The sequence below is a fragment of the Amblyraja radiata genome, chromosome X (genome assembly GCF_010909765.2).
Source record: "Amblyraja radiata isolate CabotCenter1 chromosome X, sAmbRad1.1.pri, whole genome shotgun sequence".
NCBI lineage: Eukaryota > Metazoa > Chordata > Chondrichthyes > Rajiformes > Rajidae > Amblyraja > Amblyraja radiata.
Genome location: NC_045999.1, coordinates 12,803,121 through 12,947,299, shown reverse-complemented (window position 1 = coordinate 12,947,299; position 144,179 = coordinate 12,803,121). Strand labels below are relative to the sequence as shown.

The following is a 144,179-nucleotide window of genomic DNA, read 5'->3' as shown; positions in this document are numbered from 1 at the left end:
ACTGCCAGAAGAGGTAGTTGAGGCTGGAACTATCCCATCGTTTAAGAAACAGTTAGACAGGTACATGGATAGGACAGGTTTGAAGGGATATGGACCAAGCGCAGGCAAGTGGGACTAGTGTAGCTGTGACAATGTTGGCCGGTGTAGGCAAGTTGGGCCGAAGGGCCTGTTTCCACACTGTGTCATTCACCTCTTACCATCTTAATATTTTTATTAAAAGCATCTGTACAAATAGTAATAAACGACAAATTGGTTACAGAGTTCTTACATAGCTTCAATTTAGAAAAAAAAGATTTCTAGACACATTTTGATGCTCGGCCCACAGCCTACATCCTTTTTCTCCAGAGATGCTGCCTGACCCACTGAGTCACTCCAGCACTTTGTATAAAACCAGCATCTGCAGTTCCTTTCTATATGCATGAGAAAGTGAATTAGTTTAGTAGGATTCAGTTTGTGCTGGAGGGGAGTTTGAATTAACCCTTTGTAATTATGAAATCGGGGATAGAATGTGACGAAGGAAAAGATTCTATTGTATTCAATGTGAAATTAAGTTACAGCATGGGACCACATTTTCAGAAGGCAGCATTTTTTAAAGATGTAGGGACATTGACAGTTCTGTGAGGCCTACATCAACGCCTCTACTTCCTGAGAAGATTGCGGAGATTCTGGATGTCAGAGGGGACTCTCTTGAACTTCTACAGGTGTAGAGTAGAGAGCATATTGACTGGTTGCATCACGGCCTGGTTCGGCAACTTGCGTGCCCAGGAGCAAAGAAGACTGCAAAAAGTTGTGAACACTGCCCAGTCCATCTCGTGTCCTGACTTTCCCACCATCGGAGGGATGTACTGGAGTCGCTGCCTCAAAAAGGCAGCCAACATCATCAGAGACCCCCACCTCCCTGGCCACGCACATATTTTAACTCTGCCATCAGGAAGAAGATAGAGGAGCCTGAAAACTGTGATGCCCAGGTTCAGGAACAGCTTCTTCCCTAGAGCAATTAGACTATTAAACGCTACAACCTACAAATAAACTCTGGAGGAACGAACTGCAGATGCTGGTTTAAACCGAAGGTAGACACAAAATGCTGGAGCAACTCAACGGGACAGGCAGCATCTCTGATGAGAGGGAATGGGTGACGGTTCGGGTCGAGACCCTTCTTCAGACTCGACCCGAAACGTCATCCATTCCATCCCTCCAGAGATGCTGAGTTGCTCCAGCATTTGTGTCCAAATAAACAATTACATAGTCTATTTTTGTTATTATTGCACAATTATTGTTTGCTTGGTTTTTATGTGTATGTGTGTGTATGTATATATATGTATGCATATATATAATATATGCATGTATATATACACACACTGAACTTTTTTCTCTTGTTTATTATATTGTTTACAGTGTACTATGTTTACATATTCTGTTGTGCTGCTGCAAGTAAGAATGTCATTGTTCTATCTAGGACATATGACAATAAAACACTCTTGACACAAGATGCTGAAGGAACCCAGCGGGACAGGCAGCATCTCTGGAGAAAAGGAATAGGTAATATTTCGGGTTGAGACCCTTCTCGGCCCGAAACGTCAACTTCAGCCCATCAAGTCCGCGCTGACCAGTGATCACCCCGTACACTAGCACCATCCGACACACGAGCGACAATTTACAATTTTATTGAAGCCAATTAACCTACAAAGCTTAACGTCTTTGGAGTGTGGAAGGAAACCGAAGCACCCAGAGAAAACCCACGCGGTCACAGGGAGAACGTACAAACTCCGTACCGACAGAATCAAAGCCGGATATCTAGCACTGTAAGGCAGCAACTCTACCGCTGCGCCACGGTGCCACCATTGCGATCTCCAACAATGTTTCTGCAATCAAAACTAACTTCCACGTCCCACAACATTCCGCCAGCGCTGGAGCATTCTCTCCCTGGTGTTTGGGTGATCTCCCTGGTTGTACCAGAAGAAGGAGTCAATCATTCAAGGCAAGGGTCAGAGAACGGTTCCGTGGAAATCTCCACCCAAGCGGCAGTGGACGCTTGGTTTTGGAGTGTGCTCAAGCCAGACATTGATAGGTTTTTAAATAGTAAGGGAGCAAAGGGACATAGAGCTCAGTTCATTAGTTCAGGGAGCAGAATAAGGCCATTCGGCCCATCAAGTACTCCGTCATTCAATCATGGCTGATATTTTTTTCCCTCGCAACCCCATTCTCCTGCCATCTCCCCATAACCCCTGACAACCGTACTAACCAAGAATCTGTCACTCCAAAAATATCTATTAAACATTAAATTCCTTCCATTTGGCCTATAAACCCACGACAATGAGATTTAAAAATTATGTTACATTGTGAATTCTTGTGTGAATGTTATTTGGACACTTAGGCTATTTAAAAATGTTAATCTATTCTTAAGAAATGGACAGATGTTTAGATCTAGTAATTGAATTTTGTAATTAGCTAATATTAGGTAACTAACTAATTATATGCTTTAATTTCATCTAAGTAAGATTGTTTCATATTTGTTTCAGAATGCTTCAATCTATAATAACTGAACATTTCTTTCAGTTCTCTTAATTTTTAAGAAAGTTATGGGCTTTTGACTGTCCTCGATCACAGCTTTTGAGTTAAGTCAATGGAAAAGCAATAGGGAACAAGATGCTAATTTCCGAGTATGAAAATGGCCATAACTATTTTAATACTGAAGATATGAAAGTGAATTAGGTGTCAAATTAAACTTATTTTTATGCTTTATCTGGTGGGATAAATTACAGACTTGATTTTTTAAATCTCAAAATTTTGTAACATTGTTACCTCTGGTCCTAGACTCTCCCACTAGTGGAAACATTCTCTCCACTTCCACTCTATTTCACTATTCAGTAAGTTTCAATGAGGTTCCCCATCATCCTAAAAGCTAGTGCTGGATAATGGTTCCAAGGTGAAAGGTGATTGTACTGATTGGTGCAGCAGGTAGGAGGGGCATAGTGGCCTGTTCTATTACCCTTATTCACAAGCATCAGCGACTCCTCAAGCAGACCAGGGACCATGCGGATGGAGCCAGGAGAGGGCTCACCAGGCCTCCATTCTGAGAAGCAACCTTCCACCATCACATAGAAACATAGAAAATAGGTGCAGGAGTAGGCCATTCGGCCCTTCGAGCCTGCACCGCCATTCAATATGATCATGGCTGATCATCCAACTCAGTATCCTGTACCTGCCTTCTCTCCATACCCCCTGATCCCCTTAGCCACAAGGGCCACATCTAACTCCCTCTTAAATATAGCCAATGAACTGGCCTCAACTACCTTCTGCGGGTGAGAATTCCAGAGATTTACAACTCTCTGTGTGAAAAATGTTTTTCTCATCTCGGTCCTAAAAGACTTCCCCCTTATCCTTAAACCGTGACCCCTTGTTCTGGAGTTCCCCAACATCGGGAACAATCTTCCGGCATCTAGCCTGTCCAACCCCTTAAGAATTTTGTAAGTTTCTATAAGATCCCCCCTCAATCTTCTAAATTCTAGCGAGTACAAGCCGAGTCTATCCCGTCTTTCTTCATATGATTCCTGACATCCCATGAATCAGTCTGGTGAACCTTCTCTGTACTCCCTCTATGGCAAGAATGTCTTTCCTCAGATTAGGAGACCAAAACTGTATGCAATACTCCAAGTGTGGTCTCACCAAGACCCTGTACAACTGCAGTAGAACCTCCCTGCTCCTATACTCAAATCCTTTTGCTATGAATGCTAACATACCCTCTGCTTCCTTCCATGAAGCCAATTTGCGATCCTTTCAGCTATCTCTCCTTGGATCCCATGCATAGAAACATAGAAACATAGAAATTAGGTGCAGGAGTAGGCCATTCGGCCCTTCGAGCCTGCACCGCCATTCAATATGATCATGGCTGATCATCCAACTCAGTATCCCGTACCTGCCTTCTCTCCATACCCTCTGATCCCCTTAGCCACACGGGCCACATCTAACTCCCTCTTAAATATAGCCAATGAACTGGCCTCGACTACCCTCTGTGGCAGGGAGTTCCAGAGATTCACCACTCTCTGTGTGAAAAAAGTTCTTCTCATCTCGGTTTTAAAGGATTTCCCCCTTATCCTTAAGCTGTGACCCCTTGTCCTGGACTTCCCCAACATCGGGAGCAATCTTCCTGCATCTAGCCTGTCCAACCCCTTAAGAATTTTGTAAGTTTCTATAAGATCCCCTCTCAATCTCCTAAATTCTAGAGAGTATAAACCAAGTCTATCCAGTCTTTCTTCATAAGACAGTCCTGACATCCCAGGAATCAGTCTGGTGAACCTTCTCTGCACTCCCTCTATGGCAATAATGTCCTTCCTCAGATTTGGAGACCAAAACTGTACGCAATACTCCAGGTGTGGTCTCACCAAGACCCTGTACAACTGCAGTAGAACCTCCCTGCTCCTATACTCAAATCCTTTTGCTATGAAAGCTAACATACCATTCGCTTTCTTCACTGCCTGCTGCACCTGCATGCCCACTTTCAATGACTGGTGTACCATGACACCCAGGTCTCGCTGCATCTCCCCTTTTCCTAGTCGGCCACCATTTAGATAATAGTCTGCTTTCCTGTTTTTGCCACCAAAATGGAGAACCTCACATTTATCCACATTATACTGCATCTGCCAAACATTTGCCCACTCACCCAGCCTATCCAAGTCACCTTGCAGTCTCCTAGCATCCTCCTCACAGCTAACACTGCCCCCCAGCTTAGTGTCATCCGCAAACTTGGAGATATTGCCTTCAATTCCCTCATCCAGATCATTAATATATGCGATCTAACCTTCCAGAGCAGCATACTATGCGGAACCTTGCCGAACTCCTTACTGAAATCCATGTACACAACATCTACAGCTCTGCCCTCATCGACCCTTTTGGTCACGTCTTCATAAAAATCAATCAGATTTGTGAGACACGACCTCCCACGTACAAAACCATGCTGACTATCCTAAATCAGCCCCTGCCCATCCAAATGCCTGTGTAACCTGTCCCACAGAATACTCTCTAGTAATTTATGAGCAAGCTATGTAATCAGGATCGGGCCCTTTTGTTCTGCGCATTCAATTATCTGAGACAATTCCTCTTCAATTATCCTCTTTAGCTACAGGTGAGGCTCACAGGACTGGAGATAAACCTGTGATGTTCAAGAAGGAACTGCAGATGCTGGAAAATCGAAGGTACACAAAAATGCTGGAGAAACTCAGCGGGTGCAGCAGCATCTATGGAGCGAAGGAAACAGGCAACGTTTCTGGACGAAACGTTGCCTATTTCCTTCACTCCATAGATGCTGCTGTACCCGCTGAGTTTCTCCAGCATTTTTGTGTACCTTAGCCTGTGATGTTCGGCTGTTTGAGAATAGGAAAAGATTTTTGGAGAAGTTTCTTAAGAGTAGGATAGAATCACTTGTGAATAGATTTATTTATTAAAATCATATTCTATGTCGCTCTTCCAGGGAGATGCTAACTGCATTTCGTTGTCTCTGTACTGTACACTGCACAATGACAATTAAAGTTGAATCTGAATTTTGATTGCCTCATTGGAGTTTTCAGCAAAGATCCTGTAGGATAGAATCACTTCTGGAAAAACATAGACAGACTTATTAGTGATAATCAGTATGGCTTTGTCCAGAGTTCAGTTTAGTTTATTGTCACGTGTACAGTGAAAAGCTTTTGTTGCGTGCTAACCAGCCAGCAGAAAGACAATACATGATTACAATCGAGCCATTCACACTGTACAGATACATGATAAGGGAATAACGTTTAGTGTAAGGTTAAGCCAGTGAAGTGCGATCAAAAATAGTCTGAGGGTCCCCGATGAGGTAGCTAGTAGTTCAGCTTTGGTCACGTTTATGCCCCTGTCCCACTTAGGAAACCCGAACGGAAACCTCTGGAGACCTTGCGCCCCACCCAAGGTTTCCATGAGTCGCCAGAGGTTTTGGTCACTTGCTTAGAAAGCCTCGACCGAAGCATGAGCTGCATCTACTGACCAAAGATCCTACAGGATCTTTGCTGCCGACCGCACACACACATACACACACATCGCGAAGGTGGGGGCCAGGGACAGCAGAGGAGCGCTGTCTGCGCGATGAAGAGGAACGTAAACGACTACCACAGAGCACGGTAAGTCCTTTAGAGAGGGAGGGAGAGAAGGACAGAGAACGGGAGAGAGAAGGGGGGAGAAGGGGGGGGAAAGGAGTGGAGACGGTTTTAAGAAGTTTAATAACGTTAGCGGACATTTTACCTTCCGGCGGATCTTCTAGGTCCTAAAAACCAAAGATCCTACAGGATCTTTGCTGAAAACTCCAATGAGCCAATCAAAATGTCCGGTCATCTAAGGAGATGGCCTTCGACTGCCTGTAAGTAAATAGCAACCCCACTCCACTGGCTTTGACCAAATGGCAGCCTATATTTAGTCGAGGCCGGTTTTAAATTTGTTGAAATAATCGCAGGACCATAGAAGAAGCCTCGACTACGCGGAAACCAATTTCGACCGTTAAGGAGAGTGACCAAAACCTCCGGGAACCTCCTGGAATCTCACGGAAACCTTGGGTGGGGCGCAAGGTCACCTGAGGTTTCCTAAGTGGGACAGGGGCATTAGTTTAGTTTAGAGATACAGCGCGGAAACAGGTCCTTCAGCCCATTGAGTCCACAGCGATCCCCACACGTTAACACACACCCTACCATACTTGGAACAATTTCACATTAATACCAAGCCAATTAACCTACAAACCTGGACGGCCTCGGAGTGTGGGAGGAAACCCAAGATCTTGGAGAAAACCCACGTGATCATGGGGAGTGTTCAAGAAGAAACTACAGATGCTAGAAAATCGAAGGTAGATGGAGAAACTCAGCGGGTGCGGCAGCATCTATGGAGCGAAGGAAACAGGCAACGTTCATGGGGAGAACGTACAAACTCCATACAGACAGCGTTCGTAGTCGGGATCGAACACGGGTCTCCGGCGCTGTGAGGCAGTGAATCTACCGCTGTGCCACCGTGCCGCCACAACTTCTTAGAAAGTTGATTGAAATTTTTGAGGAGGTGGCAATGATGACTGATGAGTGGATGTTATGAGTGGACTTTTGTAAAGCTTTCGACAAGCTCCGTCAGGTTGATCCAGAAGATGAAGGCACATTGAGATGAATGGAGAATGGGTTGTTTGGATTCAAAATTGGCTTAGTGTTAGAAGAAGTGGATAGTGAGAGGAGTATTAATCTGACTGGAGGTCTATGACGAGTGGAGTTCCACAAGAAGCAGTGCCAGCACCGCTACTCTTTGTGATCTATAGAAATGAAATGATTTTGACAAAAACGTAGATGAATTGATATGCAAAAAAGTAACGATGATAAAGGAAACGGGCCACTGTAAGCTGTTCGTAGGGTGAAAATTAGACTTGGGTGAGGGAGGGATACAGAGAGAGAGGGAATGCCGGGGCTACCTGAAGTGAGAGAAATCAATATTCATACTACTGGGCTGCAAGCTGCCCAAGCAAAATATGAGATGCTGTTCCTCCAATTTGCGTTTAGCCTCACTCTGACAATGGAGGAGACCGAGGACAGAAAGGTCAGTGTGGGAATGGGAAGGAGAATTAAAGTGTCCAGCAACCGGGAGATCAGGTTGGTTCACGTGGGCTGAGCGAAGGTGTTCCGCGAAATGATATCCTTCACCAGTCTGAAGAAGTTGAATAAGTTAGGTCTTTATTCTTTGGAGCACAGATGGTTAAGGGGGGACTTGATAGAGGTCTTTAAAATGATGAGAGGGCTAGACAGAGTTGACGTGGATAAGCTTTTCCCATTGAGAGTAGAGAAGATTCAAACAAGAGGACATGACTACAGAATTAAGGGACAGAGGTTTAGGGGGAAATTCTTTACTCAGAGAGTGGTAGCTGTGTGGAATGAGCTTCCAGTGGAAGTGGTGGAGGCAGGTTCGATTTTATCATTTTAAAATAAATTGGATAGGTATATGGATGAGAAAGGAATGGAGGGTTATGGTCTGAGTGCAGGTAGATGGGACTAGGGGAAAATAAGTGTTCGGCACGGACTAGAAGTGCCGAGATGGCCTGTTTCCGTGCTGTAATTGTTATATGGTTATAAGGGTATCGACCCGAAACGACACCCATTCTTTCTCTCCAGAGATGCTGCCTGTCCCGCTGAGTTACTCCAGCTTTTTGTGTCTATCTTTGGTTTATACCAGCATCTGCAGTTCCTTCTTACACAGATGAACTGATTAGTTAGTTTCCAAAGAACATCTAAAATGTCAATGTTGTGGATAGTGAGGAAGGTTGTCAAAAGGGTATAGACTGGTTGGAACTATGGACATAAAAATACAAATGGAGTTTAATCTAGATATTTTTTGTGGAACACTTACTCAGCACCTCTGTTTGAAGAGTGCATATTTGAATATAATTTTGAATCTTTTTGAGATTCTCCTTGGCTATCTTCAAGAGTGCAATTTTAAATTTGTTTTGTATATTTTAAGTATCTGAAGTCTGAATATCCGAAGTATATTAAGTCTGAAGAAGGGTGTCGACCCGAAACGTCACCCATTTCTTCTATCCAGAGATGCTGCTTGCCCCGCTGAATTACTCCAGCATTTTGTGTCTATCTTCCTGAGCTTCTGGCTTTCTGTATCCCTTGCCTGGTTTTCTGAGTGCCTTTCAGAACCTTCCTTCCCATGTGTCGTTTTGAGTGGGTTTTGTTCTTTTTAAGCTGTCACAGTGTCCATTCTGTGTCCACAGAAGTGTCTTTTTTTGATCATTTTGAGTTTCATTTCGAATTTAGAAGAATGAGGGGGGACCTCATTGAAATGTACAGAATAGTGAAAGGCTTGGATAGAGTGGATGTGGCGAGGATGTTTCCACTAGTGGGAGAGTCTAGGACTAGAGGTCATAGCCTCTGAATTAAAGGACGTTCTTTTAGGAAGGAGATGAGGAGAAATTTCTTTAGTCAGACGGTGATGAATCTTGGCCACAGAAGGCTGTGGAGGCCAAGTCAGTGGATATTTTTAAGGTAGAGATAGATTCTTGATTAGTACGGGTGTCAGAGGTTATGGGGAGAAGGCAGGAGAATGGGGTTAGGAGGGAGAGATTGAACAGCTATGATTAAATGGTGGGATAGACTTGATGGGCCGAACGGCCTAATTATACTCCTATCCCTTATGATTTGCCTCTTGTTCTGTTCTTTTTATTGTGTTTCGGTGCCTTTCGGGGTGTTATTTTTGACAGATTTCTTTCTGGGTCTTTTTGGTATCGTTAACCCTTTGTGTGTTCTGTCGGGGTTGTCTTGGATTTTCCTTCAGTCTTTTTCTTGACAGTTTGTCATTTTTTATGATTTGTCCCGTATAGTCATCATTGTTTCAATTCCGTGTTTGTCTTTTGTGTATTTTCTGTCTTAGTTTTAGTTTTAGAGAGACAGCTTGAAGACAGATCCATCGGCACACCGAGTCCCCTCAGACCATCGATCACCCGTTCACTAGTTCTATGTTATCCCATTTTCTCCACTAGGGGGCAATGTACAAAGGCCAATTAACCTACAAACCCGCACGTTTTGGGGATGTGGGAGGAAACCGGAGCACTCAGGGGAAACCCACGCTGGGAGAAGGTGCAAACTCCACACAGGCAGCACCCGAGGTTGGGATTGAACCCGGGTCTCTGGCGCTGTGAGGCAGCAGTTTTACCAGCTGCGACACGGTGCCACACTTTTGTTGTTCATGAAGGTTTCTTTTATTATTGTACCTTTTTCTTTTTGTGCACAAGTACTATTTCAGAAGTCTTGTTTTTTGTCCTTTTGAAGTGTTTTTCACAAGCTGCGAGGTTTGAAAATTGACCTTTCTCTCCGTGGATTCGAATTCAGCAAGTTCACCTCCTCGTGACCACAACATGTTTCTCACTCAGCCTGTTGTGACAATTGACCCTTTTCCCAGCGTTATCATGGTGATATTTCTCTCTCCTCTTAGCTCACTGAGTTTATGAATCCAGCTCATCCACTGTGGGATAGCTGGTGATGAAGGTTTAGACAATAGGTGCAGGAGCAGGCCATTTGGCCATTCGGCCCAGCACCGCCATTCAATGTGATCATGGCTGATCATCCCCAATCAGTACCCCGTTCCTGCCTTCTCCCCATATCCCCTGTCTCCGCTATCTTTAAGAGCCCTATCTAGCTCTCTCTTGAAAGCATCCAGAGAACCTGCCTCCACCGCCCTCTGAGGCAGAGAATTCCACAGACTCACCACTCCCTGTGAGAAAAAGTGTTTCCTCGTCTCTGTTCTAAATGGCTTACTCCTTATTCTTAAACTGTGGCCCCTGGTTCTGGACTCCCCCAACATCGGGAACATGTTTCCTGCCTCTAGTGTGTCCAAGCCCTTAACAATCTTATACGTTTCAATGAGATTACCTCTCATCCTTCTAAACTCCGGAATGTACAAGCCCAGCTGCTCCATTCTCTCAGCATATGACAGCCCCGTCATCCCTGGAATTAACCTTGTAAACCTACCCTGCACTCCCCCGATAGCAAGAATGTCCTTCCACAAATTAGGGGACCAAAATTGCACACAATACTCCAGGTGTGGTCTCACTAGGGCTCTGTACAACTGCAGAAGGGCCTCTTTGCTCCTATATTCGGAATAACAGGTTGTCTTCTGGAGAAAGGCTTAGAAACCTTTTTCAGATAAAGCATTAACCTTAGATAGACACAAAAAGCTGGAGTAACACAGCGAGTCAGGCAGCATTTCTGGAGAGAAGGAATGGCTGACGTTTCAGGTTAAAACCCTTCTTCAGAGATGCTGCCTGACCCGCTGAGTTACTCCAGCTTTAAGTGACTATCTTCAGTTTAAACCAACATCTGCAGTTCCTTCCTACAAATATCCAAAACAATGTATATTGATTTCTCTAACTTCAAGTAACCCTTGCAGCCCCATCTCTCCATCAACCCCCCATCCATACTAGCTTCAAAGTCGTCTTATTGAGTTTCATTAACTGTAACTCATTTTCACCTAGGCCACAGCTAACAATGGCCAGTTCCCTTTATCATCGTTACTATTTTACATATCGTTCATTCACTTGTTCTATATCTCTCTCTACATCACCGTCTATATCTCTCGTTTCCCTTTCCCCTGACTCTCAGTCTGAAGAATGGTCTCGACCCAAAACGTCACCTCTTCCTTCTCTCCAGAGATGCTGCCTGACCCGCTGTTAATCCAGCTTGATGTGTCTATCTTCAGTTTAAACCAGCATCTGCAGTTCCTTCCTACACATTAACCTTGTTTCCATTTCTACAGATTTAAACCCCTGTCTCATGGTACGAGTTGACCCACGAGGTACCCCGAGTTTAAAATAAATTTAACTTGTGGTAATCAGGTACATTTAACGTAGTGGGAACGTCGGTACTCGTGAACGCAACTTAGCGACTCGTGGCGCTAACGACATGTACCCGTGAAACTTGTTAACGTTTGAAAAAATTCACACATATTTAAAGTTTTCCACGAGTAAAATGTACTGCTGAAGTTAAAAATCGAAACATTTAAACTCGGTGTAAGAACGTAGTGGCCCGTGAGTTTACCTTAGTGACTCGTGAGTCTACCGTGGGCATTCGTTAACTCAGCGGGCAGGCAGCATCTCTGGAGGGAAGGAATGGGTGACGGGATGACGTTTCCATATTTCTGCTGCATCTTTGTGTAACTCCAGCACCGTGTGTTCACTTTTTGTCAACCAGCATCTGCCCTTTCTTGTGTATTATATTATTTGTATCCGTGGCAGTTGATTGTCGCTGACGGGACTGGAGTGGAGTTGGGAGGGAAAGGTGGGGGGGGAGGGGGCAGGAGGGGGGGGGTTTGGGGTGACTTAGTACGGGAGACAAGTGTACTGACTGTGTGAGCAGACATTTTGGTAGTGATTGCCCATGGCGTTCACTGTCGAGGACTTCATAATGCAGAGAGCATTATAAACAGTGGAGCGATTAACCCTGGAAAGGGGAGAGACTTCTCTCTGAGTTGGACACAGGAAACTGAAGCAGGAATTTTCTTGAGATTATTAATGACAGATAAATGGATGGGAAGGGTTTAGAGGGCTATGGGCCACATGCAGGCAAATAGGACTACCCCAAGACTCCAACTTGGACGGCACGGCCAAGCTGGGCCGAAGGACCTGTTTTGTGTTGTACAGCACCATGACTAAGGCCTATCCAGTGGATTTGACATGTTTTGTATTTTTCCTTTCTAAAGATGCAGTGTATTTTGGTGACTATTGTACACTGCAGACCAGAAGCGTCTTCGATACCCAGAGAGAAGGGATGGGCAGGTTAGGTGAGCAGGAGAGTGTGGTTGTTTGCAGTTGCAGAGGGAGGGGGTACAGTTCCCAGTCTCAGCACCTGTTCTACCGAGCGTGTGGACGTGGACGGGTGGCTTGGTTGGCGGCGGCCCATGGTGTGGCAGAGCCGGCGTGCCCGCTGACTCCCATCTCCCCCCCGCCGGTCCGGGGCCACTTGGGAGAGAGCCCCCGAGCACCTGCCCTGGGGCGACTGGCACTGACCTGCTGGCATTGCCGACGTGAAGACAGTGCAAAGCCCCCGCGCCCGATGCAATGGGCGGGGAGCTGGAGAGGGGAGGGAAGAGGTCACACAATGAGTGGAGAAAGACAGAAACACCGACGTGCAAAGGAGACCTACAACAGTGCATGATCTCTCTCGCGTTATGGCAGGTGATTGTCGCCTGCCCGCTGTTTCTGACGCTAAAGCCTTGGGATCGTTGCCCTTCGTGTTGGCGTGGAGGGGGAGGGGGGTATTGTGCTGTTTGATCGCCTCCTGCTATCCCAGGGACAGGGAGACACAGCGGCTTTTGAGACTGGTGGGCAATCACTTCCAAAGTGTCTGCCCACACAGTCAGTACACCTCTCCTACACTTGTCTCCCGCACTAGGATCATCCCACAGAGAATGATCCCAGCCTAGCCCAAGAGCCTTGTCACCCCAGACAGATTAATGATGCCCGCGCATCCCCCCCCCCCCCCCCCCCCCCCCCCCCCCAACCTCCCTCCACCTCAACTCACACCTGGGCACCAAAGCAGCTCAGGAGGCGGACCCTGAGCTCCATCTCCCAACAATCTGATGCGCAACTGATGTGAAAGAACAGCAGCTGCGGCCGGCCGGCACCCGGCATGGACTTCTCACACACGAATAGTGTGTGCGAATAAACAAAAACAAGGAATAAAACCAAAGCCCGGCTTGAAAGGCAACTAAAAATATATTCCGCTTAGAACGAGCAGGCGCGGAGACATCCGTCCACATTCAAAGATTTAATCTCCCGTCTCCCCGCAGTGTGTAGACCTGGCAGTAAATTCAATTAAAATATAGCAAACCTCCGCCCGCTGGTCTTCTAACTACGTGATGTGTGTTTCAAACAAATCATAAGTATAACTGCTCTGGCACTGGACGGTGCGCATTTTCCCTCTGTAGGTCACATCAACAGATGCGGCCGCGCTGAATTTTATCTTTAACTCAAAGCCGCAGGATGGAGATGTCTTCTTTAACAATGTTGCTTATTAAAACAGACCTTCATTCACGTTTGGCTCAAGAGTAACTCGGGAGAGGAACTTGGAACATCGCAGAAATTACAAGTAAACGGCAAACTTAGTCATACCCGTGGGAACTCGGTTAAACTCTTGATCATACACTTGGAATCTCGTACACAACCACGAGTCTTTCACTCGGGGTACCTCGTGGGTCAGCTCGCACGTGAGACAGGGCTTTTAGTGTGTGTTTCCAGCAACTTCTCCATATTTTTCATATTTCCAGCATCTGCAGTTTTTTTGACTTTCAACATATTGTGTTTGTCCGCATGTATCTGAATCTTATATGAGACATAGTCATAGTCAAGTTGCAAGATGGCGCCAGAATGTGGTGAATCTCTGCGGCCATTCCAGAGAAGGATGCTTTGTATTTGACTGGATAGCACGCAGAACAAATATTTCACTGTGTCTCTGTACATGTCATAGAGTCGTAGAGTGATACAGTGTGGAAACAGGCCTTTCAGCCCAACTAGCACACACCGACCAACATGTCCCAGCTACACTAGTCCCACCGGCTCGCGTTTGGACCACATCCCTCCAAACCTGTCCTATCCGGGTACCCGTCCAACTGTTTCTTAAACTTTGAGATAGTCCCAGCCTCAACTACCTCCTCCTGCAGCTCGTTCCATACACCTACCACCCTTTGTGTGAAAAAGTTTCCCCTCAGATTCCTATTAAATCTTTCCCCCTTCAACGTAAACCTATGTCCTCTGATCCTTGATTCCCCAACTCTGGGCAAGAGACTCTGTGCATACATGTCATGCACATCATGTAGATGAGTCTGAAGAAGGGTCTCGACCCGAAACGTCACCCATTCCTTCTCTCCGGAGATGCTGCCTGTCCCGCTGAGTTTCTCCAGCACTTTGGGTCTATCTTCGGTGTAAACCAGCATCTGCAGTTATTTTTCCTGTCAACATATTGCACGTGTCTTCATGTGAAGCCCGTCTGACAGCGACGGCCCCTGAGGTACTGGTGCTACGGACCAGGCTGAGACGGACCCAGCCCCCGCTCACTACACCTTCTCAGCTGCCATGGACAGGATCAGCACAAGCTGTACATTTTCACGACCAGGTTCTGCTGTCAGTCCTTCCAGATTGATTTCATTATTTTAATGACACTTATTATCAGGATAAATTTGAATCCCCTGATTTCTGAGCTGTGAAGATAATATAACAACTTGAAGATTAGACACGATAAAAATCCCCCTCTCTGTGGCAGTTGTTTTATTATGACAATAAAACATCATTGAATGCAGATTCAAAATAAATGGCCTGTGATTCAAAGCCTGGAAGTGATGCAATATGTCACACAAGACGTACAGCTATTGTTTCAGCACCCAGAGATATTTTATCATCATTTGTCTGCCGGCCACTAACGTTCTACACATCATTGCCTGCTCGTGCTTAGTTAGTTTGTCAAGGTCAGAGTGCTCTGGCCCCTTATGGATGTTCAACTATTAAGGAACCAACATAAGCCTGGCATCAACGGATTTAAATACTCGTGTCGGATCAGCACAACTTGACTCCAGCAGTCCAGGGATTTCTCCAGACCCTATATTGAAGGTACAGGAGCCTGAAAACTGTAAAGTCCAGGAACAGCTTCTTCCCTACAGCCATCAGGCTATTAAACACGACAACCTCAAATAACCTCTCAACTACAATAGACTATTATTGTTATTATTACACGATTATAGTTTGTTTTTTGTGTGTACGTGTGTGTATATATATATATATATATATGTGATCTGTGATACGATCTATGATATGATATATTTGAGAATTAAGGGACAAATGTTTAGGGGTAACATGAGGGGGAACTTCTTTACTCAGAGTGGTAGCTGTGTGGAATGAGCTTCCAGTGGAAGTGGTGGAGGCAGGTTCGATTTTATCATTTAAAAATAAATTGGATAGGTATATGGACGGGAAAGGAATGGAGGGTTATGGTCTGAGTGCAGGTAGATGGGACTAGGTGAGAGTAAGTGTTCGGCACGGAAAAGAAGGGCCGAGATGGCCTGTTTCCGTGCTGTAATTGTTATATGGTTATATCTATATACTGCATATGTGTATTTGTGAGTATGTGTATAGATACATACATTGAACTCTTCCCTCTCGTTTATTATATTGTTCACAGTGTACTATGTTTACACATTGTGTTGTGCTGCTGCAAGTAAGGATTTCATTGTTCTATCTGGGACATATGACAATAAAACACTCTGGACTCTCTTGATTGTTGAAAGCAGGAAGACTGGAATGAGAATTGTCACGTATTTAGGCAGAATGTTTTAATAGTAACTCCGCAGAAAGCTTTCAGTCGCTCACTGGCTGGTATTCTAGAGACTTGCACTTCCTCCAACCTCATCTCCAGTTCAGTTTACTGTCACGTGTACTGAGGTACAGTGAAAAGCTTTTGCTGCGTGCTATCCAGTCAGCGGAAAGACAATACATGATTCCAATCGAGCCATTTACAGTGTATAGTGACATGATTAGTGCAAGGTAAAGCCAGCAAAGGATAGTCCGAGGGTCACCAACACGGTAGATAGTAGTTCAGCGTTGCTCTCTGGTAGTGGTAGGATGATTCAATTGCCTGATAGGCAAAATGTTTTAATAATAACTCCACAGGAAGCTTTCAGTCGCTCATTGTTGACGTTCTAGAGAAGGAATGGCCCCCCTTCCCAAGTCGGTCTGAAGAAAGGTCTCGACCCAAAACGTCACCTATTTCTTCTCTCCAGAGATGCTGCCTGACCTGCTGAGTTACTCCAGCATTGCGTGACTACCTTCGTTGTAAACCAACGTCTGCAGTTCCTTACACATTCCAGAGAAGGAACAGGTTTGCCAGCTCCGATCATCACCCGACGCACATGTGACCTTGGAATCAATAAAAAAATGCAGATGCTGGAATTCTGAAATAAACAGAAAATGCACGGCGGGTCAGGCAGACCAAGGGTCTCGACCTGAAACGTCACCTATTCCTTCGCTCCATAGATGCTGCCTCACCCGATGAGTTTCTCCAGCATTTTTGTCTACCTTCGATATTTCCATTTCCAGTTGAGTTTCTGTTTAGTTTATTGTCACGTGTACCGATGAACAGTGAAAAGCTGTTGTTGCTGCTATCAAGTCAGCAGAAAGACAGTACATGATTACAATCGAGCCATTCATAGTGTACGGATACATAATAAGGGAATAACGTTTAGTCCAAGGTAAAGCCAGCAAAGTCCGATCAAAGATAGTCCGAGGGTCCCCAATGAGGTAGGATTGCTCTCTAGCTGTGGTAGGATGATTCCGTTGCCTGATAACAGCTGGGAAGAAACTGTCCCTGAATCTGGAGGTGTGTGTTTTCACACTTCTATACCTTTCGCCCGATGAGAGAGGGGGGAAGACGGAGTGGCCGGGGTGCGATTAGTCCTTGATTATGCCGCTGGCCTTGCCGAGCATCAAGTGTGGAAGATATGCGACATGCAGGCCAATCTGCAGGAGGTTACGTGTAAGCAGGAACTGTTGTTCAAGTCGGGGTCCCTGGACACAGTCGAGGGAGGAGGTATAGGGTGATTTCACGAAAGGTCACTGGAGCGTAAATCCCCACTCACGTGACCGAAAATTTTAACTGGGGGACAAGCGTCACTTCCGGTACATGTTAGTGAATGGGAAAACATTCACACCCGTTAAAAACATCGAAAACGGCCAGGTTTTGAGCTGCAATTTACTGTGCCAGTCGGGGTGACCGTGAGGCACAGCTACCTAATTTTACAGTAAAAAAAAAGATAGGAACTAAGGTAAATTCAAGAGGGAGCTGAAGGGGCAAAATAAGCGGAAGTTGATAGCGGACATTTGCCGTGGAGATTTAAAGTTCCAAAATATCGGGAATTATCGCGTTTGCTCGCTGCATTTCATCAAAAGTGGCATTATTGACTTTTTATCTTTATTCATTTGTTATATGAAAAGTATTAAAAGTGAAAAATCCTTCAGTAAAATTGCAAAATCGCCCATGGTTCTCGGGTGGGTTTTAACATGCAAAATGAACACGCTTCTGAAGCTCCATTTACCATTTAAATAATCGTAAACTCTCAATGCGTTTGGAAATCAATTTTACTCAGATGCAAGCTAAGGAATGGGATAATTCTCAGCTGTTGGACAAAATCAGGAGATTTTTTATTTGCCAGAATATATTTCTCAATGTTTCTTGGTTAAACAAGAAACATTGAGAAATATATTCTAACATCTAACAAATGAATAAAGATAACAAAGTCAATAATGCCACTTTTGATGAAATGCAGCGAGCAAACGCGATAATTCCCGATATTTTGGATCTTTAAATCTCCACGAAAAATGTCCGCTATCAACTTCCGCTTATTTTGCCCCTTCATCTCCCTCTTGTATTTACCTTAGTTTCTATCTTTTTTTTACTGTAAATTTAGGTAGCTGTGCCTCACTGTCACCCCGACTGGCACAGTAAATTACAGCTCAAAACCTGGCCGTTTTCGATGTTTTTAACGGGTGTGAAAGTGCGTGTTTTCCCATTCACTAACATGTACCGGAAGTGACCCTTGTCCCCCAGTTAAAATTTTCGGTCACGTGAGTGGGGATTTACGCTCCAGTGACCTTTCGTGAAATCACCCTATAGGGACAGGTATTACACCTGTAGTTACAGGGGGAAAGTACCTGGGGAGTGGGTGGTGAGTTACTCCAGCTGTTTGTGTCTATTTGGATGGGTAATGTTCCTTCCACCTGCTGCCCTTATCCGGTCCGGTTCATTGGTACAGGTCACAGACTTGGGAGGTGCTGTCAGAGCAGCCGAGGTGAGTAAAGGGCGTGTCCCACTTGGACGTTATTTGCACGTCACGCATTTGGCGCGCAAAGATTTTGTACATCACAAAATCCTTCGTGGCCGCGCGTCACTGCCTATGTCATCGCGCACCATGCGTGCGTAATGCGCGCATCACGTGCATGTCACGTCGCATGCGTCGTGACGCGTAAATGATGCCGCGTAATTTACGCGCAAATGACGGCCAAGTGGGACAGGCCCTTAACTGCAGTACACGTTGCAGATGATGCACCCTGCAGCCACTGTGCACTGGTGGTGGGTGAGGTGCTCATCTACTTGGCCACTGTGCCCTAGAGGGTGTGAAGCTTGCAGAGACATGGTTGCAAAGTAACCAAGGTTGGTGAATAAATATGAAGGATCTCAGCTGATAGCAAAATGGAAAAAGATGGGTAGGTGCAGTGATGGAGAAGGTCACGGTAGCTGTGATTAAAAAAAACAATGGGGAAAAGTTAGCAAAGAGAAGGGATCTTGCCACACTAAATGAATGAATACTTTATTCTCACACGTGCAAGTCACAGTGAAATTCTTTGCTTGGATACCCAAGGTATGCAAATAGTCTCCACGTAAATCCTTGATTGGACTTTGCTGGTTTTACCTTGCACTAAGAGTTATTCCCTTATCAAGAGATCCTGGGATCTCTCGACGAGATCGCCAGTTGAGCTCCATTCGGCGCGGCCTTGTCGGCTCCGGAAGCCACGGTCTCGAGTAGGGAGGCGGCCATTCCAGGGTTCCCAGGCCGCTGAGAGGACTCTCCCAACGCCGGAACACCATCACCCGGCGAGAACGGCCTGGAACATCGGGCCTCTGTGAAGGCAACTGTGGAGGCCTCAATAGGCCCGACTATGGGTGAACATTGGGGATGGGACTGGACTTTGTGCCTTCCCCCATAATGGGAACCATTGTGGGGGGATGTTTTTATGTTGAAGCTATTTATTATTGCTATGTTTGTATTCTTTTTTATGTGCTGCATTGGCAAAAAGAATTTCACTACACCTAGGTGTATGTGACAATAAATCAACCTTTGAACCTTTGAATCATCTACAGTGCATTCAGAAAGTATTCTGACCCCTTCACTTTTTCCACATTTTGTTACGGTAAAGCCTTATTTTAAAATGGATTAAATTCATTTTTTTGTCATCAATCTACACACAATACCCCATAATAAAAAAGTGAAAACAGATGTTTAGAAATTTTTGCAAAGTAATTAAAAAGAAATAACTGAAATATCACATTTACATAAGTATTCAGACCCTTTACTCAGTACTTCGTTTGGCAGCAATTATAGCCTCAAGTCTTCCTGGGTATCACACTACAAGCTTGGCACATCTGTATTTGGGTAATATCTCCCATTCTTCTCTGCAGATCCTCTCAAGCTCTGTCAGGTTGGATGGGGAGCACAGTTATTTTCAGGTCCCTCCAGAGATGTTCGATCGGGTTCAAGTCCGGGCTCTGGCCGGGCCACACAAGGACATTCACAGACTTGTCACAAAGCTGCACCTGCGTTGTCTTGGCTGTGTGCTTAGGGTCTTGGCCTGTTGGAAGGTGAACCTCCGCCCCAGTCTGAGATCCAGAACACTCTGGAGCAGGTTTTCATCAAGGATCTTTCTGTACTTTGCTCCGTTCATCTTTCCCTCGATCCTGACCAGTCTCCCAGTTCCTGCCGCAGAAAAACATCCCCACAGCATGATGCTGCCACCACCATGCTTCACCATAGGTCTGGTATTGACCAGGTGATGAGCGGTGCCTGGTTTCCTCCAGACGTTACGCTTGGCATTCAGGCCAAAGAGTTCAATCTTGGTTTCATCAGACCAGAAAATCTTGTTTCTCATGCCTTTTGGCAAACTGTCATGTGTCTTTTACTGAGGAGTGGCTTCCGTCTGGCAACTCTACCATAAAGGCTTGATTGGTGGAGTGCTGCAGATATAGTTGTCCTTCTGGAAGGTTCTCCCATCTCCAGAGGAACTGGAGCTCTGTCAGGGTGACCATTGGGTTCTTGGTCATCTCCCCCGATTGCTCAGTTTGGCCGGGCGGCCAGCTCTATGAAGAGTCCTGGTGGTTCCGAAAGTTCTTCCATTTAAGAATGACGGAGGTCACTGTGCTCTTCCGGACCTGCAATGCGGCAGAAATTGTTTTATACCCTTCCTCAGATCTGTGTCTCGACACAATCCTGTCTTGGAGGTCTATGGACGATTCCTTTGTCTTCATGGCTTGGTTTTTGCTCTAACATGCACTGTCAACTGTGGGACCTTAATAGACAGGTGTGTGCCTTTCCAAATCATGTCCAATCAATTTAATTTACCACTGGTGGACTCCAATCAAGTTGTAGAAACATCTTAAGGATAATCAATGGAAACAGGATGAACCTAAGCTCAATTCTGAGTGTCATAGCAAAGGGTCTGAATACTTATGTAAATGTGATATTTTTGTTATTTATTTTTAATTACTTTGCAAAAATTTCTAAACACCTGTTTACCCTTCTTCATTCTGGGGTATTGTGTGTAGATTGATGATTTTTTAAAAAATTAATCCATTTTAAAATAAGGCTGTAACATAACAAAATGTGGAAAAAGTGAAGGGGTCTGAATACTTTCTGAATGCACTGTATCTGTACACTGCGAATGGCTTGATTGTAATGTATTGTCTTTCTGCTGACTGGCTAGCAGCAACAAAAGCTTTTCACTGTACATCAGTACATGTGACAATAAACTAAACTGAAACTGGAAATAGATTACTGGGTCTTTGTTACCACTGGAACTACCTCCCCAACAATGTCAAGGGAGTATTCCATCTCAATGCAGACTTCCCAATAACGTTGCATAGTTCAAAACTGCTTGGTGCTTATGGTCACCCTGAAAGCCAATGGTTTCCATCAGTTGCCACACACTGTGATCACCTGCCAGGCCTGACTCATTTATGTAATTCATCTATATTTTAATATTAAGCCGCTCTGTTGCTTACTTCACAGCCCTACCTCAGCCATGATTTACTATAGACCTTGTTTTGGTTGCATTACACACCTCAGTCTATGGTCTACCAAAGATCCTATAGTGAGCAAGATAGTCCACTCGAAGAAAAAGACTTAATACAGTCATGGGCAGATTCATGGGTAAATTTCGGCCCCATTTCCGTAACCAGCTTCCGTCTCCGCACCAAAGATCCCATCATAGCGGAGCAAAGATACTAGTGCGGAGACGGAAGCCGGTTACGGAAACGTCCTCGTAAAAATAAGTTATTTGGTAAAAGTCTTCTCATTTTCAGAATTATAATTTATTAACACAAACTGTTCCCCCGCAACGTTGATTACACTGCGAGTCGGGTCGGGTCGGGTTACTGAAATGGATGAAAAAAAGGCCCACGTTCCGCTCCGTTGCGTACTACACCTCAGCCCATTGCATTTAGCAGGAGTGGTCTATCTTGCTCCGCTATAGGATCTTTGGTATTACTAATAATGATCATGTATTTATTTGTGTTGTTATTGCGTGAAGGTGCTTGCAAGGCTCCAGCAAGTAAGAATGTCATTGTTCCAGTCCTACTGCTTATGACAATTAACCCGCAGCCATCAATGGACCATAGTGAGCTCCACCTTTACTTGAGCATCATTACTTTTTGCATATCTTTCATTCATTTATTCTATATCTTTCGGTATCATAGAGTGATACAGCGTGGAAGCAGGCCCTTCGGCCCAATTTGCCCACACTGGCCAATATGTCCCATCTGCCACCATTTGGTCCATATCCCTCCAATCTCTCGTTTCCCTTTCCCCTGACTCAGTCTGAAGAAGGGACTCGTCCCGAAACGCCACCTATTCCTTTTCTCCAGAGATGCTGACTGACCCACTGAGTTACTCCAGTCTATCATCGGTGTAAACCAGCATCTGCAGTTCCTTCTCACACAACTCTTGATAGTTGGATTGTCTGAGAGCTTCCCGTTTGACTTTGCTGTGGGGAGGAGCGGGAAGGGTGAATCCATTCGGAGATGAGTGGGTCCCACACGAGCTCCGTGAACTCTTTGCCCAAACCACTGCTTTAACCATTTGGCAGCAGCAGCAAACTTTCCGTCTCACTGATTGCCTTTGCAATGAAAAGGAGCTCCTGTTCAGTGCTGAAGGCAGAGGATTAATCACTGGTGCTGCTACGCTGCACTTTAGCTGTGGGCAAACATTGGAAAGGACATCGTGAGTTAAATCCTTACAGTCTCCCCGCTCCAATATAATTACAAGGTTGATTCATAAGAAATGACAGAATATGCCTTTTAAATAGAGATTTCAAATGGAGCAGTCACTCAATATTTATCACTGCCCCTCTGTGAGTGACATGTTTAATACAAGACTCCATTGTACATATTATTAGTATTCTGAGCGCATGAATTATTATTTCCCAGTACAAATGCTTGTGAGGTGCCCCGACTAATAATTTAATATTACCATCGATTAGAAGAATGTTCAGAAGAATGAGGGGGGACCTCATTGAAAGGTACAGAATAGTGAAAGGCTTGGATAGAGTGGATGTGGAGAGGATGTTTCCACTAGTGGGAGAGTAGTACTTGAGGTTGTAGCCTCAGAATTAAAGGATGTTCTTTTAGGAAGGAGATGTGGAGGAATTTCTTAGTCAGAGGGTGGTGAATCTGTGGAATTCTTTGCCATAGAAGGTTTTGTGGCAAAAATCTTGAGAAGATTACGGAGAGTCGATATAACCATATAACAATTACAGCACGGAAACAGGCCATCTCGACCCTTCTAGTCCGTGCCGAACACGTATTCTCCCCTAGTCCCATACACCTGCGTTCAGACCATAACCCTCCATTCCTTTCCCATCCATATAACTATCCAATTTATTTTTAAATGATAAAAACGAACCTGCCTCCACCACCTTCATTGAAAGCTCATTCCACACAGCCACCACTCTCTGAGTAAAGAAGTTCCCCCTCATGTTACCCCTAAACTTCTGTCCCTTAATTCTCAAGTCATGTCCCCTTGTTTGAATCTTCCCTACTCTCATTGGGAAAAGCTTGTCCACGTCAACTCTGTCTATCCCTCTCATCATTTTAAAGACCTCTATCAAGTCCCCCCTTAACCTTCTGCGCTCCAAAGAATAAAGCCCTAACTTGCTCAACCTTTCTCTGTAACTTAGTTGCTGAAACCCAGGCAACATTCTAGTAAATCTTTTCTGTACTCTCTCTATTTTGTTGACATCCTTCCTATAAATTTGGCGACCAAAATTGTACACCATACTCCAAAATTGGCCTCAAGAGGATTCTCTTGAACTTCTACAGGTGTACAGTAGAGAGCATACTGACTGGTTGCATCGTGGCCTGGATCGGCAACTTGAACGTCCAGGAGCAGAAACGTTGTGACCACTGCCCAGTCCATCACCGGCTCTGACCTCCCCACCATCAAAGGGATTTGCCTCAAAAAGGCAGCCTACGTCATCAGAGACCCACACCATCCTGGTCACACACTCATTTCACCATTGCCATCGGGAAGAAGGTACAGGAGCTTGAAAACTAACGTCCAGGTTCAGGAACAGCAGCTTCCCCACAGCCATCAGGCTATTAAACACAACAACAAATAAGCTCTGAACTACAACATACTATTATTATTATTGCACTATGTTTATTTATTGAGTATGTGTGCGTGTATATACACACTTAAAAAATGTTTTACTCCCGTTATGTACTATGTTTACATATTCTGTTGTGCTACAGCAAGTAAGAATGTCATTGTTCTATCTGGAACATATGACAATAAAACACTCTTTACTCTTGTGGAGGACAAGTCAGTGGATATATTTAAGGCAGAGATAGATACATTTGTGATTAGTGCAGGTGTCAGAGGTTATGGGGAGAAGGCAGGAGAATGGGGTTCGGAGCGAGAGATAGATCAGCCATGATTGAATGGCGGAGTAGACTTAATTCTCCAATCCCTTATGATTGTTCCATGAACTGGACTCGAATAAAGTCAACCCCTATGTGATCTGAGTCTGAAGAAGGGTTTTGGCCCGAAACATTGCCTGTTTCCTTCACTCCATAGATGCTGCTGCACCCGCTGAGTTTCTCCAGCACTTTTGTCTACCTTCGATTTTCCAGCATCTGCAGTTCCTTCTTAAACCCTCTATGGTAATGTGCAGGAAGGAACTGCAGATGCTGATTTACACCGAAAATAGGCACAAAAAGCTGGAATAATTCAGTGGGACAAGCAGCATCTGGAGAGAAGGAATGGGTGACGTTTCGGGTCGAGACCCATCTGCAGAAAGAGAGAACTGAGCTCTGTCTGAAGATGGGTCTTGACCTGAAACGTCACCCATTCCTCCTCTCCAGAGATGCTGCCTGTCCTTTGTGGCACTGGCTGTTTTATTTCTGAATGTGGTGCCTTAAGTTCCAAGTGTAAATGGCAGAAGGATTTGCAATAGTGGCTTTGTGGTCATTGGCTAAACTGTTGCTCAGTTCGACCACTACATCCATCATCAAGTCTGCTGCCAGGATTAGATTCAGCTACGAGGAGAGGTTCGAGGTTAGATAGACTTGGTTTGTTTTCTCTCAAACGTCAGAGGTTGAGGGGAGACGATAGAAATATATAGAATTATAGATAGCGAAGACAGTCCGAATCTTTTATTCCCAGCTGTTACCATCCCACCACAACTAGAGAGCAGTCCTGAGCTACTATCCATCTCATTGGAGACCCTTGTACTATCTATGATCGGATTTTACTGTCTTTATCTTGCACTAAATGTTAATCACTTTATCCCTTTATCATGTATCTGTACACTGTGGATGGGTCGATTGTAATCATGTAATATCTTTCCGCTGACAAGTTAGCATGCTTCAAACGCTTTTCACTCGACCTCGGTACACGTGAAAATAAACTCAACTCAACTCAACTTTTTGGGCCGTCAAGGTGGCGCAGCGGTAGAATTGCTGCCTTACAGCGAAGGCAGCACCGGAGACCCAGGTTCGATCCCGACTACGGGTGCTGTCTACGAAGTTTGTACATTCTCCCCGTGACCTGCATGGGTTTTCTCCGAGACCTCCAGTTTCCTCCAACAACTCCAAAGACGTACAGGTTTGTTTACTTAGTCCTGCCTCCGGGACTTTATTCTCCAGCGGGTGCTGGAAGGGGCATTGCCTTCATGGTGACTGACAGGCCCCCGCTGAGTTTCTCCAGCAATTTTGTGTACAGGCGAGAAGACCAATCTGCTGATCACACGATTTTTTAAACCTTCATAACTTTTCTCATATTTACCGATCGGAACAAAACTTGGTGGCCTGGAGCAGAGAAGTGCGGTGAGTAAGGTGGCAAAAAATCCTAGCGATATAGGGTAGCGCTTTTGCACAAATTCAATTACAACGCAGACTGGAAGTGCTCAAGATGAGAGTTTTAGTAATAGTATAGAGATAGATCAATTAGACAGATTAGATAGGATAGAAAGGTTAGAGATAGATAGATAGATTGTGTTCTTTTTACTTGTATGGTAACTCAAATATCACTGTACCTTAATTGGTGCATGCGACAATAAATGTGAACTTGAACCAGGCCCTTTGGCCCATCAAGACCATACTAGTCCAATCCTACACACGAGGGACAATTTACAGAAACTAATTAACCTACAAATCTGTACATCTTTTGCACGTGAAAGGAAACCGAGCACCCAGAGAAAACCCACGGGGAGAACGTACAAACTCCGTACAGACAGCACCCGTGGTCAGGGTGGAACCCGGGTCTCTGGCGCAGTGAGGCAGCAACTCTACCGCTGCGCCACTCCTTCTCTTGTTTCTCCACATCTTCCACAGCTCAGAATCGGATCCACACTCCGTCACCTCCACAGTGTATCTTGCAGCAGTTTCATTGCAGGCAGCAGACAATGATTTAACTAGAATCCCTTATGGCAGCTATCACAGGAATTGATGTTGTGATTATCAGGATGTGTACATTCACATTTGCACAGAGATGGTGATGAATCTCGTGTGCAACCTGCATCGGCTTTCATAAGTAGGCAGTAAAGATTTAACTCTCCTGCACAGGGACGATCCATCTTCCACACAATTGAGATGGTTGCTGTGATGGGAAGCATAATCATAATCTTTAAATTATAACTGAGCATCTCAAGGGTGAAATTGGATAAAATATTTCCTGCAGCAGATGGTGGAAATGGTGCAACTCTTTCCAGACAAATTGAGGGCGTTGGGATGATCCAGGATAGAGACGGATAGATTGGAGTTGGGTTTGGGTAGAGCAAGTGGTGGATAGCAGATGGGTGAATGGCAATGAGGTATTGAAGAAGGGTTTCGGCCCGAAACGTTGCCTATTTCCTTCGCTCCATAGATGCTGCCGTACCCACTGAGTTTCTCCAGCAATTTTGTCTACCTTCGATTTTCCAGCATCTGCAGATCTTTCTTGGGCAACGAGGCATTGATGGGCCCGGATCTTGGTTAATGGTGGAGCATCTTCGACGGGCTAAATGGCCTCCGCTGATGTTCTTCACAGGTTTGACGGGCTGAATGGCTTCCTCCCATTCTCATGTCCCAAATCAAAGCCATTTTCATTGTAGACGAATTAGGTAGATGGTATTTCAGGACTGCTCCTTACCACAACTAGAGAGCAGTCCTGAAGTACTATCTACCTGTTTAGGAAGGGACTGCGGATGCTGGTTTAAACTGAAGATAGACACAAAAAGCTGGAGTAACTCAGCGGGTTAGACTGAGTCTGAAGAAGGGTCTCGACCCGATATGCCACTTATTCTTTCTCTCCAGTGATGCTGCCTGACCCGCTGAGTTACTCCAGCGTTTTGTGTCTATCTTCAGTTTACCAGGGCTGCCAACATTCGGTGAGAGTTGAGTGAGAAATTGCGAGGGAGCGTAGCGACCGAGGGGGGGAGGGTGTGGGAGGGGGTGCTCCCCCTCCCATAGTAGGCTCCGGAGGTGGCACTCACCCTGTCCGCTCCTGGCTCCGGGCCGGGGTTAAAACTCCATGGGGTGTGGACAGAGCGGTCAACGGACATAGAGCCGCCGGAGGTGAGGGTGGGAGGTGTGTGCCGTGCCTCAGGGGGGAAGGGGGAGGGGGGTTGGTGCTGGTAGTTTGATAGCCCTGCTTTAAACCAATCCCCTCTAGTGCTTGAATCACATATCCTGGGAAAAAGACTATGCATTCACCTGATATTCCCCTCATGGTTTTTACTCACCTCTAAAACTATTTTTGCTTTATTTTGAACTTTCAGCACCCGCAGATATTTGAGCCTGAGAAATTTTGTGATCAGCGTGAGAGCATGAGAATTTTGTGAAATGCGTGAGTCTCACGCTCAATGCGTGAGAGTGCGCAGTCCTGCTAATAATGCAAACATTTTATGCAAGTTCCAATTGTTTGGACACAAATCACTTATTACTGCTTTATAACAGTTAAGTTACTTTAAGACCATTTCAGAAATGATGGCACAACAATCAACTAACAAATTAAAGCAAACTAAAAAGAAATAACATGTTCCCTTTCCTGACTCGACCTCATAAGTACTTTAATGCTGTTAACAGAGCAAAGGGATATTAATCTCAAGAACCAAAATGGGGAAAGTGGGGGCAATTTTGCTTAAATGGTAATTCTAAGCCCATTCAGATCTTCATAGAGTCAGAGTTATACAACATGTACGTGGCTGGCCCAATTTGTCCATAATGATAAAGTTGGCATTCTGCGTGCCCAGGGACTGGCTGCCGTTCCCAGATCAGCTCTCGCGTCCCAGGGACTGGCTGCAGTTCTCAGGTCGGCTCGCCTGCCCCGACCCTGCGAAAACGAATTGAAAAAAAACGTGGTTTTTCGGGTTACGGGCCAGATTCAGCCCGTGTGCCGTAGGTTGCAGAACCCTGTCCTAGATGTTTGGCCTCATTGTGGTCCTCCCCATGTTTTACAACCGATTCACCTGGTTAGTTTTATCATCGGCTGCTTCATGTTGTCGGCGGCTGCACATCCAACCAAGAAAGAAGAGAAGAGAAGCGATGCGACGTCACTCACAGCCGCCAACTGAAACGCTTCCCCAGACTGCGCAGATCGTTGTGATATGGCGCAAAAAGACAAACTGCAGGGACTGAAGACAGCGTGAGAATTCTGTCATCAGCATGAGAATTGGCTGAAATGCATGACTCTCACGCTCAAAGCGTGAGAGTTGGCAGCCCTGTCTAAGGCCAGGATGTGACAACAGACGCCCAGGGAGACACATACACAAAGGAAGACACACACACACACGGGGAGACAGACACACACGCACACAGACAGACACACACACACACACACACACAGGGAGACAGACACACATACACAGGGAGACAGACAGACACACACACACACACAGGGAGACAGACACACACACAGGGAGACAGACAGACACACACAGGGAGACACACACACACAGGGAGACACACACACAGGGATACACACACACACACAGGGAGACACACTGGGAGACACACACACACAGGGAGACACACACACACATGGGGAGACACACACACACAGGGAGACACACAGAGACACGCAACCACACACAGGGAGATACACACAGGGAGGCACACACACACACACACAAGGAGACACACACACACACCTTTCCTTCCCCCCCCCCTCCATCCTCCCCCCCAACCCTCCCTCTTTCCTCCCCCCATCCCTCCTCCCTCTTTCCTCCCCTTCCTGCCCCTCCCTCCCTCTTTCCTCCCTCCATCTTTCCCCCCCCCCCCTCTCTTTCCTCCCCTCCCTCTTTTTCCTCACGCTTCCTCTTTCTCCCCTTTCTCCCCTTTCCCTTCCTTCAATCCCTTACTACATTCCCTCCCCCTGTCTCTCTTTGCCTCCATCTCTTTTTTTCTTTCTCTCTCTCTCTTTCTCCCCTCCCTCTCTTTCCCCGGCCGGTCTGGCGGGCAGGGTGTAGCGTGGATTGGCGGCGCTGGCGCTGCCGTGTGAGTTGATGGGCAGGAGGGAGGGAGGGAGCGAGGTTGCCGCGGTAGCCGGAAGCTCAGCGCTCGCAAACGGCGCACAAAAGCGCTGACACCCGCTGCCTGGGACCGACGCACTTCCCCAATCCGTGTAGATCGCTGTCATGTGGCACAAAGAGACAAACTGCAGCAAAGATCATATAGCTCCGCTATATAGCTCTGCTATAGGATCTTTACTGTGCAGGGACTGAAGACAGCCTGTCAGCGTGAGAATTCTGTCTTCAGCGTGAGGGCGTGAGAATTGGCTGAAATGCGTGAGTGTCACGCTCAAAGCGTGAGAGTTGGCAGCCCTGGTTTAAACCAGCATCCGCAGTCCCTTCCTAAACAGATAGATAGTACTTCAGGACTACTATCTACCTCATTGGAGACCCTTGGACTACGTTTAATCAGACTTTACTGGCTTTATATTGCACTAAATGTTTTTCATATTATTCCCTTCATCATGTATCTGTACACTGTGGATGACTCGTGGAAGTTGGGAGGTCATCTTGCAGTTGTATAAGACTTGCAGTTGTATAAGGCCGCATTTAGAGTATTGTGTTCAGTTCTGGGCACCGTGTTATAGGAAACATGTTGTCAAGCTGGAAAGGGTACAGAGAAGATTTGCGTGGATGTTGCCAGGACTAGAGGGTGTGAGCTATAGGGAGAGGTTGAGTAGGCTGGGTCTCTATTCCTTGGAGTGCAGGAGGATGAGGGATGATCTTATAGAGGTGTATAAGATCATGAGAGGAATAGATCAGGTAGATGCACAGAGTCTCTTGCCCAGAGTAGGTGAATTGAGGACTGGAGGACATAGGTTTAAGGTGAAGGGGAAAAGATTTATTAGGAATCTGAGGGGCAAATTTTTCATACAAAGGGTGGTGGGTGTATGGAACAAGCTGCCAGAGGAGGTTCTGTAGGGGTGCTGCTCTGGCAGCAGCCATGTCATGCAGCTCGTCAGTTTTTCAACCTTTTAAATTTTTTTTAGTATGTTTTAAAGTGTGTATTGAATGTTTCTTTGTGTGTTTTATGTGGGGGGTGGTGTGGGGGGGTGAGGGGGAAACCGCTTCGGTCGCCTCCTCCACGGAGAGGCGAGTTTTTCCAGGTCGCCTCCACCGTGGCCTAACATCAAGGATCGACGCGGCCTTTCCCGGAGACGCGCCCGGGGCTTCAGCGGCGGGCGCAGCGTGGACTCTCGGCGTGGAGCGGGTGAGCCCTCGCTGGGGCTCGCTAGAGGGGAGCGCTCCGTTTCGCTGACCCGGGGCAGCCGGCAGCCTGAAGTCGCAGCCTGAAGCCGCGGTCTGCAGAGCTCCAGCTGGTGCGGCGTCTACAGCCCGGGATCTCACGTTGGGGACCCGGGGGAAGAAGAAGCCATCACTGCCGGCCCGCGGCCGACTTCTACCGCGGGGCCGGCATGGACTTACCATCACCCCTGGAGGGGAGCTTCGACCGCCGGCCCTGCAGTCTACGGTGCTTCTGGCTGCGGCGGGGACTTTAAATCTTGACCGCCGGCCTGCGGCCTACAATAACTTAAAGCCGCGGTCTCCGGTGAGGAAGAGCCGATCCTGGACTGACTCTGGACTCTGGTCCTGACCACGGGGGGGAAATGGAGGAGGACTGGCCAAATTTTGTGCCTTCCACCACAATGATGAATGCTGTGGTGGATGTTTGTGTTACAGTTTTATTGTGGTTGTGTGTTCTTTATTATTGTATCGCTGCAGACAACCCAAATTTCCACCAGCCTGGCTGTGTGGCAATAAAATATATATAATCTAATCTAGTTGAGGCTGGGACTATCCCAACATTTAAGAAACAGTTAGACAAGTACATGGATAGGACAGGTTTGGAGGGATATGCACCAAGCGCAGGCAGGTGGGACATGTTGGTCGGTGTGGTCAAAGGGCCTGTTTCCACACTGTATCACTCTATGATTCTATGACATGTACAGAGTTACAGCCTTGTGCCCAGGAGAGGGACAGCGAGCGAGCCCACGTAATTGACGCTGCCTCACTCTCCCTCCATGTTAGCTAGCTTCAGCAGCGGTGGGGCAGCACTGGGTTCCACCGCTGGCGGCGCTGACTGGTAGGTTGATTCGTTGATTAGTAGCGGCCGATTCGGAGGCTCTGGGCCGCTGAGAGCTCCCAATTGGGCCCCGCGCTGGAGTAATGTACTCTCGGCTCGGGTAGATCTACCCCGGGTGGAGGGGGGAGAGAGGGGTGGAGAGAGAGTAGAGGGGTGGAGGGGGAAGCAAGGGGTAGGCGGGGAGGGGGATGTGAGGGGGAATGGAGAAGGGGAAAAGGGGTCCCTCACGGTCCCGGGGCAGCGCTCCCGCCCCTCCAGTCGCCATGCTTCATGCACACAGCCCCTGCTCCACCGCTCTCTCTCCCCAGGGAGACGCGGTGAACAATACAGGGAGGGCCGGGCCGGGGGTTGGAGCAACTTTTACAAACATTGGCCTCAGCTCACACGCGTCACCGGCATCCGCTCCTGCCGCCGGCCCTCTCCCTCCCTTCTCCTCATCCCTTCCCTCCATCCCTTCCCTTCTTCTCTCCCTCCCTTCCCTTCTTCCCTCCCTCCCTTCTCTCCTCTCCCTCCTTCCTCTCTCTCTTTTCCCTTCTCTCCTTCCCTCCCTCCCTTCTTTCTCTCCTTCCCTCCCTCCCTTCTTCTTCTTCTTCTACTTCCCTCACTCCTCTCCTTCCTCCCTTCTCTCCCTCCCGCCATTCTCTCCTTCCCACACACACATCACGCACAGACAACACGCACACACATCAGACACACACACACACACACACCCTCGCAGGCACTTTTTAAGCGCACATTCTGATTACTTTCCATTCTACCATAGAGATATAAAGTCTATAATAGACTTTATTTGTATTTCTATGATTCTACAGACCTTGGCTGGGAACCTGGGCCTCACCAAAATTGTTCCCAATTGGGCCCCGCACCTAAGGCCGGCCATGCGGGGCAACGCTCCCGTCCCTCCAGTCGCCGTGCTTCATGCACACAGCCCCGGCTCCAACCCTCTCTCTCCCCGGGGAGACACGGTGACCAATTAAAGGGGGGCCGGGCCACTGATACTAGCCAGTGCCTCCCCAGCCATTGACCTCACCGCACGTCACTGCATCCTTGTGCAATCTGGTCAATACTCTGGTCCGATACAGAGAAAGATAAATCAAGGAAAGGAAGAGAAAGGTCAGAAATGAACCCAGTGAAAATAAGAGGTGGGTGGAAATGCAGCAAAGGTGACGAACCTTGCAAGTTCAAGTTGAGAACAGGAAACCAGCAGGCAGTACTGTAACATCAAATAAAACAGGCAATGCCTTAGCAGAGATTCTTCAGGCGATCAACTACCAAACAAAACCTGCAGATTAATTTAAGAAAAACAGCCAACTAACTACAAGTAAAAAATTACTAGTAAATTAAAAGATGAACCAGTACTATGTAAAAAACACAGTAGTGTCGTATAATAAAACTAACACCCTGCACAGTATACATAAAAACAGGCAATGGAGTATAAAACAAGTAACAAGCAGCATTGTTAAACAATAAAACAGCAATAAAGAGCCAGCAGAATGCAAGGATTGAAATGAAAAGCAACAGGAAGGAGAGTGTTTAAAGATAGCACTTCATGAAAACACACCAGACAATGGAACAAAACCATCCCGTCAGTGAGCAGCACTCCGAGCGTGACTGAAATAGCAGGAAGTGAAGGGATAACAAACCAGGTCTGCACTGCATCAGAATATCCAAGACACAGCAGAATGTGATAAAAAAGCAGGCAGCAATGTAAGAACAAAATTCAACGAGCAAAGTCGAGTCAAATCAAGGGATACACAAAAATGCTGATGAAACTCAGCGGGTGCAGCAGCATCTATGGAGCGAAGGAAATAGGCAACGTTTCGGGCCGAAACCCTTGGGTTTCGGCCCGAAACGTTGCCTATTTCCTATTTCCTATTTCCTATTGCACATTTCCTTCGCTCCATAGATGCTGCTGCTGCACCCACTGAGTTTCTCCAGCACTTTTGTCTACCTTCGATTTTCCAGCATCTGCAATTCCTTCTTAAACACTTCGTCAAATCAAGGGTGTTTAACTGTCATGTGGGCCAACCACAGAGCCACACTTTGGCGCAGCGGTAGAGTCGCTGCCTTACAGCGCTTGCACCCGAGAGACCCGAGTTCGATCCTGACTACTGGAGCTGTCTGTACGGAGTTTGTACGTTCTCCCCGTGACCGCACGAGTGACTCCCACACTCCAAAGACGTACAGGTTTGTAGGTCGATCGGCTTGGTATGAATGTAAAAGTGTGCGTTGGGTAGCGTTGGTGTGCAGGGATCGCTGGTCAGCGCGGACTCGCTGGTCCGAAGGGCCTGTTTCTGCATTGTATCTCTAAACTAAACAGAACAATTAAATTATTACTTGCAGCAGCATAACAGGCCTGTAAATTAAATTAAATGTCTTTATTTATATAGCACATTTTTAGTCAACTTGCATTGACCCCAAAGTGCTTCACATAATTACATCCACACACACAGGCAAAGGTGGGTGAAGTGTCTTGCCCAAGGACACACACAGGCAAAGGTGGGTGAAGTGTCTTGCTCAAGGACACACACAGGCAAAGGTGGGTGAAGTGTCTTGCTCAAGGACACACACAGGCAAAGGTGGGTGAAGTGTCTTGCCCAAGGACACAACGACAGAATGCACTCCAAGCGGGATTCGAACCAGCTACCTTCCGGTTGCCAGCCGAACACTTAGCCCATTGTGCCATCTGTCATCCTAATGTTCATTAATAATATATAGTATAATACTGTAAATTAAATTAAATTTCTTTATTTCTTTATTTATATAGCACATTTTTAGTCAATTTGCATTGACCCCAAAGTGCTTCACATAATTACATCCACACACACAGGCAAAGGTGGGTGAAGTGTCTTGCCCAAGGACACACACAGGCAAAGGTGGGAGAAGTGTCTTGCCCAAGGACACACACAGGCAAAGGTGGGTGAAGTGTCTTGCCCAAGGACACAACGACAGTATGCACTCCAAGCGGGATTCGAACCAGCTACCTTCCGGTTGCCAGCCGAACACTTAGCCCATTGTGCCATCTGTAAGCCTAATGTTCATTAATAATATATAGTATAATACTCAAAAAAAGAAATAAGCTAATTGCCACAGCACAAGCAATAAATAAACAAAGTCCTTGGTGCAATCAAAGACACCTTACAGAAGTTCATCATAAGTGATAGGAGCAGAATTAGGCCATTTGGCCCATCAATTCTACTCTGCCATTCAATCATGGCTGATCTATCTCTCCCTCCTGCCTTCCCCCCCATAACCTCTGACACCCGTACTAATCAAGAATCTATCTATCTCTGCCTTAAATTTATCCACTGACTTGGCCTCCACAGCCTTCTGTCGCAAAGAGTTACACAGATTCACCACCCTCTGACTAAATAAAATCCTCCTCATCTCCTTCCTAAAATAACGTCCTTTAATTATGAGGCTATGACCTCCGGTCCTAGACCCTTCCACTAATGGAAACATCCTCTCCACATCCACTCTATCCAAGCCCAGTAGTTCGTACTTGAGGTTTGTGGTCAAGAGTGTTCTTGTTGGGAAGAAGCTCTTCTCGAACTTGTGGTCACCGTTTTCGGTTTTCAGGCCCCTAGTCCTCCTTCCTGATGGTAGGAGTGAAATGAGAGTGTGGCCAGGGTGGTGTGGATCTTTGCAACTGAGCTGAAGAGGAACAGCAAACAGCTCTGTGGGGAAAAAAAGCAGGCAGCTCACTAAAACATAAAACAGCTACCAGCTCGATATGAACCCAAATTGAGGAGTAACATCAAGTCAACATCAAGTATCCTTTATTGTCATACAGACTTTTCAGTCTGAACGAAATTTCGTGCCTTGCAGTCATAACATAGAATAAAATAACAAAACACACAATAAACACAATTTAATATCCACCACAGTGAGTTCACCAGGCACCTTCTCACTGTGATGGAAGGCAAAAGTCTTAAAGTCCTTGTCTCTTCCTTTCTTGTTCTCCCTCTGCGTTGAGGCGATCCAGGCTTCCGATGTTGTGACCCCGCCGGGTGACGGTAAGTAAGTCCCGCGGCTGAATCCGAGTTCCGCGAACGGGCCGGTTCAAACTCCGCGGCCCGGGGCGGTCAAAGCTGCCACCCTCCAGTCCAGCTGACGAATCCGCTGTTGCGGGAGCTCCAGAAAAACAGGTCACCAACCTGGGACCTGCGAGCTCCCGACGATGTTGTCCACTGGGCCCGCGGCCGAGCCTCCGAGCCTCCGAAGTCGGGTCGCCGCCGCTGCAGCCCCGAAGTCGACCAGCCTTGCGTTGGTAAGTCCTGGCTGGCTCTGCCTCCGGAGCCTCGAGGTCGGTCCCAATTGGAGGCCGCCAGCTACAATAAAGATACAATAGAATTTGAGGTTTCAAGAAAAATATTATTCAACCAAAGAGAAAAAAATCCCATAAGGTAATAGAGTAAAAATAAAAACAATTAAAGAAACATCAAAGATACATAAAGAAGGAATAAAACATAATGATAAGATAGCTGAGAAAAAAAAGCCCAGTAACAGAAACATAGAAAGATAGAGAATTCGGTCCTTCAAGCCAGCACCGCCATTCAATATGATCATGGCAGATCATCCAAAATCAGTACCCCGTTCCTGCTTTCTCCCTATATCCCTTGATTCCATTAGCCCTTAGAACTAAATCTATGTATATATATATACTCTGCTCCGCTCCCTGCTAGTTTTCCCTTACACTGGATGTTTTCAAGACCATATGATATACATGATATGTGTGATATATATATATATCACACACACAAAATCATACAACAGACTAACAGAAAAAGTGGAAGCAAAGCATTAAGAGCAGACACATGGGACTGCAGCTGCTGGTTTATAAATAAAACACAAATGCTGGAGTAACTATTCAGGTCAGGCAACATCTGTGAATGATAAGGGTAGGTGATGTTTCCGGCCAAGGCCCTTCTTCAGACCCTGCTTGCGAGCAGTCAGTAAAATATAACAAACAGGCAGGCAAATCCAGGAGGTAAAGCTTATAAGAAGGGAACAACAGGCGGGGAAGTGTAGATAAACCAGCAGGCAGAAAAGCATGTGTAGGAAGGAACTGCAGATGCTGGATTAAACCGAGGATAGACACAAAAAGGTTGGAGTAACTCAGCGGGTCAGGCAGCATCTCTGGAGAGAAGGAATAGGTGACGTCTCGGTGAAGAAGGGTCTCGACCCGAAACATCACCTATTCCTTTTCTCCAGAGATGCTGTCTGACGCGCTGAGTTAATCCAGCACTTTGTGTCTATCTTAGACAGAAAGCATAACAGGATAGCAGGCACCAAGATATATATAAAACAAGATACATTATCTCGGTATTAACATCGTCCAGCAGAGAGCTCTGTGAAATGCCAGCTATACAGTATTAAAACTAACAGGTCAATGAAACCTCTAAACAAGAGCAGTGTTGAAGATTCTGTCCCATTGCATGATACAAATCAATAAATTCTGCCTTCACTACAATTGCTGTCAGTGCATTCCAGACGTTAGCAGACAGTATTGTGTCATGGAATCCAGGAGGTGGCAGAGTATTAAAAAAGGAGGCAACAAAACAAGGAAAGAGCAAGCCTGAATAAACCAGCAGGTAGCGGAGCATAAAAATAACTGTAGCCACTGCCGCATAAAATATTCAGCAGGCAGAACTGCATGAGAGACACCAGGCAGCAGAGTATAAAGATCCAGCAGGCTGGAACATATAAACAAAGCATTAGGTACAGCTGTTTAAAACAAAACCCCCAAAGGCAGTGAAGTATTAAAAATAGTCAGCTCTGTAAAGAGTGTACCAGACTGCAGAACGCATGAAGTCTCTTAGACTTGAAGTCCGCAAAGCATAGCAAGAATACTGAGCAGAAGTATTAAATAAAGGCACTGCAATCAGACGATGATGAAATGTTATGAAACCGGATTGCAACAGAGTATTTAAAAAATAAACAGGCTGTGAAATGTGTACAAAAAATAAACTCTGTGGGGAAAAAAAGGTAGTGGGTCCAATGGAACTGATCTTACAAGATCCAATGCAGACATAACAGGCCAAACAGTTTTCAAGAGAGAGTTAAATTTAGCTCTTAGGGCTAACGGAATCGAGGGATATGGGGGAAAAAGCCGGAACGGGTACTAATTTTGGATGATCAGCCATGATCATAATTGAATGGCAGTGCTGGCTTGAAGGCCGAATGGCCTACTCCTGCACCTATTTTCTATGTTTCTATGTCAATGGCCTCTGTACTATAACCACTCTGTAATTGTATAATTTCATGAAGTTATACACAATGTGAGTCTCAAATTTTTATCAGGAACAGAAAGGTTGGAATACACCTGGTTCCTGCTCATTTTATAACCAAATGTTATAGTTAGTGGCTGTATGCCCTAGGCAACATGTATTGCCGATAGGATAATAGCAGCTAATGAGAAACAAGACTAGCCACCTTATACCATCCATAGATAAACTTGGGCAGCTTACATTCCCAGCGTTGTGAATATTGACTTCTCTAACTTCAAGTAACCCTTGCTTTCCCTTTCCCTCTCCATCCCTCCCCCTTCCTAGTTCTCCAACCATTCTAACTGTTCTCCTGATTACATTTTATGTCAGTATGCTTCGTTGTCACCTTCTCCAAGCTAACAATGATCTATTCTATATTTTCCTTGAACCTCATCTCCTTTGATGTCTCGTTTCCACACCTTACGCTTCCTTATGTCTGTGTGTCCCTCGACCCTGACTCTCGCTCAGGAAGGGTCTCGAACCGAAATTTCAAGCATTCCTTCTATCCAGAGATGTTGCCTGTCCCGCTGAGTTACTCCAGCATTTTGTATCTATATTCGGTATAAACCAGCATCTGCTGTTCGTTCCTGCCCGGATAAACTGCCATCTTGATGAATCTCATTGTCTGTAACACGTTTTCACCTAGCAAACAGCTAACAATGCCGTTTCCTTTATCATCGTTACTTTTTTGCATGTACTTCATTCGTTTGTTCTAAATCATCGTCTACATCTCTCGTTTCCCCTTTCCCTGACTCTCAGTCTGAAGAAGGGTCTTGACCCGAAATATCGCCCATTCCTTCTATCCAGAGAAGCTGCCTGACCGGCTGAGTTACTCCAGCATTTTATGTCTATCTTCCAGATAACCTGTGTAGGAAGGAACTGCAGATGCTGGTTTAAGCCGAAGATAGACACAAAATGCTGCAGTAACTCAGCGGCTCAGGCAGCATCTCTGGAAAGAAGGAATGGGTGACATTTCGGGTCGAGACCCTTCTTCAGACTAGTTAGGGAATAGGGAAATGGAGAATCATAGAAAATAGGTGCAGGAGGAGGCTATGCGGCCCTTCGAGCCAGCACCGCCATTCATTGTGATCATGGCTGATCATCCCCTATCAATAACCCGTGCCTGCCATCTCCCCATATCCCTTGACTCCACTAGCCCCTAGAGCTCTATCAGGGCTGCCAACATTGGGTGAGAGTTGAGAGTGAGAAATTGCGAGGGAGCGTAGCGACCGAGAGGGGGAGGGTGTGGGAGGGGGTGCTCCCCCTCCCATAGTAGGCTCCGGAGGTGGCACCAACGCCCCCACTCACCCGGTCCGCTCCTAGTTCCGGGCCGGGGTTAAAACTCCATGGGGTGTGGACAGAGCGGTCGACAAACATAGAACCGCCGGAGGTGAGGGTGGGAGGTGTGTGCCGTGCCTCAGGGGGGAAGGGGGAGGGGGTTTGGTGCTGGTAGTTTGATAGCCCTGCTTTAAACCAATCCCCTCTAGTGCTTGAATCACATATCCTGGGAAAAAGACTATGCATTCACCTGATATTCCCCTCATGGTTTTTACTCACCTCTAAAACAATTTTTGCTTTATTTTGAACTTTCAGCACCCGCAGATATTTGAGCCTGAGAAATTTTGTGATCAGCGTGAGAGCATGAGAATTTTGTGAAATGCGTGAGTCTCACGCTCAATGCGTGAGAGTTCGCAGTCCTGCTAATAATGCAAACATTTTATGCAAGTTCCAATTGTTTGGACACAAATCACTTATTACTGCTTTATAACAGTTAAGTTACTTTAAGACCATTTCAGAAATGATGGCACTCAACAAACAATCAACTAACAAATTAAAGCAAACTAAAAAGAAATAACATGTTCCCTTTCCTGACTCGACCTCATAAGTACTTTAACGCTGTTAACAGAGCAAAGGGATATTAATCTCAAGAATCAAAATGGGGAAAGTGGGGCAATTTTGCTTAAATGGTAATTCTAAGCCCATTCAGATCTTCATAGAGTCAGAGTTATACAACATGTACGTGGCTGGCCCAATTTGTCCATAATGATCAAGTTGGCATTCTGCGTGCCCAGGGACTGGCTGCCGTTCCCAGATCAGCTCGCGTCCCAGGGACTGGCTGCAGTTCTCAGGTCGGCTCGCCTGCCCCGACCCTGCGAAAACGAATTGAAAAAAAACGCGTTATTTCGGGTTACGGGCCGGATTCAGCCCGTGTGCCGTAGGTTGCCGAACCCTGTCCTAGATGTTTGGCCTCATTGTGGCCCTCCCCATGTTTTACAACCGATTCACCTGGTTAGTTTTATCTCCGGCTGCTTCATGTTGTCGGCGGCTGCACATCCAACCAAGAAAGAAGAGAAGAGATGAGATGCGACGTCACTCACAGCCGCCAACTGACACGCTTCCCCTGACCACACAGATCGTTGTGATATGGCGCAAAAAGACAAACTGTGCAGGGACTGAAGACAGCGTGAGAATTCTGTCACCAGCGTGAGAATTGGCTGAAATGCGTGACTATCACGCTTTGAGCGTGAGAGTTGGCAGCCCTGTCTAAGGCCAGGATGTGACAACAGACGCACAGGGAGACACATACACAAAGGAAGACACACACACACACAGGGAGACAGACACACACACACACAGGGAGACAGACACACACATATACAGGGAGACAGACACACACACACACACACAGGGAGACAGACACACACACACACACACGGTGACAAACAGACACACACGGGGAGACAGACAGACACACGGGGAGATACACACACAGGGATACACACACACACACGGAGACACAGACACACACACAGGGAGACACACACACACAGGGAGACACACACACACAGGGAGACAACACACACACGGGGAGACACACACACACGGGGAGACACAGACACACACAGGGAGACACAGACACACACAGGGAGACACAGACACACACACACACAGGGAGACACACACACACAGGGAGACACACACACACAGGGAGACACACACACACGGGGAGACACAGACACACACACATGGGGAGACACACACACACAGGGAGACACACACACACAGGGAGACACACACACACGGGGAGACACAGACACACACAGGGAGACACAGACACACACAGGGAGACAACACACACACAGGGAGACACACACACACGGGGAGACACAGACACACACACACACACAGGGAGACAACACACACGGGGAGACACAGACACACACACACACACACAGGGAGACACACACACACAGGGAGACAACACACACACGGGGAGACACACACACACGGGGAGACACACACACACGGGGAGACACACACACACAGGGAGACACACACACACAGGGAGACACAGACACACACACACACACACACACACACAGGGAGACAACACACACACGGGGAGACACACACACACGGGGAGACACACACACACGGGGAGACACACACACACGGGGAGACACACACACACGGGGAGACACAGACACACAGGGAGACGCACACACACAGGGAGACACACACACGGGGAGACACACACACACGGGGAGACACACACACACGGGGAGACACACACACACGGGGAGACACACACACACAGGGAGACACAGACACAGACACACAGGGAGACGCACACACACAGGGAGACACACACACGGGGAGACACACACACACAGGGAGACACAGACACACAGGGAGACACAGACACAGACACACAGGGAGACGCACACACACAGGGAGACACACACACACGGGGAGACACACACACACACAGGGAGACACACAGAGACACACACACACGGGGAGACACAGACACAGACACACAGGGAGACGCACACACACGGAGACACACACACACGGGGAGACACACACACACGGGGAGACACACACACACACACACAGGGAGACACACAGAGACACACACACACGGGGAGACACACACAGGGAGGTACACACACACACACACAAGGAGACACACACAGGGAAACAGACACACACACACCTTTCCTTCCCCCTCCATCCTCCACCTCCCTTCCTCTTTCCTCCCCCCCCCCCCCATCCCTCCCTCTTTCCTCCCCCTCCCTCTCTTTCCTCCTCTACCTCTCTTTCCTCACCCTCCCTCTTTTTCCTCACGCTTCCTCTTTCTCCCCTTTCCCTTCCTTCAATCCCTTACTACATTCCCTCCCCCTGTCTCTCTTTGCCTCCATCCCTCCCTTTTTTTCTTTCTCTCTCTTTCTCTCCTCCCACTCTTTCCCCGACCACCCAAGTCTGGCGGGCACGGTGCAGCGTGGATTGGCGGCGTTGGCGCTGCCGTGTGAGTTGAAGGGCAGGAGGGAGGGAGGGAGGGAGGGAGGGAGCGAGGTAGCCGCAGCAGCCGGAAGCTCAGCGCTCGCAGACGGCGCAGAAAAGCACTGACACCCGCTGCCCGGGACCGACGCGCTTCCCCAATCCGTGCAGATCGCTGTCATGTGGCGCAAAGAGACAAACTGTGCAGCAAAGATCCTATAGCTCTGCTATATAGCTCTGCTATAGGATCTTTGCTGTGCAGGGACTGATCGTGAGAATTCTGTCTTCAGCGTGAGAATTGACAGAAATGCAGAGTGTCACGCTCAAAGCGTGAGAGTTGGCAGCCCTGGCTCTATCTAACTCTCTCAAATCCATCCAGTGACTTGGCCTCCACTGCCCTCTGTGGCAGGGAATTCCATAAATTCACACCTCTCTGGGTGAAAAAGCTTTTTCTCACCTCAGTCTTAAATGACCTCCCCTTTATTCTAAGACTGTGGCCCCTGGTTCTGGACTCGCCCAACATTGGGAACATTTTTCCTGCATCTAGCTTGTCCAGTCATTTTATAATTGTATATGTTTCTATAAGATCCTCCCTCGCCCTCGGTGACTGCCAATCCCCCCCTTCCCGGACACTCCTCCCACAGGAAAAACACTATGACTGTATGCATGTAAATAGTTTTATTTATTGAAATTATATTCTATGTCGCTCTTCCAGGGAGATGCTAACTGCATTTCGTTTTCTCTGTACTGTACTCTGACAATGACAATTAAAGTTGAATCTGAATCTGAATCGTCCTTCTAAACTCCAGTGAATACAAGCCTAGTCTTTTAAACGAGAGATATAGACGATGATGTAGAGAGGTAAAGAACTGATTTTGGATGATCAGCCATGATCATATTGAATGACCTACTTCTGCACCTATTTTCTATGTTTCTGCTTCTAACAATGAATTGTGCCTCCACAATGGGACTACAATCCCCAGCAGGCTGTTCGTCGGCCGCATTCGGTCGCGCATGACGTCGGGCTGTGGATGACGCAGGACCAAAGACCGCCCCGCGTCTGCCGTCACTCCGCCCGCCGCCGCCCCGCGTCTGCCGTCACTCCGCCCGCCGCCGCCCCGCGTCTGCCGTCACTCCGCCCGCCGCCGCCCCGCGTCTGCCGTCACTCCGCCCGCCGCCGCCCCGCGTCTGCCGTCACTCCGCCCACCGCCGCCCCGCGTCTGCCGTCACTCCGCCCGCCGCCGCCCCGCGTCTGCCGTCACTCCGCCCGCCGCCGCCGCCCGTTCAGCCCGACATGGCGAAGACGTACGATTACCTCTTCAAGCTGCTGCTGATCGGCGACAGCGGCGTCGGCAAAACCTGCCTCCTCTTCCGCTTCTCGGAGGACGCCTTCAACACCACCTTCATCTCCACTATAGGTGAGTGAGTGAGTGAGGGGCGCCGCCACCCCGGGGCCTTCACCCCACACCCCATCATCCCTGCCCCCTCCATCCATCCTCCCGCCACCCCGGGGCCTTCACCCCCAACCCCACCCCGTCCCTTGTTCCCACCACCCCAGGCTTTCACCCCGCTGCCCCCAACCCTCTACCCCGGGACCATCCCCTCACCCAGTTACTGCTGTCCCCACCCATTACCCCCCGACCATTCTTACCCCGGAGCCTTCACCCCCTGCGCCGTCCAGCGAGCAGGGACCATTCTCCCCCTCCCCCTTGCTCCTACCACATCGGTGCTTTCCCCACCCTTTGCTCCCTCTATCCCGGGGCTTTCCTCCATCCACTGCTTCAACTATCCCGGGGGCTTTCCCACCTGCTCCCGCTACCCCGGGCCTTGCCGCTCCTGAGCTCGTACTCCCACTATCCTGCGGCTTTTCCCACCCTTTGCTTCCCCCTACCCCATTATGCCCCCCCCCCATCATCGCTACTATGGGGCATTCTCCTTTATTCACCCCCTCCCTTTGCATTCCTCCCATCACCGAGGGGCCTGGCTGTTGTCCGTTCTCTGCCCCTTCCCTATCCCGGGGTGTGTTATTTATTGTTAGTGACCCAGCCTTGGCAACTGATCTGCTGTCAAGAGACTTCCCTGGGGCCTGTTGTTTTGTATGCCTGTCCCCACCCATGTTGTCAAGGCACATAAGGACTGCCGTTATCACTTCCAGCATCTGGCCTGCTATCCACAATGATTCTGTTCCGTACCCTCCCATATCCACCACCCACGGATCTGTGGCTGTTAAGTCATCGAAAGGTCCAAAGATACGCAGTGATGTTTCTTCCCTCCTTTGGACTGTTGAGCTGTCCTTGGATTTTGAATTAGGCATTTCCATTTGCAAATCTTGAATTAGGCGCAGCAATCCCATTTGCAGTTCTTTGTTTCTGTATCGCTGTTGGCAGCTACAAATCATGGTTAAACACAAAAATCTGGAGTAACTCAGCGGGACGGGCAGCATCTCTGGAGAGAAGGAATGGGTGATGATTTGGGTCGAGACCCTACCGAAAACGTCACCCATTCCTTCTCTCCAGAAATGCTGCCTGTCCCGCTGAGCTCCTCCAGCTTTTGTGTCTATCTTCTGTTAAAACCAGCATTTGCAGTTCCTTGCTACACAAGCCATGATTAAAGTTGGTAACCTGGATTCTAAGTACACAAGGTAGACAAAAATGCTCTAGAAACTCAGTGGGTGAGGCAGCATCGATGGAGCGACGGAAATAGGCAACGTTTCGGGCCGAATTTCCTTCGCTCCATAGATGCTGCCTCACCCGCTGAGTTTCTCCAACATTTTTGTCTACCTTCGATCTTCCAACATTTGCTGTTCCTTCTTAAACAACTTCTAAGTACACAATTTAGGTTTAGGTTTATTATTGTCTAGTGTACCGACCGAGATGCAGTGAAAATCTTAGCTTTGCATGCTGTCCAGTCAGATCAGATAATACTTTACATAAATACGAGCGTATAATCAAGTCAAACTCAAGTACAATAGGTAGAGCAAAGGTAAGGTACAAAGTGCAAAATTACGTTTTCAGCATTGCAGCGTATCAGTTCGATAGACAAAGTCCAATGTCTGCAAAGGGATAGAGATGAATAGGACAATACCCTAGCTTATGGTAGGACTGTTCAGAAACCTGATAACAGAAGGGAAAAAGCTGTTCCTGAGTTTGGTGGTGCGCGCTTTCAAGCTTCAAAGTCGTGCATGGAGAGCACGGGGGTTCTTTTTCAAGGTCCCTGGTAGTCTGACTGGCAGTGGGATGTTGTTCTTTGTGCCAACGGCACAGTGTCACAGAGGTAGAATTGCTGCCTTACAGCGCTTGCAGCGCCAGAGATCCGAGTTCGATCCCGACTACGGGTGCTGTCTGTACGGAGTTTGTACGTTCTTCCAGTAACCTGCGTAGGTTTTCTCCGAGATCTTCAGTTTCTTCCCGCACTCCAAAGACGTACAGGTTTGTAGGTTAATTGGTTTGGTAAATGAAAAAATTGTCCATAGTGTGTGTAGGATTGTGTTAACGTGTGGGGATTGCTGGTTAGCGCGGACCCAGTGGGCCGAAGGGCCTGTTTCCGCGCTGTATCTCTAAACTAAACTAAACTGGTGCCACTGCGATGTTAGATTTATGGATTGTGTAGGAAGGAACTGCAGTTGCTGGTTGAAACTGAAGACAGACACAAAATGCTGGAGTAATTCAGAGGGACATGCAGCCTCTCTGGAGAGAAGGAATAGGTGACCTTTTGGGTTGAGACCCTTCTTTAGACTGAGGAAGGGTCTCGATCTGAAACGTCACCCATTCTTCTCCGGAGATGGTCCCTGTCCCGCTGAGTTACTCCAGCATTTTGTATCGATGTTGGATTTATGGATTGTTGTTCTCAAGAAATCTCATCATAGGCTGAGGAGATGGTTCTAGACTATGTTCTGCCTTTCATTCAGACCATGTCAGATTAGTACGTTGAAGATATTGCGGCACATCTGGATTATGCAAGTGCAGCTGGAAATATGTGTGCAGCATGTTCCCTGGACAAAATCTTTGACATGGCAAAATTCTAACGTCTTTATAAATCATCATCTGAGCCCAGTGTTTTGGGAGGATTCGGACCAGTCTGGGATTCTAGTGCTATCTGTGGGACATTTGCTTCAAGTGCAAAGGTTTGAATTTCAAAATGAGTTGGAGCATTGTCTTAAAACACAAATTGCTGAGGAGATTCTGCTGCCTTTAGGTAGACTCAAAATGCTGGAGTAACTCAGCAGGTCAGGCTGCATCTCTGGAGTGAAGGAATGGGTGACGTTACTGGTCGAGACCCTTCTTCTGGCAAGATTAAGGGGAGAGGGAGACATGGAGATTTTGTAGGGCAAGGTGTAAAAACTGATCAAAGGGGATGAAGATCAAGGAAAATGTAGAATACATCATTGTTAGCTATGGGGAAGGTGATAAGCGGCATATAATCAGTAAAATTTAATCTGGAGGACAGTACAACTAGTCGGAGAACTAGGATGGGCGAGGGATGGAGAGAGAGGGAAAGCAAGGGTTACTTGGAATTGGAGATGTCAATATTCATACCGCTGGGTTGTAAGCTGCCTAAGTGAAATATGAGGTGCTTCACCTTTCTCTGTGTGGACCTGCTGTATCCCTAGAACACCTGTTGGCATATTTCCAACATCTGTGGTTTTTAAATGTTAATCGAGTGAACTAATACCAAGATTTATAGGCATCAGAGATGATGCCTGACCTGCTGAGTTACTCCAGCATTTTGTGTCTTGTCAAGATTTAACAATTGTCTTCTGCGTAAATTGAGAATGTAGCTTAATTTGAGATGTATTCTGAATATAAATGTCTTCCGTTTTGTTATTATTGGTCTCTACATTTAGGGTATCTACAAAGACGTTACAATTTTAGTCTCAAAACTGAACTTTCAGTATGAATAAAATTGATCATCAGGTGTTGATTACGGTTTCTGGTTGTATCGTGTGAAGTATGCGCACTTCCTGTGATAGTCATAACACTTGCTTACAACAAGAGTAATCCCATGTATTCTTCTTGGATTATGGTGTATAATTAGTCGAAAATATTTGTATTTAGTCCATTTCGAACTGGCAAATTTCTATCAGTTTGCTGAGTGTCATTTTGCCAGTGAAAGCACTTTTGAAGTGAATTTAAATCGCTTCAACGACCTGCACATGTCAAGGTGTATTAGTTTGCTGGTTTGCCTAATAAAACGTCATTTCCTATTTAAGTGTACCAAATAAACCACAACATAACTCTGGCATTTACAGCAAAATGTGATGTACATTGGCTACACACCACAGATTGGTTTTACTGTGTATAGATTTTGCATTAGGATGCATGGATAATTTAGGTTTAGTATAAATGTCACAACAGAAATGTTACTTCTGACCAGATTCCACATGGGATGCTGCTTGTATTTTAGCTATAATGCTATATCAGACCGGTTTATTATTTTACAAAATCTGCCCACAGTTAATTTAACATAAGAGCAGGTTGTTCTCTCAACCCTCAAAGTTGCCTAACCACACACTTGCACAGCTCCCGCGGCTAAATGCGTTGCAGATCATGCAACTGGCATTATGCTCAGTAGTTCTGTGTAAATGGAGCAGAGGTTGAACTCACAACTTGCTTTGTGCGTTTCCAACTAAAACACCCTCTACTTTGTGATGCCACAGATGAGAATGGATGGGCAAATGTGGGCTTTAGAACAGGCTTGGTTTGACTGCGAAGCATATAATTCAGTCTCCATCTTAAAAATTATACATGCAGCTAGGCACCAAAATTTACGACAGTTTTGAAAACTAGAAAATTGTAGCTTTAGAAAATTCTCATAATTTCTTCTTCTCCTGCAGATAAAGGTTTGAACCTGTGAGGACCATTGTACAATATTTATTGCTTTAAATTTCCAATTGCCAATTGTTCTCTTCATCATGAGCATCACTTTCAGTTAATACATTTTACTGGCCATTTAAGATGGAGCTGAGGTTTTTTTAATGGGAGCTGTGAAGAGTCCTTGATTATGATCAGTGCTCAACAGCTTTCTGTACTCTTAAATCCAGGTATATAAGGGTTGAAGGGGAAGATAGAACTGATCCAGGATCAGCTTTAATCTCATCGACTGGTGAAGTAACGCAGAAGGTTGTGGAGCCTCTATTCATGGCCGTGCAGGAATTACACAATTCAATAATCTCTTGGGTACACAAAAATGCTGGAGAAACCCAGCGGGTGCAGCATCATCTATGGAGCGAAGGAGATGGGCAACGTTTCGGGCCCAAACCCTTCTTCAGACCTTCGATTGTACCTTCGATTATCCAGCATCTGCAGTTCCTTCTTAAACACAATAATATCTTTGTCAGCATTTATGTTTGGATGATTAGTTTGCAATTAAACCATTGCTTTTAAAATTTCAAATGTGTCCCATTAATTGGAAATGAGGATTTATTAGGATCATAGAATTATAGTAGAGAACTGATCTGTCCTCTTTCAGTAAGAAAAGATTCATGGTGAAGCGACAGCATTGTGGAATGAAATTCCATTCAGATTGATGAATTGTGATTGAAGCAAACTGAATGTTGTCACATAATTGTACAAGAAGGAACTGCAGATGCTGGAAAATCGAAGGTGGACAAAATTGCTGGAGAAACTCAGCAGGTGCGGCAGCATCTATGGAGCGAAGGAAATAGGCAACGTTTCGGGCCGAAACCCTTCTTCAATACCTCATTGCCATTCACCCATCTGCTATCCACCACTTGCTCTACCCAAACCCAACTCCAATCTATCGTCCCGAAACGTTGCCTATTTCCTTCGCTCCATAGATGCTGCCGCACCCGCTGAGTTTCTCCAGCAATTTTGGCTACATAATCGTACATCTGGTTAAAAGTGTGCGTTGAAGCCTGGATTAATGCTGGAGCTAAATTATTTAATGCCAGCTTGTCTTTACCACTATTGGGACTACATGAGACAAAGTAATCTGATCCATGTCAATTACGAACACTGTTGTACAGAGTTCCTTTGGGCTGTGTCATTTTAAACCCATAGGTCCACTATGGAAATATTTCACAGATGGTTTGTTTTTTTATGTTTTTTGTTAGCGAGTGGAATTGTGAGCTTAGCCAAACATGAGTGCAGTTCAAGTATTTAAACCCTTCACTTGCAAATTTAAACTAAACATACTGGTAAATCATTTTCAGTTGTAAAATTCAAATTGAAAACAGGTTTTATGAGTTGGTTTCTGCACCTTATTGTTTAATTTGTTTCTTCCATATTAATTTTGTGCTATTATTACATAATTGAAAAAGTAACCACGCAAGATTTGTGTTTGTTGTTTGTGGTTATGTGAGCATGTGGAAGTGCATGTTAATAACTAAACCAGTACTTACAAGAAGTTGTTGCGTTTGTAAACTGTACAGTGCATGGACATTTTCATTAAAATGGTGTCCAATTTGAATCTTTAGCACAGTAACAGTCTAAGCTTGTGTAAAGCTTCTAAATACATTGAACATAGAATATGACAGCACAAAACAGGCTCCTTACCCTACTATGTTCGTGCCAAGCATGATGCCAAGACCAACTCTTATCTTCCTGCACATAAATCCATATCCCTCCATTCCCAGCACATCCATATTTCCTTCCAAAAGTCTCTGCAATGCAACTATCGTATCTATTTCAATCACCATCCCAGGCACCCAGCTCCCTCTTTGCAAAACTAACTTTCCCCCCACATCTTTACAATTTGCCTCTCTCACTTTAAAGCTGTGCCCTCTAGTATTTTGATTTTACCACCATGGGAAATAGACAGCTACCTTATTCATGCCTCTCATCATTCTATACATCTTGTCTCCCTGCAACGTCTGGGCAGAGAAAACAAACCAAGTTTGTCCAACCTCTTCTTGTAACTAATCCCCCCCAATGCATGCATCATTCCGGTAAACCATCTCTCTACCCTTTCCAAAGCCTCCACATCTTTGCTGCAATGGGGGTGACCAGAACTGCACGTGACATAGATGTCCAATAGACCAAAGTTGTATAAAGCTGCACCATGATTTCCTGATTCTTATACTCAATGTCCCACTGTACATCAATGCCGTTAAGGGTCATGCCATATATTTGTGTCCCTTAGTGCAACACCTCACACTTGCTCGGATTAAACCACATCCACAATTTCCCCCCCTATTTCTGTGGCTGGTCTGTATCCTGGTGCATACTTTGACGGCCTTCCTCACAGTCTGCGACCTCAGCAATCTCGGTGCCATCCGCAAATTTACTGACCAACCTACATTTATGCTGGTCATTTAAATATATCACATACGTCTGAAGAAGGATCCCGATCCGAAACGTTACCCATTCCTTCTCTCCAGAGATGCTCCTGTCCCGTTGAGTTACTCCAGCATTGTGTGTCTATCTGAGGTCCCAGCTCAGAACTCTGCATAACTCCACTGGGCACAGACCTCCAGCTTGAATATTGTCCTTCCTCCGCAACCCTCTTGCATTAAGTCAGTTCTGAATCCATATGATCAAGTTACTGTTAATCCCATGTATCTTAATCTTCTAGATCAGCCTACCACGGAGACTTTACAAATGTGTTACTAAAATCCATGTAGACAACTTCTACCACCCTACTGGGTCCTGACCTGAAATGTCACTTAACCATTTTCTCCAGATGCCGTGCATGGAGTAACTCAGCATTTTGTGTCTATTCACCACCCTACCCTCATCGATCATCTTTGTCGACAGTTCAAAACTGCGTGCGTTTTAAAAAACATTCCTCTTGACAAACTTTAACTTTCTTTTCTTTTTGTTTTAAATAATGTGTACATTTCACTTGGCAAAAAAAACTTAAACTTTTACAGTAGAATACAAGGAACTGCAGATGCTGGTTTATAAAAAATGACACAAAGTGCTGGAGTCACTCGGATCAGGCAGCATCTCTGGAGAACATGGTGGGGGGGGGGGGCGGGGGAGCTGGAAGAGTGGAGAGGCAGGACAAAGCCTGGCAGGTAATAAATAGGTGGATACAGGTGAGAGGGTTTTTTGATAGGCTGATGGTTGGACCAAGGCCAGAGATGAAAAGACAGAAAGTGTGAGACAAAGGATTGAAGAGTTGACAATTGTGAAGCTAGAAGAAGGAAAGGGAGTGGGAGGGGAGAAATGGGTGCGAATCCCCTCTGACTGGCAGAATTTGACATCGCCCTCAACTTCTCTGTTGACTCGCACGGTGGTGCAGCGGTAGAGTTGCCGCCTTACAATGCTTGCAGCACCAGAGACGCGGATTCGATCCCGACTATGGGTGCTGTCTGTACTGAGTTTGTACGTTCTCGCCATGACAGCGTGGGTTTTCACTGAGATCTTTGGTTTCCTCCCACTCTCCAAAGACGTTCAGGTTTGTAGGTTATTTGGCTTGGTATGAGTGTAAATAGTTCCTAGTGTGTGTACATGGTGCTAATGTGCGGGGATCGCTGGTCGGTGAGGACTCGGTGAGCCGAAGGGCCTGTTTCTGCAGTATCGCCAAACTAAAATAAGACTCCTCTCACTTCATGTTAAAGGTGTAGCCATGGGCACAGACACGGGCCTAAGCTATGTCTGCTTTTTTTTTCCCCATTAGGTCAAACAGTCCTTGTTCCAAACATACACTGGCACCATCCCCCAACTCTTTCTCCTCAACCTCCGACGACAACATCAGGGCTGCCTCCTGCACCCGTGTAGAACTCATTGATTTCTTCAATTTTTCTCTCTCACTCGTTTATCATATTGTTTACAGTGTACTATGTTTACATATTCTGTTGTGCTGCAGCAAGTAAGAGTGTCATTGGTCTATCTGGGACATATGACAATAAAACACTCTGGACTTCCACCCCTCCCTCAAAATCACTTGGACTATCACTGGCACTTCCTTCCCCTTTCTTGATCTCCCTGTCTCCATCATAATAGACTGACATCTGCTATAAACCTGCCATCTCCCAGTTATCTGGACCACATCTCCTCCCACCCTGCCTCTTGCAAAGATGCTATCCCTATTCTCAATTTCTCAGTCTCCGCCACATCTGCTCCCAGGGAGAGGTTTTCCTTTGTAGGTCATCCACGATGTTCTCTTTTTTGAGTAAATGTGGTCCCCCCTCCCCCCCCCCCCCGTTGTCGATGGATCTGTCACCTGCGACTCCTCTGTTCTGTTCTTCCTCCCCATCTAGATGGAACGGGGATAATGTTCCCCTTGTCTTCACCTATTTACTCCACCAGCTTACGCATCCAACACAGTTCTGACATTTCTGTCACATCCAACGTGATCCCACCACCAGTCACATTGTCCCATCCTCTCCCTTTCTGCCTTCCGCGGAGTGGGCTTCCTCCACAACTCCTTGGTTTGCTCTTTTCCTTTCACCCCCTCCCTGGGTACTTCCCCCTGCAACCACAGGAGTTGTATCACCTGCCTCTCCTCCGTCCAGGGACCCCAGCAGTCCTTGCAGGTGAGACAGATGCAAGTGTGCCTCCTCTAATCTCATCTACTGCATCCGGTGTTCCTGATGTGGGATGTACTTCAACGAGACCAAGCATAGACTCTGACCTTTCACTGAATACTTGTGCTCAGTCCATCAAGGCCGACTGGATCTCCCAGTTGCTATCTATTTTACTCCCCTCCCCATTTTGATACTGATCTGACGTGGGCTTCCTCCACTGCCAGAGTGAGCCATGTGCGCCTCCTATTATGCTTGGGTAGCATACAACCCACCAATATGAACGTTGAATTCTCCAATTTTAGGTTTATTGCAAAACTCCTTCCCCTTCTTCCATCCCCTCTCTTCTCCACCCCCCGTGGTCCCCCCCACACTCCCCGTGGTCCCCGCCTGGACCCGCACCTATTTCTTTCCTCCCCTTCCACCTCCCATTCCCTCCTCTATCTTCACAATTTTCAACACTTCAATCCTTCTTCTAATACCTTCTGTCTTTTCATCTCTGGCCTTTGTCCAACCGTCTGCCTATAGACCCTCTAACCCCCCCCCCCCCCCCCCCCCCCCCCACCCCCACCTGTATCCATCTATTACCTGTCAGGCTTTGTCCTGCTCCTCCTCTCTTCTAGCTTTCCCCCTCTCCCCCGCCCCAGTCAGTCTGATGAAGGGACTCAACCAAAAATGCCACCTATCCATGTTCTCCAGAGGTGCTGCTTGACCCGCTAAGTTAATCCAGCAATTACTGTCCAACTTTGGCAGTAGTTTGTGAGATGAAAATTGCACAAGAATTTTGGCAAATGCTCCTGTGATCTTTTTGTGAACTTTAAATCAGTTACGTTTTGTTTTCCAGTTAATTTTCTTGTCTCTTTTTCCTGAGCTTAGCCTACGGCTGTGCTGGGTTCCATTGCACCAAGCCAGCTCTAGTACTTGAGCATGTGGCCATTCTTCACGTTAGTCTCGGGTTTTGGCAGGTTATTTGAATGTTAAGAGTGGATCTACTCAGTTGTTGACCTTGAAATTATATGTGGCTGCAGCTAACAGAGTAGTGGTGAGGACTGTGAGCCCTGAGTATTTCCACACCACAGTGAATGAACTTTAATGTTAGATCACTGTGGCTACCCTGACTGAAATTGGCACCTGCATTTGACATTAAGGCATCAAACTTTGTTCACCAGCGACTTACCAGTTGAACTTTGAACTATCAAAAGTTTAGATGAGACTATGTCGATGATAAGGTGACATTTCTATCAGACTGGATAGACTCGGCTTGTACTCGCTAGAATTGAGAAGATTGAGGGGGGATCTTATTGAAACTTACAAAATTCTTAAGGGGTTGGACAGGCTAGATGCAGGAAGATTGTTCCCGATGTTGGGGAAGTCCAGAACAAGAGGTCACAGTCTAAGGATAAGGGGAAAGTCTTTTAGGACCAAGATGAGAAAAACATTTTGTCCCTCAGGGTTAAGTATAACTCCCGATCACAACAATAGACAAAATAGTTCAGTTTAGTGTACATGTACAGTGAAAAGCTTTTGTTGCATGCTATGTGTTATGTGTTCGATACCCCATAGAAAATTTGGTTTATAAAATTTAAAGTTGCGAAAAGCCCTACTAATTTAAGGCAGCTTCAGAAGTTCGTGTTAATAAGTGATAGGAGCAGAATTAGGCCATTTGGCCCATCATATCTACTCCATCATTGAATTATGGCTGATCTATCTCCCTCCTTCTGCCTTCTCCCCATAACTCCTGACACCTGTTCTAATCTAGAATCTATCTATTGATATACCTCCACAGCCTACTGGGGCAATGAATTCCTCAGATTCACCACCCTCTGACTAAAGAAATTCCTCCTCATCTCCTTCCTAAAGAAACGTCCTTTTATTCTGAGGCTTTGACCTCTGGTGCATGACTCTTCCACTAGTGGAAACATCCTCTCCTCATCCACTCTAACCAGTCCTGACTAATGGCAAGATGGAATCTGGAAGTGGGGCCGTTCCACACTTACGGTTAAAACCGCCTGGATTTCACTCAGCATTTAGATTGAAATAATTGACAGAATACGATCATTGCCAATATGGATGTCCAGAGCATCTGTGGTCCATGTCCACGTGGCTAATATTAATATAATAATAATATCAAGTTCAAGTTCAAGTGAGTTTATTGTCATGTGTCCCTGTATAGGACAATGAAATTCTTGCTTTGCTTAAGCACACAGAAAATAGTAGGCATTTACTACAAAACAGATAAATGTGTCCATATACCATGATATAAATATATACACACATGAATAAATAAACTGGTAGTGCAAATAACAGAAAGTGGTTGCTAATAATCAGAGTTTTGTCCGAGCCAGGTTTAATAGCCTGACGGCTGAGGGGAAGTAGCTATTCCTGAACCTGGTTGTTGCAGTCTTCAGGCTCCTGTACCTTCTACCTGAAGGTAGCAGGGAGATGAGTGTGTGGCCAGGATGGTGAGGGTCTTTGATGATACTGCCAGCCTTTTTGAGGCAGCGACTGCGATAAATCCCCTCGATGGAAGGAAGGTCAGAGCCGATGATGGACTGGGCAGTGTTTACGACTTTTTGTAGTCTTTTCCTCTCCAGGGCGCTCAAATTTCCGAACCAAGCCACGAAGCCACTATTGTCATTGCACAGAGGTACAATGAGATTTGGTATGCAGCTTCCATCCGATGTAATAACTTAATTAACTAAAAATGTAGACACCCAGAGAAACAAGATTAAAAAAACTCCCAGTAAAACAGTATAAAAAGTGCAAATAGGTCTGTGCCGGGTCGATGTGCGACGTGACCATCCGAGGGAGACAGTTCATGGGGGGGGGGGGGGGGAGCAAAAACGTCAGTGGAATTTTCCCTAGTTTTTTTTTAAAGGTTTCCAAGCTCTATAGAATTTTGTTTCCTATTAGACTTTTAGTTTCAGCTACCGACTGGTAATGATTTGTACAGTAAAACTCTGATAATTGGACAATTGATTACTCCAATACCAGTCTTGCAGATTTTCTGGACTGTTGGAGTATTCCTGTGAATATGTAAACACAATTTCAATTCATATTTTTTAGTTGTCACATAGTATTATAATGAGCCCAGTAAATTTAAAGAATGCACAAGATTGTGGTCTTTGTCAGTTGAAAGAGTGTGGGAACTGGACACTGCTGACTTAAAAGGGAGCACAACAAACATTATTCATTGTAGGCACAAAAAGCTGGAGTAACTCAGCGGGACAGGCAGCATCTCTGGAGAGAAGGAATGGGTTATGTTTCGGGTCGAGACCCTTCTTCAGACTGTTTAAGAAGGAACTGCAGATGCTGGAAAATCGAAGGTAGACAAAAGTGCTGGAGAAACTCAGCGGGTGCAGCAGCATCTATGGAGCGAAGGAAATAGACAACGTTTCGGGCCGAAACCCTTCTTCAGACTGATCCATTATCCATTCATTTGTTTTACTATGGATAAGTTGTTCATGCCTACTATATTCTGTTGTGCTGAAGCAAAGCAAGAATTTCATTGTCCTATCTGTGGACACATGACAATAAACTCTCTTGAATCTTGAATCTTGAATCTATATCTCTCTGCGTTCATCATCTATATCTTTTGTTTCCCTGACTCTAGAAACATAGAACATAGAAAAATAGTGCAGGAGTAGGCTATTCGGCCCTTCACCACCATTCAATAAGGACTTCTATTTTCTGTGCCAGCAATAATAACTCTTTCCAGGAAAGTACAGATATCCTTGGCATTCCTAGTTCTGTGACCTCTGGGTGTAAAATTTGTTTGCACATGGTTTCATTTGGTATTTGTGCTTTGCTTATACCCACACGGAAGGTTAAATTACTGTGTTTTAGTTCTAAAATAAGTTTGTTATTTTTTTCCTTTCAGTTTTGACTTCTAATAATCTGCTTATGCCACAGAGTTTAACTCTGGACTGTTTCCCATTGGCTTCACTCTGTTCCTTAGCTTGGATTTCAGTTGTGCTTTATTTTTCTCCTTTACTCTCACCTAGATCACTTTTTGCCTGGTTTTATCGCCTTTTCATTTCGCTTGTCAAGTATGAAAGGGGCTAGATTAATATGTGGAATGGCTGCATTTTGTGAGGTTTGGATAGGCTGAGTTTAACCATGTGTTAAAAGGAATGGAACAAGATTGGAAGATAAGAATTTGAGGGTCGACAGGGTGATTTAGAAAGGATTTTGCCTCTTATGGGCAAATAACTGCATGGACAGCACCTGAGGTCAGGATTTGACCCGTGTCTCTGAAGCTGTGAAGCAGCAGTTCTCCACCTACTGTGCCAATCTGTTGCCCTTGGTGACGGAAACTTCAACATTATCTAAATGATATCAAGATGTATATTTATGAATATGAACCGAATGCTGTAAGGTGGAGCACCAGAGCACTTTTTCCACAGGCACACATACAGTAGGCCAAATGAGTTTTTGTTAATTCTGAATGTTTCTTAATAGCGACTCATAGATTAGTTTACAGATACAGCGCGGAAATAACCCCTTTGGCCCACCGAGTCTGCACCGACCAGTGATCCCTGCACACTAACACTATCCTACACACACTAGAGACAATTTACAATTTTACCAAGCCAATTAACCTACAAACCTGAACATCCTTGGAGAGTGGGAGGAATCCGAAGATCTCGGAGAAAACTCAGACGGGTCTCTGGGAGAACGTACAAACTCCGTATAGAGAAGCACCCGGATTGAACCTGGGACCCAGGTCTCTGGTGCTGTAAGGCAGCAACTCTACCACTGCGCTAGGGTGCCACCCAATAATTAGTATTACCAGAGTCTGAAGAAGGATGCAAACTCGCAACATCAAATGTCTATTCCCTGCACTTGCTGCCTGACTTGCTGATTTCCTCCAGCACTTTTTCTTTTTTGCTCATGACTTCAGCATCTGCAGTTTCTCGTGTCTCCATCAGTGTTACATATGTTCATTTCTTAACTGCCAATGAATTTTAAATTAAAATGTTATGGGTTATAACTTAGTCCCTTGATTCCTGGTCACTATTTGCTTTCATATTCTGTTAATGCAAATTTAAATGAGTATTCTCTTTCAGTTTGTTAAACTTCAGCATTTTCACCGGCAAAAAGTTTGGGTGAATTTAAAAAAAAAACATGGTTTGGTTAGTTCCTGTTTGACTATTAAACACATTTGTGCAAGATTGTTGAAATTTGATATTTACAAAGCAGAAGTGTATGCGAGGTATGGAAGGCAAATGAAACAGTTGGGTTAATTTTAGATTAATTTGCCAAAGCATTCGCGAGCATAAAGGGCTGAATGACCTTCTACGTAAATGTATTAATTCTATTTGATTTGTTTGAAATCTAATCTGTGTCTGCATCTCTTGTCACATACAAAATGTGTCCACTTGTACAAATCTGTCATGGTGAAGTCATAATTGAATGATCGTTTTAAAGATAATGATCTTTACACATGGACTTTGCCCAAACGATAAATCAAGGAATTTATGGATGGGATCCAATCTTACGTAACTTTTACAATAAATATAATTTTCAGCTCAAAATGGCTCCCAACAAGTCAATGAATAATTTTAAGACAGAGATAGATCGATTCTTGATTAGTATAGGTGCCAGGGGTTACGGGGAGAAGGCAGAATGGGGTTGAGAGGGTTGAATGGGGTTGAGAGAATCAGCCATGATTGAATGGTGGAGTAGACTTTTTGGGCCAAATGGCCTAATTCTGCTCCTATCACTTATGAACGTATGGTGTTAAAAGCAAAGATCCTATAGCTATAGATCTTTGGTAAAACGCAGGTCGGATAAAATATGTCAATCTCGCAGCTGTGTTTATGCTTTAGGTTGAGAGACAAAAAAGGGCAGACCAAAGTTAAATGAAGAGCCTATGTCTTTAATGTGGTTAAGGGTACAAATGACAATATTACAGAGTTGTTGCTTCATAGTTTCACTTCCTAGAACTGCAATAACTTTTCAGTGGAATTAAAGTAAGTTCTGAATATGTGAATCAGGTCAGACATATTGGAGAGAAAGAGTTAATATTTAGGTCAGTGACTTCAGATGTGGAGAAGTGGGAGTAAAAGTGTTTTGTTTCTGAGGAGGAAGGGCAAGGATTGGAGAGTGCCAGGAAAATGCCATTGAAGGTCAAGAGAATCTGGGTGATATGAAGTAGGTGCCTTTTCTGAGAGGAAGTGCATGCTTGTTAAAGTTGATATTTCTGGAAGAGTGCATTAAGGAAGATGAGGGGGAAGCTAAGAAGGGGAAAAGGAACTGAAACAGAGATAGCATGGGAAATCGCAGTAAATGGGGTGAGAATGCCACTGCTTAAGCTCTCCATGATTGACCTGACAATCCACTGTTTATTTCCTCTGATTTTCTGCACCAGAACTTTCCTTGGTCTCCAGGCCATAAACTTAGATGAGATTTGTTTTTTAAAATTTGGAAAGTTCTCAGTTTAGTTTATTGTCACGTGTACCAAGGTACAGTGAAAAGCTTTTGTTGCGTGCTGTCCAGTCACCGGAAAGACTATACATGATTACAATTGAGCCATTTGCAGTGTATAGTTACATGATAAGGGAATAACGTCCAGTGCAAGGTAGACAATAGATGCAGGAGTAGGCCATTCTGCCCTTCGAGCCAGCACTGCCATTCAATGTGATCATGGCTGATCATCCCCAATCAGTACCCCGTTCCTGCCTTCTCCCCAGTAAAGCCAGCAAAGTCTGATCAAGGATAATCCATGGATCACTAATGAGATAGATAGTAGTTCAGCACTGGTCTCTGGTTGTGGTAGGATGATTCAGTTTCCTGATAACAGCTGGGTAGAAAATGCCCCTGAATTTGGTGGTGTGCGTTTTCACACTTCTCGACCTTTTTTTCTGATGGGAGAGGGGAGAAGAGGGAGTGGCCAGGGTGCAACTCATCCTTGATTATGCTGCTGGCCTTGCCAGGGCAGCGTGAGGTATAAATGGCATCAATGGAAGGGAGGTTGGTTTGTGTGATGGTCTGGGCTACGCCCACAATTCACTGCAATTTCTTGTGGTCATGGATGGAGCTGTTCCCAAACCAAGCTGTGATGCATCCCGATAAAATGCTTTCTATGGTGCATCTAAGTGGAATTATTGCAATTCTCTACCCAGAACAATGTGGATGATCCTTTTTGATGCAATTTTGAAAACAAAGGAAACTAAAAGATTGATACAAAAAGCTGGAGTAATTCAGCGGATCAGGCAGCATCTCTGGAGAAAAGGAATGGGTGACATTATAGGTCAAGACCCTTCATCAGTAACCAAAAGATTGTAAATTGACTTGAAATGAACTCAAGTAGCATTGGGTCTACAAAGGTCTACTTTTATTGCTTTAGAAAATATGTATGATTGAATGAATACTTTATATAAATATAATGTTTTATGATAGCCCTTTATTTCTTGCAAAGACAATGTATGCCCAAGGCCTGCTTTCTAATTCTAACATACACCCCTGCCATAACATTTACAGAATTGACCATTCCATCCTTTTTCATCCCCTCTCCTGTCGTTTGGCACCGCTCCTGATTGATCCCATAATACCCATATTATTCATCTGTAGCGGTGTCAGCATGGAATAGGCAAAGATTCCACTTGATCCTTGTATCACATACTGGGATCAGCATGATGAACACGACAGACTTTGTACATTAATTTTTAATGTCATGGACATATTTATGCTTCTCAGATCATTTCCAATAGCACATTACGGTCTGCTTTGGAAATATTACCTTTAAATACATAATTCAAATGCAAAAATATTTTAATTGCAAAGTACAGTCACTTTATGCAGTCTGCCTTCATTTTACTGTTTATAAAATGAAGTTGGTTCATAAGACTTAGGAGCAGAATTTGCAGCTGAGTTGCAGAAAAGTGCAGGGAAATAATATTTTTATTTACTCTGATCATTTTCAAAAGACATTAGATATATTCATTCAAACCGTGCAAAAATGCATTATATTTTTAAAACATGTCTTTGAGTCACATCTGTGGACTTTAACTACAGTTTTTGTTTCAGACCACATCCTTTGGTGCACTGTAGTTCATTCCTTCAATTTGGCTCATGAGTGTGGTGTGAATTGGGGGTTTGGAGAGCAGATGGCAAGCTCAGGGAATGGCCAAGGGAGGTCAATGACCCAGGGCGTGGTCGTGGTGGAGGCCAGCTCCTGACGTTGAGTTAAACAAAGTCAGGCCAAATGTGTTTCCATAATTTTCCAGTTCAGTTAATCTTCACTGTCATATTAAATCATTTACAAAAAGTGATATTTGGAATCTGATTTGTTTGCAGCTGAGCAAGTAAAGGACTTGGCGCTTGAGTTATTTGGCAGACATTCTGATTTGAATTCGTGGAAATGTAAATTCTTTTCAACTCGCTGAGAGAGAGATTTTGTATTATGTGATGTTGAAAAACTTGATGGGCGTTCCTCTCTGGGAATGAATCGGTGAGAAAATGCAGCCCAAAATCTATTACGAAATTGTGCAATCGCTATGTCCAGGCAATATACAAGTTTCCAGGTCAGACACAAAAAGCTGGAGTAACTCAGTGGGACAGGCAGCATCTCTGGAGAGAAGGAATGGGTGACGTTTCGGTTCGAGAGCCTTCTTCAGACCCATTCCTTCTCTCCAGAGATGCTGCCTGTCCTGCTGAGTTACTTCTGTGTTCCTTCTTATGCATTGTTTCTCGGTTGGCAGGTTATGACTCATGAGTGTTGAGGCCCAGTTATTCAGCAAATTGGATGAAGGAATCTGAAGTAATTTAACAATGTCTGCTGGTGATACAGATCATGCTATTACCAAGCTTTGTGTAGGAGATGGGTTTGCTGATATGCTTCAGGAAATGGGGGTGGGTGGATGTGTGGGGGGTAGTTGCATAGATGTGTTTAGTTTAGTGTTTAGAGATACAGCGTGGAAACAGGCCTTTCGGCCCACCGAGTTTGCACCGAATAGCAATCCCCGCAGACTTACACCATCCTACACAGACTATGGTCAATTTGGCGAAGCAAGATCACCACAGGGCTGCATGCAGCTGACAAGAAGCGCACCTCAGAATCTCTGGGGAAACGCGCCGCGCGCAAGGCTCGAGCCACTTCAACTTCAACTGCAGCGCCACTCAACTGTGTCCCATATGCAGGCGAGCCTTCCGGGCCCAGATCAGTCTCACCGGTCACCTCCGGACCCACAAACAAAAACACTAAAGTCATGGTCTTCTTCGACTACAAAGTACGAACAACTACATGGTCAATTTACAGTTGTATTAAGCTGATCAGCCTACAAATCTGTACGTCTTTGGAGTGTGGGAGGAAACCGGAGCACCCAGGGAAAACCCACGCAGGTCACGGGGAGAACGTGCAGACTGTACAGACAGCACCCCTAGTCAGGATCGAACCTGGGTCTCTGGCACTGTAAGGCAGCAACTCTATCTCTGTGTCTCCGTGCTGTTCCAAAGTTCTGACCTACCTGAGTTCTGAAGCAAGTCATTCATCTGAAATGTTTAGATTTCACAGATGCTGCCTGATCTGCTGAGTATCTTCAGTATTTTATCTCCAGTTGTCATGTTGGCTTTTCAGCAGGTGTTTTTTTAAATTGCTAGATGGAATATTTTAAAAGGAGCGTTGACGGAATGAGCTCAATGTAGCTCATCAAAAATAAATGATTAGTGTAGGTTAGAATATTGGATGAAGGAATCTGAAGTAATTTAACAATGCTGCTGGTGATACAGATCATGCTATCTGCTATCATACAAATCTGCACCCGCTGAGTTTCCCCAGCAATTTTGTGTACCTAGTATATTGTCAGTTTGGGATAAGAGTTTGGACAGTAGTTACTTTGAGATTGGGCAGGTTTGGGCAGTTTGCAAGTGAAGATTATGATTTTGGGATGGTAAATGTAACTAAAATGAAATCAAAAGTGCTCAAAACATTCAGCCAGTCAGGGAGTATCTATGGAAAAACAAAGTTAACATTTCAGGTCCTGGACCCTATGTCAGAAGAGGGAAAGAGGAAAAAAATACTAGAATCTCTCCCGTCATTTGCACTTACAATCACCAGCGCATGTTGCTTTGTCCTCTAACTTTTCAATCAGATGTGACACTTAGAGCCACAGTCATACAGCATGGAAACGGGCCCTTCAGCCCAACTTGCCCATGTTGACCAAGATGCCCCATTTACACTAGTCCCACCTGCCCACATTTGACCCATATCCCTCTAAACCTTTGTGGATTGTGGATTGGATGGGTGTCGTGGGGTCGGATCCCTTCTTCAGATCCTGAAGAAGGGTTCAACCCGAAACGTCACCAATCCTTTTTTCTCCAGAGATGTTGCATGACCCGCTGATATACTCCACCACTTTATGTCTATCTGCGGTATAAACCAGCATCTGCTGTTCCTTTTGACACATTCCCTCTAAACCAAAGATCCTTTAGCAGAGCAAGATAGACCACTCCTGCTAAATGCAATGGGGTTGACGTGTAGTACGCAACGGAACATGGGCTTTTTTTTTCATCCATTTTCCGACCCGACCCGACTCGCAGTGTAATCGATGTTGCGGGGGATCAGGTTGTGTTAATAAATTAAAATTCTGAAAATGAGGAGAAGATTTTTACCAAATAACTTTTATTTTTACGAGGATGTTTCCATAACTGGCTTCCGTCTCCGCACTATTATCCTATGGGATCTTTGGTGCGGAGATGGAAGCCTGTTATGGAAATGGGGCCTAAAATTACCCATGAATCTGCCCATGACCGTACTACGTCTTTTTTGTCGAGTGGACCATCTTGCTTGCTATAGCATCTTTGCTCTAAACCTTTCCTATGTACCTGTCCAAATGTCTTTTACATGTTGTTCTGGCACTTGCATTGCTTGAGTGAGGTTAGGTGGCTAAGGAATGGATTTTATAACTTTGGTCTTGATGTTCACTTGCAGGAAATTGTTGCCTTCCTGATATTTTGGGTCTAATTTGAAATATTAGAGCCAATGGCAGGTATACTTAACGTGGTCTTCCGTCATGAACTATGTTGTTGTTGGTACACTGAGATTGAAACTGAAACTTCCAGTTTTGGGGAAATTTAGGGGTTTACTATGAGATACGGTTTCACCTGTGGTTTGAAGTATTTTTTGTTGTGAGAATTTCACATCCTGTTGGGAAATTTAAATAAAAAACAATATTGTGGGTATCCCAGATGTGTAGTTTTGATCGGAATGAACTAATTTGTTTCATTTATTTTCTATCTTTCAAAGAAAATATGACTAAGTACTATAATAAACTAATGCCTGTCATAGAAACAGAAAATAGGTGCAGAAGGAGGCCATTTGGCCCTTCGAGCTAGCACCGCCATTCATTGTGATCATAGCCGATCGTCCCCAAGCAATAACCCATGCCTGCCTTCTACCCATATCCCTTGATTCCACTAGCCCCTAGAGCTCTGTCCTGCAGAGTTACTCCAGCTTTTTGTGTCTATCTTATTATAATCTTCGCTAATTCAAACTTATCAAAAGGTAGTGTCTATTTTGCAGGTATTTTTTTTAAACAAAATTGACTGAAGTGCCTCCAACTTCCATTTGTGACTTTATCTAGAGATACAAGAAATTACAAATGCTACTTTACAAAAGAAAAGATGCTGGAGTAACAGCAGGTCAGGCAGCATTTCTGGAGGACATGGACAGGCGATCTTTCAGTGTGGGACCCCTCAAACTGCTTGTAGTAGAGGAGGAGCGAAAGCTAGTAAAGAGATAGGATGGGGCAAACCTTGGTAAGTGATAAACAAAACAAAATAAAGTGCGAGAGTAACTCAGCAGGTCAGGCAGCATCTCTGGCGAACATGGATCGGTGACATTTTGGATCGAGACCCTTCTTCAGACTGATTTGTGTGGGGGGGGGTAGGGGGGAGAAGAAAGCTGGAAAAATGGAGAGGTACGACAAAGCGTGGCAGACAATAGGGCGACATGGGCGGGGGGGGGGGGGGGGGGGGGTGGGTTTGATCGGCAGACAGTAGGAACAAATGCCAGAGATAAGAAAGGAAGGTGTGAGACAGTTTAAACAGTTGTAGATTGTGATGCCAGAAAGTAGAAGGGGGGGGGGGGACGGGGGGACTGAGGGGAGAAATAATTGGTAGTGCAGGTGAGGCACAGGGATGGAATAGTGGTGTAGTGTGGGGGACAGGGGGTAGGGTTTGGGGGGGGAGGGGAAGTGAGTGACATGTTACCTAAAATTAGGGAATTCAATTAGTCATGGGAGAATTCACTTAGTCACGGGAGAATTCAATGTTGGGTTGTAAGCTACCCAAGCGGAATATGAGTTGCTGTTCCTCCAGTTTGCATGTGGCCTCACTCTGCCATCCACAGGACAGAAATGTCAGTGTGGGAATGGGAAAGGGGAGTTGAAATGGTTAGCAACCGGAAGATCCAGAAGGTCTTGGCGCAACTATTGAATAAAGTGGTCACCGAGTCTACGCGAATATAGGTGAGGTGGGTTTTTTAGGTGAGGTGGGTTTTGGTTGGCAATGGGTGGACAAAGGCTTGAGATGGAGGGGAGACAAATGGGTGTCAGATAAGTGTTCAAGTCCAAGTGTTCAAGTGAGTTTATTGTCATGTGTCCCTGATAGGACAATGAAATTCTTGCTTTGCTTCAGCATACAGAACATAGTAGGCATTTACTACAAAACGGATCAGTGTGTCCACATACCGTAATATAAATATATACACACATGAATAAATAAACTGATAAAGGGCAAATAACAGATAATTGGTTATTAATAATCAGAGTTTTGTCCGAGCCAGGTTTAATAGCCTGATGGCTGTGGGGAAGTAGCTATTCCTGAACCTGGTTGTTGCAGTCTTAAGACTCCTGTACCTTCTACCTGAAGGTAGCAGGGAGATGAGTGTGTGGCCAGGATGGTGTGGTTCCTTGATGATGCTGCCAGCATTTTTGAGGCAGCGACTGCGAAGAGAAGAGGAGTGAAATATAAAGCCACTTTGACCAGAAGGCTTATTAGATTTAGCCTAAAAATTATTTTGGGCAGTTGTCAGTAGACAGTGTGACAAGTGTGATTGAGATTGTGACCAGACATTTGCAAATTATGTTGGTGAGAAACTGACCAAGAAAAAGGTAAAAGGCAAAAACGTTCAACTTCGCTCAGCCTGCCTGGGCCTGCCTACCTGATCTCCCGGATGCTAAACACTTTAATTGCCCTTCCCATTCCCACACTGACCTGTCTGACCTAGGCCTCCTCCATTGTAAGTCAGGGTGAGGCCAAATGCAAATTGGAGGAACAGCATCTAGTATTTCGCTTGGGCAGCTTACAACCCTGTGGTATGAATATTGATTTCTCTAACTTCAAGAAACCCCTGCATTCCCTCTCTCTCCCACCCAAGTCGTAACAGCTTCAAAGTCGTCTTGTTGAGTCTCATTGTACTTGTTTTTACCAAGGCCACGGCTAACAGTGGCCTGTTTCCTTTATCATTGTTACTTTTTTACATATCTGTCATTCATTTTTTCTATATCTCTCGACATCACTGTCTATATCTCTCGTTTCCCTTTACCCTGACTCTCAGTCTGAAGAAGGGTCTCGACCCAAAACGTCCCAATTCCTTTTCCACAGAGATGCTGTCTTACCCGCTGAGTTACTCCAACTTTTTTTGTCTGTATCTTCTGTTTAAACCTGCGACTGCAGTTCCTTCCTACACATTTCAACTTTGCCAACTTGTTTGTAATTAATATTTGTGGGTAACATATTTGTTGAGCAGAAGTTAAAAGATATCCTTGAATGGGTCCAATTTTCTGTATTATTGGTGGTCTGATAGTAATAATGAGAATTGCTGCATCTATAATTTCTCTTCCACCCAGTTTCCATCCTTGATTTATTATGGTATGGCAGTAATCGCAATTCCAACATGTTATCGGTATGGATACTATTTATGGAAGGTGGTTGGCAAGCTTTAATGAGAAGGTCATCATTAGTTTGTTCTGGTTCAAATCTCCCACAAGAGGGTTCTGTATGGTATGCTCAATGGTATGCATACTGATTGCCTGAAGGTAAACACAAAATGCTGGAGTAACTCAGCGGGACAGGCAGCATCTCTGGGGAGAAGCAATGGGTGACGTTTTGGGTCGAGACCTCCGAAGGTAGACACAAAATGCTGGAGTAACTCAGCGGGACAGGCAGCATCTATGGAGAGAAGGAATGGGTGATGTTTCGGGTTGGAGCCCCCGAAGGTAGACACAAAATTCTGCAGTAATTCTGCGGGACAGGCAGTATCTCTGGGGACAAGGAATGGGTGATGTTTTGGGTCGAGACCCCCCGAAGGTAGACACAAAATTCTCCAGTAACTCAGCGGGGCAGGCAACATCTCTGGAGGGAAGGAATGGGTGACGTTTTGTGTCTACCTTCGGAGGTCTCGACCCGAAACGCCACCCATTCCTTCTCTCCAGAGATGCTGCCTGTCCTGCTGAGTTACTCCAGCATTTTGTGTCTATCTTCGATTTAAACCAGCATCTGCATTTCTTTCCGACACATGCTGATTGCCCGATCATGCATACTCTCTCTCCCCCCCCCCCCCCCCCCCCCCCCCCCCCCCCCCCCCCCCCCCGGGCTTAGTGGTGTGATTTGACAAGCAAATAACGTGAGCATCCCTATGAAATTAATACAGCACAAAATATGCAAATTTCTAAATGCAGCAATTATCTGTGGGCTTATTTGAAATTCTCCACTTATGTGTTTCATTCTCGTATTTTAAACTATCCTTCTGCATCTACTATTTGAAGAACTTAGTAACCACTAAAATATCCCAGATAGGAACAATTAAGAATTATTTTCAAGTTTGATAATTACAATCCATATTTAATATCTTGCATGCAGTCGACAATTCCAGGTTAGTTAAGCTTGTAATATTAGCATTTTACTACAAACTTCTGCATAATCCAATTAGTTTAGTTAGAAGATTGAAGAAAGACTGGATAGACTCGGCTTGTACTTGCTAGAATTTAGAAGATTGAGGGGGGATCTTATAGAAACTTACAAAATTCTTAAGGGGTTGGACAGGCTAGATGCAGGAAGATTGTTCCCGATGTTGGGGAAGTCCAGAACAAGGGGTCACAGTTTAAGGATAAGGGGGAAGTCTTTTAGGACCGAGATGAGAAAAACATTTTTCACACAGAGTGGTGAATCTCTGGAATTCTCTGCCACAGAAGGTAGTTGAGGCCAGTTCATTGGCTATATTTAAGAGGGAGTTAGATGTGGCCCTTGTGGCTAAGGGGATCAGGGGGTATGGAGAGAACGCAGGTACGGGATACTGAGTTGGATGATCAGTCATGATCATATTGAATGGTGGTGCAGACTCGAAGGGCCGAATGGCCTACTCCTGCACCTATTTTCTATGTTTCTATGTTTCTAAGATGCAGCATGGAAACGGGCCCTTCAGCCCACTGAGTGCATGCTGACTATTGAATACCAATTCATACAAGTACTATGTTATCCCACTTTCTCATCCAATCCCTACACATGAGGGGCAATTTACGAGGCCAGTTATCCTACAAACCTGCACATCTTTGGGATGCTGGAGGAAACTGGAGCACGCGTATGAAACCCACGGGGTCACAGGGAGAACTGCATGGACAGCATCCACGGTCAGCATCTAACCTGGGTCTCTGGTGCTGCAAGGCAGCTGCTCTAGCAGCTACACCACCGAGCCACCCTAAATTAAAAACTGGAGTGTTCTTAATTCATGTGGGAAACTCAAAGAATAGTTCAAAAACAGGCCAGGTGTGGCATTACAATATCACATAGAAGAACTGCTTCTTCCTAGCAACCATCATGCTACTGAACTCTGTTCAACCATCATCTCATAGAACAGTACAAGAACATGCCCTTCAGCCCTTTCTATGATCTTACATAGACTGTCTTTGGTTGCACTGCACACTTCAGTTTTGCGTTATTATGGTTACCTAGTATAACTGTTATAAATGTATTGTATTTATTATATTTATCTGTATGTTGCAAACATGGGCCTCTAAGTTGCAGCATGTAAGAATTTTGGTGCTGGTATGTAAGATCACTCTTGATGTTATTGTATTTCCTCTCATGAAATGCAAATTTGACCACTCAAAGCGTGGCATCTTCAAGGTTATTTCCTTCATTGTGGGTGGGAGTGACTAGTTGCCTCAGCTGTTGGGGAAGTTTTGGGTGAGTAAATGATATTGTTCTCAAAAATTACAGCTGGATCGTGATCAATTGGGCTGAGGAATGAATGAATGAATGATATCTTTTATTTCGAACGATTAAAAAAAAAAGAAAAAAAAAAAAGATGAAAATGAATAAATAAAAGGAAAATTATATATATACATATATATATACATAAATACATACACACATACATACATATATACATACATACATATACACATATACACACATACACATATACATAACATATATGTACATACATAAATTAAAAAATCAAAAGCCAATTTCAACATAATACACATTAGACTCGTTCGAAAAGGGATAGGAAGAAGCCTATGCTTGTCAAGTCCTACCCCCGTTCTTCACCATTAACAAATGCAAAATTCAATAAAATAAACTAAACAGACAATTCAAATAAAACTACTCCAATCAAGCTATTAAGAAAAAAGAACAAAAAAAGAAAAGAACAAAAAGAACAAGCACCATTAACATCTGTGAGATTTACATTCTACTTTCTCATTACTGTACTTTTCAAAGATATATCTTTTGTACATTTTTTAAAATTGCATTATATTCATACTTTGTTTAATCGTTTCGTCAAGACCATTCCACAAAATCACCCCACAAATGGAAATACACATACTTTTTAAATTGGTCCGAGCATAATGCTGTTTCAAGTTTAGTTTCCCTCTAAAGTTATAACCCCCCTCTCTGTCTTTGAACAGTTTTTGTATGTTTACAGGTAGCAGTTTATTTTTTGCTTTATAAATTATTTGTGCAGTCTTAAATTCTACCATATCCTTAATCTTTAAGGTGTGTAATTTTAAATACAGTATATTGGTGTGTTCATGATATCCTACATTGTTTACGTATCGAATGCTTTTTTCAAATCTATAAATACACCCACTGCATATTTCTTGTTATCTATAGAACTGGTAATGTCTTCAATTAACTCCATTAATGCCATGGATGTCGATCTGTTTGACCTGAATCCATATTGACTATCAACTAGCAATTCGTGCTTCTCGATAAAGTTATCTAATCTACTTACATACAGTTTTTCTAATATTTTTGAGAACTGAGAGAGTAACGACACCGGCCTGTAATTTGTAAATTGATTTCTGTCTCCAGCTTTGTATAGTGGGATGACTTTGGCAGTTTTCATTTTACATGGAAATACACCAGTTTTGAAAGATAAATTGCAAATATGTTAAGGGTTTTACAATTACACCAATGACTACCTTGATTAAAGCCATATCAATGTCATTCCAGTCTGTAGACCTTTTATTCTTACAATTACTAACAATGTCAATAATCTCCTTTTCATCAGCTGCTTTCAAAAACATTCAGTTTGGGTTGCTGTCTAACAAATCCACAATCTTCCCCTCTCCTTCTTCTGACTGGATTATCGATTTCTTCTGCCAGTTTTGGTCCCACACTTACAAAAAAATTGTTAAATCCATTAACCACATCATTCATATCGCTTACAGTTGTATCATTGTCTTTAAAATACTGCGGGTCAAGGTCAAAGGTCAAAAACTTTATTTGCCATTTGTGCTTACACACATAGGAACTCTTGTGCGGTTGTTCAGAGAGTCAAGTCAAGTCAAATTAAAAAGACACACAGAAAGACACATAATCTATAAAAACATATACTTCTCTAGAAATAAAAAAGAAAGTGCCTAAAACCCTATATAAAGGGGAAAGTGAGAGCATTGTAAATTGCACAAACCCTATATAAAAGTGTCGATTGCATTGTAAATTGCACAGGCCCAGGAGACAATATAATATGATATAATATGATATGCTATGAGGTAGGTCAGGACATCAGTTCATTTTGTTTTGGCCAAGAGTCTCACTGTGGCAGGGAAGAAGCTCTTAAAAAAGCGTGTTCTGTTTGTGGCGATGCTGTCCGCTCGTCTGTGCCTGAGGTTGTATGTGCAGTTTTTGTGTTTGAGCAGGGAGTGAGCTGGATGTAGTGTCTCTGATGATTCTCTCTGCTCTTTTTTGACAGCGCTGTGTGTAGATTGTGTCCATGGAGGGGAGTTCCGTTCTGATAATCCTCTCTGCAGTCTTTATGACTCTTTGCAGAGCCTTCCTCTCTGTCTGTGTGGTGTTTCCATACCACACCGTGATGCCTGTGGTGAGGATGCTCTCTATCAGTCCTTTGTAGACCTGGGTGAGAGGGCGACAGTGCAGACCAGCTTTTCTGAGCAGCCTGATGAAGTACAGTCTCTGCTGGGCTTTTTTCACTGTGGCAGCAGTGTTCAAAGTCCAGTTCAGATCTGATGTTACTTGTAATCCCAGGTATCTGTAACTGTCAGCCCTCTCCACCACAGTCCCCTTGATGATGAGGGGCTGCAGGGGGGGTGGATTTTTTCTGAAGTCCATTATTATTTCTCTTGTCTTGTCTGTGTTGAGGCTTAGGTCGTTCACCTCACCATAGGCAAGAATGCCGTTCACCAGACTCCTGTAGCCCGACTCGTCCCCCCCCTTAATGAGGCCGAGGATGGTGGTATCATCCGCATACTTAATAATGATGGTGTTTTCCTGGGTGGAGACACAATCGTGTGTGTACAGGGTGAAAAGTTTGGGACTGAGACAGCAGCCTTGTGGTGATCCTGTGCTGACGGTGAGCTCTGCAGACACCCTCCTTCCCATCCTCACCACCTGTGGTCTTTCAGTCAGGAAATCCAAGATCCAGTTGCAGGTGGGTGTCGGGACGCCGAGTTCTGTCAGCTTCTCAGTCAGCCTGCCCGGGCAAATGGTGTTAAAAGCCGAGCTGTAATCCAGGAACAGCGTTCTGACGTAGAGCAATGGCCACTGCGTCGTCCACTGAGCGGTTGGGGCGGTAGGCGAACTGGAGGGGGTCGATCGTGCCCGGGACCATGTGATTGATGTGTGTGAGAACCAGTTTTTCTAGACACTTCATGGCAACTGGCGTGAGTGCCACTGGCCTGAAGTCATTCAGGGTGGATGGGTTAGGTTTTTTTGGAACTGGTACAATGGTGGAATATTTAAACATACGGGGGACCACTGCTTGGTTTAAAGACAGATTGAAGATGTCTACATACACTCCAGTGAGTTGTTCTGCACAGGCCTTCAGAACTTTAGGAGGGAAGCCATCTGGTCCCACAGCCTTGTGGGGGTTCACCTGCCTCAGAGCTTTCAGGACCTGTGTGGGTGTCACCTGAAAGACAGTGTCCGTGGGGTTGCAGGGGGCTTTTGAGGGGGTGTTTGTGTTCAGTCTGTCAAACCTGGTGTAGAAGGTATTAAGGCTGTCTGGGAGGGTGACATCCTGGGGGTCTGTGGTTGGTACTGTTTTCTTGTAGTTTGTGACTGCTTGGATTCCCTGCCACATACTGCGTGTGTTGTTACTTAGGTAAAAGCTTTCAAGTTTTTGGGAATAAGTCCACTTTGCAGCTCTGATGGACTTCTGTAGCTCGTACCGGGCTTTCTTGTACTCCCTTTGATCTCCTGACGTAAAAGCTTCCTGCCTTTTCCTGATCTTCTGTTTTATGTTTCCATTGAACCAAGGTTTCTGGTTTGGAAACACACGCACAGTTCTGGGAGGGGCACATATAGATGTGCACCAGCTGATGTAGTCACTCACAGCCTCTGTGTATGTAGTTTATATTCATTGATCCATTCCTGATAATATTATTTAACACATTCCATATGCCCTTGATATTATTTTTATTATCGTTTAATATTTTATTATAATAATCTTTCTTACATATCCTCATAATACTAGTCAATTTGTTTTTGTATCTTTTGTATTTACTTTCTGCTTCTATAGTTCTCAATTTTATGAATTCTTTATACAAGATATTCTTTTTTTTGCATGCATTTTGTAGTCCTTTTGTCATCCATGGCCTATCTATATATTTTTGCTTCTTGTTGTGTTGTTTCAAAGGACAGTGTTCATCATATAATGATTTAAATATTATCAGGAATGTTTCATACGCTTTGTTGGTATCAGTCTCTTTAAACACTTGTTTCCAATTTTGGGTCAGTAATACATTTCTAAATTTATTTATAGATTCTTCTGTTCTTACTCTCCTGTATCTAATCTTATTAACATCCTTACACTTAACATATTCACAAACAAACATTACAAAAACCGGCAGATGGTCACTGATGTCATTTAGTAGTAACCCACTCTTTATGCTGTTGTCCATACTGTTTGTAAATATGTTGTCTATTAGAGTTGCACAGTGAGATGTTATTCTACTTGGTTTGGTGATAAGTGGGAAAAAACTCATACTGAACAATACATCGATAAATTCATCAGTGCTTGTTGGGATTTAAGAGATCTAAATTAAAATCCCCACAAATGAACACAACTCTGTGATCTTTCTTGGCAAACAATCTTTCCATACTATTCTTGAATATTTCAATATTGGAACCAGGTGCTCTGTATACACAACTTACAATTACATTTTTCTTTTTTTCCAGGTAGATTTCTACAGTAATAATCTCCATCACATCATCAATATTAGTTGTCATATTTTCCACTATTTTATAATTTAATCTTTTATCTATATACAAAGCCACCCCTCCTCCTTTTTTATTTTTCCTATTTATGTAATTCAGTTCATATCCATTTAACTCAAAATCCACACCCTTTTCAGTACTAAGCCAGGTCTCAGATATGGCTATCACATTGAATGGTTTGTTTAGATGACTTAAATAATATTTGATGTTGTGAAAATTTGCATATAAACTTCTGCTATTGAAATGAATTATTGACATTCCATGATCTGATTTTATGTTCATGTTGAATTGATCTTCAGAGTAATAACAGCAGTTATTGTTTATATTGTGAAGAAAATTATTTTCAGGGTCAATATCTTGTTCAAAATCATGCATATTATGATCAGTGAATTTAAATGATTTAAAGTTCCAACCATCACAGTCATCATTGTCCCTTTCATTTCCAGCTGTTGTCAAATTTAAACAGTCAAACTCTTCACAAGAGTCCATGGTCATAATAGTTCAAGTCAATCACACTGATAGACACAGTCACTGTTCTGGAGTCACTGGTACTTGTCCAGCTCCTCGATGTATCTTATGGTCAGCACTTTAGCCTCCTCTGGTGACCCGTTTAGCTTTATGAACACCTTACAGTTTGTTGTCCAGGTTGACTGGATTTTTTTCTGCTTCCTTAGGATGCGTGCGCTTCTGGCGATATCTGCATTTTTTTTGTAAGGTGCTCATTCACATAAACATCAGATCCCTTGAGCTTTTTCCCTTGTCTGAGCAATGCATTTTTGTGTTTTCTGTTCGTAAAACGAATTATTATGGCTGGTTTGACACTTTGGTTTTTTCGAGGTAAAGGATGACATGCTTCAATGTCTGTGTTGGATATGGATATGCCTTTGCTATGAAAGAAAGCAGTTACCTGTTGCTCCACGGAGTCCATGTCTGGAGCGGTGGGCTCCCCATCGGCCGTTGCTGTTACTGCCCTGGCGTAGGACCAGGGGCCTGGTCTCCAGTCCGCTGACAATAATGTCATTCATGCGGGTGTACTGCTCCAGGTCTGTTACACGGCATTCTAGGCTGACGATCCTCTTATCCTTTTCCTCATTTTGTTTTTTCAGTTCTTTAATTTCACTCATCAAATTAATTATCATTTTCTGCTGCTTAGAGACAGTAGCAATCTCCTCAGACAGAAAATCAAGCGCCTTCTTTATATCCTCAATTTCCTCATTCTTCTTTGGTGGCATTTTGACTGCTCAGCTCCGTCCGTCCGCAGCGACTTCAAAGTGCGGCCATCTTAGGAATGGTTAATAGATGTTGCATTTTGAGAAGCAAACTAGTGTAGGATCTTCACAGTGGATGGCATTGCTCTGGGGAGTGTTAAAGAGCAAAGGGATCTAGGAGCGCAGATACGTAGTTCCTTGAAAGTGGCAGACACAAAATAGACAATAGATAAGAGGTGCAGGAGTAGGCCATTTGGCCCTTCGAGGCTGATCATCCCCAATCAGTACACCGTTCCTGCCTTCTCCCCATGTCCCCTGACTCCGCAATTTTTAAGAGTCCTATCTAGCTCTCTCTTGAAAGCATCCAGAGAACCTGCCTCCATAGCCCTCTGAGGCAGAGAATTCCACAGACTCACCACTCTCTGTGAGAAAAAGTGTTTCCTCGTCTCCGTTCTAAATGGCTTACTCCTTATTCTTAAACTGTGGCCCTGGTTCTGGACTCCCCCAACATGTTTCCTGCCTCTAGCATGTCCAAGCCCTTAACAATCTTATATGTTTCAATGAGATACCCTCTCATCCTTCTAAACTCCAGAGTGTACAACCCCAGTTGCTCCATTCTCTCAGCATATGACAGTCCCGCCATCCCGGGAATTAACCTTGTAAACCTACACTGCACTCCCTCAACAGCAAGAATGTCCTTCCTCAAATTACTGGAGTAACTCAGCGGGTGAGGCAGCATCTCTGGAGAGAAGGAATGGGTGACGTTTCGGGCCGAGGCCCTTCTTCAGACTGATGTCAGGGGAGGGGGTGGGACCAAGATAGAATGTAATCGGAGGTAGTAAGACTGGTGGGAGAACTGGGGAGGGGTTGGAGAGAGAAAGGAAGGGCTACCTGAAGTTAGAGAAGTCAATGTTCATACCGCCGTGGTGTAAGCTCCCCAAGTGAAATATGAGGTGCTGTTCCTCCAATTGGCGCTGGGCCTCACTCTGACAATGGAGGAGGCCCAGGACAGAAAGGTCAGATTGGGAATAGGAGGAGTTGGAGTGCTGAGCCACCGGGAGATCAGGTAGGTTAAGATGGACTGAGCGGAGGTGTTCAGCGAAACGATCGCCGAGCCTCCGCTTGGTCTCGCCGAAGTAGAGAAGTTGACACCTGGAACAGCGGATATAGTAGATGACGTTGGAGGAGGTGCAAGTGAACCTCTGCCTCACCTGGAAAGACTGTTTGGGTCCTTGAATGCAGTTGAGGGGGGAGGTAAAGGGACAGGTGTTGCATCTCCTGCGGTTGCAGGGAAAAGTACCTGGGGAGGGGGTGGTTTGGGTGGGAAGGGAGGACGAGTTGACCGGGGAATTTCAGAGAGAACGGTCTCTGCAGAAAGCAGAAAAGGTGGAGATGGGAAGTACTGGCCAGTAGTGGGATCCTGGTGGAGGTGGCTTGAAAGTGGCATTATAGGTAGATAGGGTGGTCAAGAAAGCTTTTGGCACATTGGCCTTCATCAGTCAGGGTACTAAGTAGTTGTACAAGACGTTGGTGCGGCCATATTTAGAGTAACATTCAGTTTTGGTCAACCTGCTATAGGAAAGATGTCGTTAAGCTAGACAGCATGCAGAGATTTACGAGCATGTTGCCAGGACTCGAGGGCCTGAGTTATATGGAGAAGTTGGGCAGGATAGGACTTTATTCCTTGGAGCGCAGGAGGATGAGCGGTGATCTTATAGAGGCATATAAGAGTATAAGTTCATATAAGGTAGATGCACAGTCTTTTACCCAGAGTTGGGGAAATCAAGAACTAGAGGACATAGGTTTAAGATGTGAGGAGGAAGATTTAGCAGGAACCTGAGGGGGCAACTTTTGCACCCAGGGTACTGGGTCTGTGGAACAAGTGACCAGAGTTGTTACTACCTGTATCACAACATTTAAAAGACGTTTGGCTGGGTACATGGATAGGAAAGGTTTAGAAGGATATGTGGCAAATGCGGGCAGGTGGTTTTCAGATAAATAGCTTTATAGTGTAGATGGGGCATCTTGGTTGGCATGGACAAGATGGGCCAAATAGCCTGCTTCTTCACTGTATGACTCTGACTAAATGCAGGGCCTTCAAAAACACTGAACACTTGTGAACTCTTTTTGCACTTTATTCTCATCTGTCAGATTGCAAACTCTTCACATTAAATCAAACATTGTCCTTTCAGGCTTCTGCAAGTAATCCTTTTCTTAATCGTGGCGATCCTTTTTACATTTGACTTATTTACGCATTTAAGTGGTTGTTTATAAAGCTGAAACGGTGTCAGTGAATACTGCTATAGCTTCTGCAAAAAAAAAAAACAGGGTTTTTGAGAAGATTTGAGTTTGGTCCCATTTTGACATGAGCTTTGTCAAATTGTTAAATTTAGTGTTGGCAAGTATGATTTTGGAACAGCTCCATCCAAGACCACAAGAAATTGCGGAGATATATGGACGCAGCCCAGACCATCACACAAGCCAACCACCGTAACTGACATATGATGAAAGAATGGATCGACTGGGCTTGTATTCGCTGGAATTTAGGATGAGAGGGTATCTTATAGAAACGTATAACATTCTTAGAGGATTGGACAGGCTAGATGCAGGAAAAATGTTCCTGATGTTGGGAGAGTCCAGAACCAGGGGTCACAGTTTAAGAATAAGGGGTAGGCCATTTAGGACTGAGATGAGGAAAAACCTTTTCACCCAGAGTTGTGAATCTGTGGAATTCTCTGCCACCGAAGGCAGTGGAGGCCAATTCACTGGATGTTTTCAAGAGAGAGTTAGATTTAGCTCTTAGGGCTAACGGAATCAAGGGATACTGGGAAAAAGCCGTAACGGGGTACTGATTTTGGATGATCAGCCATGATCATATTAAATGGCGACGCTGGCTCGAAGGGCTGAATGGCCTACTCCTGCACCTATTTTCTATGTTTCTATAGCATGCAACAAAAAGCTTTCGCCTGTACCCTGGTACATGTGACGATAAACTAAACTATTGTGCCAGTTTGGTTAGCTATCTTTTTTCATTTTCAATAAGAGGAATCTCATTGAAACTTATCGAATTGTGAAAGGCCTGGATAGAATGGGATGTTTCCACCAATGTGAGAGTCTTGGACTAGAGGTCACAGCCTCAGAATTGAAAGACATTCCTTTAGGAAGTAGATGAGGAGGAATTCCTTTTGTCAGTAGGTGGTGAATCTGTGGAATTTTTTGCCACAAAAGGCTGTAGAAGCCAAGTGAATGGATATTTTTAAGGCAGAGATTGATTCTTGATTAGTACGGGTGTCAGGGGTTATGGGAAGAAGGCAGGGGAATGGGATTAGGAGGGAGAGATTGCTCAGTCATGATTAAATGGCAGAGTAGACTTGATGGGCCGAATGGCCTAATTCTACTCCTATCACTAATTAAGTTATGAGTCTGGGTTTCAGCTGTAAACGTGTACTTTAAAAAAATCTGCTTATTATCCAAACATAACTTTCAATATCAGGTTGTTTCAGAAGCTAGCATTCCCAGTAGTAAATTGTCAGAATTTTGGAAATGTGCCAGGTTGATTGATACTCATAGTACGATTTAGCTGTGATTTAAATTGTCAAAGTCTTGTTAAATAAGTGGTGTAAATCATGCTGTATGTGGATGTTGGCTGTCGCGTGGCATACACATTCAGTTTAACTCCTGATTTAATACAACATTCTTGGCTCGGAGATGAGGAGCACGGTAACCTCGCTGTATCCTCGTTGCATGGAATTTAAAAACCTGAATGCTGCTTCTCATGCTGCCAATCACTTCACAAAATTACAACCAGGGCATTCCACGAGTTCGACTGTGTTTCACCTTCTAACGGCCAAAGTAAAAGTGCTTACCTTCGCTGTCTCGTACCTGCTGCTCGTGCAGGTACAGATATACAAAGGCCACAGATCTCTTTGCTATAAGTGTAGAATGGTCCAATTGACCATTTTTCAGAAGTAAAAGCAATGTTTCAATTATATAGGCTCATCGAGTCTTGGCAAGGCCACCAGCATAATTCTATCTATATTACTAAATCTCTGATCTTGACCGCTTTTGGCCTACTGTGCTGCGATTTCCGACAGAACGCCGGCCATCATTTTTTGCCACCTCGCCCAGAGCCCCCCTCCGCCTTACGGGTGCGGAGGATTTTTCCCATCGATGACAAATCAGAGAGATATTAATGGGTTTTTTAAAATCACCATTCTCTCTGCTGCCCCTGCTGGAGGGAGGGGGAGGGACTACAAATGGTGGCAATGAAGTTGAAAGGCAATACTTACTGCAAATGGTGGCTTGGGTGCTTTGGCTTGAAGTTGAAATGCACTATTTACAACAAATTGTGGCTTGGGAGCTTTGGTTTAAAGTTGAAAGGCACTACTTACTGCAAATGGTTGCTTGGATGCTTTGGCTTGAAGTTGAAAGGCATTACTTACTGCAAATGGTGGCTTGGGTGCTTTGGCTTGAGGTTGAAAGGCACTGCTTACTGCAAATGGTGGCTTGGGTGCTTTGTTTGAAGTTGAAAGGCACTACTTACTGCAAATGGTGGCTTGGGTGCTTTGGCTTGAAGTTGAAAGGCACTACTTACTGCAAATGATGGCATGCAGTTGAAAGGCACTACTTACTGCAAATGGTGGCTTGGGTGCTTTGGCTTGAAGTTGAAATGCACTATTTACAGCAAATGGTGGCTTGGGAGCTTTGGTTTAAAGTTCAAAAGGCACTACTTACTGCAAATGGTGGCTTGGGAGCTTTGGCTTGAAGTTTAAAAAAATCACCATTCTATCTGCTGCCCATGCTGGAGGGAGGGGAAGGGACTATAAAACCAGGAAGTGGTGTGCCTCACTCAGTCTCTGCAAGATGGATGAAGCCAAGGGTCACGTCTCTCTGAGCTCTGAATAACACTGAACAAATGTCTACACAACTGTGAGTACCCTTAATGTGGTTTGAAAATGAAAATGTGGTTTGTTTGAAGTAAAAAGTCACTGCCTGCAAATGGTTGTTTGGGTGCTTTGGCTTGAAGTTGAAAGGCATTACTTACTGCAAATGGTGGCTTGACTGCTTTGCTTGAAGTTGAAAGGCACTACTTACTGCAAATGGTGGCTTGGGTGTTTTGGCTTGAAGTTGAAAGGCGCTACTTACTGCAAATGGTGCCTTGGGAGCTTTGGCTTGAAGTTTAAAAAAATCACCATTCTCTCTGCTGCCCCTGCTGGAGGGAGGGGGAGGGACTATAAAACCAGGAAGTGGTGTGCCTCACTCACTCTCTGCAAGATGGATGAAACCAAGGGTCACGTCTCTCTGAGCTCTGAATAACACTGAACCAATGTCTACACAACTGTGAGTACCCTTAATGTGGTTTGAAAATGAAAATATGGTTTGTTTGAAGTAAAAAGGCACTGCCTGCAAATGGTTGTTTGGGTGCTTTGGCTTGAAGTTGAAAGGCATTACTTACTGCAAATGGTGGCTTGGGTGCTTTGGCTTGAAGTTGAAAGGCACTACTTACTGCAAATGGTGGCTTGGGTGCTTTGGCTTGAGGTTGAAAGGCACTACTTACTGCAAATGGCGGCTTGGGTGCTTTGGCTTGAAGTTAAAAGGCACTACTGCAAATGCACTTACTTCCTGTTTGCACTGTATAATGATTTTAGATAAAACGCTACACTTACGGCTGTGATTTTTGGCCATCTTACTCAGTCCCCCCTCCGCTGAGCAGGTGCAGAGAATTCTTCCCATCAATGAAAAATAAAAGTGTTATTAGTGTTTAAAAAATGTTGAGAATCACTCTCCTGTCAATCACGCCCTGAAAGCCACACCTTTTCCGGTGGGAGGGGGAGGGGTTATAAAACCCGGAAGTGTGGGTGTGGCTCAGTCTCTGCATGATGGGGGAGGGAGAGGTCATGACTCTGAGCTGTGAATCAACTGAACACACTGAATGTCTACTGAACTATGAGTTTGGTGTTTTGTGTGGTTTTATGGTGGTTTCACCCTGCTCACACCAATGGTATGAAGCTGCATTTGAATTTGGTGGCCTTGGACCCTGCTTGAAGTGGAATAAAACTGCACCAAATTTGGTGGCCTTGCACCCTGCTGAAAGTGGTATGAAACTGCACTTGTATTTGGTGGCCTTGGATCCAGCTCGAAGTGGTATGAAACTGCACTTGAATTCGGTGGCCTTGCACCCTGCTCATAGTGGTTGGAAACTGCACTTGAATTCGGTGGCCTTGAACCCTGCTCTGAAGTGGTAAGAACATGCACTTGAATTTGGTGGACTTGCACCCTGCTTGAAATGGTAGGAACATGGATTTGAATTTGGTGGACTTGCACCCTGCTTGAAATGGAATTTCAAGGAATAGTCATGAGTCAACTGCCAGCCCACCAGCCGTGAGTGAGCTGCCAGCAGATCAGGCTTGAGGGACTGAGCTGCCACCCCAAGAACCCATACCAGCACTCCAGAAAGCCCCCCCACTGGCCACCAATATTGGAATTGGTGGAGAGGTGGAATATTGCGTCGGGGGACCAGCCCTCCCGTGTGACATGGGACCCAACAGGTCCCACTTAGACTAGTAAAATATAATTTTGTATAGAGTCATTGAGTGATACCGTATGGAAGCAGGCCCTTCGCCCCAACTTGCCCACACCGGCCAACATGCCCCAGCTACATTTGTTCCACCTGCCTGCGTAGCATTGGTGAGCAAAACACAACGATAATAGTTAGGTAGACCACCTCCTGCCGCTAGTAGTGCAGAAACGTTGCAGACAAGGGGGCTTAAGATTGGCTCGGGGAGGGGGCAGTGGCCAGGTCTGCTCTAATATGGAATGCTATAAAGGATGGTGTTGGGCGCCCTTTCAGATGAGAGACGCCAGCCTTGGACCGTGTCGCCAATGGTGCCAGGTGATCGAGAGCGGAACACCCTACGGCGTGCTCTGATATGTTTTCCAGTGTGTACAGGGACACGTGAGTGTGTGCGGGGATACGCGAGTGTGTACACAGATACGTGAGTGTGCGGGGATACGTGAGTGTGTGCGGGGACGCGAGTGTGCGCGGGGAGACGCGAGTGTGCGCGGGGAGACGCGAGTGTGCGCGGGGAGACGCGAGTGTGCGCGGGGAGACGCGAGTGTGCTCGGGGAGACGCGAGTGTGCTCGGGGAGACGCGAGTGTGCTCGGGGAGACGCGGGTGTGCTCGGGGAGACACGAGTGTGCACGGGGTTACGCGATTTTGTACATGGATATGTACATTGTCCATACACCCACCATCCTTTGTGTGAAAAAGTTACCCCTCAGATTCCCATTAAATCTTTTCCCCTTCACCTTAAACCTATGTCCTCTGGTCCTCGAATCCATCGTGGGACCATGAATGAAGATCATAAACAGCAGAAAATTGATAGTTTTTGTGATAAAGGAAGCATTTTGAAGCGATGTCTTCATTTCCGATAGGGGTGAGTTGGCAGTTAATCGACTGATGCAATTTCTTGTGGCTGATTGATAGGAGAATCGGGGGAGAATTCTAGGGCATGTGAAAAAGAGCAGGTTATATGTGGGTGTCTGGGTGGCAATGGGGATCAGCATGAGTCGATCAGATCAGAATGCTTTATTGTCATTGCATGTGTCACATACAACGAGATTACTGAGTCTCTCCATTTAAAAGAACTTCAAACATTCACATACTCATACTTTTTACACTCCCTCCCTCCCCAAACCCACCCATGGATTCACATTTACATAAATTAACACTGTCTCCCACCCCCCCTCCTTCCCCATAACCCGCTCCCGAGACAGAGTTCAGTTCCAAGATTGCTGATGGGTAAAAGCTGTTCTTGAGTCTGGCAGTGCGTGACTTTAGCGACCTGTACCTTTTTCCTGAGGGCAGCAGTGTGAAAAGGTGGTGACAAGGATGTGTAATGTCTTTCACGATATTACAGGTCCTGCTGCGGCATCTGGAGTGGTAAATGGTAGATGAGAAATGTTCATCATTTTATTTAACTGATGAGATGTATTGACATGTATCTCGTAGATGGTTGCAAGGCTGTTTTGTGAATGAGAGATTTCAACACACTTGCTGGAACTTGACAACTTCCATATTCACTCCCTTATAACTATCGCACCCCATGCAACGACAGAATATTGTTTAATTTAGTGATACAGTGCGGAACCAGGCCCTTATGCCCACCGAGTCCGCGATCCCCAGACACTAACACTATCCTACACGAACTAGGGACAATTGGCATTTATACCAAGCCAATTAACCCACAAACCTGTACGTCTTTGGAGTGTGGGAGGAAACCCAAGGTCTTGGAGAAAACCCACGTGGTCACGTGGAGAATGTACAAACTCCGTACAGACAAGCACCCGTAGTCAGGATCGAACCCGGGTCTTTAGCGCTGTAAAGCAGCAGCTGTACTGCTGTGCCGCCTACAGCTAACACAAAGCAGCAGACGCTGGAATCTGGAAACAAACTGCTGCAGCAACTCAGCAGGCCAGGCGATATCTAAGGAGTGAAATGAACAAACAATGTTTTGAGTCGAGAGCCTTCATCTGGACCGAATGAATGGTCTCCACTGGAGTTGGGACCTTGAGACTTGGATACAGTCTGAAGAAGGGTCTCGACCTGAAGCGTCACCTATTCCTTTCCCCCTGCTTGACCCGCTGAGTTATTCCAGCTTTTTAGATCCTAATTGCAAAGATAGACCCATCTATTTCATTGATACTGTCTGGCCCACTGAATTCCTCCAGTATATTTTCTGTTGTACTGCTGTTATTGAGATGTGTGTATCACAATTCTCAAAACAATACTTTATATGATGTCATTTCATAAGTGATAGGAGCAGAATTAGGCCATTCGACCCATCAAGTGTACTCTGCCATTCAATCATGGCTGATCTATCTTTCCTTCCTAACTCCATTCTCCTGCCTTTTCCCCATAACCCCTGACCAGTATTAATGAAGAATATAATCTCTGCCTTAAAAATATCCATTGACTTTGTCTCCTTCTGTGGCGATGAATTCCACAGATCCACCACCCTCTGATTAAAGAAATTCCTCCATCTCCTTCCTAAAGGAACGTCCTTTAATTCTGATTCTTTGATACTTACTTGCATTAAATCACGGCCTGTTTCTGGGTTAGAGTTAGTACCTGGCAGTTTAATATAACGGAATCAGATTTTGAATTACAGCATCAAAACTACTGGCATGAGCTAAGAATAAGAATAGTCAGACAGTGTTTGTTTATTGCATGCTGCACTCAAGATTTTTACAGGAAGAATCTCTTGTGGGAATCAACAGTTGACAAAACTTTTTAAGTCCACAATTTCTATCTAATTTTATATTTTTTCACACCAGGTTCAATTCTAACCTTGGGTTCTATTTGTGTGGAGCATGTACGTTCTCCCTTTTCTCTAGATGGCGCAGCGGTAGAGTTGGTGTCTTACGGTGCCAGAGACCCGGGATTGATCCTGACCACAGGTGCTGTCTGTACGGAGTTTGTACCTGTGTGGGTTTTCTCCAAGATCTTAGGTTTCCACCAAAAGACATACAGGTTTTTAGGTTAATTGGTGTAAATGTATATTGTCCTTGGTGTGTGTGGCAGTGTTAGTGTGCAGGGATCGCTGGTTGGTGCGGACTCGGTCAGCCGAAAGGCCTGTTTCCGCAGAGAAGGAAAGCAGAATGTTTGTACGTTCTCTCTGTGACCCTCTTGGTTTTCTCCGGGTGCTCCAGTTTCCCCCCACATTCCAAAGATATGCAGGTTTGTAGGTTAATTGGCTTCTGTAAATGACCCCAAGGATGCGAAAGTAGATTAACATAGAACTAGTATATGGGTGATCTACCTAGTATATTGTTGAACCATATACCTACTATATGGTTGGCATGGATTCGGTAGACCAAAGGGCCTGTTTCTCTAAACACTCATTAGGTTTGGGTTTTTTTCTTCCCCCAAAAAGACCTCAGTTATTATAAAGAATAGTAAATTTGTTCAAATGAATGAGGCTGCATTGGGCATGGTACCCAAGACTAGTGAAACTAAAGGTGTTGATGAAAATGTTGCTGTTCCATTAGCTCCATGTGTTCCTGGATATTATGTGGAGGGGTGCAGAGAAGGTCAGTTACACCTACACCTTCAGTGTGCTTCATACTCCCACACCACAGAAGTTTATCGTGTATAGAAACAGTCCCCAGGTTTCGCAGGGCTTCCACTCCAAAGACGTACATGTTTGGAGGTTAATTGGCTTGGTGTATATGTAAAATTGGCCCCAGTGTGTGTAGGGTAGTGTTAATGTGTGGTGATCGCTGGTCAGTGCGGACTCGGTGGGCCGAAGGGCCTGTTTCCGTGCTGTATCTCTAAACTAGACATTCCTGGGAACTGTACACAAGCGGATTTCTTCGTAAATCAGAAAGAGCCATTTTCTATCATTTTCAAAAAATAACCCTTTCAATATTTGAAGTTTCAGGATTAGTCCCAATGGATTGGACAGTAGCAAATGTAAAGAGCAAAAAGTTGTCGATCAAGACGCATGCTTGTAACATTCAGTCAGCTGGACAGCATCTGTGGGAAAAGAATGGTTACGGTTTTGAGAAGGAAAGAACTGCAGATGCTGGTTTAAATCAAAGGTAGACGCAAAATGCTGGAGAACAGGTAACATCTCTGGAGAGAAGGAATGGCTTGAATAGGATTTGAAGTATTGTGTGCTGTTTAAGTCTCCTTACAAAAATAAGAGTTGACACAGTGCACATTCAATGGTTTAATTCCCTGGGCAATAATTGTATCTTTTCAGAGGAGATTGGGATTGAGAGCATATAATAGAGGCCCTTCAGGCCATAAGCCAGTGCTGGTAAATGAGATCTGCACAGGAGGGAAGCCACAATGTGTTTAGACTTGTTGACTGGGTCTCATCAGAAGTCTCTTGTGCTGCTTCACTGAATGAAATTGATACTAAAGAGCGGAGAAGCTGATTTGTTTTGCATCAATTTCTGGTTATTTTTACTTCTCCCTTAGTCTCTCTGTTCCACTTTTTATATCAAAGATGGACACAAAATGCTGGAGTCACTCAACAGGACAGACAGCATTACTGGAGAGGAATGGATGACGTTTCGAGTTGAGACCCTTCGGACTGAAAGTCGGGAGAGGGACACAGAGATAAGGAAGCGCAAGGTGTGAAAATGAAACATCAAAGGAGATGAAAATATAGAATAGATCATTGTTAGCTAGGAGAAGGTGACAACGAAGCATACAGAGATAACATTTACTCAGGGGGACAGTCAGAATGGTTGGAGAACTAGGAACAGGTCTCGACACAAAACATCACCCATTCCAGAGATGCTCTCTCTATCCCTCTGAGGTACTCCATCATTTTGTGTCTATCTTCGGTGTAAACCAGCATCTGAGTTCCTTCCGATTACGTTTCATGCAAAACAATGTTGCACTTCAACTCTCGTGAGGCGGGGTCGCAGGGAGAGAGGAAGGGTTGGGGAAAGAGTGGAGTCCAGAGGAAGTGGATACCATTGAAAGGAAATAAATGCAGAGGAGAGGAGCTGACTTTGGCCGATTGGAAGGAACAATTGCAAGCACAAAAGCAAAGCATCAACAGTATTAACTTAAGGGTCAGTTTTTGGTTTAATCCCGACTGCACAAATGAAAGATCACTTGATGAATGTTTTCCTTATTATTTAATTACAACACATTATTCTTAGTTTATAATCAAACAACACAACTTATGTGTTTATTGCAGTGGTGCAAGGTGTGCCTTGCTAGTTTTAGAGATGTTGAAACTGAAAATGCCATCGTTTGTATCTACAGAAAGTGGTGAGTTGTGCTGATGTCCTGAGCTAATTGTCAAAGTTCACCACTTCCTGTATCCCTGCATCCTGTCATCTTATTTATCTCTCTGCTCATTGTAAATTAAAACTTTATCCAAACAGCATTGTCATTAGGTTTCAGTAATGACAGTTGCCGCTGTCTGTAGCAAGTTAAAATCGCAGTTAAATCTGAGAATGAGAAATGCTGTTGTAATTCCTGTTAAGGACAGAGTTTTGAGGGAACTTCAGCATTTTCTCTCTATTAATCTAAAATGTTGCTTACTATCAGCTTTAGATTGCATGGCAATACACTGGACTAGTTTTCAAATATCATGAAAATCACCAAATATATTTAGTTTGAAATTAAATACTACATCAAATTGAAAGGAATGTTTGCACATGAAAAATGAATTAAGCATAGCTAAAGGACATTCATAGCAAGGTTCTGTTTGGAACAGAGAAACACTTTAAATCTAATTCCTCCTCCAGATTCTTGGCATGGTTTTCATCTGCACTGACACATCTTTTCCTGATCTCTGCAAAAATGTCAGCCTGTTGGTTTGACACTGAACGAGTAAAATCTTCCGTTAACTAATTATTGAATACATCACAAACTCTGTTCCCAAGTCATTGGCTCCATCCTTATCTCTGGCATCACAGACAATAGACACTAGACAATAGGTGCAGGAGTAGGCCATTCGGCCCTTCGAGTGGTCATCCCCAATCAGTACCCCGTTCCTACCTTCTCCCCATATCCCCTGACTCCGCTATCTTTAAGAGCCCTATCTAGCTCTCTCTTGAAAGCATCCAGAGAACCCGCCTCCACCGCCCTCTGAGGCAGAGAATTCCACAGACTCACAACTCTCTGTGACAAAAAGTGTTTCCTCATCTCCGCTCTAAATGGCTTACTCCTCATTCTAAAACTGTGGCCCCTGGTTCTGGACTCTCCCAACATCGGAAACATGTTTCCTGCCTCTAGCGTGTCCAAACCCTTAACAATCTTATATGTTTCAATGAGATACCCTCTCATCCTTCTGAAAGTGAACCAAAGTGTTAGCAACAAAGATGGACATAAAATGTTAGAGTGACTCAGCGGGTCAGGCAACATCTCTGGAGAAAAGGAACAGGCAATGTTTTGTGTTGAGAGCTTCCTTCTGACTGGGAGTCGGCAAGAGGGAAACTATAGGTATGAAAAGGTGCAAGGAACAAATGAATGTACCTTTTCATATGTCTAGTTTCCCTCTCCCCTGACCCACTGAATTACTCCAGCATTTTGTGTCTACCTTCCGTGTAAACCAGCAACTGCAGTTCCTTCCTACACAGTGTTAGCAATATAGGTGTCATATTTAAATTTGAGGTGAACTTTGGCCCATAAATGCTGCCTTGAGGATATCCTCCGTACAAATCTAGCATCTAGGGCGCCACGGTGGCGCAGCGGTAGAGTTGCTGTCTTACAGCGAATGCAGCGCCGGAGACCCGGGTTCGATTCTGACTAGGGGTGCTGTCTGTATGGAGTTTGTACATTCTCCCCGTGACCTGCGTGGGTTTTCTCCGAGATCTTTGGCTTCCTCCCACACTCCAAAGACATACAGGTATGTAGGTTAATTGGCTTGGTATAAATGTAAAAATTGTCCCTAGTGGGTATAGGATAGTGTTAATGTGCGGGGATCACTGGTCGGCGTGGGCCGAAAGGGCCTGTTTCTGCGCTGTATATCTAAACAAAACATCGTTTGATTCATTGTTTAAGAAGGAACTGCAGAAGCTGGAAAATCGAAGGTAGACAAAAGTGCTGGAGAAACTCAGCGGGTGCAGCAGCGTCTATGGAGCGAAGGAAACAGGCAACGTTTCATGCCGAAACGTTGCCTGTTTCCTTCGCTCCATAAATGCTGCTGCACCCGCTGAGTTTCTCCAGCACTTTTATCTACCATCGTTTGATTCATTGGTCTGTTATTGCCTCCAAGGCACAAGTATATCACCTGCCCTTCTGCCTGACCCATCTCATTTGTAAACTAGTTTTCCAAAACTCCCTGCGCGTGTCTGAACCGTACTGAGTGTCTGTTAATGATCATCAATTGCTTGGTGGCCTACATAGTCTTGCAGCCAAGCAAACCCTTGATTTTAACTCTCATGCCCTTGTTTTTACATTCTGCTCACTGCACCTCCTGCCTTTGCATACATTCACGATGGTACATGAAATAGATTGTCCTACAAATAGTGAAATAATTGTATCGTGCCAGAGTTGAAGATTTCAAAATGCTTTGCATTCTTTTATTTCTGTCTTTATTTCCATTTTCAGATGGGGTTTGCAAAAAATGTTTGGTCTCCTTCCCAAAAAATATTCCTGATCTGTTTAATGATCACAGGAATTATCACATATAAAAGTGGTGTTTAGAAGGATGAGGGGGTGATCTTATAGAAACACATAAAATTATAAAAGGAATGGACAAGCTAGATGCAGGAAAAATGTTCCCAATTTTGGGCGAGTCCAGAACCAGGGGCCACGGTCTTAGAATAAAGGGGAGGCCATTTAAGACTGAGGTGAGTAAAAACCTTTTTCACCCAGAGAGCTGTGAATTTATGGAATTCCCTGCCACAGAGGGCAGTGGAGGCCAAGTCACTGGATGGATTGAAGAGAGAGTTAGATAGAACTCTAGGAGCAGGTGGAATCAAGGGATATGGGGAGAAGGCAGGCATGGGTTATTGATAGGGGACGATCAGCCATGATCACAATGAATGGCGGTGCTGGTTCGAAGGGCCGAATGGCCTCCTCCTGCACCTATTTTCTATGTTTCTATCTAAGTGGAAGTTTAGACATGCCAGAGGCAGGGAGAAGGATGTTGTTTTTTCTAGTCATCGACTTCATAATGTAGACAATAAATACAGTTGGTACCTACTTCAGATTTGAATGCCCTTCCGTTTTAGTTGATTAGAAATATCGCTATGGTAGATAGAAATGAAAATTAGCCTTCACCCTTGAATAGACCACAACAAAGAATGGTCAGCATTTGATTGTTTGCTATCTTCCACAATACTTCTCTTCAATTTTACTTAATCCGTACAATTAAATATCTTGTAATACTTGTCCATGTGATATGAAAATCCATTACAGGTCCATGATTGAATGGCGGAGTAGACTTGATCATGGGCCGAATGGCCTATTCTGCTCCTATCACTTATCACCTCTCCAGGTTACGGTCGGGTTCAGTTCCTATGAACAGTTCATAATCCAAAATACCGCCGTGAACCGCAACAGTGTACAAAATCACGAGAGCAATAGCTCGTGTCTCTTGCACAGAATCTCTGGCCCAGAGTAGGGGAAATGAGAACAAGAGGGCATAAGGTTTAAGGTGAAGGGGGAAAGATTTTATTGGAATCTGAGGGGTAACCTTTTCACGTAAGGGGTGGTGGGTGTGTGGAACGAGCTGTCGGAGGAAGTAGTTGAGGCAGGGACTATCGCAATGTTTGAGAAGTAATTGGACAGGTACTTTGATAGGACAGGTTTGGAGGGATATGGGCTAAATGCAGGTAAGTGGGACTGGTGTGGATGGGACATGTTGGTCGGTGTGGGCAAGTTGGGCAGAAGTGCCTGTTTCCATATTGTATGACTGATTCTAACCAAGTTCCCACATAGCAGAAGATGCCTGCAGCCCCAAAGCAGCCAGCAAATCCATTCCACCGAGATGCATGTTTGTATGCATGAGCTGGACATTCGTCAGGCCTTAGTAATCTGGGGAGTATCTATATTTGTAGGAATTTAAGGATTTTTAAAATAATCTGTAATTGCCTCTCTTCATAGTTGGTAGGGTCACAGACCAGTGCCTATTTATATAGATCAACTTTTCTGAACTTTTTTTATATTTTGCTCAGCAAAGAATGAATGTAGGTGATGGAAAATTCCATCTGAGGCAGCATCATAAATCCTAGAGTGCAGAAAGAGGTTGTTCACCCCGAGCCCAAAGTGACCTAAATAGATTCTAAACCCATTTCTCAACTTTGGTCTGTGGTTTGATGGCTGACTTCTTTCTTGTTCAAGTGTTTGTCTTGTTAATACTTCAATGTGCTGGCCCTTTTTGTTCCACTACACTTGAGGGCTGAGTTCCAGTTCCCTACCATCCTATGGGTGAAATAGAAGAATTAAAAGAGAGATGAGATATCACCATTTTTAAATACGTTTCCTGGTCATTGTCATCTCTGATGCAAGATCTTTTATGTTCAATGTTTTGTGCAGTGCCAGAGTGTCATTCATCATCCTTGTACTCTCTGCCTTGGTCATTAATTAGAATTAGAATTAGATTCCTTTATTGTCATTCAGTCCTTTCGGTCTGAACAAAATTATGTTGCCTGCAGTCATACACAGAACCAATAAAAACAAAACATACAATAAACTCAAATTAAACATCCACCACAGTGAGTTCACCAAGCACATCCTCACTGTGATGGAGGCAAAGTCTTAGTCTCCGTCTCTTCCCTCCTTGTTCTCCCTCTGCACTGAGGCGATCGATCCAGGCCGGAGATGCCGCCCTCCAGTCCAGCAGACCTCCATGGTGATGTCGCCGCCGCCGAAAGCCGGAACGCCGTCTCCGCTCCGAGACGGCCCGCCACAGCATCAGCTCCGGGCAGCCGCCCAGCTCCGGGTCCCGCAGTCTCCGCTCCGGGCCACCGCCCCAGCTCCGGGTCCCGCAGTCTCTGCTCCGGACCGCCGCCCCAGCTCCGGGTCCCGCAGTCTCCGCTCCGGGCCGCAGCCCCAGCTCCGGGTCCCGCAGTCTCCGCTCCGGGCCACCGCCCCAGCTCCGGGTCCCGCAGTCTCCGCTCCGGACCGCCGCCCCAGCTCCGGGTCCCGCAGTCTCCGCTCCGGGCCGCAGCCCCAGCTCCGGGTCCCGCAGTCTCCGCTCCGGGCCGCAGCCCCAGCTCCGGGTCCCGCAGTCTCCGCTCCAGGCCGCAGCCCCAGCTCCGGGTCCCGCAGTCTCCGCTCCGGGCCGCACCCCAGCTCCGGGTCCCGCAGTCTCCGCTCCGGGCCGCAGCCCCAGCTCCGGGTCCCGCAGTCTCCGCTCCAGGCCGCAGCCCCAGCTCCGGGTCCCGCAGTCTCCGCTCCGGGCCGCACCCCAGCTCCGGGTCCCGCAGTCTCCGCTCCGGGCCGCTGCCCCAGCTCCGGGCAGCCGCCCCAGGTCCCAGCTCCCTATCGGCCGCAGCCCCAGCTCCGGGTCCCGCAGTCGCCGCTCCCTGGCCGCACCCCAGCCCGGGTCCCGCAGTCTCCGCTCCGGGTCCGCAAGCCCCTAGCTCCGGGTCCCGCAGTCTCCGCGCAGAGGGCCGCAGCCCCAGCTTCCGGGTCCCGCAGTCTTCCCGCCGCTCGGGCCCGCACCCCAGCTCCGGTCCGCAGTCCTCCGCTCCGGACGCAAGCCCCAGCCTCCGGGGCCCGAAGCTCCTCCGCTCCAGGCCGCAGCCCCAGCTCCGGGTCCCGCAGTCTCCGCTCCGGGCCGCAGCCCCAGCTCCGGGTCCCGCAGTCTCCGCTCCGGGCCGCTGCCCCAGCTCCGGGCAGCCGCCCCAGCTCCAGGCCGCTGCCCCAGCTCCGGGTCCCGCAGTCTCAGCTCCGAGCCCCGCCGCATCAGCTCCAGGCCGCCGCCGAAAGCCAGAACGCCGCACCAGCAAGTCGGGCCACCGCTGCCTCAGCCCTGAAGACGGCCAGCCTCTCGTTGGTGAGTCCTGGCTGGCTCTGCCTCCGGAGCCTCGGGGTCAGTCGCAGGCTGGAGGCCGCCAGCTCCGCCATTAGGCCTCAGCGGAGACGGAGGCAGAGAAGGGGGATACGACACGAAAAAGTCGCATTCCCCCAAAGGAAGAGACAGAGAACATGTTTCACCCCCCCCCCTCCTAAATTCTAAGGGAATTTATTCCATATATCTTAATGGTTTATACGAGTATGTATTCCATATACTTTAACAATCTTATCCATATGTCCTACTTATTTGAGGGATCTGTAATTTATATATGTAGGATCTCTAGTATTGATTTTAGTTTATTTTAGCTTCAAGATACAATGCGAAATCTGGCCCTTCGGCCCACCGAGTCCGTGCTGACCACAGTCCCTGCACAGTAACACTATCCTACACACTAGGGGCAGATTACAATTATACCAAGCCAATTAATCTACAAACCTGTACGTTGTTGGATAGTGTGAGGAAACTAGGGCACCTGGAGAAAACCCATGCGGTCCCAGGGAGAACGAACAAACTCTGTACAGACAGCACCAGTAGTCAGGATCGAACCCGGGTCTATGGCGCTGTAAGGCAGCAACTCTACTGTTGTGCCACTGTTCTTTCTTACAGCATATTGCTTCACAATACAAGCTGAAATTGCTTCTGCACCCTTTTGGGTTGTTCATTTTTGAATCATTTTAACTTGTTCTTTTTACGCTCGTATGTCATTTTCTTAATTAACAACTTTTCTCTGTGCGTTCTCCATTAGTTTTGCAAAGTCATTCATAATTTTAAAATGTACCAAATCTTCCCATTCTCTTATCTCTGAAGAAAAACTTCTGAGCTCTGTAGTTAATCGAGCACATTCGCCCGCATCCTTTCGTAGAGCTACCCTGTGAAAACACATTTGACTTCTGCCACAAAGGTGTAAGGGACAGAGCCGGTGGGGGGGGGGGGGGGGGGGGGGGGGGGGGGGGGACCTTAGATACTTTTTGCCTTTTAAAATGGTTCAAAAAGTCCTTGGGCTCAAGTAAAAATGTGCCCACTTACTAAAGATCCCCACTCCAACCCCATTTTGACTTGTAGCCTGTGATAGTATTCAGCCCCTGCCACAACTACCTTGGGTAGAAATGTGCCATTGCTAGATCCCCTTCGCCCCCACCCCCACATACAATTTGGCTTGTAGCCCGTGATGTTTTGCAGGGCTTGCCATTATCACCTGCCATCTGCTTGATTGGTGTGAAAATGCATGCTACCAGATTCAGGGACAGTTTCTTCCCAGCTGTTATCAGGCAACTGAGTCTTCCTACCACAACCAGAGAGCAGTGCTGAACTACTATCTACCTCTTTGGTGTCACTCAGACTATCCTTGACTGGACTTGCTGGCTTTGTCTTGCACTAAATGTTATTCCCTTATCATGTATCAATAACCCCACTCTCACCATCGACGGCACCACTGTCTCCCCATCTCCCCAGGCCCGCAACCTTGGCGTGATCTTTGATTCCACCCTCTCCCTTGAGCCCTACATACGCCATGTCATTAAAACCTCCTTCTTTCACCTCCGCAACATCGTCAAAATCAGACCCTCTCTCACACCTCCCGCTGCTGAAAGACTCATCCATGCCTTCATCTCCTCCCGACTGGACTACTGCAACTCACTTCTCCTTGGCATCAGCTCCACCTACATCAACCGACTCCAACTGGTCCAAAACGCAGCCGCCCGACTCGTCACCCACACCAAATCCTGGCATCACATCACTCCAGTCCTCAAACAACTTCACTGGCTTCCCATCTCCCACCGGATCACCTACAAAATCCTGGTCCTCACCTACAAAGCCCTCCACCATCTGGCCCCCCCATATCTCACTGGCCTCCTCTCCCCCTACCAACCCTCACGGTCCCTCAGATCCACATCAGCCGGTCTCCTCTCCATCCACAAGTCCAACCTCCGCAGTTTTGGGGACAGAGCCTTCTCCTGGGCAGCTCCCAGGCTCTGGAACTCCCTCCCCCAACTGATCCGCAATTCCGTGTCCCTCACCATCTTCCAGTCCCGCCTCAAGACCCATCTCTTCACCTCTGCCTATCCTTAGCCCCACGTCCCCCTCCCTTTTCATCTGTGCTTGAATTGCCTCATATTGTGTTTTGAATTGAATTCTGTCTTTAATTTGTGTACTAATCATGTCTCTACTATTTATTTCATTCCGCTTACATGTTTTTCCTCTACTTGCTAAATTTTTGTAAGGTGTCCTTGAGACTTGAAAGGCGCCCATAAATAAAATGTATTATTATTATTATTATGTATCTATGTATACTGTAACTGGATTGCTTGTAATCATGTATTGTCTCTCTGCTGACTGGTTAGCACGCAACAAAACGCTTTTCACTGTACCTCGGTACATGTGACATTAAACTAAACTGAACTGATTGAATTCAGCCTCTATCTTGTTTTGAACTTCTCTCTTGGCAGCCCTGATAGCGTTGCGGAAATTAAACTTGACTTTGTACAGTATGGAGGGTGTCTTTGAAAGATTTTGATCAGACTAACAGAGAATGTATCTCCCTGTTTACCCAAGGTTTCTGGTTAATGGTTCTGGTCGGCTCACAGTTGTCATTGTATTGCTCAGTTCAGTTTCAGTTTAGTTTATTGTCACGTGTACCGAGGTAAAGCTTTTGTTGCGTGCTAACTAGTGACTGGAAAGACAATACATGATTACAATCGGGCCATTTACAGTGTACTAGACTAAGTGGGACCCGTTGGGTCCCTGTTACACTGGAGGCCTGGTCCCACAACGCAACCCGTTCCCCAATGCAATGTTCCACCACTCACCCATTCCCCTAATGCAACCCACCCCCCATCGCTACATTGCACCACTCATGCATAGCCCCCAACTGTGCAGGCACGGCTCATTTCCCCACATCCCCCAGCGCTCCTTCCCCCTCCTCTTCACCCTCCCTCTTTCCCCTCTCCTCCTCCCCTCCCCCAATCCCTCACTCACCTCTCCCTCCCTCTCCTTTCCCCTACCCTCAGTCACTCCCTCCCTCCCTCCACCCTCCCTACCCCCTCCTATCCCTATATCCCCCCACTCCTCGCCTCCCCTAAACCCCCACTATCCCTCCTGACCACCCCCACTGCCTTCATCTCCCTCTATTCCCCACTCCCTACCTCCCTCCTCCTCTCACTATATTTCCCCTCCTCCCCTACTCTCCTCACCTCCCCCACTTCCCCCCTCTTCCTCCCAACCCCTTGCTCTCCCTCAATCCCCCCACTCTTTCCCCCTCTCCTCCTCCCCCACTCAATCCCTCACTCACCTCTCCCCCCCTCTCCTTTCCGCTATCCACAGTCACTCCCACCCTCCATCCTTAAAAAGCAGCATCTGCAGTTCCATCCTCCACAGGTCATTCATTGTTAGCTGCGGTTTAGATCCCGTTGACTTGATGCGTGTGTCCTGTCCGACCTGCTGCTCGGTCCGTCCCTGCCTGCTCGCTGCCGCCGCGGGGGGGGGGGGGGGGGAAGATCTCTGAGAAGGCCGTGAGGGTGAGTTACTGCGGCGAACGAGACAGCCCCGGGTAGACGGGACCGCCATTGCCGCAGTGGGCGGGGGAGAGCGGTGAGTGATGAGGGAGAGAGAGAGACGGGACAAGGGCCTCCACTGAACCCCCCCCCCCCCCCCCTTGCGGCCGCTGGTGGTGGGGGAGAAGATAGACAAGTTAAAGCCCTGTCCCACTGTATGAGTTCATTCAAAGAGTTTTCCCGAGTTTGCCCTGATTCGAACTCAGAGATTTACGGTAATGGCTGCTCGTCGGTACTCGGGGCTCTCGTGGGCATTTTTCAACATGTTGAAAAATCTTCTTGAGTCTTCCCGAGCTTACCTGCCGTTAGCGAGTCTTACCGAGTACCTGCTGTTAGTGCTACGAGGCGCTAAGAGACGTCCCCGAGCTCCGACATACCCGCTACGTTCATTCTCCGTGCTTACCCCGAGTTTGATTTTTTTTAAAACTCGGGAGAGCTCGTGAATAAACTCGTACAGTGGGACAGGGCCATTACTGTGAGGAGGGGAGAGAGGAGTTTGAGTGAGGCGGCTGCCAGTGGGGCAGGAAGGGGCGTCGCCATCCCGGCCGCCGCATTGACTGACAGGAGAAGAGACCAATCTGCGTGGCGCTGACTGAAGGAATCTGCGCACGTGAGGTTTATAAAGATTTTTAAACCTCGATAACTTTTACAATATACCACCGATCGGAGCGAAACTTGTTGCACTCACAGCACAGGAGAACGGTGAGTAACCTGGCAAAAACATCATAGCGCTATCACATACTGTTTTTAAACAAATAGAAAAAAACCCACAAACTGGAAGAGCACAAGATCAGAGTTTTAGTTTTGTATGTATAGATAGATAGATACATGATAAGGGAATAACGTTTAGTGCAAGGTAAAGCCAGCAAAGTCTGACCAAGAATAGTCCGAGGGTCACCAATGAAGTCGATCGTAGTTGACTGCTCTCTGGTTGTGGTAGGATGATTCAGTTGCCTGATAACAGCTGGGAAGAAACTATCCCTGAATCTGGAAGTGTGCGTTTTCACACTTCTTTACCTTTTGCCTGATGGAAGAGGGGAGATGAAGGAGTATCCAGGGTGCGACTCGTCCTTGATTATGCTGCTGGCCTTGCCGAGGCAGCGTGAGGTATAAATAGAGTCAGTGGTTTGTGTGACGGTCTGGGCTGCATCCACAATTTGGTGCCTGAGGAATTCAGGCTGGACGGAGTAGTCTTGCACATGTTCCAGTCCACTGATGTCGAGCAAAAATGATTTGAGTTTGCACGCAGAATGTATGTTGGTCCATGATGGTGAATTAATCTGTCACTGAGGCAGTGTAAACCTGGGCCGTGACCTATCATTGTGAGGAAATGATGGGGCAGTCTCTGTGACAAGCTGCAGCTGATCATCTTGGGTTGTGAAAGACTTGAGAGCACAGAGTCGCTTCTCATTCATGATCAGCTGACACTCACAAGCTTACTGGAGACTTTGTTCCACAGCCTCTGTAAGCATTTGTTACGAGAATAGCTTTCTGCATCTTGTCCCTTGTATAGCGGCAGTCAGTTCTGTAAATCATTGTGTTCGACCTCGGTGACTTGCGTTGGCTTAAGTAGTCAGCAATGTGGGGTTGCTGTGAAATGGTTTGCCAGCAAATTTGAAAATGAAGATGCATAGAGCAGAAGAAATTCATGCTGTTGAATTATATTAACAATAATAGCACAAACTTAATAAGCAATTTAAAATGTGGGTGACCTCACTGAAATGTTGCAGTGTAAAGCAAATTTTAGCAGTAGCCCTTTAATTGAATAATGTACCGTGATGTGTTCAAGCCTTTGAGTTTATTATTTGAACTCATTCAACCTACAAAGCTGCTAATTTATGCTGCTGCTAATTTGAACAGCTTTTGTTTGCACTTTTCCCATCATTTCATTACTGTAGCTTTCACCTTCAGTACTCGGGTTTGTTTCCAGCTTCCAAGAGGTTTTCTACTGACCTGCTGAGTTACTCCAGCTTTTTGACTATCTTTGGTATAAACCAGCATCTGCCGGTCCATCCGACACCTAATATTATTATTGTGCATACTGGAACCCGAAATAATATTGGCAGAGGTGCTGTTTATATGAAATAGTTGAAAATAATATTGAATCTAGAAGGCTGCAACATGCCTTGTTGGATGGTCTGGTCGTGTTTGTTCAGCTAGAAATATAATGAATTACTGCCAAGATTAGGGAACCCTGGTTGCTGAGGGAGGAAAAAGGCCACAAATGTTTAAGCAGTTGGATCATGAATCCTTTGAATTGTGTAAGTGATGTAGGTGTACACAAAAGATTTGGGGGGGGGGTGATAGCTTTGATAGTTAAGGTAAAGGAAGAGATTGTACGTAAATGAACAAAAGTATAAACATGGAGAAAATAGGGCCCCCATAATGGATCAATTTATCTGTCTGTGTGAGGAGCCACAGAGGATGGGTGAGGTCTTAAATCAATATTTCTAATCTGTCTTTACCATGGAGAAGGTCATGGGAATTCAGGGGCAAAGAATAGTGATGTCTTAAAGCATGTGCACATTACTAAAGAGGAGATCTTAAAGCACATAAATCCCTGGAGACCCAACCAAGTCTACCCAAGGACATTGTGGGACGTTAGAGAAGAAATTGCAGGGGCTTTGGCAGAGATGCTTGTATCATCTTCAGCCAAGTACCGGAAGACTGGGGCGGCCCGGTGGTGCACTGGTAGAATTGCTGCCTCACAGCGCCGGTGACCCGGGTTCGATCCTGACTATGGGTGCTGTCTATACTGAGTCTGTATGTTCTCCCGTGACCTGCGTAGGTTTTCTCCGGGATCTTCGGTTTCCTCCCCCACTCCAAAGAAGTACAGGTTTGTAGGTTAATTGGCTTGGTACAAATGTAAGTTGTCCCGAGTGTGTGTAGGATAGTGTTAATGTGTGGGGATTGCTGGTCAGTGGGCTGAAGGGCCTGTTTCCACGCTGTACCTCTAAACTAATCTAAATTAAACTGGATGGGGGTAATGTGTGCCTTTATTTAAGTGACAAGACAAGGATCTGAAGTCCAGTGAGCCTAACATTGGTGGGAAGCTACCGGTTATTAAAAGAAGACCTTAGATTCATTTACTGAAATTCGCTGTCACGGAGATTCAGTGAAATGTGTAATGGTTCCGGGAGATTGCACGATTGTGCAAAAATAAAACGTGGAGAGATTCTGTTGGATCAATGTGCATCATGCAAATACAGTGTCCTCCATAATGTTTGGGACAAAGATCCATCATTTATTTATTTGTCTCTGTACTCCACAATTTGAGATTTGTAATAGAAAAAATCACATGTGGTTAAAGTGCACATTGTCAGATTTTAATAAAGGCCATTTTTATACATTTTGGTTTCACCATGTAGAAATTACAGCAGTGTTTATACATAGTCCCCCCATTTCAGGGCACCATAATGTTAGGGACACAGCAATGTCATGTAAATGAAAGTAGTCATGTTTAGTATTTTGTTGCATATCCTTTGCATGCAATGACTGCTTGAAGTCTGAGATTGATGGACATCACCAGTTGCTGGGTGTCTTCTCTGGTGATGCTCTGCCAGGCCTGTATTGCAGCCATCTTTAGCTTTTGCTTGTTTTGAGGGCTAGTCCCCTTCAGTTTTCTCTTCAGCATATAAAAAGCATCCTCAATTGGGTTCAGATCGGGTGATTGACTTAGCCACTCAAGAATTTACAATTTTTTAGCTTTGAAAAACTCCTTTGTTGTTTTAGCAGTATGTTTGGGATCATTGCCTTGCTGTAGAATGAACCGCCGGCCAATGACTTTTGAGGCATTTGTTTGAACTTGAGCAGATAGGATGTGTCTATACACTTCAGAATTCATTATGCTACTACCATCAGCAGTTGTATCATCAATGAAGATAAGTGAGCCAGTACCTTCAGCAGCCATACATGCCCAGGCCATAACACCCCTACCACTGTGTTTCACAGATGAGGTGGTATGCTTTGGATCTTGGTCAGTTCATTCTCGCCTCCATACTTTGCTCTTGCCATCACTCTGATATAAGTTAATCTTTGTCTCATCTGTCCACAATACCTTTTTTTAGAACTGTGGTTGCTCTTTTAAGTACTTCTTGGCAAACTAACCTGGTCATCCTATTTTTGTGGCTAACCAGTGGTTTGCATCTTGCAGTGTAGTCTCTGTGTTTCTATTCATGAAGCCTTCTGCGGACAGTGGTCATTGACAAATCCACACCTGACTCCTAAAGAGTGTTTCTGATCTGTTTGGGGATTTCTCTTTATTATCGAGAGTATTCTTCTGTCGTCAGCTGGGGTGGTCTTCCTTGGCCTGCCAGTCCTTTTGCAATTAGTAAGCTCACCAGTACTCTCTTCTTAATGATGTTCCAAACAGTTGATTTTGGTAAGCCTAAGGATTGGCTGATGTCTCTAACAGTTTTAGTCTTGTTTCTCAGTCTCGTAATGGCTTCTTTGACTTTCATTGGCACAACTTTGGTCCTCATGTTGATAAACAGCAATAAAAGTTTCCAAAGGTGATGGAAAGACTGGAGGAAAGACTAGGTGCTGAGAGCTCTTTAAAAGCCCTGTCCCACGGTACGAGTTCATTCCAAGAGCTCTCCCGAGTTTGCCCTGATTCAAACTCGGAGATTTACGGTAATGGCCACTCGTCGGTACTCGGGGCTCTCGTGGACATTTTTCAACATGTTGAAAAATCATCACGTGTCTTCCCGTGCTTACCTGCCGTTAGCGAGTCTTCCCGAGTACCCGCCGTTAGCGTTACGAGCCGCTAAGGGACGTCCCCGAGCTCCGACGTACCCGCTACGTACATTCTCCGTGCTTACCCCGAGCTTGATTTTTTTTAAGCTCTTGGAATGAACTCGTACCATGGGACCGGGCTATTATACCTGCATGAAGGAGGCAATTAAACACACCTGAGCAATTACAAACGCCTGTGAAGCCATGTGTCCCAAACATTATGGTGCCTTGAAATGGAGGGACTATGTATAAACACTGCTGTAATTTCTACATGGTGAAACCAAAATGTATAAAAATGGCCTTTATTATAAACTGACAATGTGCACTTTAACCACATGTGATTTAAAAAAAATTACAAATCCCAAATTGTGGAGTACGGAGGCAAATAAATAAATGAAGGGTCTTTGTCCCAAACATTATGGTGGGCACCGTATGTACAAATTTTCAATTTTTACACTTTCTCATCATTGGTTCTTCTGTTTTGCAGGAATTGATTTCAAAATACGAACGGTAGAGCTCGATGGCAAGAAAATCAAGCTCCAGATATGGCAAGTAGCGACAGTTTAATGAAGATAATTGTTGTTTGCTCGGATGTGGGAGTTATTTAGATTTAATATTGTGCGTAGGTTAGATAACTGATTCCAAACTGCAAATACTCAGTAGTTAACAGTGTCAGTGAAGAAACAGTTAATGATTAGTTAATTAATCAAATTAATGATCTTTCATTGTTCACAGTGATTGTAAGCACAATGAGAAACTGGAGGTTTTTAACTATACCAGTTTAGTTTAGAGAGACAGCACGGAAACAGACCCTTCGGCCCACCTAGTCCGTGCCGACCAGCGATCAACCCGTACACTATCGGTATCTTACACACTAGGGACAATTTACTATTTTCAGAAGCCAAATAACCTACAAACCTGTACATCTTTGGAGTGTGGAAGGAAACTGGAGCAACCAGAGAAAGCCCACGTGGTCACAGGGCCAAACTCTTTCCAGACAGCATCCATAGTAATGATCTAAAGCCCATCTCTGTCGACCTTTTCCTTGTCGTATCTCCGTCTCCGTCTGCGCTGTGGCCTAATATCGTGGAGCTGGCGGCCTCCAACTGGAATCTACCTTGGGGGCTCCGGTGACATAGCCTGTGGACTCACCATCACGCTGGCTGACTTCGGAGGCTGTGGTGGCACTGTGGCTGCGACCCGACTTCAGGGCTTCGGTCGCGGGCCCTGTGGACGGTAACATCGGGAGCTCGCCGGTCCCCTGGTTGATGACCGATTTTCTGGAGCTCCCGCGGCGGCAGCTTCGTCCACTCTGAGTTGCGGAGTTTGAATCGACCCGTTCACAGAGCTTAAATTCGGCCGGGGGATTTACCATCGCCCGGCGGGGGCTTCAACATCGAGAGCCTCGATCGCCTCGATGCAGTGGGAGAACAAGCAAGGAAGCGATAAGACTTTTTGCCTTCCATCACGGCCTGGAGATTCATTGTGATGGATGTTTGTGTTAAATTGTGTTCATTATGTGTTGTAGACGGAGGAATTGGGAGTAGGGGATGGAGTCCTTACAGGAAGCAGGGTGGGAAGAAGTGTAGTCCAGATAGTCACGGGAGTCAGTAGGTTTATAGTGGATGTCGGTCAGAAGTCTAACACCTGCGATGGAGATAGTGAGGTCAAGAAATGGTAGGAAAGTGTCGGAAATGGTCCAGGTGCATTTGAGTGCCAGATGGAAGTTAGTGGTGAAATGGATGAAGTCAGTGAGGTGCAGGTGCAGGAGGTAGCACCAATGCAGTCGTCGATGTAGCGGAGGTAGAGGTCGGGGATGGGATCCTGGTACGTCTCGAACAAGGATTGTTCGACGTACCTTACAAAGAGGCAGGCATAGCTGGGGTCCATGCGCGTGCCCGTAGCTACACCTTGTATTTGGAGGAAATGGGAGGAGTCAAACCAAAAGTTATTAAGGGTAAGGACCAGCTCCGCCTTGCGGAGGAGAGTATCTGTAGATGGGGATTGGTGGGTTCTCCGGTCGAGGAAGAAACTGATGGCTTTGCGATCCTCCTGGTGGGGGATGGAGGTCTAGAGTGACTGGACGTCCATGGTGAAGATGATGGAATGGGGGACTGGAAAATGGAATTCCTGGAGACGACGGAGAGTATCTGAGGTGTCTTGAAAATAGGTAGGGAGGGATTTAACCAGGGGGGATAGGATGCAGTTGAGGTATGTGAGGTATAGGGCATGAACAGGCAGAAACAATGGGTCTGCCAGGACAGTCAAGTTTGTGGATTTTAGGGAGAAGGTAAAATCGGGCCGTGCGGGGCTGGTGAATGATGAGGTTTGAGGCTTGGGAGGGCAGGGAGCCAGAAGTGATGAAGTCGGTGATAGTGTTAGAGATAGTGGCCTGGTGCTCGTCTGTGGGGTCATGGTCTAAGGATAAGTAGGAGGAGGTGTCCGAGAGTTGGCGCGTGGCCTCAGCCTTGCAGAGATCAGCGCACCAGACTACCACGGCACCTCCCTTGTTGGCGGGTTTGATCACCCAGTCTGGGTTGTTGCAGAGTGAGTGGAAGGCTGTACGTTCAGGGGGGGAGAGGTTAGAGTGAGACAGGGGAGTGGAGAAGTTGAGGCGGTTGATGTCCCGCCGGCAGTTTAAAACAAAACGGTCTAAAGCTGGAAGATGGCCATGAGGGGGGGGTCCGTTGGAGACGGGAAAAGGGATCATCAAGGACTCCTTCCCATGGAAGAACGCTTTGAAGCGGAGGCGACGGAAGAAGAGCTTCCACTTCCTTCTAGATTGCTAATTAAAAAAAAAAAAAAGAACTGCAGATGCTGGAAAAATCGAAGGTGGACAAGAATGCTGGAGAAACGTCACCTATTCCTTCGCTCCATGGATGCTGTCTCATCCGCTGAGTTTCTCCAGCATTTTTGTCTACCTGCTAATTTGTTTTAGGTAATTTAAAGCTTGTGTGGATGTTTCCAGCTAATTAGTTTATTGAACAGTCAGACGATGAATAACTTTGAAGACCATCCTTGTGTGAATTCACACAACTACTTAACCTCAATGTATTTGAAACAATTTTGAAAAATGTTGTTTTGTCTTTATGCTGAGCAGCATTTTGAAGAACAGCGTTTTAACTAACCTGTGACTTGTGCTGTATTTCTCGCCTGTGGACAGATGCAAGAAATATTTATTTTGCTATATAAATATTGCTCGGTCCGCAATAACCAACCTGACCTCCCAGTGGCTCAGCACTTCAACTCCCCTTCCCATTCCCCATCCGACCTCTCTGTCCTGGGTCTCCTCCATGGCCAGAGCGAGCAACACCGAAAATTGGAGGAACAGCACCTCATATTCCGCTTGGGGAGTCTGCATCCTGCGGGCATGAACATTGAATTCTGCCAATTTTGTTAGCCCTTGCTGTCTCCTCCCATCCCTCAGCCCTCGGGCTCCTCCTCCTTTTTCCTTTCTTCTCCCAGCCCCCCCACCCCCATCAGTCTGAAGAAGGGTTTCGGCCCGAAACGTTGCCTATTTCCTTCGCTCCATAGATGCTGCTGAACCCGCTGAGTTTCTACAGCATTTTTGTGTACCTTCGATTTTCCAGCATCTGCAGTTCCTTCTTAAACAAACCGCAGGAAATATTTAAGCTATTGATGTTATCGAGCGTATATCTTAGCTTTCGGATAAGACGCGTAGCGGTTATCTGAGGGGGGGATAGAAACATTCTCATCCCGAGAGTGATTGAAATCTGCAATGCGCTATGTGAAGAGGTGGCGGAGAAGGGTACTTTCATAACATGAAGTTTTACAGGAGCACTTAAATTGCCACGGCGTATAGGCCTTGGGCCGAGGTGCCAAAGGGGATCTAGATTTTAACTTTTTAAAGGGACATTTGACCCAATGCTGGTATCTACTTGAAATTTGGCACAGATTTAGATAAAACATCACTGATAAGCAATTCATAACTCGACAGTGCAAAATGTTACACACTGATTAATTAAGCTAGTTAGAAAAAGTAACAGCTCAATAATATATAGCTGTATATGGGAACATTGAATACGGGATTGCCGCAGAGATCCCGGGTTTCCTGAACCCGCCTAATTAATGGGTGAGGGCAGATCCTGTGCGTTCCCCCGTTTACCGAACCCCACTGACTGCCGGTGTGCAGAGTGGGGGTCACGGCCATAGTGGGACTGGGGCAGTGCCAGGCTGGGGGAAGGTTAAGGCATCTTTCACTGAGAGGAAAACGCCTAACCCTAACCCGACCCCTTCCACGGCTGGAGCTGGAGCCGCTTTGGGACCGGCTGTGGACTCCGTAAGTGTGGCTGCTCAGCGCGTGCACCTCGGCCAGCATGCCCTTCTGGATCATCAGCAGCAGCCCACCCGACGCCACGATTACACTGAATGTCAACATGGTTGGGAGCAGCACTATCCTGCACACTGCCCGGGCCGCCTTCAGCCCCGGCTCCATCACGGAAGTCCTCAGAAAAAAAAATACGCCTGCGGGCTGGATGTTTTCGGGTTACGGGCAGGATCTGGCCCGTGGGCTGTAGGTTGCCGACCCCTGCCCTAACCCTAACCCTCTTCCACTGAGAGGAGAATGCCGAACCCTGACCCTGACCCTAATCCTAACCCTAGCTCCACATTTTTATATTGCATTTTTATTTCACAGTTCACAACATCATAACTTTACAAAGATAAATCAGTTGTAACACAACATGATCAGCAAGTGGCTACATTACCTTTCTTCCTTCGATACCTTGCTGTTGTTGTGATGTAATGAGGAGGCAGCCATGATCCCAGTGTGCTCGCTGCCTAGCTAGCATGAAACAAAGCGCGGGATTGGTCAATTGGCGTCCGACTCGATGTCAAACGTGCTTTAATTGGACAATTACTACTCGGAAAATTGGAGGTTTTTCTCATATTTTAAAAATATGTTCAGGTTTTGTTCTTGACGAGTTTCAGGGACGATTTCTGTAATATTTTTACACAACGTTATAAATACAGGTAGACACGTGATGTGGATCACGAAATGAAACGAAAAAGCACCTCGGCCCACGGTCAAGTTCTGGTAAATGGGGTTGGCCTTGGTAGGTACTTGATGGGCAGCATGGACAATGGTGGGTGCAAGACCTATGTCCGTTCTTTAACTGTTTCACTAGAACCAAAGGAAAGATCTTTTTGCATGGTTGTCCCTCTGGGTAATCAACCTCTATTTGCATTGAATCTATCCTGCAATCTATCATTCTCCCCTCCTCTTCCCCCTTTGCATCTTAAATTTATATTTTAGACGCACAGAGTGTAGAAACAGGCCCTTTGGCCCACGAAGTCTGCAATCACCCGTACACTAACACTATCCGACACACTAGGGGCAATTTTACAATTTACCAAAGCCAATTAGCCTACAAACAGTACATCTTTGGAGTGTGGGAAGAAACCGGAGTGCCCAGAGAAAACCCACGCGGCCAAAGGGATAACATACAAACTCCATTCAGTCAGCACCCACAGTCAGGATCGAACCTGTGTCTCTGGCGCTGTAAGGCAGCAACTCTACGCTGCCCCGCTGTGACACCCAAAGTTCACCTTGCACTTTCGCTTTTAAAACAAAATATTTGATTGAAGCATTAGATCACTTTTACACCAGCTGGTGAATGCCATCTCCCATACAGAGGAATCCCAGTGGCATGATTGGCACCACACTGAGTTATAGATCTCATGCCTAACAACCTTTGTTGGGGGTTCTAGCGTCTATTCCAATTGGCAAAATCAAAAGATCCATTTTACTGCCAATCCATCACATGCCTTCAATGACGACAGCATAACAGCTGCAACTGGTCTGCTAACCATACTCTATTTGTTGTCTACACTTGGATAGGCAAATGGATATGCAAGGACGGCACAATGCCTCGCAGCGCTAGAGACTCAAGTTCAGTATTGACCTCGGCTGCTGTCTGTGTGGAGTTTGCACGTTCTCCCTTTGACCACGTGGGTTTCCTCCGAGTTTTCCGGTTTACTCCCACATCCCAGAAACAGATGCGTTGGTCTGGCCTCTGTAAATTGTCCCAAGTGTGTAGGGAGTGGTTGAGAATGTGGTATAACATGGAACTAATGTGAATGGGTGGTCGGTGGTCCGCATGGACTCGATGGGCCGAAGGGCCTGTTTCCATACTGCATCTCTAAAACTAAAATGGAGGTATTTGGATTAAGTGCAGAAAAAGGTTGGTCTTGGCATAATGTTTGGGGCAGCCATTGTGACACAAAGTACTGTTCTACTATCTTCTCTGTGCTGTGAAGTAGTCACAGATATTTGAGAAGGCAGATCAGTTACTGCAAGCCATGTACGCAGTCCAATTATGGGAACATCGGAAACTGTTCATTCATGTTGAGCTTTACTTTTTTTTAATCAATTCAGGGACACGGCCGGCCAAGAAAGATTCCGTACCATCACAACCGCATACTACAGAGGAGCTATGGTAAATATGTACCGTCCACCTCTTCCATGTTAACCATGCACAAAAGTACAAAGTCATATTTACAATTTTAATTTTTGGATCAATAGGAAACATTAACACCACTTTCTGCTGCTAAATGACTTTTATTATTCCACCGCTCCTGGTTGAGTCATGTTTGAGATATTCCATTGCAAATCTGATGTTACCGGAATTAGTTTGTACACAATTAAACTCGTGACATGCAGACAAGAGTGCTGGATGGGATATGGTGTTAGGAATGTTGGGATAACGAAAATCTTGTCCCTGTGACTCGTAGGGAAACATGAAAGTCCAGTTCACAATTGTCCAGGCATCAATGGAACAACACCAGGTTTGGATGTCTGTATGTACCTCTGGCGAGTGTAAGCTCGGGTTTAACCAGTGAGCATCAGACCACCAAGTTCAGGGGCAGTATGCCATTACACTCTGCCTGTACATTTGGCCACTCACTACTGGCAATTTAAGCAGCGTACTGTATTCTCTTGTACCTTTATAGCAGTTAGTCAGTGAATGGACTCTGCATAGACTCTGCACCTCTGCCTGGTTTTCCAACAGAAAATATTAATCCTTTCAACAAACGCCGTTTAATAACGTCAGATTTGTTTTGCTGTGTTCCCTGAAACCTTTAGTGAAATTACTTTGGAGCCTCTTTGAGGAATATTTCCAAAAATAAATTGCTACTCTTCCTCGCTAATCTACATAATGTAATCGCCATTGTTTCACACAGAGCTAGATAGTATTGCTACATAAACCACAATCCTACCAACAACTAGAGTGCAGTAAACATCTTAACAACAACTAGAGAGCAATCCTGAGCTACCATCTACCTCATCATTTGATCAGACTTTACCTTGCACTAAACGTTATTCCCTCTATCATGTATCTGTGCACTGTGGATTGCTCAATTGTAATCATGTATCGGCTTTCCGCTGACTAGTTAGCATGCCACAAAAGCTTTTCACTGTACCTCAGTACACATGACAAAAAATAAAACTCAAAAACTAAACTCAAAATCTTTCTTTCTCAGGTTCTCAATCTTGCCACCTGGAAAATGTCCCTTTAAAAACCACCACTTTAACCTTGTTTCACATTGTATGTCACGTAGCTGTTTAGCTATAAATTGCTATTTCTGTGCGAGCAACCCTGTGCGAGCATGTTATAAACCCTGCCCTTATTTACCTTTTCTAGGGAATAATGCTGGTATATGACATAACAAATGAGAAGTCCTTTGATAACATAAAGAACTGGATAAGGAATATAGAAGAGGTGAGTAACATCTGTTCAAGGTTTTCATCTGTCAGTGGTAACTAAATGGTTGATGCATCCCATATGTTTCCATTCTGAAGAAGGGTCTCGACCCGAAAAATGTCTGAAGAAGGGTCTCGAGCTTTAACACGTCTCCAGAAATGCTGCCTGAACTGCTGAGTTACTCCAGCATATTGTGTCTATCTTTGGTGTAAACCAGCATCTGCAGTTCCTTCCTGCACAGGTTTCCAAAGGCTGCCTAATACTAAATTAATTAACTGCATTTGACTGTTATTTGAAGAAATTATGGATTTCTTTTGATGTACATTGCTGAAAGTTTGAAATAACTAAACCACGAAGAATGCTGTGCTATTTTTTACAGCTTTGAGTCCTCAGATTGTGTTGACTTTGTCAGGTCTTTGTGAAATTAATTATTCACGTTTCAGAGTACGCGGCATAAAACAGTTTTTAGTTTTACGATACAGGCCCTTCAGCCCACCAAGCCCACGCCAAACCCATACACTAGCACTATCCTGCACACACTAGGGACAATTTACAATTTTTTTTTTACCAAAGCCAATTAACCTATAAACCTGTACGTCTTTGGAGTATGGGAGGAAACCGGAGCACCCAGAGAAAACCCACGTGGTCACTCCGTACAGACAGCACCCATGGTCAGGATCGAATCCGGCACTGTCAAGCCCCTGTCCCACTTAGGAGACCTAAGCAGCAACCTCTGGTGACCTTGCCTGCCACCCGAGGTTTCCATGAGGTCACCGGAGGTTTTGGTCACTCTCCCTAATGGTCGAAAGTGGTTTCCGCGTGGTCGAGGCTTCATCTAGGTTGCTGCTATTTTTTCATCATGATTAAAACCGGCCTCGACTAAAAATAGGTTGCCGTTTTAAAAATCGATCATTTTTTAGTCGCAGGTCTAGTCGAAGCCAGTTTTCTTCATAGTCGAGGAAGGTTTTCAACATGTGCGTGGGAGGTGGTAGGAGGTTGCAGGTCACCTCGATCTTGATTTTTTTTTGGGTGGCGGGCAAGGTCACCAGAGGTTGCTGTTTAGGTCTCCTAAGTGGGACAGGGGCTTAAAGGCAGCAACTCTACCGCTGCGCTACCTTGCCACCATAGTGCTGTCTCAATCTGAGACAAGTGGGTGCAAAGCAACAGCTGGTGGGGGGCCCAGAAGCAACTGAGATTCTGATTGAGGGTCAGAAAGTAAAAACTTTCTGCGCTGGTTTGCATGAAGGTGAGGAGTCTAATGTTATGCTCCATGCCTCGTGTGACATGGAACAGTACCTTTGCCCACAATACTCATGCCCAACATGATGCCAAGTCATTCTGATCTCTGCCTGCACATGTTCCATGTCCCTCCATTGCCTGCACATCCATGTGCCGACCCAATAGCTTGTTCAATGCCACTATCATGTATTCCCCACCACCCACCTTGGCAGCACGTTCCATGCACCCACTACTCTCTGTGGCTTGGCCCACACATCTCCTTTAAACTATGCCCCTCTCACCATCAAACTATGCCCTCGCAATTTAGACATTTTCACCCTGGGATAAATGGTCTGATTGTCTACCCTATCGATGCTCTCATCAATTTTTAGCCTCTATTGAAGCCCAGAATTGTGCACAATTTATCAGCAGCTTTCTAAACCTGTCCTTCCACTTGCATCAATTCACACACATACCCCCCCAAGACCCTCTTGTTTCTGCACACGTGTATATTGTCTCTCCTTGTTCCTACCAAATTGTGTTGCCTCATTTCTCTGCATTAAAATTCATCTGCCTTGTGTCCCCTCATTTCGCTCATACTGTTGATAGCCTGCTGCAGTTTGCACTGTCCTCTTCGCAATTGGCAACACTGACACATTTTGTACCATTTGCAAATTGGACTCGTTGTGGTCCACAGGTTGATATTGGATCAAAAAAGCAATGGTCCAACATTGTTCCCTGGGGAAGTCTGCCATTCATCCTCAGTCCAAAAATTAACCATTCACCATGACCCTCGTGTGTCTTTTACTGAACCACTTCATGTCCCTTACTATCAACATCCCTTTTAAGCTCTAAGCTTTGACTTGCTGCTAAATATGTAATGCAGTCCCTTACCAAAAGCCTTCTGGAAATACATGTACAATGCATTATCCTGTTTTTTAAAACTCTCCCAAAAATCAAATAAATTACAGATGCTGGAAGCCTGAAACCGAGATTGCATTCCCCTCCAGCTCTATCCATTAGCTCATTGAACGATTGTGTCAAATGAACTAAGCATCATTTACCCTTGCATCTGTGCTGGCTGGCCTTAATCCAGTCCCTGATCAGTGGTGGAAAACATTACCACTGGTTAAGAAAGAACTGCAGATGCTGGAACAATCAAAGGTACACAGAAAATGCTGGAGAAACTCAGCGGGTGAGGCAGCATCAATGGAGAGAAGGAATAGGCGATGTTTCAGGTCGAGACCCTTCTTCAGACTCACTGGTTAAATTGAGCAGCCTACAATTGCTGACCTCAAGAGTCAAGTGTTTCGTTGGTATATGTCCCAGATAGAACATTGAAATTCTTACTTTCAGCAGCACAACAGAATATGTAAACATGAGGAGGAACTTCTTTAGTCAGAGGGTAGTTAATCTGTGGAACTCATTGCCACAGAGGGCTGTGGAGGCAAAGTCCATGGCACAGTGAGACAAATTCTTGATTAGAACGGGTTATGGGGAGAAGGCAGGAAAATGGGATTAGGAGGCAGAGATCAGCCATGATTGAATGGCAGCGTGGACTCGATGGGCCGAATGGCCTAATTGTTCTCTGTGAACTTGTCAACATAATACTCTGTAAACAATATAATAACTGAAGGAGAACACAGAGACAGACAAAGACACACACACACACACACACACACACACACACACACACACACACACACACACACACACACACACACACACACACACCATCCCCCTCCCCTCATATGATTGCTGTAAATATCACTCTACGCTTCTCCTTTACTTCCCACAGAATCCTCTACTTCTCATCTACCATTTACAGAACACTTGTGGATTCTCTTTTCTATTTGCAGCTTACTTTTGTCGCAGAAAACTGCCTTTGTCACCTCATTTCAATTCTCACTTCCCCTCTAATTTTATAACCAGCTCGTTCCCTTTGGTATTTATAAGCCTAGGCAATTTATACGGCATAAGAATAGGCATGAGGGAAGTTAATTTGCAGATCTATGAGAAAAGAACTGTGTAAACAGAACTTTCTGCATTGTTGTACAGAAAACAGTATCAACTCGTTAATCTTCTACTTGATTGGGGTTTCTTGGTTTCTTGGTTTCTTGGTCCTCCAAAATATTCCAAATAGAATTTAAACTGGAGGTGGTGAAGGGAGGGCTTAAGCCAGAAAGGGTTATTGGGAAGAAAGAGCTACTTTAAATGTAGTTGCATCTGGTTGGGTAACTATAGTTGGGTGGAGATTATTCCATGCTTTAATTGTGCGGGGGAAGAACGAATTGCTGTACACATCTGTCTTTGTAGCTGGTATCACAATTTGGATCGAATGCCCTCGTCTGCTCCTAATTGGTTTGGGTTTGGTGTAGGTCTTGTAGTCTATGTCGAGCTGACCATTTAACATTTTATAAAAACAGGGACGATCAGCCATGATCACAATGAATGGCGGTGCTGGCTCGAAGGGCCGAATGGCCTCCTCCTGCACCTATTTACTATGTTTCTATATTTCTCCCCCCACCTCCAAACACCCAATCAATCTGAAGAAGGATGCAGACTCAAAACATCACCTACCCATGCTCTCGGAGATGCTGGCTGACCCGCTGAGTTACTCCAGCACTTTGTCCCATTTTGTGTACACCAGCATTTGCATACTTGTATCCATGGGGCGGCACGATGACGTAGCGGTAGAGCTACTACCTTACAGCACCAGAGACCCAGGGTCGATCCTGACTACAGGTGCTGTCTGTACTGAGTTTGTACCTTCTCCCTGTGCACTTCGTGGGTTTTCTCCGGGTGCTCCGGTTTCCCCCCACACTCAAAAGACGTACAGGTTTGTAGGCTAATTGGATTGGTTAAATTGTCTCTAGCGTGTGTAAGATAGAAACATAGAAGCATAGAAAATAGGTGCAGGAGTAGGCCATTCGGACCATCGAGCCTGCACCGCCATTCAATATGATCATGGCTGATCATCCAACTCAGTATCCTGTACCTGCCTTCTCTCCATACCCCCTGATCCCTTTAGCCACAAGGGCCACATCTAACTCCCTCTTAAATATAGCCAATGAACTGGCCTCAACTACCTTCTGTGGCAGAGAATTCCGCAGATTCACCACTCTCTGTGTGAAATTTTTTTTTCTCATCTCGGTCCTAAAAGACTTCCCCCTTATCCTTAAACTGTGACCCCTTGTTCTGGACTTCCACAACATCGGGAACAATCTTCCTGCATCTAGCCTGTCCAACCCCTTAAGAATTTTGTACGTTTCTATAAGATCCCCCCCTCAATCTTCTAAATTCAAGCCGAGTCTATCCAGTCTTCCACTATCTAAGATAGTGCTAGTATGCGGGGATCTCTGGTCGGCGCAGACTTGATGGGCCGAAGGGCCTATTTCTAAACTAAACTAAACCAACATTAACTTGTTGGGCTGTTTACTGTTTTATAATGATTCAGTTTAGTGGTGCAGATGACCAGGTCTGCCATACAACGTTTACACCACCTTTTTAAATGAAAGACAGTATTGTTTTGATCAATATCTTTCTCTGCTCCATGATTATTTGTTGGCATAGTTTGAATTTTAGATTATGAAATATCAAAAAAATAGCCTCATACATGATAACTTGGGAAATGTGTTAACATCAGCTAAAATGTCATGTTTGGGCAATTTATTTGAGGCAGGCCTATGACAAAGATGCTGACTGCAGAATAAAGTAAACACTTGTCACGGAGTTGGGATTTTGTCATCGTCGCTTGGACACTTTTTTTTAACCAATATAGATTTCCAATGGATAGACACGAAATGCTGGAGTAACCGCGGGATGGGCAGCATCTCCGGAGGGAAGGAACGGGTGACGTTTTGGGTCGAGGCCCTTCTTCAGACTGAGAGTCAGGGGAGTGGGAGACACGGAGATAAGGAAGTGTAAGGTGTGAAAACGAGATCAAAGGAGATAGACAAAATTGCTGGAGAAACTCAGCGGGTGCGGCAGCATCTATGGAGCGAAGGAAATAGGCAACGTTTCGTCCCGAAACGTTGCCTATTTCCTTCGCTCCATAGATGCTGCCGCACCCGCTGAGTTACTCCAGCAATTTTGTCTACCTTCGATTTTTCAGCATCTGCAGTTCCCTCTTGAACATCAAAGGAGATGTAGCTCAAGGAAACTGTGGAATAGATCATTGGAGAAGCTGACAATGAAGCATACAGAGATAAAATTTAATCAGGGACACAGCTGGCTGATCGGAGAACTGGGAAGGAGGGGGGGGGTGGAGAGAGGGAGAGCAAGGGTTACTTAAAGTTAGACAAGTCAATATTCATACTGCTGGGGTGTCAGCTGCCTATAGATTTCCAGTGTGCCAGGTAACTTGTAGAAAGCACCCGAATCTATCTTTAAAGCGCTTTCTCACGGGGCGACTTGACGCAAGAGTTAACCAGAGTTGAACATTGTGGGAACCCCGTGTGATAACCGTATGGCATTCGTGGACCACCGTGGCGCTAACGGCAGGTACTCGTGTAACTTGGTGACTCGGGAGAAAATTCAAGCAAGTTTGAATTTCTCCAAGAGTGACTTGTACACTTGTGGTTGAAGATTGCAACATTATATGCACGTAGTGGCCAGTGCGATATCCGTAATAACTCTTGCGTTTACCGTGGGAACTCCTGCGAACGGTGAACCCGGAAGCTGGACAGAGGGGACAGAAGGTGAGTAATCTGGAATGAACATGCTGTTAGGCTGGGATCATTCTCTGCGAGATGATCTTAGTGCGGGAGACAAGTGTAGGAGAGGTGTACTGACTGTGTGGGCAGAACTTTGGAAGTGATTGCCCACCATTCTCAAAAGCCGCTGTGTCTCCCTGTCCCTCCAACTCCAGAGGAATCCGCTCCCCGATGGGCTGCTACGGCGACAAATGGCAAGCGACAAGGGATCTCCGTGCTTGCAGTCGGTGTCCCGTTGGTCCTAACGACTCCGGCCACCCCCCTGGACTGGAGCTGAGACTGTGAACTGTACCGCCCTTGCCCCCTCCCTCTGCAACTGCAAACAACCCCACAGTTCCCAGTCTCAGCTCCTGTACAGGGGGGTGGCCGGAGACGTCACAGCCCGAGCTGCACCCCCTCATCCGCAACCCCAAGAACAAGACGTACCTTGCACACCATCAGCTTCTGTCCCTACGGGGAGCGTGTTCCTCTGGAGTTGGAACGGGGCTGGGCTGCTGCTGGCTGTGGGTCTCTGGGATCTCAGTGCTTGCAGTGGGCCTGGGGGTCGGTGTCCCGTTGGTCCTGACCTGCTGGCATCGCCGACGTGAAGACAGTGCAAAGCCCCCGCGCCGTTGCAATGGGCGGGGAGCTGGAGAGGGGAGGGAAGGGGTCACACACATGGCCGGGAAGCAGAGGGGTGTAGGTGGGGTGAAACTGAAGAGAGCGACAATCTGCTGCTGCCTGCCCGCTGAGTTAAAAAGTTCCCACGCAAGACTCACGATACACTGTATATCGTGAGTCTACCGTGGGAACTTTTCAACTCAGCGGGCAGGCAGCAGCAGATTGTCAATTATTAACCCTCCCGTGCAATTACCTTCTCTTTTATGAATGGGGATTCACAATGTTCATTCAAGATTTAACGGGAAAGCTCGGGAGACGGACAAGTCACTCGCACAAATAACAGAAATGCCGAGTACCCGTGGGAACTCTTTATCTACCCCCGTTATATCGTGTGATATCGTGCTAGACCACGACCACTTCACTCTGGTTACATCTTGCGTCAAGTCGCCCCGTGAGAAAGCGCTATTAGCATTTCATAAATATAGGGTTAGGCAAATTGATGGCAAATTATTTGTAGAAACAAGGAACTGCAGATGCTGTTACAAAAATAAGAGACAAACCCACGGGTCAGGCAGCATCCCTAGAGAACATGGAGGTGACGTTTTACGCAGGGACCCTTCTTCAGAATGATTTTAGGAGGGGGGGGGGGGGCAGGACAAAGCCTGGATGGATGCAGGTGAGGGGACTTTTTGTTAGACAAATGGTTGGACAAAGGCCAGAGATGAAATGACAACGTACGAGGCAAAAGGATTGAAGAGATAACGATTGTGAAGCAAGAAGAAGGAATGTAAATGGAGTGGGGATGGGAGGGGAGAAACAAGGAACTGCAGATGCTGGTTTACAAAACAAGGACACAAACCCAGCAGGTCAGGCAGCATTCCTAGAGAACATGGGTAATGATGTTTTGGGTCAGGACCCTTCTTTAGACTGACGCTGTCTGGCCCAAAGATCCTATAGCGAGCAAGATGGATCACTCGACGAAAAAGACGTAGTACGGTCATGGGCAGATTCATGGGTAATTTTCGGCCCCATTTCCGTAACCGGCTTCTGTCTCCGCACCAAAGATCCCATCATAGCGGAGCAAAGATACTAGTGCGGAGACGGAAGCCGGTTACGGAAACATCCTCGTAAAAATAAAAGTTATTTGGTAAAAATCTTCTCCTCATTTTCAGAATTTAAATTTATTAACACAAACTGTTCCCCCGCAACGTTGATTACACTGCGGGTCGGGTCGGGTTACGGAAATGGATGAAAAAAAGGCCCACGTTCCGCTCCGTTGCGTACTACACGTCAGCCCATTGCATTTAGCAGGATTGATCTATCTTGCTCCGCTATAGGATCTTTGGTCTGACCCGCTGAGTTACTCTAGCACTTTGTATCTTTTTTTGTTTTGTATTTGTAGCGCTTTCAAAACTTAGACTCTCAATAACTTCCTTTGCAGACTCAAATCTTGCATGCACCAGCAAAATCATGTGTGGGTGCACAGGATATATCACGAGAGTGACCACTTTGTTCCTCTCAAATCCATCCTGTGTTCTTGTCTATAGAATAGTGAATGTGAGAGCTTGTGAGAGAGAGTGTGTCTGGTTCAGTCCCACTCCCCCACCTTTCTCTCAACAGCTCTGCAAATTCTTTCCTTTCACATGCATATCCTGTTCCCTTTTTAATGCTGCATTTGATTCTGCCTCTAATACTACAATGCATCACAGACCAAAAAAATGCATTTTTTAAATACCACATTATTTTTACTGTTACATTTACCATTCACCTTCAATGGCTTATGCTTTTCTTCCTGCCAATGGGAAGAGTTTCTCTCTATTCACTCCACACACAAAAACAATGCTGGAAGAACTCAGTGGGTCAGATCCACTTGACACCATTTTAAATTGGCCATAGTGTGTAGGATAGTGCTGGTGTACGGGGATCGCTGGTCAGCACGGACCCGGTGGGCCAAAGGGCCTGTTTCACAATCGCAATCAATCATAATAATATTTTATTAGCCAAGTATGTTTTGCAACATACGAGGAATTTCATTTGCCAAATAAAAAGCAACGGAACACACAAAATACATTTTAACATAAACATCCACCACAGTGACTCCTCCACATTCCTCACTGTGATGGAAGGCGAAAAAAAGTTCAAATCTCTTCCCTTCATTGTTCTCCCGCGGTCGGGGGACTCGAGCCCTCCGTAAACGGGACGATCTTGACTCCTGTGGCCGGCGGTCGGGCCCTCCGCATCGGGGTGATCAGCTTCTGCATCGGGGGGGGGGGGATGTTAGCTCCCCCGCTCCGAGCGATCTGACCTCGGGTCAGGGCTGGTCGAACCTCTGTATCGTTGGAGCTCACGACATCCACGGTCTCCCGAGACTGTGAGCTCCCGATGGTGAAATCCGCAGGTGATCCCAGGCAAAGGATCGGCTCCGATGTTAAGTCCACGCCCCGTGGTGGGGCTCAAGTCAGTCCGAGGAGGCCTCCAGCTCCATCGATGTTAGGCCGCAGAGCGACCGGAGATGCGATCCGGAAAATAATCACATCTCCGGCAAGGTAAGAAACTGAAAAAAAGTTTCCCCCTCCCCCACCCCCTCCCCCCACATAAAACAAACAGGAGAATATTTACACAAACTTTTAACACACTAAAAAAAATTTAAATAGACGAAAAAACTGTTGGCGGGGCTGCCAATCGTGCGGCGCCCCCTGGTGGTATTTCCACGCTGTATCCGTAAACTAAACAAAATGGGAGTAAAGACAACCAAATATTGAGGAAGGGACTCCACCCAAAACGTCACCCATTCCTTCTATCCAGAGATGCTGTCTGTCCCGCGGAGTTACTCCAGCATTTTGTGTCCATTTTCAAATATTGAGAGGCTTGCTAGGAGCTACTAATAGCCAAACAAACTGTATGCTGTTGTGTCACCAGGATGGGGGAGATGATGCAAAGATGTTACCCAGGCTGAGGGTAATGAACCAGTTAGTTGTCCCGAAACCAAGCGCAGGCTCGGCGATCGTTTCGCTGAGCACCTCCGCTCAGTCCACCTAAACCTACCTGATCTCCCGGTTGATAAACACTTTAACTCCCCCTCCCACACTGACCTTTCTGTCCATGGCCTCCATCATTGTCAGAGTGAGGCCCAGTGCAAATTGGAGGAACAGCACCTCATATTTCGCTTGGATAGCTTGCACCCCAACGGTATGAAGATTGACTTCTCTAACTTCAAGTAACCCTTGCTTTCCCTCTCTCTCCATCCCTCCCTCTTTCTGTTCTCTGACCAGTCTTACTGTCTCTGACTACATTTTATCTCTGGTTGCTTTGTTGTTACCTTCTCCCAGCTAACAATGATCTATTCTACATTTTCCTTGATCTCCATTCCCTGTCCTGGTTTCGCATCTTACAGTTCCTTATCTATGTATCCCTCTCCCCTGGCGTCAGTCTAAAGAAGGGTCTCGACCCAAAACATCATCCATTCCTTCTCTCCAGAGATGCTGCCTGTCCTGCTGAGTTACTCCAGCATTTTGTGTCTGTCACCAGTTAGTAGTTGAATGCTCGGATATAATTTTATTTTTAGAGAAAGTAAATTCAGTCTTCAGTGTTTTAAACTGAGCAGAGACATTCATTCTGGGGTCACTCATTGCAATCTGCACAAAGTGGTTTTTACTGTTGTTTTCCTGTTCACATTGTGAATATCAGAGTTCAGTGGATCACAAAGAAGTATTTATACTATACATTGGCTAACATTTCTATTACCAACACTAAACAAAGGGACACATTCATGAAAAAGCTTTTTATTTGCTCGCTGTTCTTGCCCAGAGTTGGAGGGGAGATTCCAATTTAAATAACAATATGGATTAGAGTGTTGATTATGAATTTACATCATTGATTTTACTATTGGGAAGTTAATTGATTTAACGTGGAAAGTTTCATGAAATTACGTTGCAAATGCATTAAATTCTGCCACATTTACCACTAACAGACGAGAGGGAAGCAAGAGTGAGGGAAATAGAAAATTGATTGTTTTCTTGGGACCCCCGGAGGTGGAAGCGAGACTTAGTTTAGTTTAGAGATACAGTGCGGAAACAGGCCCGTCGGCCCACCGTGTCCGCGCCGACCAGCGATCCCCAAATATTAACACTTTCCCACACACACTAGGGACAATTTACAATTTTACCAAGCCAATTAGCCCCCAAAACTGCGCATCTTTGGAGTGCGGGTAGAAATCGGTGCTCCTGGAGATAACCTACAAGGAGAATGTACAAACTCCGTACAGTAGTCAGGATCGAACCCGTGTCTCTGGCGCTGTATGTATAGCCGCAACTCTACCGTTGCTCCACCCTATACTTGATAGCAGCTTATAAAATCATGAGAGGCATAGATACAGTAGCAAGTCAAGACAGTTTCCTCAGGGTGGAGATGTCAAAGACTAGAGGGCCTAGCTTTATGGTGAGAGGGGTAAGGTTCAAAGGAGATACACTTGGCAAGTTTATTACACAGTGAGTGGTGGGTGTCTGGGACATGTTGCCAGGGTTAGAGGCAGATGGGACATTTATAGGACTTTTAGTTAAGCACATGGAAATGCAGGGAATGCGATGATATGGATCATGTGCAGACAGATGAGATTAGTTTAAGTGCAGGAATTAGTTTATCTTGGCATCGTATTCGACACAGATACCGTGGGCCAAAAGGCCTGTTCCTGTGCTGTTGTTTTCTATGTCGGAAGGAACTGCAGATGCTGGTTTAAACCGAAGATAGATACAAAATGCTTGAGTAACTCAGTTGGACAGGCAGCATGGAGAGAAGGAATGGGTGATGTTTTGGGTTGAGACCCTTCTTCAGACTGATCGGTCTCAAGAAGTCCGAGGTGTCACCGACCGCATTTCACATGTTCTTGCTGTTTCATTGAAAATTGCCTTCTGCGGTCATTACTACGGTTTGTATCAGAGTGCTGCGACATTGCTGTAATTTCTACATGGTGAAACCAAAATGTATAAAAATGGCCTTTATTAAAATCTGACAATGTGCATTTTTAACCACATGTGATTTTTTTTTCTATTACAAATCTCAAATTGTGGAGTGCACAATTGACACGCACACACACACACACACACACACACACACACACACACACACACACACACACACACACACACACACACACACACACACACACACACACACACACACACACACACACACACACACACACACACACACACACACACACACACACACACACACACACACACACACACACACACACACACACACACACACACACACATAGCAATGCTTTCAAGTCATTGTATTCCGAGTTGGAAAGCTGAACATTGAGGTTGCTAAAATATATTCTTATCCAGGTATGAATCCCAAAAGGTGCACAAAAATGCTGGAGAAACTCAGCGGGTGCAGCAGCATCTATGGAGCGAAGGAAATAGGCAACGTTTCGGGCCGAAGCCCTTCTTCAGATCTTTTGAATCCCAAAAGGTCTGAAATGAATGCAGTTAAATTATTATTTGTTGGGACTGAATAAGTAATCTGTATTTTCCAGCATGCATCATCGGATGTGGAAAGGATGATCCTGGGAAACAAGTGTGACATGAATGAGAAAAGACAAGTGTCAAAAGAGCGAGGGGAGAAGGTAAGGCAACAAAAATGGTTCCTTTTTTTTAAGACTAATTGTTCAGGTGTATTTATCTTTTGGCTAATGCTTATTGTTACTTTTCCCACTAGTTAGCGATAGATTACGGGATTAAGTTCCTGGAAACCAGTGCAAAATCCAGCATAAACGTTGAAGAGGTAAGAAACCAGGAGAAATTTGTGCAAACTGATTTAATGTACAAATAAATGTATGTGTTTATTGTGTAGCCTGAACTTACCAACCACTGAGTGGGTACCATCTCCCCAGGATAGCAATGTCAAGTACTAGGGGTGGAGGAAGGAACTGCACATTTTGGTCTAAACCGAAGATAGACACAAAAAGCTGGAGAACTCATTGGGACAGATAGCATCTCTGGAGAAAAGGAATGGGTGACCCGAAACGTCACCCATTCCTTTGCTCCAGAGATTCTGCCTGACCCGCTGAGTTTTTTGTGTCTATCTTCAATTATTAGATAGCCAAGCTTTAATATCAGGGGGGCAAGATTAAAGGCGATGTTTAATTTAGCATCCCGTTTGGCACAGGCATCATGGGCAGAAGGGCCTGTTCCAGTGTTGCACTGTTTTATGTTCGAATTTATATTGAAAATGAATTTGTTACAAAAATTCTGAAATTAGAACAAATATTTGTCTGGGCCGGCAGCATCTGCAGGCGACGAAACAATGAGCAGTCCATGCTGATCTTTGATCAAATAACATTAGAGACAGTGAAGTTTGCAGAAAGGGGAGGAAGGGAAAGGACATCATAACCGATCAAATCTACTTGACCTTATCCACTGCCTCGAGGATATGAAGTGTTGGATGGTCCAGAACTTCCTCCAACTAAACAAGAGTAAGTCTGAGGTCATCCTTCGCGGCCCCTCGGACTCAATCAAATTGATAGCAGGCAGCCTTGGAAGCCTTACCCCATTACTCAAACCTCACGTCAAAAACCTTGGCGTGATATTTGACTCAGCATTGAAATTTGACAAACAAGTCAATGCCGTGGTAAAAGCTAGCTTCATCCAGCTTCGGACGATAGCTAAAATAAACCAATTCCTCCAGTTTGATGACCTTGAAAAGATCATCCACACATTTATTTCCTCCCGCCTCGATTACTGCAACTCCCTTTACACTGACATCAGCCAATCTTCCCTGTCCCGCCTGCAACTAGTCCAAAACGCCACAGCGAGACTCCCGACGGGCACCCGAAAAAGGGACCACATCACCCCGATCCTGGCCTCTCTCCACTGGCTCCCTGTGCGGTTCCGAATAAATTTCAAGATCCTTCTTTATGTTTACAAAGCCCTTAACGGGCTTGCCCCCACCCTGCATCAAAAGTCTGCTTACCCACCACACCACCTCCAGGTCCCGCAGATCGGCCGACTTAGGGTTACTGAACATCCCGCGGTCTAGGCATAAGCTCAGGGGCGACCGCGCCTTTGCAGTTGCAGTTCCTAGACTATGGAACAGCATCCCCCTTCCCATCAGAACTGCCCCCTCCATCGACTCCTTTAAGTCAAGACTTAAAACTCATCTTTACTCTCAAGCCTTTCTTGACGTCCTCTGAGGGAGGACTATATGTATGTATTTATGTAATCTATGAACGAATGTTGTATAACGTTAGTACCTGCACCAATGTAAAGCACTTTGGCCAATGAGAGTTGTTTTTTAAATGTGCTATAGAAATAAAAGTGACTTGACTTGACTTGATCGTGTCTGCGACAAGGTAGGAGAGAGTGAATGATGAAAGAAGAGGTGCAAGATGAGGTATAATTGAAGTGGCCCAATTTATTGAGTAGGGGGTGAACTTCTTTGAAATATGGGGCAGAGAAGTAAACAGCAGATGGATGTAATGGTTAATTTACTGAACTGGTTGCCTGAGGCAGCTGAACAATTCATATTCACTTGTGGAGTCTGGGACTGCAATGACTGCGGAAATTTGTGTTGCCGTGAAAACTTGTCGATTATTTCAACAATTTCTTTCGGGTGAAATCTGGCCCAATCTAGCCTATGTGTGATATTATGATTCCATTTCTTTAAACTCTAGTTCTGTATATACGACATGGGACAATGGTGGCATCGTGATTATGATACAGCATTGGGACCGTGACACACAAATATCTTTATTGGGGATAACATGCATGTAGCTATCTGTGACTAGCTGAGTTCCTCAAGCAGTTTGCTTTTGACTGTAGCTAGCAGTTGCTGCTTCATTCATGTATTTGAGGACAGATATCCTTCCTGAATCTGGTTTTGTCCTTGTGACTCAAGACCCACAGCAATACGCTTGACTGCTAACTGCGCTTGAAATAGCCCAGCAATCAGATTAATGGCTAGTCTTGCCAACAACGAGGGGGCACGGTGGTGCAGCGGTAGAGCTGCTGTCTTACGGCACCAGAGACCCGGGTTCAATCCTGACTACGGGCGCTGTCTGTACAGAGTTTGTACGTTCTCCCCATGACCTGTGTGGGTTTTCTCCGAGATCTTCGGTTTACTCCCACACTCCAAAGACGTACAGGTTTGTAGATTAATTGGCTTGGTATAAATGAAATTATCACTGTGTGTAGGATAGTGTTAATGCTCAGGGATCGCTGGTCGGTGCAGACTCGGTGGGCCGAAGGGCCTGTTCTGTATCTCTGTACCTCTGTATCTCTAAACTAAACTAAACATCCACCACTGTAAATTAATTTCTCAAAGATGATTTTAGTTCCTTGGTCAGCTGCCTTCTCTTGTTTATTTTCCCTAGCTCCGCTCTGCATAAACCCTTTGCTTTGTCGACCCTGTTCCCAGCTCATTTGGTTTTCTCATCGTCTTTTCTGTCTCGAAGCTTGTTTCAATTTGTACCATGCATGCATCAACTCCAATTAAATTAAATAGCCGATGAGATGAACATTTCTATATATGGTAACACTGATGCAGGTTATTTGGGTGTAATGGTGACATTATTGATTGATCGAAAGATACAGCATGGAAACAGGCCCCGCGGCCCACTGAGTCCACATTGACTATCGATCACCCGTTCACACTAATTCTACATTATCCCACATCCTACACATTAGGGACAATTAGAGATAAATTTGGGCACCATATCTGAGGAAGGATGTGCTGGCTGTGGAGAGGGTCCAGAGGAGGTTTAAAAGAATGATTCCAGGAATGAGTGGGTTAGCATCTGATGAGCGTTTGACAACACTGGGCCTGTACTCGCTGGAGTTTAGAAGGTTGAGGGGGGACCTCATTTAAACTTACAGAATAACGAAAGGCATAGATAGAGTGGATGTGGAGAGGATGTTTCCGCTGGTGGGAGAGTCTAGGATCACTGGTCATAACATCAGAATTAAAGGGCGCTCTTTTAGAAAGGAGGTGAGGAGGAACCTCTTTAGTCAGAGAACAGTTCATCTGTGGAACTCATTGCCACAGAGGAATGTGGAGGTCAAGTCAGTGGATATTTTTAAGGCAGAGATAGACAAATTCTTGATTAGGACGGGTGTCGTTATGGGGAGAAGGCAGGAAAATGGGATGAGGAGGCAGAAATCGGCCGTGATTGAATGGCGGAGTAGACTCGATGGGCCGAATGGCCTAATTCTACTCCTATAACTTGTGAACTTGCGACAGCACCTGAGGTTGGTGTTGAGCTAGGTTCTCCGGTGCTATGAGGCAGCTGTGTCACTGTGCCACCCAACATAAATTATATGCAGCACTAAATACACTAAAGAACATTAAAAAATATTTTTCTGCTACAATTTAAATGTCTATGTCTGCAAGTTTAGTTTCTATAACTGTCAGGTAGGAAATCTAATGTGGAACAGAGTAAGCAGTATTCATAATGAAAGATTGTTTAAGAAGGAGCTGCAGATGCTGGAAAATCGAAGGTAGACAAAAATGCTGGAGGAACTCAGAGGGTGAGGCAGCATCTATGGAGCAAAGGAAATAGGCAACGTTTCGGGCCGAAACCCTTGCAGGGTTTCGGCCCGAAACGTTGCCTATTTCCTTCGCTCCATAGATGCTGCCTCACCCGCTGAGTTCCTCCAGCATTTTTGTCTACCTTCATAATGAAAGATGATGGAATCACACTTCAGCTCTGGGTTCTGTACAAGTAACGTTTGCAACCTTTCGTTCGAAATATAGCTGTGTCTAGTGACCTCTGAAACCAAAATGACACACAAGCAAAATACGGTGGAAGTTGAAAATGTGAAATGGAAACAAAATGATGGCTGTACTTTGCAGATCAGCACACATTTGAAAAGACAGGAATTAGAAGGATGAGGGGTGATCCTATAGAAACATATCAAAATTATAAAAGGACTGGTCAAGCTAGATGCAGGAAAAATGTTCTCAATGTTGGGCGAGTCCAGAACCAGGGGCCACAGTCTTAGAATAAAGGGGAGGTCATTTAAGACTGAGGTGAGAAAAAACATTTTCACCCAGAGAGCTGTGAATTTATGGAATTCCCTTCCACAGGGGGCAGTGGATGGATTTAAGAGAGAGTTTGATAGAGCTCTAGGGGCTAGTGGAGTCAAGGGATATGGGGAGAAGGCAGGCACGGGTTATTGATAGGGGATGATCAGCCATGATCACAATGAATGTCGGTGCTGGCTCGAAGGGCCGAATGGCCTCCTCCTGTATCTATTTTCTATGTTTCTACAACACCTAGTGATTCAGGTCAATGGCCTTGCATAAGAATAACTGGGGAAAAGTTGACAAATAATAATAATAATATATTTTATTGTCATTGCACATCAGTGCAACGAGATTTGGTATGCAGCTTCCATCCGATGTAAAAAAAAAAAAGAATAAACTGTGCGATGTGACCATCCGAGGGAGGATGGGGGGCACTCAGCAGGGCCGGTTCAGAGCCGCTATAGCTCTGGGAATGAAGCTGTTCCTGAGCCTGGAGGTTTGGGCGTAGAAGGCCTTGTAACGTCTGCCGGAGGGAAGTAGTTCGAACAGTCCGTTACAAGGGTGTGAGGAGTATTTATGGATGCTGACGGCCTTCCTGAGGCACCATGTGTGGTAGATGGGTTGTAGCTGTGTCCCAATAAACTTCTGCGCTCTGTGGACGACGCGCTGAAGAGCTCTCCTCTCCGCCTCCGTGCAGCTGAGATACCACACAGAGATGCCATACGTTAATATGCTCTCTGTGGTGCAGCGGTAGAAGGTTGTCAGCAGCTGTTGGGGCAGACCAGTCTTTTCTAATGCCCTCAGGAAGAACAGTCGTTGCTGTGCCTTCTTGACCAGCGCAGCGATGTTGGTGGACCATGTGAGGTCCTCTGAAATGTGAGTGCCCAGAAACTTAAAGCTGGACACTCTCTCCACACTGTCCCCGTAGATGGAGATTGGGGCGTATTCTCCATTATGGGACCTCCTGAAGTCAATAATCAGCTCCTTGGTCTTGGAGGTGTTTAGTGACAAGTTGTTGCGTGCGCACCAGTCCGCCAGGTTTTGTACCTCTGCTCTGTATTTTGTTTCAGCACCGTTGGTGATCAGCCCAATCACTGTTGTGTCGTCTGCAAACTTCACGATGGTGTTGGTGTCGAATCCTATGAAATATGTGTAGGAAGGAAGTGCAGGTTTAATGTTTGCTGGTTTAAACTAAAGATATACACAAAGAGCTGGAGTAACTCAGTGGGTCAGGCAGGCAGCAACAATGTCCATCAACCTTCAATATTAGCTCTTGATTAGTACGGGTGTCCGTGGCTATGGGAAGAAGGCAGGAGAATGGAGTTGAGAGGGAAAGATAGATCAGCCATGATTGAATGGGGGGGAGTAGACTTGATGGACCGATGGCCTAATTCTCTTCCTATCACATGAGCATGTACACTTTTTCTGCATACTAGTGCTGTGTGACTTGATTTTTTTGTTTTCATTTAAAAAAATCAAGATTATTCTCATCTTTTTTTTCTTCAGAAATGCCAAACGTTTGGAATCTTTGAGTAAAAATGGTTGGGATTCTGAAAGGTGAAAGCGTTCAGTGTTTTCAGCTTCTTGCTTGCATCTAAAAGTGATTTCTCTAAATGACTGGCATGTTAGAGTCGAGTGTTCTTGTCACGCCATTTCAGGAAGCGCTGCTGTTGGGGGGAATAGTACACACATGAAGCTGACCACCGGTTAAACCTGTACATGATTGTGTGCTTGTGTGTAGCAAGTGCAGAGGTGGCATAGCAATCTTTGATCAGTCAGGAAGCTGTATATTTTTTGGAGGGGGTTTGATGCTAAATGTGCAGCTTTTAACCGTGACTCTGTACACTCTGGAGTTTAGAAGGATGAGAGGGTATCTCATTGAAACATATAAGATTGTTAAGGGCTTGGACACGCTAGAGGCAGGAAACATGTTCCCGATGTTGGGGGAGTCCAGAACCAGGGGCCACAGTTTAAGAATAAGGAGTAAGCCATTTAGAACGGAGACGAGGAAACACTTTTTCTCACAGAGAGTGGTGAGTCTGTGGAATTCTCTGGTGTAATCGTGGCATCGGTGTAATCGTGGCATCGGGTGAGCTGCCGCTGATGATCTAGAAGGGCATGCTGGCCGAGGTGGACACGCTGAACAGCCACACTTACGGAGCCCGCAGCCGGTCCCAATGTGGTTCCAGCTCCAGCCGTGCGCAGCTCTGGGAGCGAGTTAGGGTTAGGGGTAGGCATTTTCCTCTCAGTGGAAGATTCTCTGAGGGCGGTGGAGGCAGGTTCTCTGGATGCTTTCAAGAGAGAGCTAGATAGGGCTCTTAAAAATAGCGGAGTCAGGGGATATGGGGAGAAGGCAGGAACGGGGTACTGATTAGGGATGATCAGCCATGATCACATTGAATGGCGGTACTGGCTCGAAAGGCCAAATGGTCTACTCCTGCACCAATTGTCTATTGTCTATTGACTCCATTTCTGTAACCACAGCTACATATGACAGTCGCTTATTTCTTTTGTTGCAGGCATTTATCACACTTGCACGAGATATCATGACAAAGCTAAACAGGAAAATGGTACGTAAATGTTTCTGGGGCTGTAAGATGCTCTTGTCGAAATGTGGTGCTTGGACCTGTTTAAAAATGCTGAGAGGTGTTTCTTCCCACTGGGACTGCTGGACTGGGAGAGGCTGTGACTTCACTGCCGCTTAACGGCACCCTCCTTGTGTGCTTTACCCACTCTTCCTGACTCTGCTCACAAGGTCATAAGTGCTAGGAGCAGAATAAGGCCATTCGGCCCATCAAGTCTACTCCGCCATTCAATCAAGGCTGATCTAACTCTCCGTCCTAACCCCATTCTCCTGCCTTCTCCCCATAACCCTGACACCCATACTAATCAAGGATCTATCTATCTCTGCCGTAAAAATATCCTTTGACGGCCTCCACAGCCTTCTGTGGCGACAGGCTGTGGGCCGAGGTGCCAAAAGGGCTCTAGATTTTAACTTTCGTGACCCATGTCTGGTATCTACTTGAAATTTGGCACAGATTTAGATGAAACATCACTGATAAGTAATTCATAACTCGACAGTGTAAAAAGTTGCACACTAATTAATTAAGCTAATTAGAAAAAGTAACAGAGCCCTCGTGCTCAATATTATATAGCTGTAGGTACACAAAAAAGCTGGAGAAACTCAGCGGGTGCAGCAGCATCTATGGAGCGAAGGAAATAGGCAACGTTTCGGGCCCGAAACGTTGCCTATTTCCTTCGCTCCATAGATGCTGCTGCACCCGCTGAGTTTCTCCAGCTTTTTTGTGGACCGATTTTCCAGCATCTGCAGTTCCTTCTTAAACACAATATATAGCTGTATATGGGAACATTGAATACGGGACTGCCGCAGAGATTCTGGGTTTCACCGGCTCCTGAACCCGCCTAATTAATGGGTGAGGGCAGATCCTGTGCGTTCCCCCGTTTACTGAACCCCACTGACTGCCAGTGTGCAGAGTGGGGTTCACGGCCATAGTGGGACTGGGGCAGTGCCAGGCTGGGGGAAGGTTAAGGCATCTTCCACTGAGAGGAAAATGCCTAACCCTAACCCTAACTCGCCCCCTTCCAGAGCTGCCCACGGCTGGAGCTGGAACCACATTGGGACCGGCTGCGGGCTCCATAAGTGTGGCCGTTCAGCGCGTCCACCTCCGCCAGCATGCCTTTCTGGATCATCAGCAGCAGCCCACCCGACACCACGATTACACCGAATGTCAACATGGTGGGGAGCAGCACTACCCTGCACACTGCCCGGGCCCCGCCTTCAGCACCCCCATAGCGCCGGCTCCATCACGGAAGTCCTCAGAAGAAAAAAAAATACGCCTGCGGGCTGGATGTTTTCGGGTTAAGGGCAGGATCTGGCCCGTGGGCTGTAGGTTGACGACCCCTGCCCTAACCATAACCCTCTTCCACTGAGAGGAGAATGCCGAACCCTAACCCTGACCCTAATCCTAACCCTAGCGCTACATTTTTATATTGCATCTTTATTTCACAGTTCACAACATCATAACTTTACAAAGATAAATCAGTTGTAAAACAAAATAATCAGCAAGTGGTTGCATTCCCTTTCTTCCTTCGATACCTTGCTGTTGTTGTGCTGTAACAAGGAGGCAGCCATGATCCCAGTGTGATTGCTGCCTAGCTAGCATGAAACAAAGCGCGGGATTGGTCAATTGGCATCCGACTCAATGTCAAACGTGCTTTAATTGGACAGTTGCTACTCGGGAATTTGGAGGTTTTTCTCATATTTTAAAAATATGTTCAGGTTTTGTTCTTGACGAGTTTCAGGTATGATGTCTATAATATTTTTACACAATATGTTATAAATACAGGTAGATATGTGAACGAGAAAGCACCTCGGCCCATGGTCTACGATGAATTCCATAGATTCACCGCCCTCTGACTAAATAATTCCTCCTTGTCTCCTTCCTAAAGGAACGCCCTTTAATTCTGAGGCTATGACCTCTAGTTCCGGACTCCCCCACTAGTGGAAACATCCTCTCCACATCCACCCTGTCCAAGCCTTTCAGTATTCTGTACGCTTCAATGTGGTCCCACTGTCCCTCACTCGTCCAAACTCAGCAAGTACAGGCCCGATGCAGTCAAACGCTCATCGTACGTTAACCCACTCATTCCTGGGATCTTTCTCTGCTGTAACACTGCGGCATGAGTCTCTGTGGCCGCCTGACTCCAGTGCTGTGTGGCACCAAGGCACACAGCCGTGGCATTCTGCATTGTATAGAACAGGCTTCTACCTTTTTACTGTTATTGTGTCTTTACCAGAAAAGCTCAGGTCTAGTATGGGTGAAGCTTGAATGAACCCTTTGCATTATTTTTTGTGTGCAATGGGCAGGGTAGCCACGCACAGCTAATGCCATGTAACCGTCTTCAATAGTCTCACTCACATGTAGTGAGCTGCGAGGAATGTGCCTTCATACTAATCAGTGAGCCAGCACAGCAGGGTGTCAGGCTGGTAAATCTTACTCATGAGTTGGTATCATGCCAAGCTCTTAATAGAGAAGTGTTCTCAATGTTGATATCTTCAAGAGTCCGAGTCATACAGTCATACTATCCCAACATTTAAGAAACAGTTAGACAGGCACATGGATAGGACAGGTTTTGAGGGATATGGACCAAATGCGGGCAGGTGGGACTAGTGTAGCTGGGACATGGGCAAGTTGGCCGGTATGGGCAAGTTGGGTCGAAGGGCCTGTTTCCACACTGAATTACTATGACTCTTTATGGAAATAGGCCATTCGGCCCAACTTGCCGGTGCCGACCAAGAGGCCCCATCTGCAATAGTCTTACTTGTCCGCATTTGGTCCACGTCCCTCTAAATCTTTCCCATCCCTGTTCCTATCCAAATGTCTTTTAAATGTTCCTGCCTCAACGACCTCCTCTGGCTGCGCATTCTAAAAGCCACCACCCTCTGCGTGGAAAACGTTGCCCCTCGGGTTCCTAATACATTTTTCCCCTCTCATCTCTGATTCTTGACTGGGTAAAAGATTGTTCATCCACCCTATCCATACCTCTCATGATCTTATACACCTCTGTAAGATCACCCTTCATCCCTTGGTACTCCAGCCTGCCCATCCTATCCCCATAGCTCAGGGCATCAAGTCCTGGCAACATCCTTGTAAATCTTCCATCTACCACTTAAAATCCCTTCATACCATGAAGGTCAAGCCAGTGTAGGAAGCGGGAACCTGCTCTATATGTTGCTATCCTATTCCATCAAATTGCAAACACTGCACAGTGACTGCCTGTGACATAGCTGGCAAGTGGATGGTGACTTGGCTCACTGGTCTGTTCTGTTTTGAAAGATCAGTTTCTGTTTCTGTTTCCTAGCTTAGACTTTAGAGATACAGATGCAGCGCGGAACTAGGCCCATTGGCCCACCGAGTCCGCGCCGTCCAGTGATCTCCCCATACACTAACACTATCCTACACACTAGGGGCAGTTTTCCAATTTTGACTGAAGCCAATTCACCTGCAACCATGTACGTCTTGTGGGAGTACGGAGTGTGGGAGGAAACCGGAGCACCCAGGGAAAACTCACAGGGAGAACATACAAACTCTGTGCAAACAGCACCTGAAGTCAGGATCCAACCCGGGTCTCTGGCGCTGTAAGGCAGCAACTCTACCGCTGCACCACCATGCTGCCCTTCAAAGTTATTCAACTCTGGTTTAAATTAGGCTGGCAATGCTAAAGACTGCCATTTACAAATAACCTGTGCATGCTAGAGAAAACAATGTGGGCAAAGCTTTGTTGAAATTGTGCTTCATCAGAAATCCTTTAATTAAACTTAAACGCTGCAGTAATCCAGCTTGTACTAAGTAGATGTTGTGCTTCCTGGATCCCCAGTCTTTCCAAACCAAAGGATTGTCTGATGTTTAAATGGTTGCTTGTGGATTTGCTAAGAGGGGGGAGAGGCCACTGCTCGGTGCTTGGTAAACTATTTGAGAACTTTTCAGGAAACTCTCTGTAATGGACCATTTGTGATTCTCAAAATCATTTGTTTAGAGTCATAGAGTGAAACAGCGTAGAAACAGGCCCTTTGGTCCAATTTGCCCACACTGACCAACATGTTCCAGCTACTCTAGTCCTATCTAGTGGCCGATTAGGAAAAGGGGAGATGCAACGAGACCTGGGTGTCATGGTACACCAGTCATTGAAAGTAGGCATGCAGGTGCAGCAGGCAGTGAAGAAAGCGAATGGTATGTTAGCATTCATAGCAAAAGGATTTGAGTATAGGAGCAGGGAGGTTCTACTGCAGTTGTACAGGGTCTCGGTGAGACCACACTTGGCGTATTGTGTACACTTTTGGTCTCCTAATCTGAGGAAAGACAATCTTGCCATAGAGGGAGTACAGAAAGGGTTCACCAGACTGATTCCTGGGATGTCAGGACTTTCATATGAAGAAAGACTGGATAGACTCGCCTTGTACTCGCTAGAATTTAGAAGATTGAGGGGGGATCTTATAGAAACTTACAAAATTCTTAAGGGGTTGGACAGGCTAGATGCAGGAAGATTGTTCCCGATGTTGGGGAAGTCCAGAACAAGGGGTCACAGTTTAAGGATAAGGGGGAAATCTTTTAGGACCGAGATGAGGAAAACCTTTTTCACACAGAGAGTGGTGAATCTCTGGAATTCTCTCCCGCAGAAGGTAGTTGAGGCCAGTTCATTGGCTATATTTAAGAGGGAGTTAGATGTGGCCCTTGTGGCTAAAGGGATCATGGGGTATGGAGAGAAGGCAGGTACAGGATACTGAGTTGGATGATCAGCCATGATCATATTGAATGGCTCGAAGGGCCGAATGGCCTACTCCTGCGCCTATTTTCTATGTTTCTATCTGCCTGCGTTTGGCCTATATCCCTCCAAACCTGTCCTATCCATGTATCTAGGTGTTTCTTACAAGTTGGGGTAGTCCCTGCCTCAATTACCTTCTCTGGCAGCTTGTTCCATACACCCACCACCCGATGTGTGAAAAAGTTACCCCTCAGATTCCTATTAAATCTTTTCCCCTTCACTTTAAACCTATGTCCTCTGATCCTTGATTCCCCTACTCTGGGCAAGAGATTCTGTGCATCTACCCGATCTATTCCTCTCGTGATTTTATACACCTCTATAAGATCACCCCTCATCATCCTGTGCTCCAAGGAATAGAGACCCAGCCTACTCAACCTATTCTGTACGTGGAACTCAGACCCTCTAGTCCTGGCAACATCCTTGTTTCATTTTCTTCAATTGCCCATCCCTTCCACCCTGCTTTGTTGGTCTGTTGGCTTTGGTAAGTTATAACATGGTCGCTGGTGTGTGGGGTAGTGTTAGTGTACGGTGTGATCGCTGGTTGGCCGCGGACCTGGTGGGCAGAAGAGCATGTTTCCGCGCTGTATCTTTAAAGTCTTAAAATCTTATGAATGCTGTTTACCAGTCTGTCTTTAGACATTTGTAACAATACATTTCTGTTTCTAGAATGAAAACAGCCCTCCAGGAGGTGGTCAAGTGAAAATCACCGCCAAGAACCAGTCAAAGAAAAGCAGCTTCTTCCGCTGTACGCTGCTTTGATGGACTTACAATGACAGACTGCAGCATCCTTAGGGCAACCTTCTTTGCTTTCCCGAAAGCACATTGTTGATCAGCCTCTGAAAATAATTCCACCTGCTGCTGCTGCTGCCGAGAGCTCGCTGTTTGCAGATAGCCTGTTGGTCTTCCCCGAGTGAGGTGGGCAGATACACAAGTGCCATCCCTAGCCCACCCCCTCACTTCGCTCTTCCCATCTTCCCCCTCCCCCCACCCCCAAACCCACCCAAGCCCAGTTGGCTCATGTTGACAATTGTGACAGAAAATGGAGGAATTGGAGATGCAGGACTATGCGGTGTGGACTTGTTGAATCTGGACTGCCTACTGTAGAACCATTGTCAGTGTTGGGAACCATCCATACAGTATCAATACAGCCAAAATCACCTTTGATGCCAACAAACTCCTTGCAACTTGTGTTTGTGTTCCCATTCCCAAATGCTTTAGCCTTCTATCTCTTGTCCTTCTCTCCGCTCTCCTCTTTAAAGCAACTACATCTGGATCTCATTTTTTTCCTGTTTCAATTTAGCCATGCAGATTGGCCTAGCCAGGTTAACGTGAATGTTGAAAGCTATGGCCCTGGACAGGTTGAACTTCTCTGAATGCCCGTTTTGTTTGGCCGCATGCCCTGAACTAAAAGCTACGAAGATGACTTGTATCTCGATGTTTGACCAGTGAACCTTTCTTGCGATGGGTTGCATCGGCCAGCCTGGAATTGGGGCGTGAGTTAGATGTGGATTGTTTGTAGCACTGGGACTTGTTGACGTTGTGTTAAGATGGAAAAATCTGATGTGGACCCTGTTGTTTGCCGGTGACATTTGCCTCTCCCTTTAACTGAAAGCATCTGTGTGAGAGCATGTGGAGCTGAGGCACTATATGCTTAGCTGTGATGGATCAAGGGCCACTCAATACCCACGGGCCATGTGCCAGCAAGGAATTAGCTCCTTGAGAGGCAGAGTGATGAAACAGCTGGTGATAGAGAACGTGGGCAAAGCGCTCAGAATAGGCGACTGGATTGTAAAGGGTGCGGGTAGACGGAGGAGGATGTGTGGCACGGTGGCACAGCGGTAGAGTTGCTGCCTCACAGCGCCAGAGACCCGGGTTTGATCCTGACTACGGCTACTGTCTGCGTGGGTTTTCTCCGGGATCTCCGGTTTCCTCCCACACTCCAAAGGCATGTAGGTTGATTGGCTTGGTATAATTGTAAATTGTTCCTAGTGTGTGTCGGATAGTGTAAGTGTGCGGGCATCGTTGGTTGGCGCGGTCTTGGTGGGCCGAATGGCCTGTTTCCGTGCTGTATCTCTCTACTAAACTAAAGGGTGCCCATTATTTGGAAGCTGGCAAGATACGTGCAAGGGATGAGTGGCCAGGTGTGGGTGTTGATTGAATGGAAGCTGTCTCTGGTATTTCCTGACTCTGCCCTGCTCCCTATTCCAAGCCCCACTTGAGAACCAGTACCTTCCCAGGTGATGCCAACTAACCACGGACACCTTTCCCCCTGCGTACTGTTGAGCCCCCACCCTCTCACTGATGTAGGTCATGATTGGATATGTTCCAGTTCCCCTCCTCTCTCCTTTCAGTCTGAAGAAGGTTCATCGCCCATCCTTTTTCTCCAGAGATGCTGTCTGACCCACTGTCACTCCAGCACTTTGGTGTCTATCTTCGATCCTAATGTATGTTCTTTATTGATAACCCCTCTGGACTTTGTACTGCCCTTGTCACTTGATTCCAGATACAAACCTTGCCTCTGTGTCGGTTGTGGACAGTGTAACAAACGTAATCAGATTCAAGTGGCTTTCTTATACAGCGCTATTAACCCTTCTCCCCACCATCCTCTTCAAAGCTTCTCGTACAGAGGTCGATATACACGGGGTGCCAGAGCACTGGACTGATGAATGTTTCTTGCATACCATAGCTATAGCCATTGCGTGGTAATGGCAGAGAATCTATCTGCTGCCCTTTAACACGCGAACCTCCTTTAGCATTCTGTTGACAAGCTGCCTACCATTTCATTGTCTAAAGACATCCAACTAATGTCTTTGATTTTAACGAAAGTTTTACTGAAAGGAAAACCACTGGATATGATCAGAGATGCAACAAACTCTGACATTTTATTGGCAATTGCTGTAAGAATGTGTACACACACATGCCTGTCTTCATGAGCAACAATCTTCAGCCTGTAATGACTATTATCAAATAATGCTTCTTGACGCAGCCCTACAGTGGAGTATATGCTCTGATGTATTAAAAAAAAAATGTTTTTTTGCTATTTTCTTAACTGTAGCTATGCTAAATGATACGTACATCGCGGAAGCCAGTAGGAAGTTCACTTTCCGCATGGCAAGAGTGAGGTTTCTAAAAGAAACTATTTGCATTGGTATTAAATGCTTTCTTATTGTGAACTTGTTCACAACACTGCAACACAGTAAGTTGGCAAAACTGGGCTTTAGCTTGCAGTACAGATACTAATTATCAAAAAAAAACAAAAACTTATTCCCTGTGGATTTTGAATGAATTTTATTTCATAAAATGATCAATGTGTACGGTTTACAAAAAAAAAAAACTTTTACTGTGGAAGAGAAAGCATATTCGCAGCAGTATTACTCTCCAGAGCTGCACTTTATCCTTTAAGAAGGAACTGCAGATGCTGGAAAATTGAAGGTACACAAAAATGCTGGAGAAACTCAGCGGGTGCAGCAGCATCTATGGAGCGAAGGAAATAGGCAACGTTTCGGGACGAAACGTTGCCTATTTCCTTCGCTCCATAGATGCTGCTGCACCCGCTGAGTTTCTCCAGCATTTTTGTGTACCTTCAATTTATCCTTCATTGTTAATAAACTACTTCAGTGTTTCTTTTTAATCTGGGTCCTGTGGAATGCAGAGTTTGCAGTAACTGTGAGCGCACATCAACGTGTGCCCATCACTGTGTATCATGTTGCATCGAAACTGTTCAATCCTTCTAGGAAGACATTTTTTTTATTACCTTAGTTTGTCAATAACACCTACCAGGGTCCATCAATAATTTTATTGCAATGTAAATTAAAATACGTAATCACACCCCCCTCTTCTCTAGCCTTTTCCGCAAAAGCTTTGGAGATTTTTAAATGTTTTTTTTTTTAATTAACTCTAAACATTTGAGAGAATATTTGAAAGACCCTGACAATATTGTATGTACCTGCAGCTAAATGAATAGGATGGGTTCCTATGATAAGTGTTTTAACATTTGAATGCGATTAATTTGTGTACTGATGTTCTGTAAAGTAAACTTGGTGGGTTTTATTATTCAGTGTGGACTTTTTTATAATGAGTCTCAAATAAAAATTAAATGCCAGAACGAGAAGTGGTCTTTGCTTGTCTGTAGTTCCACCGTGTTCAATTGGTGGTATTTGGTAGAGTTCCCCCAATTTAACCTGCAGCATTCCGTGATCTGTGAGTGGTGTTAGTTCCAGGAAAATATAGCTTTAGTTTAGAGATACAGCGCGGAAACAGGCCCTTCGGCCCACCGAGCCCGTGTCGACCAGCGATCCCTGCACACTTACATTATCATACACACACACACACACACACACACACACACACTAGGAACTATTCGCAATTTTACTGAAGCCAATTAACCTACAATCCTGTACTTCTTTGAGGTGTGGGAGGAAGCCAGAAATCCCGGAGAAAGCCTACGCAGGTCACAGGGAGAACGTGCAAACTCCATACAGACAAGCACCTATAGTCAGGATCCAACGCGAGTCTCTGGCGGTGTAAGGCTGCAACTCTACCTCTATGCCACCCAAAATTATCATTAAGCAAAAATTCGTGAATAAAAGTCTTTGTAAAGTGCATTGTGCATCTTATAAAGGCTTATAGAATCATGAGAGGTATAAATAGGGTCGCCTCTATCTTTGTCCCAGGGTAGGAGTGTCTCAACCCAGAGGGTATAGGATTAAAGTAAGAGGGGAAACACATTAGAGGGTCAAATTCTTTCAGAGGACGGTGAGCATATGGAACGAGCTGTCAGAGGAAGCGCTAGTCGGGTACAATGGTAAAATTAAAAATAAATTTGGCAGGTTTAGAGGTAGGAAAGATTTAGAAGGATAGGGGGCAAACACGGGGGAAATGGGACTAACGTAGATGGGCTTCTTGGTCATCGAGTGATACAGTGTGGAAACAGGCTCTTCGGCCCAACTGGCCAACATGTCCTGGCTACACTAGTCCCACCTGCCAGCATTTGGTCCATATCCCTGCAAACCTATCCTATTCATGTATCTGTCAAATTGTTTCTTAAACGTTGGGATAGTCCCAGCCTCAACTACCTCCTCTGGCAGCTTGTTCCGTACACCCACCATCCTTTGTGTGAAAAAATTGCTCCTCAGATACCTATTAAATCTTTTCCCCTTCACCCTAAACCTATGTCCGCTGGTCCTCGATTCATCTACTCTGGGCAAGAGACTCTGTGCATCTACCCGATCTATTCCTCTCATGATTTCCCCTTCGCCTTGAATGTTTAGCGTGGACAAGTTTGGTGGAAGGGGCTGTTTCCGTGCTGTGTTACTCCATGCACAGGTGATACGTCGTTTTCATGAAAGTTGCCTACAATACCCCAAGCCATGGTATTATAGTAAGAATGTGTAATTCTTAGGAATTACAGTAGTTGCATTCAGACTTAGAATCCCAGTCACAAGACTAGAAGCTAAAGAGTTGCCTGTAGTGTTTGCATTTCGATGTTACTCGATAAACATTTGTCTCACGTGGCAGAATTGAAGCCAGATGATTTCAATCCAGGGCTGAAGCTCTTAAAAGATGCCAAATAATTGATATATCATGGTGAGTGACATTAATGAGCTCTGCCAACCTGTATCACAAATAATTTCTTGGATTTTTCCAGACCAATGTGCCATTTTCCCTCCTGGGATAAATAAGCTCCTGTCGTATCATAAACCTGGGGCACTCCTACAGAATTAACTGTTGAAATATTGGATGGAATGGATCCTAACCATTTACACATCCTGAGTCTAAAAAACCTATCAAGCAAAAATATGTAGGCCTCATTTTTGAGATTTTCTGTTGTCTTTCTGTTTTCTATCAAGAAATAATATTTTTGGAGAGTGGAGTTCCAGTTTACATTGCCCTTGAGTGAAGTGCTACCAGGCATCACTCTGAATGGCATTAAGGTGACTTCCCAACTACCACAATCAGGCCATACAGCCTTATGGGGCTGTCCCACTTAGGCAATTTTTTCGGCGACTGTCATAGTCGTAGCAGGTCGCCGAAAAACTGGTGCCTGGCGACAATGTCCACAACAACCTACCACCTAGTCGACGGCAAGCCTCCGACAACCAGCCACCCATTAGGACTTCTTCTTCTTGCGTATGGCGTGCACAGCCTAAAGTTGTAGGACAACTTGTTCTATTTGATCTTACTTGATTGAGCACGCCAGGTTGATTGCATTCGTCGAAACAGGGCGGACCACGTGAAGGTTGCAATCTCCAACCCCACCCGTTAGGACGTCCACCTACGACAACCTATGTCCACCCGCGACAAGCTACAACAAGGTACGACAATTCAGTCGCCGGTTGACGTAGGTAGTTGCCAATGGAATTCACCGAAGTCAGCACCGGCGACAACCTACGTCATCCTGGCGGCTACCTACGACAGCACCAACGTCAGGAGAAGTCACGCTACGCTCATTGGCGTCAAGTCAACTGTCGCCGAACAGTTTTGAACATTTCAAAATCCAGCGGCGACCAGAAAAACACTACGACTCTTTGGACAACTGAGGAGACTACTCATAACCATACAGGCGACCATGTGGCAACAGCCTAGTCACCTAAAAAATTGCCTAAGTGGGACAGGGGCATAACTTTATTCATCACAACAGAACCAGTTGAATTTGCCTCACAAACTCCGACAATCTCTGTATTGCAAGATCTCAATTGATTAAAGAAGCAACTGGGTTTCTTAGTTTAATTTAGAGATACAGCACGGAAACAGGCCCTTCGGCCCACTGAGTCTGCACCACCCAGCGATGCCCGTACACTAACACTATCCTACACACTGGGGACAATTTACAATATTTACTGAAACCTGCAAACCTGTATGTGTGGAGTTTGGGAGGAAACGTCTGACGCTGTGAGGCAGCAACTCTACCGCTGCACCACCGTGCCCTCATTCTCTTCTGCCTTGCTGTTAAAATCCTTTTAATCATTTTAAACCTCAGCTGATATTCAAGTCAAATCAAGAGTGTTTAATTTTCGTACGAACAGAAATGGAAAAATGAAATTCTTACTTTTTTGTTTAGTTTAAAGATACCGTGCAGAAACAGGCCCTTCGGCCCAACGAGTCCGCACCGACCAGCGATCCCAGCACATTAACACTATCCTACACACACTAGGGACAATTTACATTTATACCAAGACAATTAACCTACAAACCTGTACGTCTTTGGAATGTGGGAGGAAACCAGAGCACCCAGAGAAAACCCACGCGGTCACGGGGAGAACGTACAAACTCCGTGTGGTCAGGATGGAACCCGGGTCTCCGGCGATGTAAGGCAGCGACCCAACCGCTACGCCACCCTTGAAGGGCCGAATGGCCTAATTCTGTCCTATCGTTATACGTAATGAATCATCATTGTTTAAAGATGTGTGGAGCAATTAGTTTCCACTGTGATTAGTGGCTGAGACACACGGCCAGAAGTAGTGATTCAGGCAGATACAGACAACGGCATTGCATCTGGTCTGTTTAAAAAATAGTGTTGTCCTCTGTTGCTGTTCATGTTGCCAGACTTTTATCTCGCTTTTCATGCAGATTTGTGTGACCCACATGTCCACCACAGTAAAGTTGCCAAGGACATTGTCCCCAGCTCTGAGCTGCAATCCATTGTGCCTGTGCTCTAGTGCTCCATCAAGCACTTTGCCAGCACCTACTCATCAGTCAGTCGCTCTGCTGTGTAGGAAGGAACTGCAGATGTTGGTTTAAACTGAAGATGGACACAAAAACTCAGCGGGACAGGCAGCATCTCTGGAGATGAGTGACGTTTCGGGTCGAGACCCATCTTTAGGCTCAAATTCACCCATTCCTTCTCTCCAGAGATGCTGCCTGTCCCGCTGAGTTAAGGGCGTCATTTGTGTGTCACGCAGATGGATCGTGAAGACTTTGTACATCCCAAACTCCTGGGGCGCCGCGCACGACTGAGTGTCATTGCCTACGTCACCACGCACCATGCGCGCATCACGTGCGAGTCATGACGTGCGTGTCGTGCTTCGTGACACGTAAATGATGTTGTGTAAATGACACAACGGGCCTCCAGTAAGGCAGCAACTCTAACGCTGCACCACCGTGCAGCCCTTATAGTTAGAGTAATCTCTGCCTGCACATGATCCATATCCCTCCATTCCCTGCATATCCATGAGCCGACCTGGATATGGAGGGCTATGGGTTATGTGCAAGCAGATAGGAGTTGGTCTTGGCATCATGTTCGGCACAGGCATTGTGGGCCGAAGGGCCTGACCTTGTGCTGTATTGTTCATTGTGTCTGATACAGAGGGCACTCAAATTTACATGGAAATAGAGAGAGAAAAAATCAGGTGACAAGAATAGCAACATTATTTTTAGCCAAGACTAGGTTAAGTAGAAAGTCAATGAGTTTAGTTTGTGTAGTATAAACTAGTATAGGAGGTTGAGACAAATAGCATTATAGTGCAATTGCAAGTAAAATGCAGTCGTGTGTGGGTTCTAAATATACAAGTGCCTACAATGTTCAAGAAAGAATCTAGAATTACTGGGAGAGAAAAGATGTTCTGAAATAATGAATAAAATCAGCTTGGATTTGAGAATTAAGGGTTGTTTATGTGACTGGGATTAGTTGGTGGGAAGAATATTGAGGAGCTAATTTGTCGTGAAATTACAAAGATGTGCAAGAGACATGAGTTTGAGATTAGTTTATTGTCACATGTACCGAGGAAGTCGTGTTAATGAGGCATTTGAATTATGTAGAATTTATAGACACAAAAAGCTGGAGTAACTCAGCGGGACAGGCAGCATCTCTGGAGAGAAGGAATGGGTGATATTTCGAGTCAAGACCTTTCTTCAGACTGAGATGAATGAAAGACTGGGATAGCAATGACATACAGGAGAATAGAGAACAGGAAAGGCCCTTTGGCCCACAATTTAATTTAGTTTATTGTCACGTGTACCGTGGTACAGTGAAAAGCTTTTGTTGCGTGCTATCCAATACATGATTGTAATCAAGCTATCCATAGTGTATGGGTACAGGATATAGAGAATGGCGTTTAGTGCAAGATAAAGTCCAGTAAAGTCCGATTAAAGACAGTCTGAAGGTCTCCAATGAGGTAGATGGCAGCTCAGTGTTGCTCTCTAGTCGGTGAGTGAACGGTTTAGTTGCCTGATAACAGCTGGGAATAAACTGTCCCTGAATCTGAAAGTGTGCGTTTTCACACTTCTGTACCTCTTGTATGATGGGCGAGGGGAGAAGAGGGAGTGGCCGGGGTGAGACTGGTCCTTGATTATGCTGCTGGCCTTGCCGAGGCAGCGTGAGGTGTAGATGGGGTCAATGGAAGGGAGGTTGGTTTGTGTGATGGTCTGGGCTGCGTCCACAATTCTCTGCAACTTCCTTCAGTTTTGGATGGAGCTGTTCCCAAACCAAGCCGTGATTCATCCCGATCTGTGCTAGATAACCATCACGCCAAAATAATCTAATCTCCTCTCCCTGAATGTGGTCAATATTCCTTCATTCCCTGTCTACCTTAATGCTTCATGAACACTGCAGAGGGTTAGAGCTTCTGAGATAAGAATTAGGGGTTGGCCATTTAGGACTGAGATGAGGATGAACTTTTTCACCCAGAGTTGTGAATCCGTGGTGTAGTTACAAAACTCAAACGCACGTAAAGATACAACACATCTTCATTAAACACTTACAGCAGAGGATCTGTAGTATGTTACATCTCCGAGCTGCTACATCTACTGCCCTATGTAGGCGGATTCTTAATATTATAAAGTATGTATTAGGCGGGGCTACTACAAACCAGCACTATGGTCGACAGATGGCACAATGGGCTAAGTGTTCGGCTGGCAACCGGAAGGTAGCCGGTTTGAATCCCGCTTGGAGTGCATACTGTCGTTGTGTCCTTGGGCAAGACACTTCACCCACCTTTGCCTGTGTGTGAATGTGTGTGAATGTGTGTGAGTGATTGGTGGTGGTCGGAGGGGCCGTAGGCGCAGATTGGCAGCCACGCTTCCGTCAGTCTGCCCCAGGGCAGCTGTGGCTACAGAAGTAGCTTACCACCACCGAGTGTGACTGAGGAGTGAATGAATAATGCGATGTAAAGCGCCTTGAGTATTAGAAAGGCGCTATATAAATCCCATCCATTATTATTATTATTATGATTGGCTAGCATGCAATAGCCGATCTACACGTGGAATTCTCTGCCACAGAAGGCAGTGGAAACCAATTCACTGGATCTTTTCAAGAGAGAGTTAGATTTAGCTCTTAGGACTCCTGGAATCAAGGGATATGGGGTGAAAGCAGGAACGGGGTACTGATTTTGGATGATCTGCCGTGATTATATTGAATGGCGGTGCTGGCTCGAAGGGCTGAATGGCCTACTCCTGCACCTATTGTCTTTGTTTCTATATGTTGTGAAGTCATAGAGCTATCAAGCATAGAAACGGCTCCTGCAGCCCGACTCACCCATGTTGACCAAGATGCCCAAATCAGCTGGCCCCATCTACCAGGCCTTTGCTCTTCATGTCCCTGTCGAAATATCTCTTACACGTCATAATTGGACCACTTCCTCCAGCAGCTCGTTCCTCCACCCTGAGATTAAGATTGTGATCTTTCCCCTTATCCGTGCCGCTCATGCTTTAATGAACCTCGACAAGTAGGCTGGGTTGAGTTGGCTGGGTCTAGGTTGAGTAGGCTGGGACTCTATTCCATGGAGCGCAGGAGGATGAGGGGGATCTTAGAAATGTGTACAAAATCATGAGAGGAATAGATCGGGTAGACGCACAGAGTCTTTTGCCCAGAGAAGGGGAATCGAAGACCAGAGGACATGGCTTTAAGGTGAAGGGGAAAAGATTTAATAGGAATCCGAGGGGTAACTTTTTCACCGAGGGTGGTGGGTGTATGGAACAAGTTGCTAGAGGAGGTAGTTGAGGCTGGGACTATCGCATCGTTTAAGTAACAGTTAGACAGGTACATAGATAGGACAAGTTTGGAGGGATATGGACCAAGTGCAGGCAAGTGGGACTAGTGTAGCTGGGACATTGTTGGCCGGTGTGGGTGAGTAGGGCCGAAGGGCCTGTTTCCACACTGTAGCACTCTATGACTCTCTATGACTCGATGACAAGGTCACCCCTCGGCTTCCTACGCTCATGGCAACGTGGTGGGTATGTTTTTGGCCCATGAATGAAGGTGACATTCCAGTACATGGCACTGGGCAGTGAGCCAAGCCTAAGTGTGAATGGGGGAACCAAGGGAAACGTCACTGGGTTTAGAATAGCAACAGAAACAGACGTCAAGTGAAAATTCATCATTGGAAAACGGCCAGTTTCAATTGAGACACAAGGAACTGCAGATGCTGGTTTACGCAAAAATACCCCCACAAGTGCTGGAGTGATTCAGCCGGTCAGGCAGCATCTGTGGAGGAGGTAGATAGGTGACGTTTCATCCAGTTTCAAATCATTGACAACTGATTTAGCCTGTGTTAACAGGAATCAAAGCTCAGTGGCACGGTGGCCCAGCGGTAGAGTTGCTGCCTCACATTCCCAGAGTCCCGGGTTCGATCCCGACTACGGGTGCTGGCTGTACAGAGTTTGTACGTTCTCCCTGTGACCATGTGGGTTTTCTCCGGGTGCTCCGGTTTCCTCCCACACTCCAAAGGCGTACAGGTTTGTAGGTTAATAGGCTTGTATAAATGGTAAATTGTCCCGAGTGTCCCTAGGATATTGTTTGTATACGGGTAGATGGCTGGTCGGCGCAGACTCGGTGGGCCGAAGGGCCTGAGTCCACGCTGTATCACTACAAGTCCAAAGTACATGAAGGCTATTTTAGATTTTTAATGTTTTTCGTGTTAAATATAAAGATGATACAATACTGGCAACTCCTGGTTTCAGCTGGTCAGGTGACGGAAATTGACCCATACAAAATTCACAATAACCAAACATTTGGGGTACAGAATAAAGTTTCACTGTTACGGAAGAAAGTAAATAGATCAAACAGCATTTCATTTCAACTCCAATCTTTGACGTTTGAGCAGAAGACACAGCTTTGGGCTATTGGTAATCTCAAAATGGCCCATTCTATATTGACCGACCCCTCCAATATTGTCAGGTGTGCCAGCGGAATCATCTAAGAGTTGTACCGTGTATTGCTACTGACTATGTATATGGGCAGCACAGTGGCTCAAGTGGTAGAACCACTGCCTCACAGCGCCAGAGACCCGGGTTCGATCCTGATCTCGGGTGCTGTCTGGGTGGAGTTGGCACATTCTCCCCGTGACTGCGTGGATTTCATAAGATCATAAGTGATAGGAGTAGAATTAAACCATTTGGCCCATCAAGTCTACTCCACTATTCAATCATGGCTGATCTATCTCTCCCTCCTAACCCCAGTCTCCTGCTTTCTCCCCATAACCTCTGACACCTGTACTAATCAAGAACCCATCTATCTCTTCCTTAAATATATCCACTGACTTGGCCT

The 144,179-nt window shown here is 45.6% G+C and overlaps 1 protein-coding gene across 2 annotated transcripts; it reads left to right on the top strand.

The window, feature by feature from the left end:
* The first annotated feature begins 41,565 nt into the window (after positions 1-41,565).
* Positions 41,566-133,576, top strand: rab8b (RAB8B, member RAS oncogene family). Of its 2 annotated transcripts, XM_033015043.1 has the most exons (9): positions 41,566-41,584; positions 43,251-43,380; positions 100,556-100,616; positions 106,466-106,526; positions 107,733-107,810; positions 119,868-119,957; positions 120,050-120,115; positions 126,874-126,924; positions 132,365-133,576. In XM_033015043.1, exons 2-9 carry the CDS (start codon positions 43,257-43,259, stop codon positions 132,455-132,457), a joined length of 624 nt encoding a protein of 207 aa, XP_032870934.1. In that variant the 5' UTR covers positions 41,566-41,584; positions 43,251-43,256; the 3' UTR covers positions 132,458-133,576. The 2 variants fall into 2 exon arrangements, with proteins under 2 accessions (XP_032870934.1, XP_032870933.1); XM_033015042.1 differs by lacking the exon at positions 41,566-41,584 and having other exon boundaries at positions 43,207-43,380.
* Positions 133,577-144,179: the final 10,603 nt, after the last annotated feature.

Bases quoted from the DNA above. Each gene is read 5' to 3' on its own strand.
- rab8b (XM_033015043.1), top strand. From the start codon at position 43,257: ATGGCGAAGACGTACGATTACCTCTTCAAGCTGCTGCTGATCGGCGAC. The intron at 100,617-106,465 runs GCAAGTAGCGAC...TAATCAATTCAG, and splicing joins AAAATCAAGCTCCAGATATG to GGACACGGCCGGCCAAGAAA. The intron at 120,116-126,873 runs GTAAGAAACCAG...CTTTTGTTGCAG, and splicing joins CCAGCATAAACGTTGAAGAG to GCATTTATCACACTTGCACG.